The sequence below is a fragment of the Schistocerca serialis genome, chromosome 4 (genome assembly GCF_023864345.2).
Source record: "Schistocerca serialis cubense isolate TAMUIC-IGC-003099 chromosome 4, iqSchSeri2.2, whole genome shotgun sequence".
In the NCBI taxonomy this organism is placed as follows: domain Eukaryota; kingdom Metazoa; phylum Arthropoda; class Insecta; order Orthoptera; family Acrididae; genus Schistocerca; species Schistocerca serialis.
The window spans coordinates 558,423,390-558,529,386 of NC_064641.1; the positions used below are offsets into that span (position 1 = coordinate 558,423,390).

A 105,997-nucleotide genomic window follows, 5' to 3' on the forward strand; every position below is an offset into this window, starting at 1 on the left:
ACCACAACAATCTGGGTTTCGTCAAAATCGCTTAAGTCGGCGGATTTTCGCATTTGCGCCACTTATTGTCGCTAGAATGATTCCCCATTCGTCTCTGCTCTGCTCATATACTTCAATAACCGCGTCTCGTCCCCTCGGCGCCACCAGGCAGCTTAAAACCTTGCGGTGAGCAGTGGTCATAATAAACACATCAAAAAAAGATTTGCATCACGCCGGTTCCCAGAACTCCTGTAGATAACGTTTACTGTGGATATTATATCACAGACCCAGTCCCTTTGACTGTTCAGAGATGTCATTAAACCCGCCCAAAGATGTAAACAGCCATCTATGAGCTGCGCCTATTAGACGGAGGGGTTAGACCACTTTTATGCAGGGTGATGGTAACATAGGCATTGCGATTGTGTTATTAATAGGGCGGTCCTTACATGTAATGTATGTTGCCTGCAGTAAAATCCTTCTTTGGTCAGCTTCTAATGTCGGTTCTCAAGCCGGTCGGAGTGGCCGTGCGGTTCTAGGCGCTACAGTGTGGAACCGCGAAACCGCTACGGTCGCGGGTTCGAATCCTGCCTCGGGCATGGATGTGTGTGATGTCCTTAGGTTAGTTAGGTTTAAGTAGTTCTAAGTTCTAGGGGACTGATGACCTCAGCAGTTGAGTTCCATAGTGCTCAGAGCCATTTGAACCATTCGGTTCTCAATAGCGTTTTTCGAAAAGAACATCTTCTTCCCTCCAGGGATTCCCATTTGAACTACTTGGTGAGTGTAATCTGACTACCAGAAAAGAAAAATTATTCGCTATGCAAAGTGACTCTCTTAATCAATTGAATAAATAAGGCTATCAATTTGATATCAGTGACATGCGATGGCTAGGGGACAACGGATATGATTCTTCACTTGGCGTTTTTTTTCGTTGTGGCGATGTCTTTTGACGATATTTCAATCATCCATCTATACAGGGAGAGACAACCGTCGTAATAAAATCAGATGTGTTACTGAATTCATAACGTGACGTATAGTATAAAACTTACATTTAAAACTCCACTGTGATGTTACCTTAAGAGACTTTGTATGCGGCGAGACATTTGGTTACCTTAAGAGAGAGTTCCAAAGGTCCTGTGACAGTGGTAGATCTTAGCACTAGGCATATGCCAAAAACGAGTTTAATATTCTAGTCCTGTGATGCATGACGTGACAGATACGCAAAGATATTTTTCTACTTAGTGAAAGAATACTTAGAGCGAATATCGTCTATACCAAGGGTTCCCAACAAAATTTTCTCGAGGACCCCCTCATCCAGCATGATTGGTACCTTATCATATCACACTATCAAGCACCTAAAAAAACCAAATTAAGAGTCTCTTTATACTTTTTCTATTTTTGGTGCTTAGAAAAAACATTGACATATTCATTATTGTCTTTGTCAGCTGCAAAGAGGCAGCGCCCGCAGTCTAACGGCATACAGAAGAACTATTTGCCTCTATCTAATTCTAGTTTTGCGCTAGAGTGTGCTAGTGTTAGTTGACTCTAGGAAGAGGCTAGACGCAGAAGTTAGCGTTCGCTAAAGCTCTTCTCATGCAGGAAGCTGCCAAAATAAAAATCTGTTATGATACTAAATATATGTAATATATTTTTTTTATTCTAATAGCATCTTGCGGACCCCTCTGGGATAGCTCGCGCACCCCTGAGGCTCCGCGGACCACCTGTTGGGAACCACTCGTCTATACCATAATTCTGCACAGCATTTTCACTGCAAGTAACGATACTTTAGCGACATGAAAACGGGTGTATTGTCAGATTTCTTCTATCTTCGAAATAACTCGTATAATCGCCAACAATATAGAATGAGATTTTTACTCTGCAGCGGAGTGTGCGCTGATATGAAACTTCCTGGCAGATTAAAACTGTGTGCCCGACCGAGACTCGAACTCGGGACCTTCGCCTTTCGCGGGCAAGTGCTCTACTAACTGAGCTACCCAAGCACGACTGACGCGCCGTCCTCACAGCTTTAATTCTGCCAGTACCTCGTCTCCTACCTTCCAAACTTAACAGAAGCTCTTCTGCGAACCTTGCAGAACTAACACTCCTGAAAGAAAGGATATTGCGGAGACATGGCTTAGCCACGGCCTGGGGGATGTTTCCAGAATGAGATTTTCACTCTGCAGCGGAGTGTGCGCTGATATGAAACTTCCTGGCAGATTAAAACTGTGTGCCGGACCGAGACTAGAACTCGGGACCTTTGCCTTTCGCGGGCAAGTGCTCTACTAACTGAGCTACCCAAGCACGACTGACGCGCCGTCCTCACAGCTTTAATTCTGCCAGTACCTCGTCTCCTACCTTCCAAACTTAACAGAAGCTCTTCTGCGAACCTTGCAGAACTAACACTCCTGAAAGAAAGGATATTGCGGAGACATGGCTTAGCCACGGCCTGGGGGATGTTTCCAGAATGAGATTTTCACTCTGCAGCGGAGTGTGCGCTGATATGAAACTTCCTGGCAGATTAAAACTGTGTGCTGGACCGAGACTCGAACTCGGGACCTTTGCCTTTCACGGGCAAGTGCTCTACCAACTGAGCTACCCAAGCAGGAGAGCTTCTGTTAAGTTTGGAAGGTAGGAGACGAGGTACCGGCAGAATTAAAGCTGTGAGGACGGGGTGTGAGTCGTGCTTGGGTAGCTCAGTTGGTAGAGCACTTGCCCGCGAAAGGCAAAGGTCTCGAGTTCGAGTCTCGGTCCGGCACACAGTTTTAATCTGCCAGAAAGTGCCAACAATCTACATTTCGCCTGAGAAATCCGACATGTATGGTCAACAACATCGCTGCCTCGGATTGGGTAAAGTAGATTTTTTAAGCTGGTGGGTCTATGTGGGGGTGGATTATTCAGAAATACTGTATATGTCCAAGTTGCACATGCTTGTTTCGCATGCACTGAAGTTACCTGCAAGGGCGGTCACAAGGAGTCGGCAATCGGAAGTACCCTATTAGCTCAGACATTGATGTGTACAAGAGACGCGTCTAGCTGTCTGATCTTGTCGGCGGCAGTAAGGGTTGACGAAGTGGCCAGTGTGTTGAGTGAGTGTGACAAAATGGTTCAAATGGCTCTGAGCACTATGGGACTTAACTTCTGATGTCATCAGTCCCCTAGAACTTAGAACTACTTAAACCTAACTAATGTAAGGACATCACACGCATCCATGACCGAGGCAGGATTCGAACCTGCGACCGTAACGGTCGCGCAATTCCAGACTGTAGCGCCTAGAACCGCTCGGCCACACCGGCCGGCAGTGAGTGCGACAGAAATGGACCTGTGTGCGTTATGTGAGACAAGATTCAAAATGTTGGACTTCTGCACTGGACGTTTTGATAACATCCATATTCCTACCGTTGAAATCATCCCAAGATGTCCTCCATGGCCGGGGGTGGTGCACTCTGGTGTACACACGTATCCATGACTGCGACTGGCGCTGGCAATGTACTTGGGGCGCGGGGCGCCGTGTGTGGCCCTTGGGACAGGAGGATGTGAGGATGTGCTAGTGTTTCCAGCTGTCTCTGACATCTAGCTTTCACAGCTTATTACTACGTACTGGATCGTGGTTTAAGTGAGTTGCGTTTAGTGCTTCTGAATACAACGCAGTGGACTCTGTCCTGCTGGCTTGTAGTAGAACATTCCTCACCCCTTCCGATTGTAGTGGTGAGAATCAGTTTAGGAAGTCTATAGCACTTTTAAAAACCCAATCACGACATTAAATTTCCGATTCATCAAGTTATTGTTTTCGAAAGTTGTATTGTGTGCATGCATGCGTTTGGTGTGGGCAGGCATCGTCGGCGCACCACAGCGAACAAGAGTGGTCTCCGATGACAAGTGGTGCATGCTTCGTGATTGCTAGTTTGTGTGATCGTCATGGTTTTTTTTTTTCACGTGATACGTTTAGTGGAAACGTTGTGGTGGAGGAGGGTGCATACAAGACCTCGGATATATTTAATGCTACGATCTATTTGTGACAGAAATTTCATTACTTGATTTACACAATGTGTGTGTGTGATACTCAAACGTTGAAAATATTTCGACGTTTAAATTAATTAATATATTAATTAAATATTAATAAAATATTTCGTTTATTAAGAAGAACAACTATTGTAAGGTGGAAGTGAGTATTTTAAGCGATCTATTTGACTCCTGTAAATTGTTGAACAATTAATTTGACAGGATAGTGCAAATGGATTATTTCACTCAGTTTTTGATATCAAAGTTGTGTCAGCTTTCCCTATGTCTCCAGCATTAGCCAATAGGAATACAGTGAGCAGAGACGAAAATCTCCATCTTCATGTTTGGAGACGTTGGTTCAAACAGACAAGCATGGAGTGGCTTTTTGGGAGCGACAGAGACAGGAAGCAGGTCTGGAATTTGCTGATCAACAGAATGCTGCCACTTGATGCTTTGTCTGGGGGCCGCGAGATCAAAGGAGGCCGATATCTAGGCCGTGGTCGATGGTATTTAGTAATGTGATCTGTAATTAGAAAACTGGGCTGTTTTGACTTTCGTGGTGGCGCCCTGACGATAGACACACACGCGGGAGAGCCTAAATGGTGGCTACTACATCGCACTTCATTCCATTCCCTTGTGATAACAGTTATTAGGTCATGGGGAGCAAGAGTGTGGGGGTGCAGTCACAATGTCTGCCCAAGAGGGGGAACCCTGTCTCCCACAAAGTGATTAAATAAAATATATGTTTCAATACATTATTGACTTCGATATGATTTTCGAGTCGTTAGATCCTTTTTCTCCAGCACAGAGTGAGACGTTTTCCTACAATTTTTTCTGGGAGGAGTGGGGGAGGGGTGGGAGGGGTAAGGGGATTGGAACATCCTCTGGTGGTGGCACTGTGCACTAGCTCAGTCGATCCTTGCATGTCAAGTTGAGTGCATACAGGAAACTTTTCCAATAAGACGATACCTTCAATCTGCCACAACGTAATTCCATAATTAAGTCATGTAGTTGTCGGATGCGTTCTTTTCCCACCAAATAAAAGTGTGATCCAGCCTTCAGAAATTAAATTTTATATATAAACAGTATATTCTATGCTATACAATTGAATTTCTTGTCATGAGACCCTTTCTCTCCAGCACAGATGGCAGTTTAGAGTCCATGGCGAAATCCATTCTTAAACAGGCATTTGTCTTGGATCTATGGAGTTCTTGCGTGCATCGGTATTCTGCAGGTGTTTACCGGGTAACCACTGCTTTGTTTGGGGTGCTGTCCGACCATGACTGACGGCACGTTCAGGCCCAGCAGGACATGAGAAGAAACAGAGAAAGAGTAGATATTTCGACAGGCTGGCTAGATACGTGTTTGTATAGGAATTTCTCAATGCTTTTGTTTGAGGGTTAAAAATTGTTCAAATGTCTATGAGCACTATGGGACTTAACATCTGAGGTTATCAGTCCCCTAGAACTTAGAATTACTTAAATCTAACTAACCTAAGGACATCACACACATCCATGCCCAAGGCAGGATTCGAACCTGCGACCGTATCAGTCGCGCGTTTCCAGACTGAAGCATCTAGAACTGCTTGGCCACAATGGCCGACCCCTTCAAGAGTTAGTGAGACATCCACTCAGTCAGTCATGGAGCACAAGCGGACACCTGCTAGTGGTGGCCGCTTCTCGGGCACTCGCTGGTATAAACTGACTCATGGCAGTATGTGTGGTGGCGTTCTGTGTGGTCCAGTGGATGGCGCATGCTATGTGATTGAATGACTTTTAACAGTGTAATTACATGTGATGTGTGTTTCATCACAGTATTCCTTGCGCAGCCAGAATAAAAAAAGCTATTGATTTAATTACTTCTTATAAGACCTACATCTTCCCAAACAACAGAGAATGATGAACAAGGAAGAGCTAACCCCTGCAAACTGAATTTTTTTATAAATAAACAATATACCCTAGAATTTACTCTTATGAGTTCCTTCCTGTCTGCCACAGAGCCGCCAATTTCCCAGTACGGGGGGCGGGGGGGGGGGGGGGGAGGAGAGAGGGGAGGGGGTGGACTGGGAGGTTTACCAGAGGGGGAGAGGTTAATTAATTGATCAATTTAACTAAGTAGTCAATCAAACTGATAAGAGTGAGAGGGGGCTATTGGAATAACTCAGTCCTGAAAGTCTATCTGTATGGGTGGGTGGTGGTTTGGTGGTTTCCTGGGGGGTTAGAAGGAGGATGGGGAAGGGGAGGGGTGGAGGATCAATAAGTTAAGGACTTGTCAATGAAATGGAAGGCTTATCCCCAGGGCGTCATTGCCTGTCAGTCAAAAGAGAACAATAGCTTTGCCTGTGAGTACATACTTGCCCCTGATGTAGGCAACCCGCACTAACAAATTTGTGCTGATTTCCAGTTTGCCCTACTACTCACCATATTGGTTGGCTAGATGATAGGAAAACCGTGGCCTGGTCAGATAAGTCCCGATTTCAGTTGGTAAGAGGTGATGGTAGAGTTCGAGTGTGGTGCAGACCCCATGAAGCCATGGATCCAAGTTGTCAATAAGGCATTGCGCAAGCTGGTGGTGGCTCCATAATGGTATTTGTTGTGTTTACATGGAATGGAATGGGTACTCTTGTCCAACTGAACCGATCATTGGGTGGAAATTGTTATGTTCAGCTACTTTGAGATCATTTGTAGCCATTCATGAACTTCATGCCCCTGAACAATAATATCATGTCACTGGGCCACAATTATTCGTGATTTGTTTGAAGAAATTCTAGGCCAATTGAATGATCTGGCCACCCAGATTGCACGATGTGAATCGCATTGAACATTTATGGAAAATAAGCGAGAGGTCAGTTTATGCACAACATCCAGCACTGGGAACACTTTCGCAATTATGGGTGGCTATAGAGGCAGCATAGCAAAATCTTTTCTATATGGAACTTTGAAACAATTGTTGAGTTAATGCCACGTCGAATTTCTGCACTATCCTGGGCAAAATGAGGTCCGACACGAGAGTAGGAGGTATCCCATAACTTTCGTCACTTCAGTTGAAGACACCCGTTTCTCCCTTGCTGTATTTGGGAGTGGAAATGGAAAGAAAATGACCAGCAGTGTTACAAGGTATCCTCCACCATGCACTGTACGTTGCTACTTGCGGAGTATACAACTAGATGTAGATGTATGTATAGATGTGCTCACACATTTGAAACGTTATGCTTCATTCGTAGTACGTGACAAGTCAACCACAATGTTACTGCAGTAACAGATTTGAGCTCAGGAGCCATAGAAGGCCTTGGCCGCTTTAGTTGTAAGAAATTAAGTCGATAAAAACATACGAAAATGAGTAATAAAGCCGTTGTTAACCCATCTGAAAGCCTGAGTGTAACAGTACTCTTCATGGCTTCTTGACACTGATCAAGACTGTTGAAAGCATGCACTAAATTCAAATCATTTCCACTAGTGCTTATCACTTGTACTGTTTCGTTTTACAGTTCGTCTGTTCCATTAAAGTAAAATTGAGTGTGAATTCATCAGCTGCAAAAAATAGATATTATTGTGGAATACTGCAGAAATGAAAGTTAGGTACAATTTGGTTTCTACATATAAGGTTCAGAATATTTTGCAGTATTACAGTGTAATTCGTTTCCTATCTGCTCTAACTTGTTACTCACTTCAACCAAGTCCTTCTTAGCTGAGAGCCCAAAGACAGTTCAGAGTATATTAAAACCAAAACCAAACCACACCCACTTATATCTAAAGAAATTATTGTAGGGTAAAAGACCTAAAAAGCGACCAATTTCACTTTTGTAGGCTGTAAATGTTACTTTAACTTGCGTTTTAGCTGTAACCCCAATATGGCACCATATGATTTCTGAGTCCCATATTGTATGGTTGTCGGAAATCCACTCAATAAGATTCAAGAATTCATGTGTGTTCTGGAATTGCTCTTCTGGTTCGCTTCAGTTGTACTTCAAAATAAATTTAAATTATCACTAGCTATTAATATACTTGTTTATGGCCCAAAAAGAGCACAAGATTTATGAGGAAGGATTCTAACAGACAAATGATGATGATGATGAGGTCCTGTATTCCGAGGAGTGTAGGGGGCGATGCAGGAGACCCGCACTGCTGTACTAGGCAAGGTCCTCCGACCGTAATTGGGATGAATGATGATGATGAGACGACACAACAATACCCAGTCATCATGAGGGAGGAAAAATCCCTGACCCAGCCGGGAATCGAACCTGGGATCTGTGCGCAGGAAGCGCGAACGCTGCGGACATAACAGATAGACGAAACTCAATATAAAAACTTTTGGTCTGAGCAAAACAATATTCATTGTCCTTAAGCATAAGATAATGAAATTATGGAAGTTAAAAGCTTCTCTGAAAGAAACGGCAATGTTAACGTTTGACTCAGTTATCAGCTTGTTGCGAGAGTTGAACACACTTATTACTTCCGCACACGCGCACTGAAACACTTGTGGACTATCAATAAGTGCTTATACAAACCTAGCACATGCTAAGCACTGTCTCAGGCACAGTAGATACTGAGTCAAAGCGCTGCTCGTGGCAGCACACTGATTCATCTGACGGCATCGTGGCTTGTCTGCATAGAACAGTGGAGTCACTGGCTTTTCATCACCTGGCATATTCTGTGGATATCTCAGCCGCTTCCAGGGGCTGCCTCAGGTTCGTTTTTCTGGTTCATCAGCTGGTTCAGTACCTGGCCTGCTCAAATACGGTCTTACACGGTTAACATGTGCTATGATAGAGTAAACCAGCAAATGGACTTTTAATGTAAGCTGGGAGATGATTTCAAAGACTTTTTAGATCCTCTCCAAAACAGTTTAAAATTCCAGATGTGACCCTTCTTCAGTAGTGGATTTCCCAAATAAACTGAGTCTCCAACACAACATTTAGCTATAACAGCTCCGTGGTCATGTTGAGTAGTTTTCTTGGAAAATGACTGATGATTTCAACTCTTTACGCATTTCTATCTTCGTGTAGCTTTCTGGCCAAGTCCCTGATGTGTTCATTGCTGCTGTCTTTTGCTGATGCTGTGAGGTCAAATGGCTAGGTGATTCACATGCCATAGCTGATTTTATAAGAACTAAGTTGTGTGCTGGTGTGGATCTTTGTGTTATAAATGCTGAGTACATGTGGTGTTTACTGCCAACGTAGTGACTTTTCATTTTCATGGGAATTCAATGAATTCTTTCCAGTTGGCAATTCACCTCTGGATGAGATAGCATTGTCCTTAACTTGTCAATCTTCGGTAACTTTCGTACTTTCTGTGGTAAGTTGAAAGTAAAATTGGAACCTTGTGAACTCCAAGTAAAAACTGCTCCTTTTTTCAGAAGTTGAGTCGTTGGTAGTGCTATGTCAGCATATGCCTGAATGTATGGACAGTAGAAATTCTCATTGCTTTGTAATGGCTACAATTCTTTCAAATTCATCAATTATGGATAGTTCTTCAGAGCTTCTACCAATTCTGAGTTAAGCTGTACTCCATCTGTGGTTACCCAAGATCCTAAATATTCTACTTTAGGTACACCAAAGTGCTATTTTGAAATGGATAGGGAAAGTGTGCAGTCTCTCAAATATGGCTCATAGTCTTTCAGCAAGTTATTGCGTGTCATGACATTGTCAAGGTAAACCAGATACTGAGTGAATGTCAATCCTCTGAGTACAGTATCCATAAGACATTGAGATATTGCTGGTGTGTTCTGAAGACCAAAAGGAAGATGGTTATACTTGTACACACTGTAGGTGTATGATGTTTTAGACTGGATGTATCCTCTGGTTAGGTCACCTACAGAGAAGATTTTGCTCAAACCAAGATAATACAAGGAGTGAAAAAAATTGGGCAATGAATATCCAGTAACGTTTCAGCATGCATATTCATGTAATTGACACATTACCTGTACTTCTATTCTATTGTAGGTGGTTTTTCTTACAATTGCTGTGGATGATATCCAGAATGGATCTAATTGTCCTCTATGTACAGTGAAACCCGATTTCAACTGTTCCTTAAACATCTCTAAAACTAAGACTTCTTGACTACAATCAATTCTGTACAGTCGCTGAGCAATGGGTATGCCTCCTCTTCTGAGTACAAGTATCTTATACTGAACTAGGTGGTTACTAGAGGATTATCCTGTTCTTGAAAAGTATCAAAGTAACTAAGTCACACTGGTGAAATTATTTCCTGTTCCTCAGGTGATAAATACTATAATTTAGTAACCAGTTCTTGCTCGACTGGTTTGATTTCTTCAGACTGTCATTAGGTGAACAATAATCTACCTCATGTACATCTTGCTCCTTGGTAGTTACTTCTACCACATCTTGTGAATCTACGTTTGACAGTGCTGTCGCAACCGTTCCTCATGGTATCTCTACCCCTGCATTACTCACATAGCCATGCTTAATGGAACATGTAATTTCCCACTCGAGTCTTCTTTAACGACTCTGACAGTTCTCGCTACATAGCTCTGTCTCTGATCTAGCAAGTCGCCGCTCACTGATGGCTCTGTTAACAATAAATTACTTACCTTGTCACATCTTGTCAAAATCAGAGTCACTTTGGATAATAGGGATGAAATAATCATCCAAAACCTTCACGTACTACATGGTAGTCACCATGCCATCAAGGAATATTGCACTGATTATTCCGTGACTGGACATTGCACACCACACACGTCACCTGTTGAGGGTGAAGAGACTTCTCGCTCGCGAAATGCTGTTTCTCAGTCCTCAAATGCGCAAATTTTACTTATTGACGAATCCATCCAAATGAATGTAGGTTTCGTTGCTAAACCAAATCATACAGCGCATGCTAACTCCCATCATACCACGCGGCCAACTACGCAATTTGAACGTCCAAACGCAAACCGTTCAGAAGTTATGACGATTTTATTTCATATAGTTCAATAATGGTCACCCTTGGTTCCTGAGTAAGCTTCGAACACACAATGATCTGGTTGGCGATCAATTTGCGGTCTCCATAGCTCTTCAACAATTCGATGTGCCATTTGTATCGCTTCTTCAAATGTCTCGCAATGTGGCAATCTTACTGCTTGGCCGCCTTCACCCTGTAGCCCATTGAAAAACGTGTCTGATGACCTTTGTCCAGCTGCAAAGAATTTTGCCTCATTGTGCGAATAGTTCTCACTGATCTCATATATGTTAGCATTAACTTTCCAAATTCGATCCACGAAATGCCCAGTTGATTCCCCATCCAAAATACGCATACTGTGGAGATGCTCCCTGTAAAACCATGCTATGTTTTTGCTCTTGTACAAGAGCTTGTTTAAATTCTTTGTAGGTAGCTGAATGACTACACGTGGTATCAAATGTAAGTAAATCGAATGCATCGTTTTGGATTCACAGTTTTGCCACTGTTAATTTGTCTGTGTCACTCCAGGATTCTAAACTTGCTGCATTTTCCAGTTTACTAAAAAGCACATGAACGTCGTCATCTAACCTGCTACAGAGGACTGGAACTGTTGGGATTGAAGAAAAGTTCTTGACTACAGCTGAGTCCATTGTGGTTCCATAAGTTATACTTCAAGGGCTGCTACTTACTTAACCCAAATCACTTCTATTGTCGCCATTTGCTTTTAATTGCTGAGGTTCTGAACGTCATTGGACTATAGCAGTCAGCAAATCCACGTCCTGAGCTGATTATCAAGTTACTTTAGTTATTAAAAATTTGCCATACCTGCCATTCACATGCACACCAAGCAAAGCCAGTATCTGCAGCAGTACTACCTTTACTGTTGGATCTCGCTCCACTCAATCGCCAAAGAGAAGTGCTTCAAAGGGAGAATAGTGTCTGTATCGGTGTTGCACTAGTTCCCTGTATGGATACCACAAACGAATTCCTGCAAATTCTCTCCTCAGGAATAGTGATGGGTAAAGGAACACTGTGAATCCCACGGCTGACAAGATTTTATAATGGATCTGGTCCAGGCTGAGTGGTGGTGGGATGTGGAGCCATCAGGGTGAGCAGATGTTTAGTACTCATAGCCACAGTCAACGTGATGCATATGTACACTCTAGCAGTCAACGCCCCAGTGGCCCACTGACCTGAACAATGTGGACGAGCTGTGACTGATGATGATATGACACCCAGCTGGCAGGAAGATCCCACTTTTATTCTGTGTGTAAGCTGTATTCGCTACCAACGACCTGTATGTGTAGATTTGGTGGATACACTGGAGCATGAGTGTTCATGTGCTCTATTTCCATGCTCTGACAGTATGCAAGTTACAGTACTACAACATGCAACATCTAGTTCAACTTTTTGTTAATATAAACATTTAAGAATTTAGAATAGTATGTATCGTTTATGATTTACTATCATTCATTACTTGTAATGGTATGCCCAGGTCCTTGAATTGCGTGTATTGTGTTTTATCTAAGTTCAGTGACACTTCATTTGCAGTCAACCAGTCATTAATTTTTGAGAAAGAAATTATTCACATTTTCATGTGTTCAGGTCTTGATTACGATACTTTTTTCGTCAGCAAAGAGAACTATTTCAGTTTGTTGTATATATGATGAGACATCATTTACATAACACAAGTACAATAATGAATTCAGTACTGATCCCTGTGATACAGCTGTTGTACTTATGACCCAGTCTGAAAATGTCCTTTCGTTGTGTACATTTCCTGGATTTGTTCATTTGTCACTGGCAATGCCCTGCATCCTGAAGCACTCATCCACTTAGTTTGATGAAAACCAGTTACCAGCAATATTCTCTGATACTGCAATATTTGAGCTTATCTAAGAGAACACATGAGAAGTCTTAGAAAATATCGTATAATGATAATCTATCATTTAAATTTCGTATAACTTGACACAGGAACTGAAAAATAGCGTGTTCTGTGTAGAGAAACTATTTGAGTACTGTACAAGTAGTATTAATGTCAAGGACATTGGGAAGAGAAATAATGCAGAATTAATTCAATTGAATCACTTTTAATGTGTTGCTACAGTACATCATACCATTATATACTGGTACCATAACTGCTAAAAAATGGGCTTGGTGCAGTGCCCATCAGTGTCCACAAGAGTCTGAAAGAGCAGGATTGCATTCTGCACAGCAGAATGAAGCATGTCCATAGGTAAGCTGGCTACCTCTCTTAATATGCTGCGCTTTAGATCAGCACATGTGTGAATGTTTCCCTGGTAAACCCTGTCCTTCAGGTAGCCCCACAACCAGATATCACACATAGTGAGATCAGGTGATCATGACGGCCAAGCAGTTGGAAACGATCGACTGATAATTCGATCATTTCCAACTATGGGGCTCCATCTTGCACGAAAACTATTGCGTTCAATGCGTCTCTCTCCTTGAGGGTGGATATGACATGCTGGCGAAGCATATTGCAGCAACACTGGCCAGTCACACAGCAAGTCTTTGGTCCTTGAGCGCCAACTTGTGCAAAAAAGAATGGGCCAATGATGAATGTAGCCATGAAGCCACACCATTCGGCGATATGTTCACCATAGAGAGGAACTTCATGCACAGTGACTGGAGGTAAAGATACCGACATTCGGCACTTCTGTGTGTTCACCTCACCCATCAGAGAAAAATAAACTTCTTCTGTCCATAGGATGGTCAACTTCAATCCTTGAAAGGAAGCAGAGAGCAAAGTCAGTATGTCACTATGCGTCCTGTGGTGTAAGATGCTGTATGATATGGATCTTGTATGGATACCATTTGATAAGGGTTCAAAGCACCTTCCATACAGTGGACCATGGGATGTTCAACTGTCATGACACAGCACGCACACTACCTGACGATCAGGAATTGCGCGCAGCGTTATCTGTCATAGCAACAGCGATTTCATCAACCATCTGTGGCGCAACGATCCTCGGCCTCTTCTTGAGGTGACACCCAGTTCTCCAGTTGATTCGAACTTCTTCGTCATGCTCCGCACAGCACGTGGACAAAGAGGACCGTTCCATAATCCTTTCAGCTGGCGATATTCTCGAAGTGCAACTGCAGCATTACTGTTGTTTTGATAATAGGTTCACCAACAATGCCCTGGTCCTTTTGTCCAAGCTCATGTTGACATGTTAACAAGTGCACTACGGCTGGTCAGGTGTGTGAGACCATGAATCGCGATGACTGATCACGGCACCTGGTGGCCATAGTTGGTACTCGACTGTGACACTGTGACGCGTGGAAATCATGTACCCTATACTCTGGACATTAATGCTTCCTAGTTTGGTACTCGTACGGCAATTAGTTTTCTTGTTATAACCTGTTAAATAGACAAAGTTTAATTGTGACCACCTGGTGTACGCGAACAGGTATTTATTATTTTACTTAAGATATACCGGTATGGAACTAAATGAGAGAATTTATTTTTAAGGTACTATCGTTACTTACACCCTAATTTGCATTGGCATGGGATGGAATGTTTGTGATGTAGCTGTGGGCATATAACATTGCTTCTAACATGTAATCTACTGCATTGTCCTTTGAACTGCCCATTCTAGTCTTCTGAGCTACTTCTAAGAAGTGTTTATTAAATACACTGGAGGATGCATGTGCAAGTTTTCAATGCCTAGGAAACTCATCAACAGACTTCGGCGGGGTAAGTTGTCGTCTTGAGGTCAGTCTCTTGCCCGTAAACAAATGCAACATCTTTGAAAATTTGAAAAAAAAAATTTTTAGTGGACGACTATAGGGTGAAAAAAAGTGATTTACATTTTACACTTTTACCACACTTACCGTTAAGCTGGCGGGGTATTGAATGCTTATCAGAGTAAATATTAGTAAAAAATTGCATCGCGTGCATTTCTTGAAAGGTTTACTTCGGCAAAAACGAGGGAATTTGTGATTACTGTTACATTATTTTGGGGATCTGAAGAAGTGAATGCTTTGCAGGTATATCTACAGCCCTCAGTCCATGTTTTCAAAACAACAATAGTACTGCCTGACATGAAATTTCTCCAACGCCTAGTATTTTGCTGGAAATAAAGAAATAAACGGGTTGACACCTCATCCGTTGTTCATACATAAATGTATAAAATCTCTTTGTCACAGTTTGTTTATTTGGGTCTAGTGTAGCAGGGGATACAACCCGTCGGCTTTGGACAATGACGTCACAAGTCGCCAGATAGCAGTTTACCATTTTCGCTTTTGCTGTTATGTTTCAGTTTCGTTTTTTTTTACTGATTGCTTAATAAAGTGGATCTGTTTATTCTATCTCGTGAGATTTTTTTTTTAAAGCCAAAAAACACTTATCAGCCACTGAAGGGAGCTACAACACTAAGAAGAATCGCTTCTCGATTGGCGACTTGTGACGTCAATGTCCAAAGCCGGCGGGTTGTATCCCCTGCTACACTAGTCCCGTTTATTTTTACGATTTAGTGCTTATGTATACAGTCCTGTAAGACCAATTAATTGGTCGAAATGGTAATCATGTGAAAGAACTTTTGTTTTATGTACATGTAGCGTAGTTAAGAAATTCTAACTGGCCAGTGTTACTAGTCCTTCGTTATCTCAAGTTCTGTATATATTTCAACAACCATTGTTAGCCCAATTACTGGAACATTCTGCATTGAGCGGAAAAAAACCTTCTAAAAAAGCTGAAAATAAGCTTCACGCTGATGACGTGAATGTAATGAGCAATGCCTAGCAAGTAACTTTTGTAGTCGAGACAGTGAAGAAGAACCCTGACAGCTCCCGTTGCTCTTACCAGCTATCAACTGCGAAGCACTAATGCTTGCAGGCGAAAATAGAAGCTGTTTCCAGAGTTGTGACTACACTGAGGCAATGTCATTGGGACTTAAACAAAATAGCATTACTTTATTGGCTGAGGTCGGCATGCAAAACTTTCCTGGCCAGCCCATTGCAGCTCTTGGGGATCAACTTACGCTGACTCAACTATACATTCCTGCTGAGTGTACAGGGTTTTGTGCAGAGAACAGGTTTTTGTGAATTTGTGTCTTGATTCAAACACACTTTTAACAAACAGCATAAAATGAATAGCAACAAAAAATCCTAAATGTGAATCACAGAGCAGGCGCCATGCACAATCATAATACCTTCCGTTTATCTGCCTCCGCTATTGATGAACTGATTTCACCAGCAGGGACTATGTCACAAACAGAGAAATACTTGCAGTTCATTTATTACTTGGTCCATTGCTTCCTTCCAGTTGTTTTATTGATCTGATCCCATAGCTTCTTGAAGTATGTGTGCCTCTTCAGACTCTGTTAAAGTTGAAGCCACATAATCTTTGTATCTTGTAGAAGGTTAGTGTTGATTGATCTTGTAGGTGTATTTAAGTAATTTCCTTTCTTGTTGCATCTTCATCAGGAGTTTCCATAGTCACTGGAACAGACATGCCTTCCTAATAAACTAATGTCTCTTCTTATGAAATGATGTCTTGTGACCTGATTTACTTTTCCAAACAGACTGGAGGGAGTGCAAGGGGCTTAGCAGTATGTTCATGGTCCTGGAGTCACCAGTGGGTGGCCGTAGTACCTACAGTGATAAAATGTTTTATAATGTAAGTTATCTTTGGTGCAAATTGTGCATGATCAGAAGATCATTGTACAACGGGCCCAACCGAATGAGGCAGTGCAGATATTAAGTCATTGACCACATATTCGGGAGAATGAATTTTGCTCTGTCAAACCACCCTGCTTTAGATTTTCTGTGGTTTTCCTAAATCATTACAGACAAATGTCAGTGTGGTTTCTTGAGTAAGGCCACGGCCACCATGCCTTCAGGTTGGTGATTCTTCTGGAAAATCTGAAATTCACAGGGAGCTATATTTTACCAAAAAAATTAGGGAATTTCATATCACCATCATGCTCCCCATACCTGGAATTGTCAGGTCTCCCTCGCCCCCCCCCCCTCTCCCCCCCCCCCCCCCCCCCCAAGTTTGTGTAGCAACCTTGCATTTGTAAAAGCTTTCTTTATGAGCTGTCTGTTTTCATTGTATTGCGTTGGCAAAGCCTGTACCATTGTGTGATGATCCCTGGTTGAATAAATAAATAACAAAATAATACGCCAAATACAATGACCTTCTATCTCATTAAAACCAACCAAATTTTCTTTTACAGCATTTTGATCTGCCTTCTTTCTCCATTGCTTAGGAACATGAGAGCAGCAAACTGATCCTATTATATGCATTTGGTTTGTTGTAAATTTCTTGCCGTACCACAATTGCATTAACTGTAGCCTTCCACACCATTTTGCCAGCTCACAACCAAACTGTCACTTTGAACCCGACCTAGGCCTTGTGCTGCATTGCACGTCGGTATGTCACCATAATTAAACTACATTCAAAAAATGTTGTTAGTGTTCTGTCCCTTTTCTGTTTGGGCTTTTACATCACACACCGCACTGCATCACATCACTGGACAAAGTCGATGTCTGGCTTTGGTAGTTTCACTTGACATCAACAATACATATGGTGATAACCACAGGCACATTGGAAGGTCCTATTCGATTTGAAATACATATGGTTAAATTTATCAGTTTGGTCCAAAGAGACTGTGGAAACTTACTATGATCATGAATCCATCCTATGACTATAATGTCAATGAGTCACTATTGGAATTGGCCGACTCGTACAAAATCCTAGGTGTAACATTTTGTAGGGATGTGAAATGGAATGTTCACATAGATTCAGTCGTGGCTAAAGCAGGTGGTAGACTTTGGTTTATTGGTAGAATAATAGGGAAGTGCAATCAGTGTACAAAAGCGATTGCTTACAAAACATTCATGTGACTGTTTCTAGAATATTGCTCAAGTGTGTGAGACCCATACCAGTTAGGATTAACAGGGTATATTGAGTGTATACAGGGAAGGACAGCACGAATGGTCACAGGTTTAATATAGTTTTAGGCTTCTGTGGCCATTGTTACATTCAATAAATTTTTCTGGGTTTGTGATCACATTGTCAGTATATATAAAACTACCATCATTTCAGTCTTTGTTGCAAGCGACCTTCTTCAGCGTGTTTTTGTTTACTGCTGAATGAGGAACCTTCATTTCTTATATACCTGCAGACCTGGCTTTTATCTAATTCTGATAGGCTGTTTAGGATGAATGGGAGGGATGTTAGAATTCTCCATTGGTGTTTTTTTAATTTCTTTTCATTGGTTGAAACCTGATGTTTTGATTGGTGTCTGCATTACTGCTTGTGACTGTTGGAAACTGGCAAAAGCAAAACCAGGCAGCAGCTGTGACATGACGTTTTCCTGCTTTCTAGCGCCGGCCGAGGCATTCCAGTACTCTGTGTACCTACGGCTGCTGCAGTCTCCAGCGCACCTGTATGTGTTGCTTCATGTGAGCTATCATCGCATAGCTCTGTTATTGCTGGCAGCCAAGATGTCGGAAGTCAGTACCCGTCTTCTCTGTTCATGTTGGCTGGTCACTTCGCTATCTCTATTGCCTCTCTAATCTTCCTCCTGAAAGTAAGAGGCTGTGTTGCCAGTACGCGTGCTTCACCAGAATCAATTTGTTTGCCGCACTCATCTACATCTACATCCATACTCCGCAAGTCACGTGACGGTGTGTGGTGGAGGGTACCTTGAGTACCTCTATCGGTTCTCCCTTCTATTGCAGTCTCCTATTGTTCGTGGAAAGAAGGATTGTCGGTATGCCCCTGTGTGGGCTCTAATCTCTCTGATTTTGTCCTCGTGATCTCTTCGTGAGATATACGTTGGAGGGAGCAATATACTGCTTGACTCCTCGGTGAAGGTATGTTCTCGAAACTTCAACAAAATCCCATACCGAGCTACTGAGTGTCCCTCCTGCAGAGTCTTCCATTGGAGTTTATCTGTCATCTCCGTAATGCTTTCGCGATTACTAAATGATCCTGTAACGAAGCACGCTGCTCTCCGTTGGATCTTCTCTATCTCTTCTGTCAACCCTATCTGGTACGGATCCCACACTGGTGAGCAGTATTCAAGCAGTGGGCGAACAAGTGTACTGTAACCTACTTCCTTTGTTTTCGGATTGCACTTCCTTAGGATATTTCCAGTGAATCTCGGTCTGGCATCTGCTTTACTTACGATCAACTTTATATGATCATTCCATTTAAAATAACTTCTAATGCCTACTCCCAGATAATTTATGGAATTAACTGCTTCCAGTTGCTGACCTGCTATATTGTAGCTAAATAATGAGGGATCTTTCTTTCTATGTATTCCAGCACATTACACTTGTCTACGTTGAGATTCAATTGCCATTCCCTGCATCATGCGTCAATTCGCTACAGATCCTCCTGCATTTCAGTACAATTTTCCGTTGTTACAACCTCTTGATATACCACAGCATCCTCTGCAAAAAACCTTAGTGAACTTCTGATGTTATCCACAAGGTCATTTATGTATATTGTGAATAGCAACGCTCCTACGATACTCTCCTGCTGCACACCTGAAATCACTCTTACTTCGGAAGACTTCTCTCCATTGAGAATGACATACTGCGTTCTGTTATCTAGGAACTCTTCAATCCAATCACACAATTGGTCTGATAGTCCATATGCTCTTACTTTGTTCATTAAATGACTGTGGGGAACTGTATCGAACGCCTTGCGGAAGTCAAGAAACATGGCATCTACCTGGGAACCCGTGTCTATGGCCCTCTGAGTCCCGTGGACGAATAGCGCGAGCCTGGTGTTCTGCTACCTCTGACTTGGTCTTCTGTCTTAGTGGGGTATGTCTTTCATGTTCAGGTACCTGGATGCTGATGGGTCAAAAAATGGTTCAAATGGCTCTGAGCACTATGGGACTTAACATCTATGGTCATCAGTCCCCTAGAACTTAGAACTACTTAAACCTAACTAACCTAAGGACACCACACACATCCATGCCCGAGGCAGGATTCGAACCTGCGACCGTAGCAGTCGCGCGGTTCCGGACTGAGCACCTAGAACCACGAGACCACCGCGGCCGGCGCTGACGGGTCACCCCAGCGCGCCTACTGGTGGGTTACCCCATCTTGCCTACATACAATAATCCACATTCGCACCTGATTTTGTAAACTCCAGCAGCATGTAGTTTGTCAACTGTATCATTGGTTGTGCGAAGAACATCTTTTATTCTGTTGCTGCTTCGGAAAGTCAGCTTGGTGCCTGCTCGACGAAGAATTTTGTCCACCCCTTCTGTGACATCTTGAATATATGGTAATAGAGTGATGTTTTGTACTTCTTTTTGCTCTCCACTATTGCCTTCATTCTTTGTTGTCGTAATTTTATTTATAACTTTCATTCCATAACCACTGGCACAAAAAATTGATTTGAGGTTTTGTAGTTCATCCTTTTAGATGTTCCTCATCGTTGAATCTGTGAGCCCTCTTGGTTAAAGTGTGCAGGGCAGATTTCTTCTGCGTAAGTTGATGATGGGAGGAGGCATGCAGGTGCCTGTCAGTACTGGTTGGCTTCCTATGTTCTCTATGACCCAGTTTACCATAAGGCTTCCTGTAAATTTCCACATTGAGGAAAGGCAGCACCCCATTCTCTTTTATCTCTGTAGTGAATTGGATTCTGCTATGCTGTTGGTTGAGGTGTTAGTGGAAATTTCATAGTTCTTCCTCTCCATGTGGCCAGATAATGAAAGTGTCTTCAACATATCGGAGCCAACATTCTGGGCATAATGGTGCAGACTGGAGTGCTGTTTCTTCAAATGCTTCCATAAAGATATCTGCTGCAATAGGCAAGAGAGGAGAGCCCATAGCTACACCATCTGCCTGTTCATCAAATTCCCCTTACCACCTGAAATAGGTGGCGCACTAGGTCACAGATATCAGGTGCCATGCAGTCCTCTAAGATGGTCATGGTGTCTTGTACCAGTACATTCATGAATAAAGACTTTACATTGATGCTATCTATCAGGTCTGTGGTCGAGATACACTTTTCTTGTAGAAGTTCCACAAAATTGGTGGAGTTTTTGACGTAAAGGAAAGACCTCTTTGTGGACCTTCGAGACACCATATATTCTTGGTGTCTGTGGAACTTGTCTGATGAGTCTTCTGACCGTGTCGAAAATCATTCTAGTACACTTTAGCAGTGCTTGTGTTGAATTGATTATCTTGGCCGTCGGATCTCCATTAAGTTTCTTATAAATGGGTTCACTCAAAAGATCCTCCATTCGTTTGTTATAATCTTCCATGTCCAACACAATGACCGCATTTCCCTTGTCTGCTCCTTTTATTACTAAATGAGAGCTGTTCTTCAGTTCCGCGACAGCATGACATTCCTTCTTGCTGATATTTTGTTTCGGAGGATTTGCGTGGGTCAGGACCCATACTGTTTCTTGTCTAATCTTCTCCACCTCAGCTTGCGATAGCCGACGAATTGAAACCTCAACAGATTCGGTGATGTCTTCTTTCAGGACTCATTTGGGTGCAACTGCAAAATTCATCCCTTTAGCCAGAATTTGTGTGGCTGCATTGCTTAAGATGTGGCTGGAAAGGTTACCCACCATCCACTGAGTGTCCAGCATCAGTCCTTCCTCAGTGGTTTTCTGCTGCAGTTTTTCGAACTTCCTCATCTAATGGATGGTGTTAACTATCACTCGACCTTGTTGCCTGTTGAAAGGTTAACATGTTGATTTCCCAGTCATCCATGTCCAGCATTCCAGCAAGGAAAAGATGCAGTTACTTTCAGGAGGAAGATTAGAGAGGCAATATAAATAGCCAAGTGTCCACCAAAATGATCAGAGAAGACTGGTACCGACTTCTGATGTCTTGGCTGCCAGCAATAACAGCACCACGAGCCTATAGCTCATGTGAAGCAACACATACAGGTGTGTGGGAGACTGCAGCGCTTGCAGGTACATAGAGTACAGGCACGCCTCGGCCAGCGCTAGAACGCAGGAAAACACCACCATGTCACAGCTGCCGCCTGGTTTTCCATTCGTCAGTTTCCACCAGTCACAAGCAGTAATGCAAATACCAGTCAAAACATCAGGTTTCCACCAATGAAAAGAAATAAAAACACCAATAAAGTATTCTATCCCTCCCCTTCATCCTAAACAGCCTATCAGAATTATATAACAGCCATATCTGAAGGTGTATAAGAAACAAAGTTTCCCATTCAGCAGTAAACAAAAACACCCTAAAGAAGGTCGCATGCAACAGGGACCGAAGCGTCAGTAGTTTTATACATATTGACAATGTGGTCACAAACCCAGAAAAATTTTATTGAAGGTCACAGGTTTGTTTAATCCGTGGAAGAGTGTCGCAGAGATACTGAAGAAACTGAACTGGCATACTCTTGAGGACAGATGTAAACTATCCCAAGAAAGTCTACTAACAAAGTTTCAAGAACCTGCTTTAAATGATTACTCTAGGAATATACTACAACCTCCTATGCATCACTCACATAGGGATCATGAGGATGAGATTAGAATAATTACTCGATGCACAGAGGCATTCAAACAGTTATTTTTCCCGCACTCAGTATGTTGATGGAACAGGAAGAAACCCTAATAACTGTACAATGGGACACACCCTCTGCCATGCACCTCACAGTGGTTTGTGGAGTGTAGATGTAGAACCACAATGGTATGAGTTTCTGTTGTACTGCAGTCATTTTACTATGGACTATACGGGATTGTCAGGTGTTGAACATTGTCCTCTTTGTGAAGAATTTCTCAGACCTCATTGTTCTCAAATTCTTCTCCATTATCTCTCAAAATGGCATCAACACAATGTCCAACATACTCTGCTTCAGCTGAAAGTTATCTTAATTTGTAAATAATCTCATATTTTGATGAAGATAGTGGTTTCAGAGCACTCAACAGTTTAGTCATCAGCACCCTTACTAGTTATTGACACACACACATCATGGTTTTGAACAGTGTCTGTTCTCATGCACATTGTGGTTCACCCTTGGCAAGACAGTCCCTGAAAATATTTACAGTGCCTCAATCACTGCAGTCTAGTGTGGTGGATGATCCAAACTTTGAGCAGATATTCAGGAATTGGACACTTGTGACCAAGTCATTTGGGATCCATACATCCTAAGTATTTCAAACCACAGGATAAGAAACCAGGGATGGAACAAACTGCTGCTTCAGCCTTTCCAGAAACTTGAAGCGAATTTAAGCTTTGCAGAAAGCAGAAACTAGTTCTGTTGGCTAAAGTTTTAAAAAATTGTTTTCTTTCATTTTGAAATATGTCAGGAAGTCCTTGCATATGCAGATTAACCTACGCAGGGGAATGTGCTCATTTGTTCAACCTGTTTTCCCTAATAGTCTTCATAATTTGCTTCCTGGAATAGGTAACAAATTATGATGCTGAGGTGCAGAGTTCTGAAGACAGTGGAGTTAGTGTAAAGCCATCACAGCAGACAGTTTCTCATCTGCTCTGACTCTTTTAGTACCCTGCACTCTGCCCAACAAATGTATCTAGTAGAAAAAAAATGATTCATACTGTCAGAGATATCAGAATGAATCCAGGCCAAGAAAAGAAAAGGTATGCTGATGGATACTCGTACACATGGGGTAATTATGCTGTCGACAAAGCAGCCAAGGAAGAATGTAGAGGAGATGTGATTTGTTGTTTGGGGGCCGCCTTCACACTATTATCTCATTGTCAAATGGAAGGATCATTCACCAAAGGGAAGTGGTTTGAGCTGGTAAACAACAAACTGTGATAAAATTTGCAGTGTAGGCATGGTGCACCGCATGCCAGCCACACCGATGGAAAGAAGTGACGCTCACCACATTATGACCACTGACGTGAAGCATGTGAAATACCACTTTCAGTACAATGTATTTTAACTCCATGTATTTCATAAGCTCGTATAAGGACAACCCTCAGTTTAGCTGAAGATCTGTCCACCTTTCTAGCAGACAACAGCATCAGTCCGTCACACATTTTAAAGCTTAGTGAATTTTTGTGATATCTTTTGTATGTGTTAGGGAAGGGAAAGGATGTCAGCGAACTCTGTCTGGATTGTTTAGTTCTTGTTCTTTATTAAGTGATCAGCCAACCACATATGTAAGGTTCAGAATTGAAGTGGACTAAGTCCATTTAAGTCAATTTTGAGAGAAAGGACTGTAAAAGTAAACCACTTGAATTATTTAAATCATTTGGCATGTTTGTTTAAATGGACTATTATGCTGTATTATCTGTATTACTAAACGGTTAAAATAGTGCATGGTCTCAGTTGCAGGTTCCATATCTAATGACTTACAGAGCAACCAAAATTTGATTTTCAATATTTCAAATAATTAATGACAAAATTTAAAATTGTGTTATAATCTACTCGTTAAAAAGTATAATGCTAAGTTAACAGATTTACACAGTAAGTCGAGTATTAAATTTAGAGACACTGTATGTATCTTGAGGTAGTGTAACTTGAGGTATGCAAATTACTTACAACATACTCAACCAGTATTTGATTGTGAGAGCATTTAGTGACTTCCAACAATTTTTTCCCACAATTGCAAAATTTCAGAACTTTTTCTTGCAGGCACGCCTTCACAAAATAATGAAAGGGAAAAAGGTTTGTTGCTTACTGCATATGTGCTGTTCATGCGGTAAAACTTCAGCGTTAGGCGTGTCATTTTAATTTGTTACTTCTTTACTAATAATTATTCACAGTATGTTTTGTAGACATTATCCCCATATACCACTGAGTGTACCTGCAAAATATATCATTCTATGACACAGTTCAGCAGATGCATCATAAACATTGAGATGTATGAAAAACTAGCTTTTCTTCAAACTGAGTGCAAATTACTCAGACTGTACTCTTGTAGTGTTTCATTAGGAGAGTGTTTTGTGACTTCCAACAATATGTTGAGTCAGTAGGTGTGTTAGATTTCAGTATTTGTGGTAGGAGAATTCCACATCAGTTCAGCGCAGAAAAGTAAAAGTGTCAAAATGACCATCCCAGATTTCTTTCAGATTTGGTACATCCACTGATCCAGATAAAATATGCAAACCTATCGGTTTGCAGAGGTATGTGACTGTGGGGTCCTGCCCACTCGTCGCTTGTAGGGTGCCTAAAGGACACTGCGTTCTCAGAATGCTATACAACAATTCAAGCAAAGCAGATTAATAGTTTTTATTACAATAAAGATGGGTTCTAATCCAGATACAGCAGTGAAAGTTATTTCAATGAAAAGTTAATGAGTAGAGCTTTACATTAATATGCAACACAGTGGGTTTCTAAGACTTTTCACATTCAAGGCCATTATTGACCTTAACTTTTGACCTTGAATATCTCAAAACACCCCACCTTAAAAAAGCTACACACACACACACACACACACACACACACACACACACACACAATCAAATACCAGAAGGTAGTGTGTAAATATGAAAGACAAATTATTAAAAAATTCAATTAATAAGTAATAGTATATAAAAATATTGATTGTATTATTGTAGTGGTATTATGGACCATTTACAGTGTAACTTCAATGAAAAGGCAATAAAAGGTAGTTACGTCTCGTTTCACAAGTCTCTAATTAAATTGCTATGTTCACCAGATCTGATGCAGGGAGAGAGTATGTCCTTTCAGTCTTTTGAGAATGTGACATCTTCTGATAACACAAAAGTCAGGCATGGCAGCAAATGCAAATGATCGAGATGGTCCATGTGGATGCTTGAAGCTGGCCTGTACTTCGTCTGTTTCTTCATAAGTTTGTAAGCCATATACAATCCACCAAGGACTGTCATACATACAGGCAACAAAAACCCTTTTTGTCATTTAACAGAATTTCTGACCACACAGCAAGCACCGACTCTTCTCTGCTCATTAAAGAAGCAGAATATGTCTTTGTTTTTACTATACCTTTGTCAATATGTATTAAACAGTGAAGCTTACGGATACCAGGAACCGTTTTCTTGAAACGTTGAGTCAGCTTGGCAGTGGTTTAATCATGATGGGAAACTGATTTATGGTTGAAGACACGTGAAGGAATATTTTCTTTGCATGACTGAAACAAATGTCTTGGTATGAAACTCTAGTTTTCATGAGGTTGCTTGAATCTGGCAAGTGTGGCTAATCTCTTCGCAGCCCTTGCAGCCTCATTGCATGATGTATTTCATAGGCATTTGCATCTCTGTAGTTAACTACAAACATATGAATGGTAACCTGTGAATGGTTCCAGTGAAATTCCTGTACTTCATCCTGAATGGCGAAGTAATAATTTTGTACAAAATCACAACTGCAAGATGCTCAATTTACCTTGAGTGCTCCTTTAGTGATTTTAATTATGTCAATGTTGATGGGTGATACATGAGTGTAGTAGGAGCTGCTACAAACTTGATGGAAACACCTCAATAAAATCTTCTTTTGATTTTGTTGTGGATCTAGAACTACCCCAATTGTAGTCAGCCAACACTTGTAATTAATTTCCTCATTGGGATTTTACCGAACAGTTCAAACAGAATTGTCTTCAGTGATGTCTCTGGTGCTTGCTCCAATGCCATATATGGTGCTGTTTTCTCTGCGTGCCTGCTTCAGCTTTCTGATGGCCAGGCTTCAAGCAGTGCTTAGCTGCAGGCCATTGTCTTTATTGAAGGTGTTGTCAGAAATTTTTAACTTGATTGCTTCTTTTGTAACACTGTCCCAAAAACTAGTAGTCCGTGTAATAGCAGATGTGTCTGCAAATGTAATACGGTGTCCGTTTTCTAAAGGATGTTCTGCCACCACTGATTTCTCAGGATACCATATGTGAAAACATCTCTCGTGTTTCACAAGGTGCTGTTCAATAGTATGTACAGTTTGTCGGATGTAGAACTGTCCCCACCCACACAGTATTTTGTATACTCCTGGCACTCTTAGTCGAACATTGTCTTTTTCATGCCTCATTAGTTGTCAAATTTTAGCCAGCACCCTAAAAACTGTATTGATTTTATGCTTCTTTAGAAACCAGCTAATCTTTCGTGTTATTGAGCCCCAGAATGGCAAGAGCGCAAGCTTCTTTGTGCCCTCCTTGGAGGTCTTCTGCTTATGTTTCTTCAGCAAGATGGCTTGCTAAATCTGGTGGTTGTTGTAGCTGTTTTCTTTGAAGACTTTCTGTAAGTGGCTCAGCTCTTTTGGAAGGCTTTCAGCATCTGAAATGTCTTCCGCTTGATGCACCAATGTCCTAGGAACAGAACATTTGTGCGTAGGGTGGTGATAGGTGGTAGCATGCAGATATCGATCTGTCTGTGAGGGTTTCCGATAAACAATGTGGCTGAGACAACCGTTTTCTTTCCAGTGGATGAAGACGTCTAGAATAGGCAAGGCACCATTTGTTTCTACTTCCATTGTGAATCTTATGTTATAGTGGATGCTGCTGGTGTAGTTGAAAAATTCTCCCGGATTTCCACAAAAGCGTTGTCTTCGTAATGATAAAAGTGACTAGGCCTCGCAGGAGCCATGTCCAGGGCAATGTTCTCAATGTACTCCATGAAGTGGTTGGCTATAACTGGTGCTAATGGGCTTCCCATCGCTACGCCGTCCTGGTTAAAATAGTCTCCATCACATAAAAAATTGATGATGTCAGAGTGTGCTTAAATAAATCCACAACAGTGTCATCAAATAAATGGAGAGCAAATCTTGAGTCTTTGATGGGAACCTGCATGAACAATGACACCACATCAAAGCTAACCATCATATCTCCTTTTCCTAGACGCAAGCATTTAATTCGACTGATGAAGTTGTATTTTTGATGTGGTGTTCACAATGATCAACGTGCAGAGTAAGGAGGTGGGCCAGATGTTTAGTTAGCCTGTACTTTGGTGATGCACTGATGCTTATGATGGGGTGTAGAGGAGTGTGCTTCTTATGAACCTTAGGAAGGCCATACAAAGTAGGTGGATGAGGTGCATGAGGGATAAGCTTTTTAAGAACATTCCCTTCCAATGAGGGCCACTTTAGAAGCTGGATGTTGGGTCCCTTGAAAGTTTTTGATACATGTCCTCCTACAGAATCGACCAGGTCTTAGTGTCATAGTCAGATCATTCGGTAATGATGGTTGCATTGCAATTGTCCGTTGATAAAACTATGATGAGAGAATTGTTGCGAAACTCTTGTAAAGTTCGAGGTTGGTGGCTTGGATTTTAAAAGAATGTGGCTTGTTTCATGATGGATTTCTTCTGCAGTTTCACAGGGAAACTTACAAACTGCTTGCTCCACACCAGTTATGATGCCAATGAAAGGGATACTTCTTGGAGATGGTGCTAAGTTAAGTCCCTTCCTGAGAGCTGACATGTCGACGTTTCTCATCATCATTATTGTAGTGGCGCATTCTGTTCTTTTTCCTTCTGTCCCAGGCTGTTCCTGTGAAAGCAGACTGAATGTGGCTTGTTTCAGGATGGATTTCTTCTGCAGTTTCACAGGGAAACTTACAAACTGCTTGCTCCACACCAGTTATGATGCCAATGAAAGGGATACTTATTGGAGATGGTGCTAAGTTAAGTCCCTTCCTGAGAGCTGACATGTCGACGTTTCTCATTCTGCATTTTTCCTCTGCAATGACATCTGTTGTGCTGCTGTGGCTGCACCAATCCAGTCCCAAGCTGAGAGCATTCGCATTAGGCGCAGTTGGATGGCTATTAGAATGAGACTTTCACTCTGCAGCGGAGTGTGCGCTGATATGAAACTTCCTGGCAGATTAAAACTGTGTGCCCAACCGAGACTCGAACTCGGGACCTTTGCCTTTCGCAGGCAAGTGCTCTACCATCTGAGCTACCGAAGCACGACTCACGCCCGGTCCTCACAGCTTTACTTCTGCCAGTATCTTGTCTCCTACCTTCCAAACTTTACAGAAGCTCTCCTGCGAACCTTGCAGAACTAGCACTCCTGAAAGAAAGGAGTCTCGGTTGGGCACACAGTTTTAATCTGCCAGGAAGTTTCATATCAGCGCACACTCCACTGCAGAGTGAAAGTCTCATTCTGGAAACATCCCCCAGGCTGTGGCTAAGCCATGTCTCCGCAGTATCCTTTCTTTCAGGAGTGCTAGTGCTGCAAGGTTTGCAGGAGAGCTTCTGTAAAGTTTGGAAGGTAGGAGACGAGATACTGGCAGAAGTAAAGCTGTGAGGACCGGACGTGAGTCGTGCTTCGGTAGCTCAGATGGTAGAGCACTTGCCCGCAAAAGGCAAAGGTCCTGAGTTCGAGTCTCGGTCCGGCACACAGTTTTAATCTGCCAGGAAGTTTCATATCAGCGCACACTCCACTGCAGATTGAAAGTCTCATTCTGGAAACATCCCCCAGGCTGTGGCTATGCCATGTCTCCGCAGTATCCTTTCTTTCAGGAGTGCTAGTTCTGCAAGGTTCGCAGGAGAGCTTCTGTAAAGTTTGGAAGGTAGGAGATGAGATACTGGCAGAAGTAAAGCTGTGAGGACCAGGCGTGAGTCGTGCTTCGGTAGCTCAGATGGTAGAGCACTTGCCCGCGAAAGGCAATGGCCCCGAGTTCGAGTCTCGGTCGGGCACACAGTTTTAATCTGCCTGGATGGCTATTAGTTTGCAGCCATTTGTATCCAACTGGTTTCTCGAGTGATGTATCCTCTCTTGCAACAAGGAAACACTATTGCTCATACAGCACACTACTCCCTTTGACTTTTAGATGGAATCCTTGCAGACAGAGTAAATATGAGAAGTCTTTGGCCCCTACACTTCCCAGATCTGTCACCATCCAATTATTTCCTGTGGGGTGTACCTAAAACACTTGTGTATAAAAATAACCCAAAGACAGTAGAGGAATTGAAGACAGCAATAATTGATTATCTGTATTTGATTACATGTGGAACACTGGTATATGTGTTCACAAGTAATGTAAATGTGTTGAACTATGCCTTCAAGAAAGGGAAAAACATTTCCAGCACCTGCTGTGACAGTGATGAGTACAGTGTATTTAATTGTAATGATGTCGAATCCCAACTCCCAACACAACTGCAGCCATTAGCAGTGAATCCTGGCCCTTACCTTGTATAGCAACACAAATGTGCTGCCTACCTTACGTGCCATGAAGGCAAGATGTGGAGCTCGTCGCTGCAGAGCAAGATGTGGAGCTCGTAGCTGCAGAGAGACTTTGCAGGCGCACTGTATTTGTATTCCGCCAAGAACTTTCTTATGATGTTAAAAAAATTGTACTTTGACATAATGATGTGAGGTGTCAGCAATATTTGACATGAAATCAAACACCAGCATGAGTTGTAATTTTATTTTTGATCACCAAGACTGTTTTTTCAGTGTTGTTCAGATAGCCATTTGAAATGGCCTTGGTGGTGAAAACTGGTCATGGTGATTGAAAATAAAAGTGTAGATGGTACTGTTATCTGAGTCCAAGTAATTACTGCCATTGCAGACCCTACACCATCATGTTCCAAATGCTGGACAAGAAATTAATATATGATGTGTTGATTATTCAATATGTGTTCTACCCGTTACTTTATGCTATCTCAAGGGTATTGTTTTTAATGCGTATGGCGTCTTTTATCATTATTAGTTCTTTTAATATTTTTCTTTTTTACTTTAGTGCTTTTTGTTATAGAGTCAACACTCTGTGAAATCACCTGCAAACCCAAGAAGTTTCAGTAACTTAGCGATGACAGTTATACATGACTCAAAGATAAAACCTAAGTGATCCTTGGAATGAGGATGCATTGGACCACATTGAGTGTGACAGCTTCAAGGTATATTAATGAAAATAAGTCTTCATTATGTTTGACATATAAATGATAGATGGTTGGAAAATATGTAATTGCTTCTTATTTGTTTCTTCAGTATATTATGTATCTACATTATTGCTGCCCTCTGAAGAAGTATTTTCTGTCAAAAATGTTGGAATGTACTTTACATTACATCATTCTGGTTGTGGTTTGAACAGAAAGAATGTATTGGGAACAAATTCAAAGTACTGGGATTCATAATCAGAACTTCCTCAATCAATCCTGGCAGCTGTGAAAGATTTGATTGTATAAAATGAATCTTTGAAGATTTAATGTTGTTTACATTACTGGTAGAAAAAGTCTTCATTCTCTTTATCTATCTACTTTGTAAATAAATATTTCATAAGTTATATTTTTTAACTCATTGATTGCCATTATTTTGTCACTCTTAATTCTGGAAGAATTTCCTTTATTTTAGAGTGCAAACATATGTAACACATTTTTACGTTTATTGGTGTTTTCAGTCATATCAAATTTATACATTTTCAAGCAAATGATTAGTATTTATATGCACTGGACTTTGTATTAGCCACACAATATGACATATCCTTCACTTTTACTCACAACAGTAGCAATATAATAAGATCATCAGTTGAGAAATAAGTTGTTTGTAACATCACCTGGCACTTTGTGTGTTAAATCATAAATTTGTGTACAGCAAATTTAATTGAATTCTATTTGTGTTATCAGGAGGAAGAAAGGAAGATTTAATATCCAGTCAACAGCGTGTTTGTTCCGGACAAAATGTTATCAGAATTGAATTTCCTAACAAAATTATTTCTTGTGAACACAGCTTCACAATAAATGAAATTTGTGAACTGGATTTTCTACCCTCAGTAAAAGTTGTGCTTGCATTACTTGTAGTAATATATACTTTAATATTTGTCATCTAGCAAAACAAGTAATCATAAAAAAAATCAGTAATTACTCATTGCTGCAGTGTATGGTGGTTTCTGTCAGGTATTAGGGCATATTCTTTCACTGCCATCCTAGTTCCACTTCCTCAATCAGCATATGACCATGTGCAAGTGGTAGGTAGTGGTTGAAGAAAGGATCAGTACACAATAGAAGTGTAAAAATAGACAGTACCAGATTCAAATATGGTATAACACAGGTAAATGGCATTTTTACTCTCTTTTTATAAGAGGACACTGGCCACCAATGACAATGTTCATGCTTTTACAAATGTTTCAGTAGATATATAGTCCACTTTTTTGTGTCTTGTTTTGATTCTGTTCTTAAAATATGTACAGTATTTAAGTGAAAATTTAGAAAGCTGATTCTTCATATTCATATAATTTCCTGTTGTTTCTGTAATTTATTTCTTACTAGTTAGCTGGACAATGATTTTTTTTATTACACTGAATGTGCCAAATATATATTATGCAAACATTACTTTCCTCTTTTGTTACTCTGTCAATGCTTTTGATTTAACGTATGTTGTCATATCTTTCCTTAGAGGAGAGATGCAATAGTTGTAAAGTGCACAGAAATAATAAATTTTTGACTTGTGGTATGTAATAGTATGTACAATCAAATTTTAGAATGTTTCATAAGGAAATAATGAGAAGAATTGTTTGGAAGTTTGAAGTTTTTGATGCAGCATTTTAGATCATCACAGTTTGTAACCTCACTTATTTAGACACTGTCAGAATCACGGTGCCTTCATGTGCATATTTCTTCTGTAATCTTAGTAAACCCAGTTGTTGCATTTCCAAAAGAATTTAGAAAGCTACTGCTCAGAATAAACCACCAATAAAGTTCCGTAGCACATTTGCCAATCAATATAACAAGCATTTTGTTACATACTTCTGATACCAATCAGTAGTACTGAGTTCTTCAGTTTTTGGCATGCACAGAATGTGCTAATCAGTTGTCTTTATCAGTCAGATGCATATCATCCTGGTCAATTAAATTTAAGTTTTGATGTCTCAGATTGCACTGTCTATAGCAGAAATACTAGTCCATTTCACACACCCCTCCCTCATCTGTAATTGGGCCTTCTTATTTAGTTACAAATTTGATTTTTGTTTAAAAATGAATATCTGTATGAAGTATGAGTACAGGTGCTATGATAGCATTATTGACAATCCTGTCGCTATGAGTTTTGTGTATCTTGTAATGGATGTTTTTAATGTTTATGCCCAACTAAATTATAATTGCAAGAGAGAATACAGTATTGAGGAAATTACTTCTGTTTTGATTTGACATAGAGAAACAAATTGATTAAAGTTTTTGAACATAATCTCTGTTTTACTAATTTATGTGTGTTGAAAAAATAGATAAATAAGTGCTCAAAACATTGTTTTGATCTTAGTTTTTTTTTCAGTTATGCAGCAAATAACTGTTTGGTTACAAGACATAGTGTTGTGCAGGATCAAGTGAATTATGTTAAAGCATGTAATTTGAATACTCTTATCCTTTGATTCATTAGTTTTGTATGAAATTATCAAGATTATTACAGTTTCATCATCCCTGTATTTGGATGTGAGATTATTTCTCTGTAAATGAAGAGACTGTTTAAAATGTTTTTTCTGTTGTAGTATTTTATGAACTATACACTGTTCTTGTAAGGTTTGTATTCGAAATACTCTTTACTTATTCATTTATTCAGATTCAGTGGGACTGTCTGCATTAAACTGTAGTTTGTAGAATAAAAACAGCATTTATGAATGAGAGTAAGTGATTGTGTAGTTATATGGTTGTTTTCATGCAACTTTAAAATCAGTTGCAGCTCACCACGGTGTACACTAAGCTATAATAATGTATCTTTATATTTCTTTGTGCCTTTTTGAAAATTATTAATGCTTAGGTATGAGTATCTTTTCACATCAATAGGCACAAAATCAATATAAAGAACTTACATTCAGAATAAAAAAATGTGCCATAAAAGCAGACGTAACATTAAATCTGAAAATTTGAAGTTTATCACCTGAAACTGAAATTTACAAAATGGATTACAGCTTGGTGCAAAATAATTACAGACATTTGTCCAGTTCTAAAAAATTTTCTTTTCTTTTTCTGTTATACAGTTTCTTTAGTTAATATTCATGATTTTTTCATTTTATTTTCTTGTTTGGCCTCTCTTTCTTAAAGTGATGATTATTTCCAGTTCCAAAAATTAAGAAAAAACTCATTAATAGAGCAGGCTATACTTCATTGTACATACAAATAACATTTATCATTTTAAATTACTTACCTAAAGATCACAATTATACAATTATATCTGCATAGTCTCTCTATTGCTGCTGTTGCAAATCAGTAAATCAATTAAGCTGGTGATATAATCATTTATGTTTATTTCATTTATTACTTGATTACAGGTGTACTTGAGTCAGAGGAAGGATTGAGTGTCAACAGATATGCACAAGAAAATTCTTATCAGCAATTTTTGGACATATCTCATAGTACTGTTCTAGGTGCTCCGTACACATGTGATGGTTGTGGTAGAGTATACAGGCACTGTAGGAGCCTCTGGAGTCACATTAGACATGAATGTGGGAAAGAACCTCAATTTCCATGCCCTTATTGCCCACTACGGTCCACAAAGAAGAATAATTTGCGTGTACATGTGAGAAGGAAGCACAAGGGCTATGTAGTCCCTTAACTAATTAATTAATTAATGAAATATGCTCTTAATATCAGTAAGATATGCCTTTCATGCCTATAAATGTTCCTTTATTTCATACTGATTGCTTTGAGTGGCATATACTTCGAAATTGTTCAATTAATTTCAGCATCACAACAGTGAATCATGAATCTCCTTCTGTTATTCAGCTGATTCCATGGAAGTTGAATATGTGATTTATTAATTTAGCAGTATATTTTGAACTTATTTTGTATCTTGTAATTGACACATTTAGTATCAGAGTGCTGAAAGGATAACCACAAAAGCAGAGACATTTCATTTGGCTTTGAAGGTGAGAACTCGAACATGGAAGGAGAGAGATTTGCTTCGATATGTTATAGCAAAAGATGATTTGTGTTTGCTTGTAGACATACGTGTTGTTTTCATCCCCAGCAAAATTATTTGTGTTTTACTATGTGAAACGGTGTAACTAGTTGCAGCTCTTAAAGAGAAAGCAAGACTTTCACCCGACAAGCTAACAATTAGAAGATTGTGATAGAATTTACCAGACTAAACAAAACTGTTTATACATGTCTCAGAGGGGATGTCGTAAGGCACAATGAAAATTAGATGGGAGATATACTTTTATTTATATATTTATTTATATTTATTTGCCCCTAGAATCATCTCACAATGATATCGGAATTGTCAAACAATGAGTACATAAATATGCTTTATGACGATAGGACAGGTGGCTGGCCTTAAAAACCTAAGATCATTAATAAAACAGAGCAGAAACTTATGTTGGCTGGACATAACATTTCATTTCATGTCACAGTGCATACTAAAATAGATAAAAATGTACAAACATTGAAAGATTTCGTTAAATGATTGTATAATTCAAGAAATAAAAAAGGGCTCAGTTGCAATTCCAAGCAGTCAGCATACATTGAGGTGACAAAAGATATGGGACAGCTATATCCACATATAGAGATGGTGGCAATACTGCATACACAAGGCATAAAAGGGGCAATTCATTGGCAGAACTGTCATTTGTAATCAGATGATTCATGTGAAAAGGTTTCCGATGTGATTATGGCCCCACAGTGGGAATTATCAGGCTTTGGACGTGGAATGATAGTTGGAGCTAGATGCATGGGACATTCCATTTTGGAAATCATTAGAGCATTCAATATTAAGATATCCACAGTGTCAAGAGCATGCTGAGAATAGCAGATTTCAGGCACTACCTCTCATCTTGGACAACACGCCGGCTGATGGCCTTCACTTAAAGACCAAGAGGAGGGGAATTTGCATAAAGTTATTGGTGCTAACAGAGAACACTAGTTGACTACCAATGCAATTGCCTTTGCTAACAGCATAACGTCACCTGCAACACCTCACCTGGGTTCGTGACCATATCAGTTGGACCCTAGACTACTGGAAAACTGTGGCCTAGTCAGATGAAACCTGATTTCACTCTGTAAGAGCCGATAGTAGGGTTTGAGTGCAGCACAGACCCCACAAATCCATGGACACAGGTTGCTACCATTCTGGTGGTAGCTCCATAATGGTGTGAGCTGTGTTTACACGGAATGGACTGGATCCTCTGGTCCATCTGAACTGATCATTGACACTACTTCGAGACCATTTGCAGCCATATAGATGACGAAGTGCTGTGTCAGCATCCACAGTTGTTCATGATTGGTTTGAAGAATATTCTGGACAATTCAAGTGAATGATTTGGCACCCATATCAGCCAACCTAAATCCAATCAAACATTTATGGGACATAATCAAGAGGTCATTTCCTGCACAAAATCCTGCACTGGCAACCCTTTCACAATTATGAACGGCTATATGAGGCAGCATGGATCAATATTTGTGCAGGGGACTTCCAACAACTTGTTGAGTCCATGCCATATTGAGTTGCTGCAATATGCTGGGCAAACGGAGGTCCGACACAATATTATCAGGTATCCCATCTCACGACTTTTGTCACCTCATTTTTCGTAGATTTATTATCTCTAACCAAACATTGCTACAGTTAACAACTGGAAAGAAAAGTGGGAACATCTTTCAGGTAGAAATGGGGATTGCCTAAACAAAATTGATTTTGTGATTTATATTTGTTTGTTCTTTTTTTTTTGGGGGGGGGGGGGGGGGGGGGAGTTTGTCCGTAAGAGTCTTGTAAAATGCTGAGTATTTTATCAGTATGCAGCATGTTATTAATCATGGGGGGGGGGGGGGGGGGGAGGATCATGTTGGTTAGTCTTTTGCGAAGACTAACCAGTATTACTTGAAGGATGCCACCTTTTTTTTTTTTGAAGATGAGCAGGACTTTAAATGTAGCCATTTTGTGTTAAGTCCAATTTCAGCAAAGTGATGCACAACTTAGCCAATGAAACCATTTGTTAGGATGTTATTTTTGCAATTGTTCAGTGTTTTTGTGATATGAGGCACATACCATTCAACAATATACACAAAATTTATAGTTCAGCTCGTGAAATATCCCTCATTGAGATTGTTATGCTTCTTTATTGATGATATTGTATTTTACAGACTATAAGATGCACTTTTTTTTCGGAAAATTGCTCCAAATCTCAGATGTATCTTGTACTCTAAATTAATATAAAAACGTTCAGTGTTTGATTTAAAATTACCACCAGTCTTAAAAATGGCCATATATTCAGTGCTGCAGGACTATACCATTGTCCTTTCATGTTGTGCTGACAGTACTAAACTTAATCCAGTGATCATTTCCAAGTGCAAAACAATGCCAAAACCTTCTGAAATTCTCCAAGTATTGTTCTTCACGTACATTACAAGGGTTGGGTGGACAAGGCTGGTATGGAATTATGCATTAACAGAGTGTGGAAGAGAAGGAAAGGTGCTTCATAGAAGAGTTCTCCTCTTGTACTAGATCAGTTTAGTAGTCATTTGAAAAATTCTGTGGATAAGACAGTTGTGGTCTAGAGTGGGAGAAGACATTACTGTTAAGTCTTTCAAGAAGTACTTGGAATCTAATAATAATTTATTTTTAAATTGCTTGAAAATGAATGTTTGTCTTATAGTCTGTAGCATCTTATAGTCCATAAAATACAGTAGTTTTGTGTGCTCATATCACATATATTTTATGCTTTGTCATTGATAGAAGCAGGAAGGTACTACCAAATTTTGAACTGGAGTATCAGTCCTCTTTGACCAGTTCTGTAGATAAATGATTCCTGGACCTATTAAATGTATTGTTTCTACAGAGGTATAAAACACCATAGAAATTTATCATCATATGACATTTATAGGCAAAACACCAATTTTACTGACTATTACAATACATAGAAAATGAAATAGACAGTAACTTTTTTTTTCCCAAAAGGAAGATGTAATTCAGTTACCACATGATCTGTACCCAAAGTATAAGATTTGTGGAGTCTGTTTCTTTTCCTATTTTAAGATTTTTTTGAATCTGTGGTACAGAAAACAAAAGTAATTAAAATAAAGTGCTTTGTAAATTAATTGTTCTTGTGTTTTTTTGGCATATTGATATTGAAACAATGTGCAATAATTCATGGAGTAGTCAGCTGCTCCTTGAAAACTGTGATATGCAGTAAATGATTGTCCAACAGAAGAAGCAATTATGATCTGTCATAGCAAACCTATAAAAGGAGCTTTTGCCGGTAAGTAATAGTTAATAGGGCCGTGCGGAGTGGCCACGCAGCTTGAGGCAACATGTCACGGATTGCGCGGCCCCTCCCGCCCGAGGTTTGAGTTCTCCCTTGGGCATGGATGTGTGTGTTGTTCTTAGTTTAAATAGTGTGTAATTCTAGGGCCTGATGACCTTAGCAGTTTGGTCCTTTAGGGATTCACACCCATTAGAACATTAGAAAACAGTAGAAACAGTAGTGAAAATTGCAGTTCAGTGGACAAATTGGAACAAATCCATTAAAACGTTATGTTCTATATAGCTGTTTTATGTACACTTGTCTTTTGAACTCACAGCAGTAAGAAAGATAGATGAAGTTGATGATAAAACATCACTGCTGAAAATATGCATCCATTCAGGAATGTTCCCACCAGTTAGTTCATGGCAAAGTAACTGAGAAAAATTAAGAAAAAAAATAGTTTTTCAAGGAATCCTTGGTTCTGAAATCTGTCTTGGCTTTTAGCCATCATGAAAAATTATTTTGTGTAAAGTACTATCTTCTAAGGAATTATAGAATGGTGTGATTTTTAAGATGTTCTAGTTAGTTGTTTTCTGTCATTTCTTAAAATAAGTGTTTGAATTGATGTCAAAATAGAATTAAATATAGTGCCTTAACCGTGTGTATCCTAGATTTACCCACTTTTCTCCTGCAGCTTTGATTTCGGGGAAATTGCTGGCTATTAGAGAAACAAATTCACTGAGTTGTGCACATACTGTATAGTTTCATTCTGGTAATTATTGCAGGGATGTGACTACAAAAATTGTACTGTAGAATATTCATACTACTTTCACCTCCCCATCTCTCTTTGCTCACACACAAGTACCAGAATAAGTCTGTCATTTGGGTAACAATATATTCCCTGTGTCTGTGTCTTCGTGTCATTTTAGACTAAGAGACATCTCTCGCAGACCTCATGAAACAGCTCCCACAATGATTTCTCTTGTATCAAAGAGATGAGTGCACATAATGCATTAGGGGACTCCAGTATGAATTACTACAGCAACGAAGCTGTTCAGAGCGTGTTTTGGCAACTCCTTCAGCATTGCATTTACTTGACCCTGTGCACCACTGTGGGATTCAATTAGTGACAGGAGCATTTAGGACAAGTCCGGTGACCACCGTACTGGTGGAGGCTGGTGTCCCTCCACTGCAGATCAGATGTGCGCAACTGCTTGCCAGTTATGCAGCACACATTCATAGTTCCCCTGAGCATCCAAATTACCATCTCCTTTTCCCGCCCGCAGCAGTCCATCTCCCGCATCAGCGGCCCAGATCAGGGCTAACGATTGTGGTTCACATGCAGTCCATTATCTCCGAACTGGAGTCCTTCCCTTTACCACCTCTACTTGCGATCCGTTCATGTACGCCTCCATGGTGTACGCCTCGGTCGCAACTTCGTCTGGACCTTTTGCATGGCCCTAAGGACTTCATTAACCCCGCCGCTCTCCGCTGTCACTTCCTCTCGACTCTTGTGCTCTGAGGCTCTGAAGTGCTTTACACTGATGGCTCAATGGCTGATGGTCATGTAGGCTTCACATATGTTCATGGAGGACATATTGAGCATCACTCCTTGCCATTTGGCTTCAGTGTTTTCACTGCAGGGCTGGCGGCCATATCTCATGCTCTTGAGTACATCTGCTCATGCCCTGGCAAGTCATTTCTCCTGTGTACTGACTCATTGAGCAGCCTACAAGTTATCGACCAGTGCTACCCTCGCCACCCTCTGGTAGTGTCCATTCAGGAGTCCACCAATGCTCTGGAAAAGTCTCGCCGTTCCGTGGTGTTTGTGTGGACCCCAGGTCACATCGGAATCCCTGGCAACGAACTTGCTGACAGGCTGGTCAAACAGGCGACACGGAAACCGCTTCTGGAGATAGGCATCTCCAAAGCTGACCTGCGTTCTGTCTTACACCGCAGGGTTTTCCGGCTTTGGGAGATGGAATGGCATAACAGCACACACAACAAACTGTGTGTCATTAAGGAGACTGTGAATGTGTGGAAGTCTTCCATGCAGACCTCTCGCAGGGAGTCAGTTGTCCTCTGCCGGCTCTGAATTGGCCATACACGGCTAACGCATGGTTACCTACTCCATCACGAGGGTCCACCTCAGTGTCACTGTGGCTCCCAAATGACAGTCGTCCACTTCTTGCTGGACTGCCCACTTTTAGCCGCTCTGCAGCAGACTTTTAACTTTCCGAGCACCCTGCCTTCGGTGTTGGGCGACAATGCCTCCACAGCAGCTTTAGTTTTACGTTTTATCCATGAGAGTGGGTTTTATATTTCTATGTAGGTTTTAGCACACATCTTTTTGTCCTTCTGTGTCCTCAACCCTAGTGCTTTTAGGGTGGAGGTTTTAATGTGTTGCAGAGTGGCTGGCTTTCCCTTTTTATTCTCGTGGTTCACCAACCACTGTAATCTGCTTTTGTTTTATTAGGAACAATGGACAGATGACCTCATAGTTTGGTACCATCTTATGCAGCACAGGTGTCGAGGAGCTGTTCCCCTGGAAGATGACGGATTCAGCCCCTCCCATTGGCATGATGAAGAAGGTATCAGGATTCATCAGACCATGCAATGCTCTGCCACTGTACCAATGTCCAGTGCCAATGGCCACATGCCCATTTCAGTCGTAGTTGCAATGCTGTTGTGTTAACATTGGCACATGCATGGATTGTCGGCTGCGGAGGGCCATCGTTAGGAGTGTTGGGTGCACTGTGTGTCCAGACAAACCTGTGCTCTGCCCAGCATTAAAGTTTGGTGTTAGTTCTGCCACAGTTTGCCATGTATCCTGTTTAATCAGTCTGCCGAGCCTACAATGTCCGACATCCGTAATGAGAAGTGGCTGTCCAAACCCCTGGACGTGATTTTGCCATATGTTGAAAGTACTCACCAACAAACAGTTGTGCACTTTCCGAAATTCTCGTACCTAGCTATCACAGCCTGCCCTCAGTCAAACTCGGATAGATTAGCCGCCTTCCCCATTCAGACAATGGAAACTCCAGGCAGGAGTATCAACAATGTAGGAAAAGATAGATTGCTAATTACTGTAAAGATAACATGCTAAGTAGGAGACAGGCACAATTAAGACTCTTACACATAAGCTTTCGGCCTCATCCTTTGTCAGGAAAAGAGAAACACACACCATTCATTCACCAAACAAGCAAACCTCTTGCACACACAACCGCCAGCTCTGGCCAGAATGCCAGAATCTATCTGAGTTTGACTGAGGGCAGACTGTGATGGCCCAGAGGCTCAGCATGAGCATTTAAGAAACTGCATGACCTATTGGCTGTTTGAGGCGTGCTGTGGTGAGTGTGTTAAACACGTGGTGAAACCTAGTTGAAACCATGTCCAGGCATCGTGGCGTTGGGTGGGCACCCCTCATTACAGATGTCAGACATTGTAGGCTGGGCTAACTGGTAAAACGTGATAGGTGGCAAACTGTGACGCAATTAACATCAACTTTAATGCTGAGCAGAGTACAGGTGTGTCTCAACACACACAGTGCACCGAACACTCCTAACAGTGGGTCTCCGCAGCCATGACCCATGCATGTGCCAGTGTTAACTCACAAAACCAGCAACTACGACTGAAAAGGGCACATGGCCATGGAATTCTGACCCAAGCTGCCAGGAGAATGGTGTGTGTTTCTCTTTTTCTGACTAAGGCTGAGGTCCAAATCTTATGTTTAAGTGTCCTTTCATTGTGCCTGCCTGCAACTTAGCGTGTTTCCCCCTATTCAACACGCCTACAGATACTACATGCACTGTGTGTGTGTGTGTGTGTGTGTGTGTGTGTGTGTGTGCGCGTGCGTGCGTGCATGTAGGTGATGCTGCTATCACCTGGATAGGTTTATATCGATAGCAGGTTGGTGGTCATAATGTTCTGGCTGATTAGTGTATAACAGTGACTGTGACAAATGCAGTCTAACCTTTTTATTCTAATTGGAGCCTCCACACACACACATATATCCATCATGAAGCTGTACGCATAGCTGGGACACATCTGAAAAGATAACATGTCTCCTGCATCCATTGTTGTTGTTGGTTGCACTTCTTTTGGTACGCCTCTCGCAGCCCCTTTCCTTGGCATGGCAGGAGCAATTTTTGCTGTTCTGACAGTCTGTGTCACTCCAGACGTAGCTACGCTGTCTTTGTGGATACCTGTCTTGCTACGAAAAGTCCATTTATTGACACAAGATGCATAACATGGCTTTATAATTGTACATGACAAACAAAACAGTGGGACTGTCCTGTTCGACTCTAGTTGTGTGGGGCTGATGAAATCCTGCATGTAAGTAAGGATGGACATCATGAATCCATTGATTCCGTTTTCTCATATCATTAATGTGGTCGTGACCAGTGTGAGCAGCAGTATTACAGAACAATAAGCCACTATCCTACCGCTTTTTGTTTTTTGGCACTTTTTGGTAGATAGTTCTCTTTCTTTTATGAAGCATAACATAATCGGTACGTGATAGAGTATGCAGAAGACAATATTAAGTGTCCCAGAAGTGGATTTCTCTCGCCTTGATATTTCACCTCTACAGGACATGCCGCAAAGTGTCTAATGCATGTGTTATATTGGGTCGAATGAAGTGATGACTATAGATACTGGAACACACAGTGGGACTGCAGCATGTGATGATTGCCAGCTTAACCCAAGGATTGTTATGAACTCATACAGCTTCACTCACAGTGTTTGATGCTGAAGTTCTTCAGTGGTTGTGGACCTTTCTGTGCCAGTCCTTCACTGTAATCTGCTGCAGGCTAAGCTTCTGTCAACCATGCCATTGCATTGGCTTGTATTTGTCCAGAAACCACAAATATTTCATACTGCAACATACACTGAGGTGATAAAAGTCATGGGATACCTCCTAATATTGTGTTGGATCTCCTTTTGCCCAGTGTATTGCACCAGTTTGAAGTGGTGTGGACTCAAAAAGTTGTTGCAAGTCCCCTGCAGAAATACTGAGCCATGCTGCCTCTATAGCCATCCATAATTGCGAAAGTGTTGTTGGTGCAGGATTTTGTTCACAAAATGACCTCTGGAATACGTCCTGTAAATGTTTGAGGGGATTCATGTTGGGTAATCTGATTGGCCAGATCATTTGCTTGAATTGTCCCGAATGCTCTTCAAACCAATCACAAACAGTTGTGGCCCAGTGACACAGTTGGAGCAAAGGACCCAGCCCATTCCATTTTGACACAGCGTCGCCATTATGGAGGCACCACCAGCTTGCACAGTCCCTTGTTGACAGCTTGCATCTGTGGCTTTGTGGGGTGTGCACCATAATCAAACTCTACCATCAGCTCTCACCAACTGAAATTGGGACCTATGTGACCAGGCCATGGTTTTCCAGTAGTCTAGAGGCCAGCTGATATGGTTGTGAGCCCAGGAGAGGCACTGCAGGCAGTGTTGTGCTGTTAGCAAAGGCACTCACATCTGTCATCTGCTGCCACAGCCCTTAACACAAAATTTCACTGCACTGCTGTAAAGGATATGTTCGCTATATGCCCCACATTGATTTATGTGTTTATTTCACACAGTATTGCTTGTCTGTTAGCACTGTTAACTCTGTGTAAATGCTGCTGCTTTTGTTCGTTTAGTGAAAGCCCCTTGGCCACTGCATTGCCCGTGGTGATAGGTAACGCTTGAATTTTGGCATTCCCAGCACACTCTTGACGTCGCAGATTTGAGAATATTGAATTCCCTAATGGTTTCTGAAACGGAATGTCCTATGCATCTAGCTTCAACTACCATTTAGTGTTCAAAACATGTTAATTCCTGTTGTGCAACCATAATCATGTTGGAAACCTTTTCATTACTCACCTGAGTACAAATGACAGCTCTACCAATGCACTGCATTTTCAGTTCTTGTGTACACAATGTTACCACCATCACATGTGACTGCTATCACAGGTGATGGGAGAGCCAAAATCCAATGTTTTTGAGCAAGTCATGCTGTAGTGCATTCTGCAGTTATGGCCCCTTACATGTTACATAATACTATGACGGCCACAGTCTGGTAGCTTACAGGGATGGGCATAACTGCAAACAGACACTTAAATGTGATTTCATTGGATATGACATTTTAACCTATACTCTATAGTGAGAACAGTATGAAGGGCAACAGCTGCATTAGGGAGGCTGTAGAGTTAGCGATAAAAAAATCTATCCTCCTTGGCGATGTATTATCTTGATGAATCCTCTTGATGAATCCACCTTGGAATCAATGAGACAGTTTACTGGTGGCGCCAGATGCATTGCTATTGTGGACTTCGAATGGTAGCCGAACCACTCTGCCTGGTGGACTAGCTTAAATTATCGTCATAACCTTTTCGTTTCCAGTGTGTTGTATACAACACACAGAACGGGTAACTTTTGTCTGCATAAAGAACACATGTAATGCCAAAGACACATGTCAGCAGTTTGTTCACGTTAGTCAAGGTATCACTAACTACTATATCCATGTCCTGTCTTTCTTAAACCAATTGTATCTTATTGTCAAGGGACTGTTAATGGAATATTAGCTGCCTGCAGCACTAAGATATTACTTTTCACTATTTTGTAAAATGAGTTTCACGTGTGTGTTGGTTGTGGCACAGTGGATTTGTATCCTAAAAAAATGTTTGTTCATTTGTAAATATTCAGCAGTAATATTCTATCACTGTTGGCACATTTTACTATTATTGAGTGGTAATAAGTGAAGTAGTTACAATAATAACAATAAATAATAATAATTTTAATAGTAAGAAACTAATGATTTGATTAATGTAATATAAGTAAATATTTTTCTGTAGTGTCAGAAGATGAGATACTTCATGAGCTGGAGAAGCCTTCACTTTTATGGGAATCTGTCAGAACTTGATGAAATATCAAGTGATGATGAGGGAACTACCTTTGCATTTCTTTATTTACAAGGAAATATGCGATACAATACTGGAAGGTTATGGTTTTTTTAAATATTGATGGCAAAGTTGTGACAAAATTGCCAAATATAATACCTGCAGTCTGTATTGTGACTGGGTGTAAGAGTTTGTAGTACTTTACATCTGCTGAGCTGTTGAACGTCTTCATTTGAACATGGTTGTCAGGTAACTGGTATTGTGCATCTAAGTACAACTCTAATAGAAAGTAAGCTCCAGCCTGACAATGAAATGAGAAAGACATGCCGTGATGTAACTGACCATTCCATATGAGGAGCTGGACAGATTTCTGTTGCCAAATGGCATGACAACAAACCAGTAGTCCTTGTTATGTCTGCAGAAGGCAAAATGCCCGTAGGACAAAACAAGTGGTGATCTAAGAAAGCCAGACAGTATATCAGCATCAACAGCCAACATGTCATTGAAAGCTACAATGAAAATATGGGAGATGCTAATTTATTTAACAGCATCATTGCAGCAAACAAGCAAACTGTAAAAACTAGGAAGTGAACAGTATGTTCAATATCTTTCTTTTTTTATTTTTATTTTGCCAGTGCTGCTCTTTGGATTGAAAAAAAGTTGGGACCACACTGCTATGAAAATGAAGAGCAAAGAAATAATGGATTGCTTCAAGTTCAAGATTCAGGTATCAGAGGGGTTGGCCCATGCTTAAAAAGAGTACATGACATCAAAAGAGTGTAGTGAAGATGATGTAGATGCAGTATCTAATCCTCCAACAAAACAGTAACTCCCACTCCCCCATCTCAGCCAACAAAAAAGGATGACAGGAACATTACACATACCAGTGACTGTTAGTGATGAGAGTGATCGTTGCAGAAGGCCTGGTTGCAAAAGTGTAAGAGCAAAGGTCTGGTGCCAGAATGTCATTTCACTTGTGTCTAGTAAAAGAAAGAAACTGTTTTGGAGCATACCACATGATGTACGACCACAAATATCGTGTCTCACAGAATAACCTCTATATGAATGTATAAACTAGTTTTCAGTGTACTATGATGTAATCAAATAATTTTTTTGTACTAGGTTCCTTTTCATAACAAATTTCAAAACATAAAATCAATATATTACCCAATTTCATTTTTACATTTTGCTTACCTGGACTGCCTGTGTGTCATATACAATACATGGTTTTTGGAAGATATAGCAAATAATTTTTGAAAACAAATATATTTTCTTAACCTTGTTGGTCAGGTGATTACATGTTATAGTAATGTTTGATGGATAAACAAACTTTCATACTAGTGAAACTGGTGAGAATAAATAGCCATTGATAATGGAAACCCTTCTTATTGCAATAAATACACAAAAGAGCTACAATCACTTAATTACGTTTGATAAGGCACAAAATCAGAGGTTACAGCCGAGTGTCCAACTGCTCAGGCACAGAGATGCACAAAAATTTCAGTTCAAGTCAAAGCCGAGGAAAGAGAGATACCAGCCTGTAATGTGGGTGCCATCATAATAGTTGAACAAGTAGTTAGCAGTACATTACACGAGAGACTGGCAGATGGTGTGTCCGGGACACCTTATAAAATGCAAACTACAACATAGTGACGCAGACGTTGATCACAAGCAGTGCACTTGTGACTGAGTAATGCTTATCCGCTGTACCCTCTAGCCATAGGCGTTGTGGATAAACTGGCACAGCATCCAACTGTTGTGCAATCAGATACAGCACAGTGAATGAACTGGCATGGCATTTGAATCTACCACACTGTCAAACACAGCAGGTAGCATCAGATTTTGTTATGCCATCTATGCATTTTCCCTATTTGCCATGTGCAGTTGAGTTGTTAAAATTATGAACTCAGTGCTTTGCATTTATTTGTGATATCAACTCACAGTAGCGTGCCGTCATAGACTGCACCTTGTGAAAAATGATGTTAAATTAATTATATATTTTACAGAAGTGAAAAATCAGATTAAACAGCATCTAGTTTTACATGATTATGATACAGGAAAAAGTTTGATGTTCCAGCAAGTAATCCCTTTTAGCAAGTACAACATTTTTCCCTCTCTTTGTGCCAAGTACACACTTGGGACACCAGTACCACCAATTATTATTTACATCCTGAGAACCCATATTCATTTTGAACCATTTTACAAAGGACTCAGTTACTCAGGATATTACTAGAGAACATTGGAAGTTATATTCAGTGAGTGAGTGACCACTGTCTGTTGAACATGTTATATGGAACGTATTATTTATAATCAAGAATAAATGATAAAACTGAGTACATTGGCTAAAATAATTAGAGTGCTTAAAAGAAAGTTAAACTTTGTTCTGTGAACCACACATGAAGTAAATAGTAACCTTCCAAACTTATTCCTGTTCCTTACATCAGTGGTTCTACTATGCTTTGTATTGATGTCAGTAAAAATTGGAGCTTGTTTTTCTTTGCTTTGGGGAGGGAGGGGGTGGGGAGCAGTGCAGTTTTGAAGACTGTGGGAAGCATGATCTATTTCTGGCCTTAACCTCAGAATCAAGAAAAACTTTGAACCAGGGTGTGTTGGCCTATTTTTGTTTTGTTGTTAGTATAACAGTTTCCCAGGCAAATAGCTGCAATCTTTGTGCTTTTGTGATTGTGAAATAGAATATGATAAATGGCTTATTCAACAAGTAATGCAGCGCATCACAATTCATAGCAGTGTTGCACATCAGAGAAATCCAGTGATATTTATACAATACTCTTCAGCATACATTCTGTAGTAGCCTGTACTTCCTAATATTTTGTAAATTTAAACATGATTGGATTATGTGTTTCAAGAATATTTTCACTTCATGATTATTCATTTATTTACAGATTTTGCTCACCAGTAACATTGTACTAAAACCCAAGACAACATTTGCTTTATACTTCCATGATTGTATACCACTGTACTAGAAGCAGTTTATGGCCTCTAACATAACTGTTTCCCTGTTTACACACATGCAGAGGACTAAAGGCATGAAAAACACAGACTAAAAACGTGTAACTGTTCCCATGAAAACAAGAGGTGTCAAGGAAATTTGTGCTACATGTTTAACCACCAAAATAGCAATGCATGCTCCCATGCACTGCTTCTGATTTAATGCAATAAAATTATTAAAGCAGTTAAAATCTACATTGTACAGAACAACGCCGTTGATGTATCAAGGTAAAACACACCTGGTGAAGAAAAGGAAACACATGTCAGTTACTGGCAAGAAAAAAAATGTGGTTATGTTTTAACATCTCATTGACCATGGAGTGATTAGGAATACAAAGTACAACTTAAGGTTTGAATAAAGATGAGGCAGAAAAGAAGCTGTGGTGTTCCCAAAGAATCTTAGAATTTACATTCAGTGCACTAAATTTGGATGTGTATATGAGTGGTTTCTGTGCTTTGGACTTGTCCAAAAGAACAGATACCAAATTTGTGTTTGATTGCACAGCCAGATGGTTGAATGAGGATTTGGATGCTGCTTTTGTTGAATACAAGTCCAGTGTCTTAAATGTTGATCCACCTCACTCCAACCAATTTTCCATGCGTTCAACTCAGAATGTCTCATAATTTGCAGTCAGATGTGGCGTTTTCAGTCAAGATTCTTAAAAAAAATGAATTAGAGCTGAATATTTAAAGAATTCTAATGTTTTTAGTGCAAAGTTATTGTCATGTCCAGTATCTTTTACAGAATTCTGCAACAATTGAATGTCCTCATATTTAGTTTTAGTAATATTAACATATTGATGGCCTTCTTTAGGAGACGCTTTGGAGTTGAGATTCAACAAATGGAAATCTTAACTTGTTGAACCACATTAAATTTTTGTAGTGGATGAATTTGTTAATCTAAACAGATTCTTGTTGATTAATATGTCCCTAGTGTTTACTGTAACATTCACAACACAGCTTTTAGTATTTGTGATAGAAATAAAATTCACACATACTATATCACAAAGTGGTTAAACTTACTAGAGGTAATCTAGGTAGTATAACACTGGAACTAATTTACATGTGTATGTTTCAGGTGAATGTGATTATTCCATCACACCATCAGAGTATTTAAATGAGCAGGCATATTTATTTCGACAAAATGAGGTCATATGTCCACGGTGTGGAAAGGAATACAGATTAAGAAATTCTTTTCTGAAGCACATCCATTATGTGTGTGGAAAAGAGCCACAATTACAATGCCCAAATTGTCCAAAAAGATTCAAGACCAGGAGCAATCTAAACCAGCACATCAAAGCTGTGCATCCAAATGTGGAGATCCGAATCACTGAACAGGAAACTGTACATCAATATAGAGAATAATTGGAAAAAAATAAATCACTTTATGAACAGAGATCCTACATAATAATTATTTCCGTTTTTCTTACTTCCACAATCACATAGTTTATAGTAATTATAGTTATGAATTGTTCTGTACATTCAGATTGCCTAGCAGATAGAGCATTGACCAGAAAATATAGAATCCTAGACTAAAGTTCCAGCTTGACAGCAAATCTTAATTTGTCACCAACTGTATTTCACTGTAGAGTAATCCACTTTTACCCAGACTGATTTACTATGTTTGAGAATGACTGAAAAAAGTCTGACAAAATCAAACTGTGGAAAGTCTCGGATGGAATAACAATCATATGGGAAAGATAGGAGCTACTGATCACATAGAGGAGGTACTGAGTCACTGACAGACACAATGAAAAAGACTGCTAAAATATCAAGCTCCCTTCTTCCAAAACAGTAAACACATGGACGCATTCACACAAACACAACTCACATGCACATGGCCACTGTTCCCAGCCTCGGAGTTGCAGCAGCAGTATTTTGCCCTTGGATCATTTGGCAGAGTGATACTTCACATAAGAGTTAAAAAAATAAAAATTAATTACATAGCCATTGCATTGAAATATGATTCTAAGTCACTCTTGAAACTTGCACATATTTGTCTGTCACTTCTCTCATTTCACATATGTAAACTTGAATCTAACTGAAACAAGGAGAAAAACAACTGTAGAAACATTCATACACTCCTGGAAATTGAAATAAGAACACCGTGAATTCATTGTCCCAGGAAGGGGAAACTTTATTGACACATTCCTGGGGTCAGATACATCACATGATCACACTGACAGAACCACAGGCACATAGACACAGGCAACAGAGCATGCACAATGTCGGCACTAGTACAGTGTATATCCACCTTTCACAGCAATGTAGGCTGCTATTCTCCCATGGAGACGATCGTAGAGATGCTGGATGTAGTCCTGTGGAACGGCTTGCCATGCCATTTCCACCCTGGCGCCTCAGTTGGACCAGCGTTCGTGCTGGACGTGCAGACCGCGTGAGACAACGCTTCATCCAGTCCCAAACATGCTCAATGGGGGACAGGTCTGGAGATCTTGCTGGCCAGGGTAGTTGACTTACACCTTCTAGAGCACGTTGGGTGGCACGGGATACATGCGGATGTGCATTGTCCTGTTGGAACAGCAAGTTCCCTTGCCGGTCTAGGAATGGTAGAACGATGGGTTCGATGACGGTTTGGATGTACCGTGCACTATTCAGTGTCCCCTCGACGATCACCAGTGGTGTACGGCCAGTGTAGGAGATCGCTCCCCACACCATGATGTCGGGTGTTGGCCCTGTGTGCCTCGGTCGTATGCAGTCCTGATTGTGGCGCTCACCTGCACGGCGCCAAACACGCATACGACCATCATTGGCACCAAGGCAGAAGCGACTCTCATCGCTGAAGACGACACGTCTCCATTCGTCCCTCCATTCACGCCTGTCGCGACACCACTGGAGGCGGGCTGCACGATGTTGGGGCGTGAGCGGAAGACGGCCTAACGGTGTGCGGGACTGTAGCCCAGCTTCATGGAGACGGTTGCGAATGGTCCTTGCCGATACCCCAGGAGCAACAGTGTCCCTAATTTGCTGGGAAGTGGCGGTGCGGTCCCCTACGGCACTGCGTAGGATCCTACGGTCTTGGCGTGCATCCGTGGGTCGCTGCGGTCCGGTCCCAGGTCGACGGCCACGTGCACCTTCCGCCGACCACTGGCGACAACATCGATGTACTGTGGAGACCTCACGCCCCACGTGTTGAGCAATTCAGCGGTACGTCCACCCGGCCTCTCGCATGCCCACTATACGCCCTCGCTCAAAGTCCGTCAACTGCACATACGGTTCACATCCACGCTGTCACGGCATGCTACCAGTGTTGAAGACTGCGATGGAGCTCCGTATGCCACGGCAAACTGGCTGACACTGACGGCGGCGGTGCACAAATGCTGCACAGCTAGCGCCATTCGACGGCCAACACCGCGGTTCCTGGTGTGTCCGCTGTGCCGTGCGTGTGATCATTGCTTGTACAGCCCTCTCGCAGTGTCCGGAGCAAGTATGGTGGGTCTGACACACCGGTGTCAATGTGTTCTTTTTTCCATTTCCAGGAGTGTATATTGGCCTACACACTCAAATTCCTGTGACAAAACTTTGTAGGTTATTCAGTGGTATTTTCTGGATATTTCAGTGTGAGGGACCTGTGGTCTCTAGCAACTCATTGTAAAGGAATAATGTACTTATGATTTATTCAGTTTGTTATCCCAATTACCTTGCTTCTGTGAAAGTGCCTTCACAGCAGTGAAAAAGCCTTCAATATGTAATCACCCCCAACATACAACACAATACACGGAGTAATGCACCTGTGTACAGTAGCAAAGTAGTATGATATGGTTGCTGTTGCTGCAGGACCAGCATAGCAGTGTGTCGTGCCTCTTTTCCATTGTATTCAGTGAACCCATACACAAGGTTCATATTGACTCTCTCTTCCGCGAGTAAACCGATCCGTACTTTTATGCAACTCTGTTGACATACAACTCTGTTAACATAACCCTAACATTGCTGTTAGAATTAACCTGAGATAGAACTGAGCATTACTGGAGGCAAGTTTGAGGCTGAAGAACAAAGTGGACATTAGTAGTCAGCAACTAGTAATTTGGGTGAACAATTCAGTTTTAATTCCAAACATGACACACAGCACCTACTGTCGACATTTGCATTGTTGTGCAGATATTTTCAGTGTGATACAGATACAAATATAAATTGACATAATAAATTATATTAAATGCAATTATTCAATAATGTGTAATGAGAGATCACTGGGCCCTTATACCAGGATACACAAAAAAATATCTCTGAACAACTTTTGAAATTTTGTGTGGAGTCGAGGTTCACTCTGTATAACTGTTTTAACATGTCAATACAGTTTTTTATGTGTATAACTGTGTGTTAACATAAACAACGTGTGTTCAATGTACGTAGTTGTATAAAATGTATCCCTGTAGGCATGGCTGTGCTGTACTGTTTACTAATATGTGATCTTGTTTGAATTTGCAAATAAATTATTCTCATTAAATTTCTTTATCCTCTTTCAAAGAAGTTCTTGATTTCAGTCCTCATTGTGACCACTTGTATTTAAAGTAGAAAGGTGTACTTTTGAAGTTACTACAGTCACAAATCTCTCTTGTGGCATATGCCCATATTAGTTTCATAGTGTACTTCTTCATTATTCATTGGAAAGTGGAGGGGTGGGGGCGGCAGCTTTTCTGTTGCGTGCTACAGTTGGTATGATGAACAAGGGGAAGTTAACATGATGAATCATGAGTCCGTCATTGGCAGCCATTAAGAAAGCTTATTTGTAATTTTAAGTGGTTCATAAATAAAGTTAGCTGGTATTTTGTTCTATTATGCAATAATTTAACCACATTGCTGAAATTCTCATCAGAATTGTTAATAAGATATACAAGAAGGTTATTGTAATGGCAGATATATATCTCAGGCTGCACTACATGTCATTCAATGACAGCAGTTTTATTTTCTTGTTGAGATTCATTGGCTTCATCACTCACAACCAAATTGTCACACTACAGCCTAACCCAAGCCCTTGGATTCACTACAGTTTAGACTGTCAGCACATTTATTTTTCTTCCTGCTCTCCATATCAAAATGCCAAAAGAAATCATTAGATTAAGTGATTCTTATAGGCTACCATATACTGTCACCATATTGGTTATGACCAGTGGAAACAAATTGCCGCCAAAAGCTTTCAGCCAAAGAGCCAGATATGCCGTAAGTGCACTCAAGCATAAATGTAGTCTCCTAGTGTGTTTTCATCTTTGGAATATAGGGAGCTTTCACAGCAGTGGCAGTTCATGTAGTTTCTAGCGTGCGGGTTTGCTAGGAGAAGCATCAACAATAGTGCTGATTTCTAACAAGACCTGTCATATTTAGTCCATTTGTCAGCTCATTTTTAATATATTTGGTTGACAGTGTTACAGACTTTTAATGTATAAATGATTTATAGGTACATATGGTCATCAATCTACATGAGCAAAAGTGTCGGTCAGTAAAGAAATGTTTTTGGTGCACATCAACCACCTCTATCTATCCAAATGTATCTGGGCGTCTGTTAGTGGACATTAATATGGCGTGTGACCATGTTTTGCCATTATGATGACTAGAAGTCTGCTGATGACACTTTCAGTGAGGTATCTGAATGTCTCTGGAGGAATGGCAACCCAGTCTTCCTCAAGAGTAGAAATGAGAGCAAGTAGTGATGGACACTGGAGTCTGGAGTGAAGTCTAGGGTCTAACACATCTCAAAGGTGTTCCATTGGGTTCACGTCAGTTCTCTGGGCAGGCCAATTCATATCCATTGCCGCACAGGTGCTGCTTTATGACAGTGCATTGTCACCTGATACAATAAGTTATCATCTCTGAACGGATGATCTACTGCGTGTTGTACATAATACTGTAAAATGTGACCATGTCCTTATGTATTTAGAGTTTTCTTAACCTCAATAAGGGGACCATACCCTAACCAAGAAAAACACCCCCATACCATAATACCACTTCTCCTGTACTGCACTGTTGATGCAACATATGATGGTAGGTATTGTTTTCCAGGTGTTTGGCAAACTCGGACCTTTCCATCAGATTGCCACAGGATATAGTGTAATTCATCATTTCAAATAATTTGTTTCCAGTCATCCACTATCCAGTGGTGTTGCTCTTTACACCATCTCAAGCATTGCTTAGCATTGACTACAGACATACATGGCTTCTGAGGAACTGCTCAGCCATTTTACCCCATTGTTTTTATTTTCCTATACACAGTCATTGTGCTAGCCAGACAGCTGTAGTGCTTTGGAACTCATAAGCTGTTGCTTCACTAATTTCATGCAAATTTATTTATTTATTTATTTTACAGCCACCCTCTGCAGTACTTGAAGGTCCCTGTGAGTATATGAGGTCTGCCGGGTCTGGGTTTAGCTTTAGTTGTTACTTCACAGTCACATCTCTCACACTCATCTTTGGTAGATTTAGAAAGGTTGATATGTTCATGATGGATTAGTTACTTGGATGATGTCCAATGACTAGTCCACATTTGAAGTCACTGAGCTCTCCTGGCTGACCCATTTTGCTATTATTGCTTCTCTTCCGACATCACAATATTCCCTCACCACCTTTCATACTGGCAGGTCCACCTTTTATGACATCTGGTGGCCAATTACACATTAGGTAAGTGTGTCCGGATACCTTTAGTCTTACAGTGTACACTCCTCGACGAAAGAGAATGAAGCACCCAAAAGACATGGTTGGAAGTCAATGTAACTTTGTACAAGCACACACCAACAGCAAAAATGTAAATTATTTAGAGCTGCTATTCTGTGTAGCAGGTAAAACTGCTACCATAGTGCACAAGTGTTTATTTTTAGTGTTACCATGTGTGGTAGAGTATATAAAGGCCTTGTTCAATATCGGATGTTGAGTGGCCCATTGGAAAGAAAACAGAGATGCTGCATACACAGAGTGAGACAGTGTTGTCAGTACCAAACAGAGTTTGGAAGGGCCGTATTGTGAGCCTCCATTTGGACAGCTGTTTGATCATTCAGTATCTAGATGTGGGGGGCATTCATATGTGACAGAGGCACAGTGTCAGACTGCATAGGAACATGGAAGGCAGGCATATTTGTCAGACCACTGCAAGGAAGCTTTACCATGTTGTGCACCAAGCACATCGTAGCACCTTCATATCTGCACCTGCCATCTTAGAACAAGTAATGGACTCCGTGCGACATTCTGTGTCATCTTGTACCATTGGTTGGACACGAGCAGCCAACTGGACCATGGAGTTGCTGTCCCATGCATAGGCTGCACAGTACAACAAAAATGCCTGCATTTGGAGTGGTGCTGTGACCAGAAAGCATGAACTGAACGCATGGTTGCACATTGTGTACAGTGATGAACTGTGATTTTGCACTATTCTGGATTACCACCATCAGCAAGTATGGTGGCAAGCTGGGGAGAGTTTCCATTCCTCCAATGTTTTGGAGAGGCGAAACATTGTTACTCCTGGTGTCTTGGTGTGGGAGCCATTGGCTTGAACTTGGCCATGGCTGGTAGTTATTGAGGGCACTGTGGTGTGGTGTTTCCTGCTTTACCTGCATTGCTGGAAATTATGCTTTGAAGCATGGCATTGATGGTGACAGGAGCAAACTAGGAGTGTCTGTACTAAAGGGGAGCAGCTAGCTGCAAAATGTGTCCATTCTCCATGGTAAAACTAGTCTGTTTATATCCTATGGGATGTATGGCCACTCCTGCAGTAGCTCAATAATACCTTGGATTACAGCCTAACCATGAAACACATGATAATCATTAATTTACCCCAGAGCGTAAATAATATCTTGTGGAGGTGACTTGTAAAAGTAAGCTGTCAGATTCTGGGGAGTTGGAGCTTCCCCGTACATCAGCCTCTGTAATCAACTGGACAAGAAAAAGGTGTTTTTTTTTTTTTTTTTTTTTTTTTTTACGACATAAAACGGGAAACTTGACATAAACAATTTAACATCCAACTTCCTGGAAGATTAAAACTGTGCGCCGGACCGAGACTCGAACTCGGAACCTTTGCCTTTCGTGGGCAAGTGCTCTACCATCAGAGCTACCCAAGCACGACTCACGCCCCATCCTCACAGCTTTACTTCTGCCAGTACCTCATCTCCTACCTTCCAAACTTTACAGAAGCTTTCCTGCGAACCCTGCAGAACTAATACTCCTGAAAGAAAGGATTGCGGAGACGTGGCGTAGCCACAGCCTCGGGGATGTTTCCAGAATGAGATTTTCACTCTGCAGCAGAGTGTGCACTGATATAAAACTTCCTGGCAGATTAAAACTGTGTGCCGGACCGAGACTCGACCTTGGAACCTTTGCCTTTCGTGGGCAAGTGCTCTACCATCTGAGCTACCAAAGCACGACTCATGCCCCATCCTAACAGCCTCACTTCTGCCAGTACCCCAAACTGTATGGGCTGTATGGGACAGGTCTTGCATCTAGGTCTGTTACAGGAATACGAGCCAAGAGGTAAGGGGTTGGGAGCAGGGATTGTGTAAGGATAGATGAGTACAATTGCTCCAAGACCTGGGTGGTACTGAGTTACGAGGGGAATGCTCCTCTGTGGCTGGACGATGAGACTTTGGGAGGCTGTGAGATACTGGAAAGATAAGGCATGGGAGATTTGTTTTTGTAGAAGGTTGGGAGAATAATTATGATCTGTGAAGGCCTCAGTGAGACCCTCAGTGTATTTCGAGAGGGACCACTCGCCACTGCAGATGCGACGGTCATGGGTGATGAGGCTATATGGAAGGGATTTCTTGGTATGGAACGGGTGGAAGCTGTTGAAGTGGAGGTATTGCATGTGGTTAGTAGGTCTGATATGGACAGAGGTATTGATGTAGCCATCAGTAGGTAATGCCTACAAACAAACCCAGGATACAGCTATGAGCACACCCATGGCACCATCCTATGCCAACCTATTCATGGGTCATGTAGAGGAATTCTTTCCAAACACCAGAATCCTAAACCCCTGAACTTGCTCTGATTCACTGATGACATCTTTGCAATCTGGATCAAGGGTGAGGACATCCATCCTCATTTGTCAGAACCTCAACAACTTCTCCCCCATTTGCTTCACTTGGTCCTACTCAACCCAACAAACCACCTTCCTAGATGTTGACCTGTACCTCAAAGATGGCTACATCAGCACCCCTGTCCATATCAAACCTGCTAACCACATGCAATACCTCCACTTCGACAGCTGCCACCCGTTCCATACCAAGAAGACCCTTTCATACAGCCTAGCCACCCATGGTCGTTGCACCTGCAGTGATGAGCAGTCCCTCTCAAAATACACCGAGGGTCTCGCTGAGGCCTTCACAGATCGTAATTATCCTCCCAACCTTGTACAAAAACAAATTTCCCATGCCTTATCTTTCCTGTCTCACACAGCCTCCCAAAGTCTCACCGTCCGGCCACTGAGGAGCATTCCCCTCGTAACTCAGTACTGCCCAGGACTTGCAGCAACTGTACTCATCTATCCTTACACAATACCTGCTCCCAACCCCTTACCTCTTGGCTCGTATCCCTGTAACAGACCTAGATGCAAGACCTGTCCCATACAGCCTCCCACCACCATCTACTCCAGTGCCGTCACAAACATCACCTATCCCATCAATGGCAGGGCTACCTGTGAAACCAGTCATCTAATCTAAAAGCTGAGCTGCCACCAGTGTACTGCATTCTACGTGGGCATGACCATTAACAAGCTGTCTGCCCACATGAATGGCCACCGACAAACTGTGGCTAAGAAACAAATGGACCACCCTATTGCTGAGCATGCTGTTCAACACTACATCCTTCATTCCAGTGACTGATTCACAGCCTGTGCCATATGGATCCTTCCCACCAACACCAGCTTTTCTGAATTGCGCAGATGGGAACTCTCCCTGCAATATATCCTACGTTCCTGTGACCCTCGTGGTTCATTTTTCTCGCCCATCCAACCCCTTTCCTGTTCCCATTCCAGCACTACACAGCCCTGTCTTTTTACTTCTCTCCTTTTCTGCTAATCCCGCCCACCTCTCCTCTGACCTCCATCTAACCTGCTGATTGCACCTAGCTGCACTACCGTTTCTGCACCTCATCCTTGTGCACTCCCCAGCAGCACTTAATTGTCTCCCACCCCACCCTGCTACCTCTCCCCCTCCTCACTTCCATCATGCACTGCTGCTGTTGCTTGCAGTGTGGCTTCAGCTGCATTCATGTGTGTGTGAGTTGCATTTGCGCGGGCACGCATCTTTGTGTGTGTGTATCCTGTCTATTATCGACAAAGGCCTAGTTGGCCGAAAGCTTATATTGTGACAGTCTTTTTTTGTAGTCCCTGCCTGCGACTCAGAATCCCCGCTGTATGGTGAGTAGCAACTTTCCTTTTCATAATATTGTTACATTCCATCCTGGATTTTGCATTGTTTGATTAAGATCTATTTCGGTGAATGTTGTGATTGAATGAGTGATTTTGGTCTATGCCACTTGTTGTGGTGACATGGCTGCATAGGTAAACGTAGGTTACTAATACAGTGAAAGGGGTCAAAAGACACCTGTCTGCTTTTTATTTCCTCTGTAAAAAATTCAGTTTGTAACACCTTTTCAACAGACTTCGTGACTTTCCCTTATTTATTCTAGTGTTGACAATAGTGTACAACAATTTACTGATTTTCCACAATTTCATGGAAATTTTATGAAATATACTATGTGAGGTGTCAGTTGCTTCTGCTGTAACTCCTTTTTAGAATATTACTGTTCTCATAATTACAAAGGTACTTGCATTGCAGTTTATTTTAATCAGCTGTTGTTGCCTCAGGTGATGTACTTGGAAAGATTTCATTGCTGGACTTTAACATAACTTGTTAATTGTATTTCATGTGTGGCTGGTGGTGCTCGTCTCATCAGTTAGTGGTTTTCTTTTGTCTGCAATGGGCATTTCAGTTACATTACATCAGCATGCTTTTAGTAATGAAGAATTTTGTATATTCTGGAGAATTCTGATATTTCATCAGAAAGTGACTTATCGGCTCCAGATCATGATTTCTTTGGAGACCAACTGCAACTGATGATGAAGATAATGAGACTGAGGAGCAGTTGCTATCAGCAGATGTCTTCCCATCTCAGTTCTTTCACTAGATTCAGGACTCACCTGACATGACAGGATGTGGGCAGCTAGAAGTGATACAGAGTGGAAGGCTGCTAACATGCTGTTGCATGGAAAACGGGTTGCTTTGAACATCCAGAAGGAGAGAAGTGGCTCATTGCATATGCCTGCCACCAGGTGCATGACTCTGACATAAGTTCCTTACAATTTGTTTTTGATGGTTCAATGCTGGGCATCATAAAACACATTGAATCAAAAGCTCGGAAGGAAATAAATAACATAAATTGAACCATTTAATTGGAGGCAATGATTGGTATCATGTATGTCAGAAGTGCCTTTTTTCCCTAAAAATGTTTCCTTGTAATACCTTTCGTCATGTTTTGGGGCATAATTTATCAGGGATAAATTGACAAGTCATCTTCTGTGAACTTATCAGATCTGTCTGCTTCGAAAAGAAGTAATCTTAAGCTTCACGCATCCCTGCTGACAAGTAGTGAAATAGGGAGCAAGTGATTTTGCTTCCACTGTTCTTATAGTGAAAATACTGCAGTTGATCAACAGTTACTTTGAAGCAAACTTAGGGGCAGGCTTACAAAGTTTGTGCCAAACAAATTCAACAAATGTGAACTCGTGTTTTGTATAGCTGCAGACATAGCATCCAGATACTTTTGCAGTTCCTATCCGTACCTTGGTAAGGAGAAAGGCCAACCAGCCATTGGAAGAGTATGTCAGTCTTCACATCATAGAGCCATTTCTAAATGAAAGAAGGAACATGACAACATAACTTCTTCACATCCCTTCACCTTGCCAAGAATCTTCAACAGATGAAGGTGCCATTAGTAGGAACAGTAAATAAGGTATACCCTAACAAAATCCAGCTGCTTGAAGGAGAACAATTCTGACTTACATTTCACCATTATCTTGACAAACACTGATAACATACTCTTAGCCAGACATGCACAATGGCTGCTAAAATTTTTTGTTATAAATAAATATGATCCAGTTGTACTTGACAGACCACTACAAAACAAGGAAAACTAAGAGAAATTCTTCATAAAATTAATTAACATTAAAAAGGCCCATAAAAATGTGAACATAAAGTCATACTTTGATTGCATATAAGAAAGTCATACCAGTCATGCACAAAATCCAGCAAATTTTTCAAGTAGCATGCAAGATTCCATGCAGATGAGGCATGATAAGGTTCTCTGAGCAAATAAGCTCACATTGCCACCCCAATGTAACCCATGAACCAACTGCGAATGACTAGATATTTGGCATGGGCTTAAGAAATTAAAATGAAGACATAAAAGCCATAAAATGTCAACTTGTGAATGTCAAAAGTAGCTTACCATATAAGTGCCCAGCAAGACCAATCAACAGACTACCAAACAAACCCCAATGAGACACCTGATTACACATAAACATCACAGAGTGGCTGCTTGAAGATTCATCCTGAAACCTGGGTCATGTGTATAGTTTTATCCAAATAAAGGATTTGTCAACTACAACTGGAGCAGATTTATTCATCATGAAAAAGACTGATAAATCAGAATGCATTCCAACAGTGTACCAAGCAAAGAAGAATATGGCAATCTTTATTCCCAGCACACAACATCCTGAAATAGCAATGAGCAAATGAGAAACCAGAAAAATTACTGGTTGCTCTAAGGGTTCATAAATATTCAACCAAGGTTACTTGTAGGAGGCGGCCAATGCATGTCTGTTACAGTATCCTAGACATGGCAGTGTACATGCATGGATCATGTAAATTAAACAACTAAAATGAACCTGAAGAAGAACACATTCATTCTTCAGCTGGAAAATAAAATCACGAACAGGAAACAACAAAGAATAGGACAATAGCATGAAAGCAAAGCAAACGAGGAAGCAGCTGTAGTACCAGACAAATGAGAAAAGCGAAAGAAGCACAAACTGGAATGTGTAAAGGAAACAAGACCATGACATCCGTGAGAAGTGCAAAATAGCCATCTGCAGAAAATTCGTTTGAAATATACCAGTTTGCTCAAAGAGTTGACGACACACAAACGAGTGAAATAAATGTTAGGTACAGTATACATATCTTAGGAGGCAAGCAATACTTAGTACCTAAAATGGTAATGTAAAAGTGTTACAACTTTGTTGTAAAGCTGTAATTGATGTTTGTGCATTACATACAAATGAGTAGAAAAAATATAGTCCTTAGCTTAACTAAGCTGTAGATTTTTATTGCAAATCTCATTAAAGGCAAATGAACCCTTCTCACTGTTCTAGGGGTATCATATTTTCTGCTGTTCTAATATTAAAGCTATAACTGAACAAGCGATATTTTGCTGTCAGTATTATGAAGTCTGTCTTTTAAAAGTGGCCTAGAACAATTACAATTTTTTTTCAGTGTACATCAAATAATGCTTTTGTGATTTTTTGTGAGCAGCATTTAAAATGTCACTGGTGCCATTAGTGTTTTTGGTGATACCAATAATAAAGAGACAGAGCAAATGCTTGTGTTAGGGAAGAATAGGAGAGGAAATTTGTGAGGGTTCAGTTAGTTTTTTAAATTACCTCGTTGCTGGTCTTCAGCTCCAAGCAGTCTGTGAACCCTTGACTCGATAAACTCTTCTTATGTCTGTCGAAGAATTCTACTTAATCCTAAACCAGAACTCAACAACCCTGATTTGTATGAAGGCTCTTATTGTGCCTTTTATTATAAGTGGGATCTGAAGTTAATCAGTTAGGTACGTCTCCTTTGAACCAACTCCAGTCTTCCAGAGTAAGAAACCAATGCATATGTACCAGCATTTAGATCATTAATCTTCTGGTCGTTGGTATTCCATGACACCATGTTTCGCGCAGAAGATTCTTTGCTGCTGCCAATCACTCCACACATCATGATGCCGATCATTGCTTTGATATTCCTGGGATGTCTCATGTGGAATACCCCAATAACATAACAAAACATACAAAACAAGACCAGCTCCTTAGCAAATCTTCCCACAAAATAATTAAGTTTTTAAATTCAGTACAATTTTTCTCTGTGAACAAATGAACAGATCTTCTGCTAATAATGCTTGTTGATTTATATCCAAAATTGGCACCAGACTTCCCCCTCAATCAATGAAATTATTTATTTTCAAAAACTTTGGCAACAAAACATCTGGGAAATCTTGTACCCTCACAAATTGGAAGTGTCCTTTTCAAAGGAACCATCCCAACATTTGACTTAAGTGATTTAGAACACCACCTGCCCTCCTGATTAGATGTTTAGTATCTCATCACTGTGCCACCTCACTCTGTATTCCCTGAGTGGAATATTCACCTTATTAACTATAGCAATAACAAATTGCCAAAATTCTGGCAGGGTGAAATGTGTTCAAGTCAGCTGCGTTTCTTCTTCTTGAACACACACTGAATTCTAAAATGGCTGATACATGTCAGTATTCTAGACTCCAGAGTCTAAAGAGTTCATTGATAAATTTTGTTGCTAATTATTTAATAGATAGTGAAAGGAGAGTTGATCCTATGGCAAACAGGGCAATTGTTAAAAGCAGTCATCACAGCCTGTTTACTGCAATGAGATTAGCAAAGTAATGAAACATATTCAATCTGGTGTGAGGAGCGAACAAATATAAGCTAAGTTTTTGGTATTTTGAACTCATGTGCTCCCTGATCAATCAGGTAATACTGAGATCCAGCAGAAATATGGTTGCGGAAGAAACTGGAAAGACAACACCAGATGAAATAGAATGTGAGGAGTTACAAGTGTCAATAGATATTTATGGCTCACTTCTTTCATTCACAAATAATTTTGCCAGTTTCCAGGTTCACCTTTTATTTCGGGAAGTAAATTAATATGTGAAAACTGCCATGTATTATAGAACTCTCCCGTGACAACTTAGGTCATTTTTTCCGCTTCTGGCACTTAGTTCAAATTTATTCAACAACTAGTTCTTAACATAGTCCACAGAAGAATTTGTCAGTTATGATATAATGATCTGAAATATTCTGTGCAAGAGCATAGCCCCTTGCCACTGAAATTTGTTTCCCAGACTGGTAGTGGTGGCCAGCGGTTGATTGTGTCAAATGGAAGTATGAGATTTGTGATGATTTATTTTATGCAGACAGATTGCTATGTGTAGACCAGCATTAAGTGTTTCCACACACTTGATCAGAATTGTTTTTGGCACATTTTTCAAGAAGGCATCAAATAAAGTAATGTGAATAGGTGTTGTGGCTTTAGCACACCAGCTCAAAGAAATGTTGATGAAGAGAAAAATGGACCACCAAGTACTGAATACTAAAATAGACATCTTGTTGAAATCATTTTGAGACATCGGACACAGAAATCAGTTTGAAGTAGTGGATGAACTGCCATTTGAAAATTATTGTCAAAAGAGTAAAAGCAATTTTGAATTCCTTCGAAAGTATATTTCTTCCTCTGAAGAAAGGCATACTGAACAATGGAAAGTCCATATTGGAATATCAGCAATGTTATGAAAAGGATGGATTGCTATTTACTGTAAAGATGACTTGTTTAGTTGCATACAGGCAAGATGAAAGGACACAAATTTGTGCTTTCTGCTGTAGCCTTGTTCAGAAAGGAAAAAGAACACATTCACACAAGCAAGCACATGACTGCTATCTCTGGTCAGAATGCAAGTGTGTCACATTGACAGAAGCAGCAGTGCGGAATGGATGGGAAAGTGGGAGGGACAGCGGTATGGATGTGGGGAGAGAAGTCAGTGCTGCCTGGTGGACCGTGTAAGGACAAGCTGGTGGCAGGACAAGGCTGCCAGGCTCAGTGCAGGAAAGCTATGGGGAAGGGGAGGAGGGGGGGGGGGAGCACAAAAGGAGAGGAGCAGAGAAGGGGAAAAGATGGGTGGGTGTGTTGGCAGACAGTGATATACAGTAAGGATGAGGGTATGCAAACTGAGAGGAGGTGAATGGTGAATACGATAGAGGGGGCAGAAACTGTCGGGTGGAGGGTGTGGGGACAGTAGGTTACCACAGGTCAAGGCCAGGATAATTTCAGAAGTGGGGAAGGTATAGTAAGAGTAACTTCCAACTGCACAGTTCAGAAAAGCTCCACCACCAGCTTTTGTGATAGCATTGACAAAGAAGGCAATGGAAGGTGGATGAAAATGTTAATAAGCAAAAGTTAAGTAGGTCAATGATGTGCAAATTATGTAAGGAACAATGCTGAGTAGAGTAGCATTCAAACATCTGCCCCAAAGCAGAACAAGTAAGATGGATACAGTACATACAGCTGTCCACATCGAGGTATATCATCAACAGCTGTCGGCAGCCGAGGGTTTCAGTTAGTCATCATTTATTCCAGGGGAAAGCTGCACGGTCATCAACAGTATTTGTTCTTTCGAGAACAGTTACTGTCTTCATATATATAGTTAAGAGGCTACCCAGCCATTGACCTTCGTCTGTGCGAATGCGCACAGGTTGCCCAAACTCTTACAGGAATCGCCAAAGTGTGCGCGAGTAATGAATTGATGGGCAAATGTCTATAAGGTACATTACATATGTAGAATTATGGGCAGTTGGGAATGTGAGTCTCACGGGAAGCATGCAAGGGATAAGTCCCTGCAGTCGTGCTATTCATCTGTGTCCTTGGTGGCTCAGATGGATAGAGCATCTGCCATGTAAGCAAGAGACCCCAAGTTCGAGTCCCGGCCGGGGCACACATTTTCAGCTGTCCACATCGAGGTATATCAACAACACCTGTCGGCAGCTGAGGGTTTCAGTTAGTCATCATTTAATAGAAGAATAGCTTGGCTTGGATATGTCCTCAGGATGGATACTGGAAGAACAACTAAAAATATTGTTGAATGGAGGCCAACCAGAAGAAGACAGAGAGGAAGGCCATGAAAACAATGGATAGATGACGTGGAAGAAGATATAAAATATCTCAGAGTCCAAGGACGGTGGAGAACCATGCTGTAGAGGGCAGAATGGAGGAAACTTGTAGATGAAGCTAAAACCTACACAGGGTTGTAATGCCGTGAGAAGAAGAAGAATTAGCAACTTTATTTGTGGATCGATAAACTTTTGGGGACCTCATAATCAATGACATGAATTATTACACAAAAAAAAAAAACTCTTTGGCAGCAATATGAGTTTAGCTCTCCCACAGGGAGGAATTTATTTGGCACTCTAGCTGTCCTCAGTTCGGTGTGAATGATTCTGTTGCATGTAAGTGATATTTCTGTTTGTTATGTTATTTATAATAAAATTCATGTTAACTTCACTCATTGGCTTCCAGCTTCGTTCTGCAAGTCACCCTCATCATGACTCCTACAATGGCAACCCTACAACAAATAGCAACATCTATTTTGACATAACAAGTATACTTCGTGATACAGTGTTAGTTTTCATAATGGAGTCATTCCACAATCATAGTCTTTTCATACAATCATAACAGAATGATGACTTAAAAGTGACTCACATTATGTTCTCTTCCACTCTAATCAGCCTACAATTTGTGTGAAACACAAAAGTGACATTCTACCACATCTTACCACAGACAACAACAATGGTGAACATATGTACAAACAATGTGTAATGTATTTTGACCACTTTGGTAATTTTTGATAACAAGGTTAAATCTTGCCCCACATCAACAAGACAATATTCGGGCAACTAATTCATGTCTCCATAACAATACCGCCTGTGCTTTTACCTGTCCATCCATGTTATGAATTATCCAGTTGAATTCATTCATAATCCAATGCAGGGTCCAGCTGTCTTGGCCATACAAGAAGCCTCTCAGTTTATCACCTGCACCATGCATGGTCCACAGGACTTTGTCCACCATCAATCTCAGACAGCGTGTTCAAGCACAACCCCAACAGGACTTCTGTGTAACACATATATGAATGCATTCCTGATGCTTCACTACTGGCCTTCCAACTGGAACACCTGGAAACATGGTCATGATCTTCGAATTCATACTATACAGTTATGGAATCATTTATGATACTTCCAAGTTCGTGCCCCTCCTAAACAATGTAGGGGGTCATGCCCACATTACTAGTGACAGCATACAAGCACCTCTGGCCAAAGGGAAATTCAACACTGAAAAGGCAATATTCCTCCACTAAGTAACCAAGACACTAGAGCAACAGTTATGACAAGTAATTTGTGAGGGAAGCTTGAACAGCAGGACACTATCTCAGATGTGGAGATATCTCTGTGAACTGAACAAGCCAACTCGATGCCAGATAGCGTGCTCTCGGGAGACACGAATTACTGCCTCAGAAACAGTTGGTGGTGATTTACTCAAATACGATATGACGTCCTAAGAGCAGACACGAATTACTGCCTCAGAAACAGTTGGTGGTGATTTACTCAAATACGATATGACGACCTAAAGTTCGTCCCGAAGGGCTGTACTGTGAGCACGTGATTCTTTTGCGTGCTCCTTTGTCAGCAATAAATACGGTACCGTGTTTACTCCACTAACTGGTTTGCAGCTTTATTCGGCAAGCCAGCGGCGCCGGAACTCCTGCACACCTAATTTCGCTGGAGGTGCCTCTAATAATTTTTTTTAATGAGACATTTGTAATCAGAGCTACGCACTCTCCAACATCAGTCATCAAGTTCCTGATCTACGAGTGTTTTTCGTTTGCTGTCTCGTAGAGCATCGGCTCTTCCCATTAACTCCGTAAGTGATCGGGTCCGTGGAGCAGTAGAGGTGTTGTGTGTGATGGAGTAATTTTGTTGACTCAGCTTTTAAATGCCAAAAGAATGCTGTCGCCCATGCCGTAGCGCTTAGCCCACGTGAATCGTACAGCGGTTATTAAGAAAAGTCATATTACAGTGACATTACCTATCCTGTATGTCTATAATTGCCTTGTGGTTAGAAGGAACCAGACTGTGATGGAAACAAATCAAGTTAAAGCGTCTGAGGGGAATGCATGTGCAAGTTTTAGATGCCCATAATACAGCCAATGCACAGATATGTCAAATGTAGGATTTCTTCTCGCGAAGCTCGTTGCAGACTGTCTGAGTTGCAGACGGATGTCGGGCGTGAGTTTGAAAGCTGTGGAAGCAATGATGTTACGAATTAATAGAATAGTTTGTTTGAATTGGACATTGGGCACAAGAAAAGTTAACGATATGTTTTGCAAGAGCTATCTTGAGAAGTGTTCGTCATACAAATCTGAATTAGACAAATGGTGTATAATCATTCAGCAGACAAGCCTTCTTTAAATGACTGCCTTGCAATGTTTCGTACTCCTGCTTGTTATTAATGCATGATGTAAGATGGGTGTGTATCTGGGACTTATTTTGTGGAGAACTAAGTGTCTGGTGTTGTGTATATTCATGACATTCATGCTTGGATGCTTTATTGCTTTGACACCAATTACTTCGGGTAAGTTGCCAATTCACCGTGTTTGTTGCTGAGTGACTAATAACGTAAAATGTTTGTTTAGCACGTTAACAATTTACAGATGTCTGTGACTGTGCGGATAATCAACCAAGTGATTTAACGGAACGGAAAACCGAAGAACAAACGTATCAGACAGAGGGTGACAAAGCTAAACATAAACTAGCCGTGCTAGTTCCTTTTAGGGACCGTTTTGACGAACTTTTGGAATTTGCCCCTCATATGCACAAGTTTTTGAAAAAGCAGAATATAAATCATCAAATATTTGTATTAAATCAGGTAAATATTGTCTTTCCGGCTCCAGAATAATACTACAGTAAGAAATGTTCAGCCAGGTTTGTTTCTTCCGCGCATTGACACGGGAATTTTGTTTTAAAGATCGACAGTTACCGATTCAACCGTGCAGCGTTGATCAACGTTGGATTCCGAGAAGTGTGCCCAGAATGTGACTACATTGCAATGCATGACGTTGATCTTCTCCCCCTTAATTCACAACTGTCATACGGATATCCAGAGAGTGGTCCATTTCATGTGGCATCTCCACAGCTGCATCCACGCTACAACTACTCAACATTTGTTGGCGGAATATTGCTAATTAAGAGGTAAGTATATAGCTGTCAATATCTTCGTAAACATTTCTGTGTATTTCCGCAATTGTTTCCCATTAACATTCAGTTAGGTGGCTTGTGTAATTACTTGATTGAGTTGTTAACACACATGATATACTGCGAACTATGGGTGAAGGGCAACAGGCAGATTCCTTATTTCTCGATTTCTGAAAGCATTTGATACAGTGCCCCCACTGCAGACTTAATGAATGTATGAACATTTGGAATTGGTCCCTGACAGGCGAGTGGCTTGAAGACTTCTATCGAACGGGATGGTGCAGTGGTTAGCGTTCAGTACTCGCATTTGGGAGTACAGTTGTTCAAGCCTGTGTCTGGCCATCCTGATTTGGGTTTTCCGTTATTTCCCTAAATTGCTTCAGGCAAATGCGAGGATGGTTCCTTTGAAAGGGCACAGCTGATTTCCTTCCCTAATCTGAGCTTCTGCTCTGTCTCTAATGACCTCATTGTCGATAAGACGTTAAGCACTAATCTCCTCCTGCTCCTCTTTGAAGACTTCTTAAGTAACAGAACCCAGTATGTTGTCCTCAATGATGAGTGTTCATCAGAGGTAAGGGTGGCATCAGGAGTGCTGCAGAGAAGTGTGACAGGACCAGTATTATTTTATATATACATAAATGATCTGGCAGAGAAGGTGTGCAGCAATCTGAAGTTGTTTGCTGATGATGCTGTGGTGTCCGGGAAGGTATTGAAGTTGAGTGACAGTTGGAGGATAAAAGATGACGTAGACAAAATTTCTTGTTGGTGTGATGAATGGCAGCTGGCTCTAAATGTAGAAAAATGTAAGTCAATGCAGACGAGTAGGAAAAACAAACTCATAATATTCAGATACAGCATTAGTAGTGTCCTGCTTGACACAGTCACAGTGTTTAAATAACTGGGTGTAACATTGCATAACGATATGAAATGGAACATGCATTTGAGGACAGTGTTAGGGAAGGTGAATGGTGCGCTTCAGTTTATTAGGCAAATTTTGGGAAAATGTGGTTCATATGTAAAGGACCACAATGTAGGACACTAACGTGACCACCTAGTCTGTAGTACTGCTAATGTGTTTGTGATCTGTACCAGGTCAGATTTAAGGAAGGCATCGAAGCAATTCAGAGGTGGTCTGCTAGGTTTGGTACCAGTAGGTTTGAACAACATGTTAGTAGTATGGAGATGCTTCGGGAACTCAAATGGGAATCCCTGGAGGGAAGGCAACATTCTTTTCTAAGAACTCTATGAGAAAATTGAGAGCACCGGTATTTGAAGTAGACAACAGAATGATTCCACTGCCCTCAACATACTTTTCGCATAAGAACCACAAAGATAAAGTACAAGAAATTGGGCCTCATATGGACGCATATAGATTGTCATTTTTCCTTCACTCAATTTGAGAGTGTTACAGGAAAGGAAGAGACTGGTAGTGGTACAGGGCACCCTCCGCCACCCACCGTATGGTCACTTGCAGAGTATATATATAGATATATTTGAATTTGTCACACAATTTCTAGTAGGAGTAATATTATTGGAGGTGATACACCTTGCCTTTCTCAGATGTTGTAACTGATTTACTGAACCATTTACAGTGGGACCGACAGTTGTGAGCTTCACACCAAGGTGCAACTTGGGCATTTTATAACTCCTTAAATGATGTTAACAGTGGTATTTATCTCATAAATTGCCCATAGAGTAAATCTTTACTTTAAAACTCACATTCAAAGGTGCTCTCCTCTTAAACATCTGAGTCTTTTATGTTCATTTGCCATTTATGTTACTCTGGTATGTAAGGCATTAGTAAAGTGATGTATGTCTTTAAAGAATGATAATGAAAGAGGCAATATAATGTTGATTAAAAAGGAGTGTGATGTATCAAATTATTAAAAAAAACATTATTTATTATTTAAAAAATTGGTTTTCAGGGAGGATTTCCAAAAAGTCAATGGAATGAGCAATAAATATTGGGGCTGGGGTTTGGAAGATGATGAATTCTATGTTCGCCTAAAAGAAGCCAAGCTTCAGATATCTCGTCCTCAAAATATTACTACAGGAAAAAACAATACATTTAGGTAAGAAAAACATGGAAGCTTCTTTAGTCTCTCTCTCTCTCTCTCTCTCTCTCTCTCTCTCTCTCTCTCTCTCTCTCTCTCTCTCTCTCTCTCTCTCCCCCCCTCACCCCCTCCCTCCCTCTCTCTCTCTCGTGTGTGTGTTCGATTGTGTGCGTGTGCGTGTGCGTGTGCGCATAAGCAACAACTTACTTCAAGTAAATGGGACACTAGAAGGAGATTATCACTCTGCAGTAGGAGAGCTTCTGTGAAGTTTGGGGTACTGGCAGAAGTGAGGCTGTTAGGATGGGGTGTGAGTCGTGCTTTGGTAGCTCAGATGGTAGAGAACTTGCCCGCATAAAGCAAAGGTCCCGAGTTCGACTCTTGGGGTCCAGCACACAGTTTTAGTCTGCCAGGATGCTTCAATTGAGACACTGTTTGCTACATTTTAAAATTTTCAAAGTTTTTTAAAAATGAGAAAAGTGTGCTCAGATTGGGCATTAATATGTAAGTTTTAGTCTTTGCTGTAATCTGTTACAGTTTTTATTCTCTACACACACACACACACACACACACACACACACACACACATTGTAATATGGTATTTCTTACACCCCTTGTGGTCGTAGCACTCTCTTCAGTTGGCTTGTGCGATGTGCTGTTGGTCATATTTTATGATGAAACCTGTGTATTGTGAGTCTTGTTGTTATTACTCTGGTCCAGTATGGCTGGTTTGTTGAATTCCAGGTGTGTCTTCTCCCAGTCCATGATGTTAATCAGTTCCTAATATGATTCTCTGGAAGGTAGGCTCCGGTGTTGTATATCGGTGTCCTCTATGAAATTACTCTTTCGTGAATTCATGTGTAAGTCTGGATTGCAGTGTTTTTCACACTTCCAGTATACTTTTCATGAACATTGTCTTGGTTTTTTTATATTCTTTTCATGTTGACGATCTTAAATTTTTCCCACATGATCTCTCATACATATGTCTTAAGATGTTGCCGCAGCCGCTTTGAATAATGTCATCGCTGTGGTACTCAGCAGATTGGTTATGTTTCGAATATTTTGTGAGGCCTTGATGCCTACTCCTGCTCTTTTCAGAATATGCATACTGTAAGATGTTGCTGTTGTCTGTAGTGTTATCCGCAGGTATTTATGTTTCCCTACTATTTGCAGTGGTTCATATTGTGGAGTTATAATCTCATTGGTGATATTTTTCCTCCCTTCCTAAATGTTATTTGAACTATCTTTTCTTGGCTTACTTTTAGATCATTTTCCTTTGCCCCTGTTCCTAGTCTTCATTGTGCTCTCTGTATGGCCTCCCTCTCTGCTGATCCTTACACTGTGTCCCTCTCTCTGCAGAACTGTATCTGCATTTGAGACACGATTATGTTTGTCACATCAACTATATAGATGTAGCAGAGGGTTGGGCTCGTAGGGTGTTCTTGGAGAACTCTATTCATCTGCATAATTTACTCTGAGATTTCAGCATTGTTGCGTTTTTGAATCAGATTTTGTTGAAGGTGTGCCGCAATTGCTTACACTAGTGGGGTCTCCCTCCTTGGTCATTCTCTTCAGTTTCTCCATTAGTTGTCCTCTACGACTGAGTTGAACTCTTTATCGAGATCTACAAAGACTGTATAATACTCATGTCTCACATGTCTCAGTGTCTCTTCTATTTGGTTCATTAAGCACTTCACTGTCTGTATCGTGCTTCTGCCCTTTATGAATGCAAATTGGCTTTCCAGGATGTTTCCCGGGGTGTGTTGTTTTTTCTGAAGAGATTGTGACAAACTTACTAAAGAGTTTTTTCCCTAAACGAGTATACTTGTTTTGCATCATTCTGGTCCATGTATCAAAAATGTTGATCATCAGCCTCTGACATGCTATTGTTATGTGCAGGCTGTCATTGTTTGTTATTTATTTTGGTATTCACCAAATAACTGAATAAAAATAAAAATATGCCCTACAGTACTTTTTTTTTCTTCCAAATCTGTTGTAAATGATTTGTGGTTCCTTATTTCACCCAAAAAAATCTTTCTGCTCCAGTGAGTTTGCCTTCATAGTTACTGCACACACTATTAGGGACCATGGAAAAAGGCATAATAACTATTCTCACACAAGCCCAAAATATGTGACCCAGACTAATTTTGTGAATGTATATTTATTTTATTATGAAAATGCTATGTAGAGGCTGTATATTTATGCTAAACTGAAGCAGCTTTATTATGGGTTGATTCATAACAATACTGTGTACCAAATATTATATATTGAAACACTGTTCATTCTGAAACTTTATGCTGATGTGACAAGTCGTGTGATACCTCTTAATATCGTTTCAGACCTCCTTTAGCTTGGCGTAATACAGCAATTTAACGTGACATGGACACAACTATTTGTTCAAAGCCCTTTTCAGAAATATTGAGCCATTCGGACTTCTCAATTATGTCTCATAAATATTCGATGAGATTCTTGTCAGGCAATCTGGGTGGCCAAATCATTCGCTCAAAATGTACAGAATGTTCTTCAAACAAAATGAAAAAAATTGTGGTTGGGTGACATGGCACATTGACTTCCATAAAAATTCCGTCATTGTTTGGGAACATGAAGTCCATGAATGGCTGAAAATGATCTCCAAGTAGCTGAACATAACCATGGACCCCCAGTCCATCCCACGTAAACACAGCCCACACCGTTAAGGAACTACCATCAACTTGCACAGTGCCTTGTTGACATTCATTGTGGTGTCTGCGCTACAGTCAATCCCTACCATCAGCTCTTATCAACTAAAACTGGGACTCGTCTGACCTAGGGTCCAACCGATAAGGTCATGAGACCAGGAGAGGCACTGCAGGCAATGTCCTCCAAGGCATTCACATCAGTCATCTGCTACTCTAGTCGATTGACACCAAATTTCACCACACTGTCTTAATGGATATTTTTGTTGTGGCCCAATATTGATTTCTGTGGTTATTTCATGTATTGTTGCTTGTCTGTTAACACTGACAACTCTATGTAAGCACCGCTGCTCCTGGTCATTAAGGCTATCATTTAAATATATGAGAAACAGTAGTGGACCTAAGATTGAGCCTAGGAGAACCCCATACAAGATTTCTCCCCAATCAGAATTATGTCCCTGGTGGTGGTGGTTAGTGTTTAACATCCCGTCGACAACGAGGTCATTAGAGACGGATCGCAAGCTTCCTTAGGGAAGGATTGGGAAGGAAATCGGCCGTGCCCTTTCAAAGGAACCATCCCGGCATTTGCCTGAAACGATTTAGGGAAATCACGGAAAACCTGAATCAGGATGGCCGGAGACGGGATTGAACCGTCGTCCTCCCGAATGCGAGTCCAGTGTGCTAACCACTGTGCCACCTCGCTCGGTATGTCCCTGGATTCTGTTGGTTGAATTACTACTAAGTACAAATTTCTGCATTTTTTTTGGTTAGATATGACATGATGCATTGGTTGGCTATACCATCAATCCCATAAAACTTCAATTTATTTTGTGGTATAGTATGATTCACAATCAAATGCCTTGGATAGGTCACAGAAAATACCTACTGGTGCTATTTTATTATTTAATGCTTGTAATATCTGATGTGTGAACATGTAAATAGCATTCTCAGTGGAGCAACTCTTCTAAAAGCCAAGCTGTGATTTGCTGAGGATATTATTGTTGCCAAGGTGAGATACTATTCTAGAATACATCACCTTCTCAAAAATTCTGGAAGATGAAGTCAGCAATAGATCTGTAGTTATTGACGTCTCTCTTATCACCTTTCTTGAAGGGGGGGTTTAACAATGGCATAATTTAGTCTCTCTGGAAAAATGCCTTGAGTTAATGATGCATTACGTATTTTGGACTATACCAGACTTCTTATATGGGAACAAACCTTTAGTACTCTATTGGAAACACCATCAAAAGCAGAAGAGCTTTTATTCTTGAGAGAATGTATGACCCTCTTAATTTCAGAAGTAGAAGTTGGTGGTATGTTAATATGATGTAATGGTATGACAGTTACTTCTTCAACATATTGCTGCGATCTTCCTCTGGAACTGTTGGTCCCTATCCTTTCTACTATGTTTAAGAAATGGTTATTAAATACATTTGATACCTGTGACCTGTCATTTATTACCCTTCCATTCAATTCAATAGTAATGTTATCCTCTTCTGTGGTTGGTTGTCCTGTCTCTTGCTTCACTATATTCCATATTGCCTTAATTCTGTTGTCAGACGTACTGATTTCTGACATTATGTGCATTTTTCTTGATTTTTTAATAACATTTCTTAGTAATTTTGAGTAGTTTTTGTAGTGTGAACTACTGCAGGGTCTCTACTTGTTCTTGCCAAAAACTGAGCGAGATGGTGCAGTGGCTATCACACTGGACTCGCATTCGGGAGGACGACGGTTCGATCCTGCGTTCGGCCATCCTGATTTAGGTTTTCCGTGATTTCCCTAAATCGGTCCAGGCAAACGTCGGGATGGTTCCTTTGAAAGGCATGGCTGATTTCCTTCCCCATCCTTCCCTACGCCGATGAGACTGATGACCTCGCTGTCTGGTCTCCTCCCCCAAAACAACCTAACCCACCCCTCTTGCCAAAAGATATATTTCCCTTTTCCTTTCACAAGATACTTTATCCCCTTAGTGATCCATGGTTTCTTACATGATTGTTTAATGTCCCTTCTGATTAGCTTATGCGGAAAGCTATTTTCAAATGCTGGTATGAATTTATCATGGACTAGGTTAAATTTTATATTGGCATTTGGTTCTTTATAAATTTCATCCCAGGCTGTTTCTTGTAAACTGCTCTTAAAAACATTTGCCCTGTAGTCATTAATGATTCTGACTGACTTCCACAAAGGTGTATCCACACTGTAAGGCTCTGTTATTTATCATGACTAACTGTGCATCATGATCAGAGAGTATTTGTTATTGGGTAAACAGTTATTTTCTTGCTTTGTGCCTCATCAAAGGAAACATTATCAGTTTGGGACCTATTGTCTTTATCCACCCTTGTTGGAAAGTTAACTACTGAGAGAAAATTGTAGAATCCAAATAAGGTTTCTACATCATTTTTCCTATCAGAATCCTTTAGAAAATGTACATTGATACCACAGACTGTTAACTGCTTGCCGATGTCTGACAGACAGCACAGTAAGGAAACAAGGTTCCTCATAAATAATTCAAAATTTCCCGGTGGGGATGTGGTATACTGTTACAATTAAAAGTGGACTGTTTTTCAGCATTAATTCACAAGCACACACTTCTGTGTGCTGATCACTACAAAATCTACTTGTGTCAATGCTTTTGAGCTTGTGTTCTGTCTTAAAATATGCAACAACTCCTTTTCCCATATTAGTTCTGCATGAGTAAGCTGCTAGACTGTAATATTTTGTATATAATTTATCTAACCCCAGAGAGGCACAGAATGTCTATCTTTTCCTCTAAATTTTGCAAGTAGGCAAGAAGCTCTTCTACCTTATTACTCAATTCTCTAATATTTTGGTGGAATAAGCTAACCTTACTTTTCTGTGTTGAATATTACATTACATGACCGACAAGTCAAGATGCAACCACTGTGCTGCATTGTACGTGGGCATGACAGCCTACAAGCTGTCTGTCTGCATGATTGGTCACTTACAAACTGTATCCCCGAAACAACTGGACCACCCAGTTGCTGAGCGTGCTGCCCAACGTGACCTTTCTTGTCAAAAGCTTACTTGTATGACAATCTTTTTTGTTGTTCGTATCTGGGACTCAGCATGTCTGCCATATGGTGAGCAGCAACTATTCTTTTCATAATATTGTCATTATTCCATTCCAGATTTTCCATTGTTTAAAATGACAAATATTGTAACTGTTTTTGACCATGTCACTAGACAATAGCCTTTTTGAGGAAAACTGTTCTTTATGTCTTCACAAAACTGTTCTCGCCTTCTGACATGGTGTAGACGCTAGCTATGAAGCAGCTGATGCGGGGTTGTCATGAAATGGAGTAAGATTTCTCCCATGAAGGTAATTGATTTAAATTGGTTACAATAACTGTTATTCCCTCATAGATTTGAATGTATAACACAATGTACCATAGCCAAATGAACCTAATTGTTGTCCACAGCAACACAATTTGGCAACATGGACTTTGTCACTTGCCTGCGGCCACACTCATGCAGACCTCAAGCCCTTCAAATTTCTCTCTCACTCTTCCTCAAAACATGGAGCTAACTTCCTGCTTGATGTGGATTGTAGTGCTACAAATTTGATGTAATGACATTATAGTCATATTTTGCAGCAGTGTCTATAAATGCTGTCAGTGAAATGACAGCTCAGGATGAAGCAGCACCTGGTATTGTAAGGTCACATTGTTTATAATCTTGTGGTGTGATGTCGTAGCACAACACTAATTTTTTTTTTAATCACTTCCATGTTTTCATGTGCTTAGATCATATTGCTAATATTTAGTAAACAGTTTTGCTTTCACATGTCCACACTTTTCAGATTATATTGATTGCCTTTGGCTCAAAATCAAAGCAGTAAATAAATCTCATAAAGAAACAGTAAGCCTAACGATGGAGAGTCATTTAAGTGGTCTCTTTGCAGAAGTCCTCATCAATTCCATAGAAAATAAACAATTAAGCAATAAAAAAGACTTACGCTGAAATAATCTCGAGCTCAAGGTAACTAGGTGATTTTTTTTACTTTTTAAGGGCTCCACATACATACTTAAGTCATTACATGTCAAATTTAACAACCCACACCACATAATTTTTGCAGTAGAAAATGAAAGAAATTGAAGTATTAATTATCTGGACATTACCAATAAAACTTCGTTACTTGTTTATAAAAGCTAGATACCACAATATCCATGAACCCTACACATCCAGACTCACAAAAAGAAGTTTTATTCAAGGCATTTATCCACATAGCTTATAAATGTCTTTTAAATCCTGAAGTTTTTAACCAAGAAATGAAGGTGACCAATAAGATAGCTACAAAGAATTGAATACCCTGTCTTGTGGAGTGCAAGTGTGGGGGAAGTGGGGTGTTTAAGGGTAATTTTTTTATGTTTTTTTTCTTGAATATCTCAAAAAGAGCAGCTTCTAAGGAAAATGTCTCCCTGCACAAAATTAAACTGCATTAATTATTTATTCTACACAGTCATAGTTTCCAAATGTAGCCAATATGATTACAGTTAAAACTGCATTAGATTTCCTACCAAAAAAGATCCTATTCATTTATCTCTAGGAGTAATAGTTTCCACATTGCAGGGGATGGAGAAATTGCAAATTATTAAAAATATTTTTTAATGTATATTGTTAAATAATGTGGGTTAAGAACAAATATTAAATGATTATACTAGATATAAATGTATTAGAACCGTCTTAAGGGATAAATTGTGTTCTTGGGGTGTAACAGCATGGTAAGATGGAGATGGAGGCTAGAAGTGTGAGGGTAAGTACATTGCCAGATTGTGGTCCTGCACTTACTTCCTTCATAGGTCTGCAAAATGAAGAGTGTGCAGGTAATTCCCCATTTTTCTCTACCACACTCCTCACAAAAAGCAACTACAAGGTGCCCCACAAAGTTATACCAACCCTTCTGCAACTCACTTATGAATCACTGGCTCCATAATGTGCAGGTGAGCCTGAGGGTGTTATTTTCCACAAAGTCTGTTAACACTACATACAATACAGATAATTATATCAACACACAGAAATCATGTGGACAGAATCTATGTAAATCTCTGCACACTGTTTACAATGTTAGAAGGAATTTGATTCTTAGTCTGTATGGCAGCTCTGGCATTCTTCTGGGAAAGGCAACTTCCCTCTTCATGAACACTGTTCAGTTTTAAGTTTACATAGCAACTTTACCCCCACAGCATTTCCTGCCCCGTTCTCTCACATGAATAGAGAAAATAACTTCACTGAGGTCATGTATATATGATCATGTTATTTTCAGTTTATTAAGTGATTAATTACTTGCAGTTGTTAAATGAGCTATTATGTGAAGAAGTTCAACAGCTGCAGCAGTCAATATGTATTGTTGCCATTGTCAGTGGGTGGAATACTTTTTGTAGATTGGCAGTATCAAATGTGTCACCCCAGCCTCAGCTTCCCCAACATCTGAAGAGGCCCAGAGGCTTAAATTGTCTGCTCTACAACAGAAGGTCACGTAGGTGTTATAGAACTTCAGATTTTTCAGCACAAGTCAAGCAATGCATTACAACAGATTACTGTTCTAGATCTGAACATGATCAGTCCTATTCCATCACACCTTTTACTTCCACCTTGGAAGATATGATGTTGATGTGTGGTAAGTGGCTCCACTCATTGTAGTCTACTCTCTAAGTGCTAGCAGTTGATAGATAGAAGAGATTTATGCTGGCTATCAGTGATACAATTTATGGTGAAAGAAATGTAGTAAGTTTCTGGTCATTCATCAATTCACCACCTAGTGACTTCACTGTTACATGGCTTTATAATATGCTGCCGATGATAGACAGCAGCAAGACACCACGTTTACAAATCCAATTCTTTTCGCACCAGTGCTACATATTACAAATTACGCAGCTGTCGGTAATTGTTTATAGAAACATATTTTACATAGAATCTCACTGAATAATTATAAAGAAGTACTCAATTACCTTAAAATAACTTTAATATGCAAACATGAGGTCAGTGAAGTAATTTTGCCTACTTATATAAGAGAACTGGACAGGAAATGCTGGGGCAATATAGTCTCTAAATTGAAAAGTGAGCAGTACTTGGGTGGAGGAAGTCTCCTTTCCCACAAGAATTTCTGTTGCAGCAGTGGCATACCCATGCTGTCCGCTGACCATTGTACTAACTTACGGAGCCAGTTATGGGAGATCAAAGAGTTTAATGTAGATCGGCAATTTTCACATTTTCATATCACTGCCAGAGGTGATAATATTCTGGGACTAACTTAGGATTGAACTTACGACTTTTGGATTGTAGTCAGACACTTACCTATTGGATTAAAGTTTAGTTTGGTTCACAGAACTAGAGATATCGAAATTTGTAGGTATTCAAAAGTAATTTCCCAATCTGCCTAAAATAGCAAGTCAGTAATTATAGTCCAAATCTTATTTCTTCATGGGCAGTGGAGGGGTGATGGGAGAATAATGAGAAGTGAGGCATAGATTAGAGAGCATAGTAGTTGAGGAAGCTGTAGTATCTAGTTTGGGACTGATGTTTGCTGGGCATATTGTCAGAATGAAATCTGATGGATCAGAGCACTTTTATTCTGAATTTGTCATAAGAGGAAACAAGCAGGACATGGTGCTTAAAATCATAAATTGCAATAAGTGCAGATGTCTGGAGAGGCCTTCATCCAGTGGTAAATGAAGTTATGACTGTTGCTAAACAAATAAATGACATTATTTGCTCAGGTATGTCAAGCTCAATCTCATGTTCATTCCTCCATTGGCAATTAGCAGTCAAGATAAGAATTGCTGCGAACATTTTCCTTTGTGCTTGGTTACATACCTTCATTGATGTCATTACTCCCCTCAGCAGGTTTGTTCTTCTGTGAGTTCATCTTTACACAGCAGTGTTCTCCATATTTTAACATTTATTTCTTTATAATAAAGTTGATTTCTTGTCTTTTTAGAAAAAGTGCCATTTGGAACAATAGATTTAGTAGTGTTGAGAATGGGCTTTCTTGGTATTTCATGTTCACATTTAGAATATGGTGTTCTTATCATAATGTAAAATGTCTTCCCAGAGCTAAAGACGAGCAGATTAATGTTGAATAAAAGTACTGCATCCCCACATGGGGGCTCTCAACTCCCAAAGAGAGTGGGTGCTTGGGCAACTCTGGATCCCAGCCCATACATTGCTATTTTCCATTCTGGTCTGCAAGCCTGTCCTTCTACTGCTATTCTCTCCCTCTGCCCTTCCATGGGCTGTTCTTCTTGGTGCTGACCACACGACTGGTTTTTGATTTTGGACATTACTTCTTTTTTTTCCTCTCTTCCAGCACTTTACACACCTTTTCATCCTACACTACATGGTCTGCATTTTTAGGTATGACCTACCATACCTCTTCCAAATTTCACAAAAATGTGGATCATGCAGGGAAGGTCACCGAATGGAGTGTATATTCCATCTTTGTGCATTTGTATCTTTGCATCATTCCTGTTTCGCAACAGTTACATGCCCAAAACCCAACACGATAGCCATTCCATTGTGGGTGTGTGTGTGGGGCCGAACGTCAAGTACCTGCATGGTGGTAGCCCCCTGCATAATGGTGCCTGAGCTGGAAACTCATCACGTTTGCTAAGAAGTATGTGCTCACCAAGGCTGGGACACAGGAACTCCAGGCAGTGAATTACTAGCCAAGTAGCCTTTGTTGAGACTGTGTGGATGCCTCCCATTCAGAGTGGGTGGCACCATCGCAGATGACTCCCATATGAAACGGATTAAGCTTTATTCCGCTGTTGGCCAACGGCCCCAACAGTCGCTTCTGAAGGGAAAGGTTCTTACAATTCAGAGAAATATGCCCCAAAAAGGCTTCCTTCCCTGATAATGCAGTGGGAGGGATGTAGAACTAAGAGACAAGGGGAGAAGTAGCCCATAGTTTCCTAATACCTAGTTTGCTCTAGGATGGAAGTGGATTCCTTTTTGGCCACAAAGCTGTTATTCCTTGTTAAAAACATTGTGGGTAGGTTTGGGGTAGTAGTAGCAGCAGTCTTGAAAATCAAGAGTGGTTCAGTTCTGATTAACAACAGCATTCCCTGCCTGGTCACAAGTGCTGCCGGCATGTAACAGTATGGGTGACACTTCTGTAACTGTAAACCCCCTCCCCATAACAGTCTCATTATGGTAAAGGGTATCATTTTCCACCACAATCCTCTGTTACAAACCAATGACAAGTTACATGTCAATTTGAAGTGATGGGGCAGGAATTTTGTCTGCTGTGTCCAACAGGGACCAAAGGACAATTGGGGTGCTACTGGGGCCTTCATCTTGGCCGTGGAAGGTGACTCATTGCCTGAAAAGGTGCAGGTGATGGCATATCAATGTGATGTGAAACCATATGTTCCCCTGCCCTACAGTGTTTCAGATGCATGAGATTTTGGCACATGTCTTAGTGTGGTAATGCTAGCCCTCTCTGAAGGGATTGTGTACGCAAGTTGTGCACAAATGTTCCTTGTGTCCGTCTACCCATCTGTGTCAGCTGCAGAAGGCGTCATTCCCCATATTCACTGAACTGCACTGTCTTCTAATGAGAAAAGAAAATCCAAGAGTACAAGACTCTTGACTGACTGACTGACGTATCGAGAGGCCAAGAAGAAATATGATTGTATGCATGCTGCACTTGTGATTACGACGTATGCTACGGCTACACTGGTAGCAGTTACTTCTGTAAAATATCTGGGAGTATGCGTGCGGAACGATTTGAAGTGGAATGATCATATAAAATTAATTGTTGGTAAGGCGGGTACCAGGTTGAGATTCATTGGGAGAGTGCTTAGAAAATGTAGTCCATCAACAAAGGAGGTGGCTTACAAAACACTCGTTCGACCTATACTTGAGTATTGCTCATCAGTGTGGGATCTGTACCAGATCGGTTTGACGGAGGAGATAGAGAAGATCCAAAGAAGAGCGTCGCGTTTCGTCACACGGTTATTTGGTAACCGTGATAGCGCTACGGAGATGTTTAATAAACTCAAGTGGCAGACTCTGCAAGAGAGGTGCTCTGCATCGCGGTGTAGCTTGCTCGCCAGGTTTCGAGAGGGTGCGTTTCTAGATGAGGTATCGAATATATTGCTTCCCCCTACTTATACCTCCCGAGGAGATCACGAATGTAAAATTAGAGAGATTAGAGCGCACACGGAGGGTTTCAGACAGTCGTTCTTCCCGCGAACCATACGCGACTGGAACAGGAAAGGGAGGTAATGACAGTGGCACGTAAAGTGCCCTCCGCCACACACCGTTGGGTGGCTTGCGGAGTATAAATGTAGGTGTAGATGTAGATGTACCATGATGTAATCCTCTCTAGCAACAATACCCTTACCCTGTGTACCGTCTGTGTCAGGCTTTTCAGAGCCGTTCCCATGGCAGTGGTTGGGCACCCTCTTCCTACTGCTCTCCCTAACACCCACTTTGGGAACATTGCCTCTCCACTCGTCAAGGAAATTGGTGCCCAACACCCAGCTGGAAAAGCATCGCCCTCCTCCAGCATCTCTCAACAGGAGCAAGTCCCTCGGGACACTGCCTCCCACATTTCTGCTGATCTGCAATGAGATGCCAGCCAGTGGCTGAAGGGGCTGCTCATAGGACTTTATGTTCCTTCTTTGCCCTGAAACTTAGGCAGACAGGCCCTCACAGACATCAAAATCATCTGCAGAGGAGGAGGAGGAGGACAAGACAAGATGTAGTCCTAGAAGGAGACTGTGGTGGCCTCCATGCTACCAGATGCTGCATGTTCTGTCTCTGTATCCGAGGCGGAAATCCTGGTGGTCCCAGTGGCATCGAATCCCCCCACACAACCTGATTCAGGACCAATGTATATTGATGCCATATCCTTGCATCCGGTGGCAGTAGATGACACAGGGCACAACCTGCTTGCTTGGTCTCATCAAGTGCCCACTGGATACCGATAGCTGGTTCTCCAATGGAACTGTAGAAGTTTTTTCCACCACCTGGCTGAGCTTTGATGTCTCCTACATGTTTCCTCTGCTTTTTGTAGTGCCTCCAGGAAACTTGGATCCCAGCAATGTGGACCCTTATCCCCTGTGGTATTGGGGCTACTTTAAGAATCGTGCTAACTGTGAAAGACTATCAGGCAGAGTTTGCACATATGTTCTGACCTCTGTCTATAGCAAACATACCATGCAGAGGCTGTGGTTGCTCGTGTGAGATCGTCTCTGGATTTTACCGTCTGTGATGTGTCTCCCCCTCCCAATGGTGAAGTGTCTCAGAACATGTTGTCTCCACTGATTTCTCAACTCTCCACACCCTTCATAATTTTGGGTGACTTCAATGCCCTAAGCTTTTGTGAAAGTTATCAAAAACTTGCTTGCAAAACTGGAGTTTTGTTTCTTGAATACTGGTGCCCCCCACACTTCCTGGTGGCATATGGCTCTTGTTTGGTCATTAGTCTTTCCCCGTGATGACTTGTGTTATAGGGATCACTTCCTGATCATCCTGTCCCTCCTTAAGCATCACTCATATGGACATCCACCCAGATGGGCCCTCAACAATGCTGATGGGGTATCTTTGCCTTGCCATTAGCACCCTGTCACATGGAGATATCGAAGCAGCTGTCCAGAGCACAACTGCAGTCATTCTATCAGCAGCTGACTCAGCGATCTCCTATTCCTCGGGACCCCCCCGCAACAGAAGGTGTTACCTTGGCGTTCCTCCGAAATTGCTGTGGCCATTAGAGATTATAGACAAGCTCTACAAGTCATAACTGACTTCCTTTGAAGGAGCACCTCATTACCTTTAAACGGCTCCATGCCTGGGACCACCATCTAATAAAATGACTGAAACATGAATGTTGGGAATGGTATGATACTATCATTACACTGCATACCATTCCTCAGGTTTGGTCAAAGATTTGATGCCTGTATTGATACCAGTCCCCAAAGGTGTTCCTAGTGTTTCCTTGACAGATGTTGCTACAGTGACCCATTTGTTGTTACCAATCATTTTGCTCTGCATTATGTCCAACCTTGTGCACCTGAGAATTATCAGCCTGCATTTTATGTTCTCAAACAGCAGATGGAGTGTATTCACTTACCTCTCACTACATGCCACCTGGAACCATATAATGCTGTGTTCAGTGAGTGGGATTTCCTCAGTGCACCAGCCCTTTGCTCTGACACAGTTCCAGAGCCACACCTTATCCATAGCCAAATGCTCAAACACCTATTGATGGATTGCCAACATTGTGTCCTAGCCATTTAAAACCGTATCTGGAACAAGTTTAAGTTCCCAGCTTAGTAACGAGGAAGCTGATTGTCTAGGTACTGAAACCTGGTAGACACCACCTTGAGAGTCACAGCTATTGCCCAGTTAGTCTCCCTAATGTTCTCAGCATGTTGATTGAATGCATGGTGAGCTAGTGGCTGTGTTGGTACTTTGGGTATGTGTGGGCCTTTTGAATCTGCCACAGAACTGTTTTCACCTAGGCTGTCCTATTGCTGACAGTTTGGTCTGCCTGGAGCTTGGTATCCAGACAGCTTCTGCCCACCAACAACACCTTATTGCTGACTTTAGTTTGCAAAGGGCTTGTGATGCCACATAGCGTCATCATATCTTCAGTATGGTACATGAGTGGAATCTCCAGGGACCCACAATTATTGTCCTTATGTCACCTTATTTCTTTTGGTTCAAGTTGGTGCTTCCCACGGTACTCTCCGTATACAAGTGAACAGGGTCCCGCAGGGTATTATATTGAGTGTGTCGCTTTTCCTTGTGGCTATCAATGGTCTAGTTACAGCTGTGGGTTCTACAGTGTCACCCTCCTTGTATGCTGACAATTTTTGCTTGTACTATTGCTCGTCAACTGTAGGTGTTGCTGAATGCCAACTGCAGCTTGCCATATGAAAGGCATCGTCCTGAGCACTCACTCATGGTTTCAGCTTTTGGCCACCAAGACATACGTCACAGGCTTCTGTCGCTGCTGTTCTGTCCATCCACAACTAGAACTCTGCCTCCAAGATGAGTTGCTGAACATGGTGGAATGTTGAATGAAATTAGTAGAGCACTTGCCCGCGAAAGGCAAAGGTCCCAAGTTCAAGTCTCGGTCTGGCACGCAGTTTTAATCTGCTAGTTTTATGGTGGAATCTTGTTGTTTTTCGGGACTGGTCTTCGGTGCCTTGTTGTAAATTCCTCATCTTCACCAGCTTAAGAAGAGGTGCTGGTCACTAGCTGGGGTGCAGATCTCTCTCTATTTCTGTGGCTTTATAAAGCTCTGTTACTGTCACATCATGATTATGGAAGTGTGGCATGTGGCTCGGCATCGCCTTTGGCATTGCAGATGCTGGAACCGATACGCCATTGTGAGGTCCGACTCGCAACAAGTGGCTTTTGGAATACCCCTGTGACCAGCCTACTTGTGGAGGCTGGGCCCTCCACTACGAACCAGACAATAACAGTGACTGCTCAATTATTGGATACACATTTGCTGCTCTCCTGAGTATCCGAACTACCATGTTCTTTTTCCTAGTAGAGTGTTCTACCTCCCAAAACAGAGGCCAGGAGTGGAGTCACAATTGCAGCACGCATATTGTGTCCACTGTGAACTCCAGCTTTCCTCATTGTTGCCTCTTGTCAGACACTGATCATGTATGCCTCCATGGTGTGCACCCCACCCTCAGATCTGTCCCGACCTATCCTTTGGACTTAGACTTTGTTGACCTATGGTCTTCTGCCACCTATTCCTAGCTGTCCTTGATGCATTTCCAGGTTCAGAAGTGGTATGCACTAAAGGCTTGGTGGTGACTGATGAACCAGTTTTGCCTACACACATGCAAGGTGCAGTGAACTGTTCTCCCTGCCAAATGGATGTATTGTATTCACTGCTGAATTGATGGCCATCAAATAAGCCCTCATTCACATTTGTTCATGCACGGGCGAGATTTTCATAATCAGCTGTGATTCCTTGAGTAGTTTTCAGGCTGTTGACTAGTTCTGGACCCCTGGTCACATGGGGATCCCGGAGAATGAACATGCTGACCAGTAGGCGACAAGGATGCCGACTTTGGAGATAGTGGAACAAGCTCTTCGATCATCTTAGTGCCATCAGTTGGGAGCTTGAAGCACAGAATAATGTACTCTGATTTCTCGGAACAAACGGTGGGCAACAAAGGGGACTCCAATCATGTAGCAGTCTTTCTTTCATGCTTCTTGCAGGGAATCCACCATTCTCTTTCTGCTTTGTGTTGGCTGTTCTTGGCTGTCCCATGGCCATATCCTATGACATAAGGATCCACCCCATTGTCGGTGTCCTACATCGTACTGGATTGCCCAAATTTATGACAAAATCTTAAACTTGCTGACATGCTGCTTTTGGTGCTAATGGACGACACCAAAGCAGCTGATCTGGTTTAATGTGTGTTACTCATGTAGGTGGTTTCTACTTCTTTTTGTGAGGTAGGCTACTTTGGTATGGTCAACTGCTTGAGGGACTGGAGTGGTGCCCTGTCACCTGTTCTGATCCAGGGAGTCCATCTCTACTGCCCTTCCAACCATTTTACTCTTCTTGTTCTTTTACATTTGTTATTGTTTCAATTTCATGTCACTGTCATTCACTGTCCTCAGATTTTATCAACTTGTTCACATTGCTAGTGTTCTTGTGATAATGGAGGGTGAGGCAACACTGGTCAGGTGCAGAGAATGCATCTCCCACTACATAACATGTCCTGGGGTCCTCCAGCTACTTTCTTGGTGGAGCAATTCACCCACCTTACTCCTTCTCACCCCCCTCTCTCACTTCTACTTTCTTCTATCTCTCAGTTTTATTGCTTCTTGGTTGCAATTAGGTTCATCAGGATTCATCATCTGTGTCCTTCCTCTATGAACTAGGTTGAAACCCATGTCCTGCCATCCTGGAGCTTGTACTTAATCTCTAATGACTTCATTGTTGATGGGATGTTAAACACTAATCTTCTCCCTCCCCCCCCCCCCCATCCCCCCCCCCCCCAAATGACCAAATCAATCCAATTCTAAAAGTACTGCACACTTAAGTGAAACTTGATGTGAGAAGCATGCCCATTACTTATCTATGTGGAGGCCAAAATGAACATAAAATCAGCAGTGGGACTTGTCTTGTTCTCTATTTGTTGCTACAAGAAGTACAGACAGTAATTTAACTATCTATTATATATTCTTGTATTGCATTTTCCTATTTTTGACAATGGAGTCTCATATGTTACAAAGATTTGAATTGGTGACAATTTTGCTGTGAACTTGTTGTAAGTATAACATTGGTTGTTTGATATGTTTGTAGCAGTATTTTACAGGTTTAAAAAGCTGTTCTTTTTCAATTTTGTTCTATTTCTGCGGCTTCAGAATACTAGATTAAATTGAAAGTTCATGTACTGATTTTTTTTCTTCATGAGCAGGCACATGCATGATCGTGTAAGACGGAAACGTGATATGACCAAATGCTTCAATCAGATTCAGGTGACACGGCACCGTGATTTGGAGACTGGCATGAATACTGTTTCATATAAACTTGCAGAAGTAAGACAGATGAGTATCGATGATGCTCCAGTTACAGTTCTGAATGTGAAGCTCCACTGTGATAAGCTACTGACTCCATGGTGTGAGTGTGGTTCAAACAATCCCTCAGTACAACGAACTGCGACAGCCAGCAAGCTGAAGAAATCTGGATAGTAAAATGCTAAAGTACAAATATGTTGACATTGTTTTCAGTACAGTATTATATAACATTTTGTAATAGTGAGTTGACAATAGCCATTTTGTGTTAAGATTGGAACAGGCGTAATATGAAGGTGTTTTGTATTGTACTTTTTGTATTGTTTACTACCTAGAAGTTTGCTACTTTATATTGTGTACCACATGTTTATTTTCTGTTAATTTTTCATATAATGTTTTACACTTCTAAGTACATGTAATGTTACCTTTGCACACAAATATAATGTGCATCAGAAGCTTTAAACATAATGTTCATTGTATTTGTTGCTACTTTGATGTTGTACTCTGCATATTTTAAGAGATTGGTAGGTAGAGAAATTTGCTGTATGATAAATGTGTTACCTTTTTATAATTACCCTTTCTGTTTTGTTTGTGCCAATTTAAAAATTTGTGGAATGTGTTTTAGACATAGGTGCAATGCCACTTTTTGTCCATATGGCCTTTCTTTCACATGAAGTTTTGAAAGAGGACATTAAACAATTAACATGTGAAAGTAAGAAAAATGAATGTTTAATGTGTTAAATAAGGTCTCCTGGTGCATAATATTTCTGGGAGTAGACCGGAAATTGTTATTCAAAGGAGCAACATCATATTTCAATAGTACCTGAACACAGAGCAGTAGACACTCATCTTTTTTATCAGATGTAGCTGCTGTGTTGTAAAGTGTTCTCATGTTGATACAGTGAATTGAATAATTCTGTTTGTCGTGTGACTGTGATGTTGTCATGCCTTGTACTGGTTGTTGATATGGCAGTCAGGTGCTCAATGGGCAGGAGGAATAGTATCAGTGCAGTTAGATTGTGTGTGTCAGACACAAAGAACATTCTATATTAGAAATGCAGGCGCTGGGCTTTTGACATGCCACTGAGTCAAGGATGTACAGAGAGTGCCTCACTTTCGCAGGTGGGTGATGGATGAAACGATGTGTTGATGGCTGAATTGCTGTCAACATATACAGATAGTAATACAGAACAGAAGCCGTAATGAACAAAATTTCTTGCCAACTACCACTGGCCAGCACCAAAATCATCCACTAGTTTGGTGAGACACTGTGCTGCACCATTACCTCAGCTAACCACAAGGCACTGAGATTAGTGTAGGCACAGAAACATAACATAAAGGACTTGAAAATTGGAGAAAGGCCACCTGGTGGGTGATCATTAGTCCACAAATTTTCACTTTTTATTTTTTTTACAGAAACAAAATTAGCTGCACTTGATAGGTTTAGATGTGCTGAGCACTAATATGAACATTGCAATTGTCTCTTTGGCGTTTAATGTTCAAAGTCATACGTGTGGGGCATTACAAGAGCTATATGCAAAGGTGTTGTGACAAGGATTCCTCTGCCATGAATGAGTGAGGTGGACACTTTGTAACAATTCATGTTGAATGTTACTTAACTTGTTTCTTCTGCCTGGTCTATTGATGAATGAATGCGAAATTTTAATGCTTCACAAAATTTATTCACAATAATCGACATCCGAACTGTGCACTCGTCATGTAAACAAAACACCGACAGACTTCACTGATGTCTTTGACGTCCAAAAGTAACTTCAAAACTGACTCACTGCAGCATCGCTTTATATAGAATTTTAACAATAACTTCCGAAATAAAGATTATTAATTTTACAATTTTGATTTACAAAACATAAAGAAACTGATGTTACAGCTGAATAAGGTATAAAATACAATATTCAATGACAATATTTTGTAATAATATCTTTAGTTTTCCATAAGAAAATCATTCTGAACTTTAATTACAATAATGTCTCTCGTATTATTTTAGTTACGTAAAGTTTGGATTTGGTTACTAATATTCAATGGTAGTACAGAGCTCGTGCTTTATCCGATTACATACATAAAATGCACAAATAAGGCCTCAAATTCTGGAAACTGGAAAACTGAGAGGTGTAAACAATTGGAGAGGTAATTAGAAATATAATTACAAAGAATTTTAATTATGGAGGAAGACATAAAAATAAATAACAAATGAAAATACATCACTTGGTAATAACTTCCAAGCGGTTTCTCAAGAGCATTGATTTTACAAGTTAACATCTCTGCAGTCTCGAGTTATTTATTGCTAAGGACTTATTACTTCAATTTCTTGATTAGTTACTTAATTTAGTATATGTACATAATTTTATCAATGACAACAATCCACTGATAATTACAACAACGCACGTCCTTCCAGAGCATTCCACATGCCTTCGCAATGAATATCAAGTTTTTTATCTAATAGGACAGAATGATATATATGAAGACAGACATACAAGGCATTAGCAAGCACTGAATTGTCTGATAAGTATCCGGATGCATATTTAAAAAAAAAAAAAAAAAGGTTGGTATCGGACATTTCATATGAATTTTGGGGAAGGCTGTATCATTATAACTTACAGTACAATTTGGAAACACTGCTTTACACTATGACTCATGTGCACACCATCCAATCATGGGAGCATTGCCGACTGTGGAAACCAGGTGCAGTTGTAATTGTCAATGGCCACGGTTATGTGCTCTTGTGCTGCATTAATTCACTTGTTACTGGAATGAGTTTTGTGGCAGCTGGCAGTGAATGTATGTAAGGTGAAGTGTTGAAATTCAAGAATTGTGTTATTGTACATGGAGTACACATTTACAAAAATGCCCCACACCTGCAATAACTTGCCTGATAACTTTTGTTACATCAGTGATCTGATAAGGATGTAGACCTTCCTAAGTGTAAAGTCAAACTCTTGGTCTCACGACTACAGCAATGAGAACTCCTCACTGACACAGTATATACAGTATCTCTCTCTCTCTCTCTCTCTCTCTCTCTCTCTTTGTGTGTGTGTGTGTGTGTGTGTGTGTGTGTGTGTGTGTGTTTTTTCCTAGAATGGCAGAAAAAACTTTAGTGTCATTTCAGTACTGAAGGTGACATTACGTTGTGCAGTGTCATTGACGGTTTGCTGGAAGACCTGAACATTACGTACAAACTAGGTGAGAGGGGAATCTTGATAGATGGCTCAAAAAGAAGCCTGGAGGCATAGTAATAAAGACCATCCATTGCTGTCACATGTGCTGCCTTAGGTAAAGAAAATTATACCAATTTCAAATCTGTAGTAAATTTTGTTAATTAAAATGAGCATGAATGGTGTATGTGGAGATTTCAAAGACTTGGCAGTGCTGTTAGGTTTGCAAGTGGATTTACACTAAATATTGCTGCTACCTGTGTGAGTGTAACAGTCACTCATGAGATGAAATGCTATTTGTGTCCAGGAACAGCTGCGGTGCCTGGGTAAAAAAATATTGCCAAAGAAACTCTAGTGAATCCAAACAAAAATGATCCCCCCCATTGCACTTTAAGTGCTTCCACCTTCACTGCACAGTGTCTGGGTCACAGTTTACTGTGCAAGCACCATGAAGCTGAGGGGTGGCATACAGACCATGTGCTCTTGTGAAGTGGGTGTGACAATGGAAACTGCCTCTCCCACGTCAAAGTGTTCCCCGAGCACTGTGGTGCATCCCCCCTGTGGGTCCGGGGGTTAGAATAGGCCAGAGGTATTCCTGCCTGTCGTAAGAGGCAACTAAAAGGAGTCCATCCCCCTCAAGGGGGTAGTTAGCGCCTGCGTCTGGAGACGGACGGTTCCACGACCTATATTTGTGGTCTTTTTGCTTTTTCACTTCTCGTTTCTTCCTTCCTTTGGTTGGTTCCTTTCTTTGTTCTTCTCCATCTCACTGTCTTCCTTACTCTTTCCCTTGCCTTCTTCTCCTTGCCTTCTTCTCCTTGCCTTCTCTGGTCTCTGCCTCGGCGTTTGAGACAGTCTGTCCTCTCTCTCTCTTCCTTTTCCTCTTCTTCCTTCCTCCCTGTGCGCGCCTGAAGGCCGACCCACGCGTTCGCACGCATAGCCGGTGACAGGGTAACGCGTAATTCCCCGCCCTGGGTAGACAAGTAAGGCACGCACGTACCCCCTGGTAAAGGTCAGGCCCAGGGAGGGGTGATTGCCTGAGCTGATACCTTCTGACCATGCCGATTGGTCCCTCCATCTGTTTCTCGGGAGGTGTGACCTGAGGTGTAAACATTCACCTAAGGCGAGAGTGCCCTCTGAGAGGGTCCCCTTAAGGAAGGAGCGCGCCATCGGAGACGCTGGCAATCATGGGGGATTCCTCCGCAATGGATTTCTCTTCTTTTGTCTCAACTTCAGCCCACAAATGGGAACATGACCTGCCAGCAGTGACAAAAGTACTACCGCCTGCCCCACAGTTCCTCGTCGTTTCTCGATCTGAGGATGGAAAGGATTTTTCCTCTGTCAACCCTTTCGTTATTCAGAAGGGCGTAGATGCCATAGCCGGTACTGTTAAGTCTTGTACAAGGTTGCGTAATGGTACCTTGTTACTAGAAACTGAGAGCGCCTTTCAGGCACAGAAACTGCTTCGAGCCACACTCCTGTACACGTTCCCTGTCCAGGTGGAGGCTCACCGAACTTTGAATTCGTCTCGTGGTGTGGTCTATACTAGATCTCTCGACGGATTGACTGACGAGGAGATTCAGTCTTTCCTCGCTGAGCAGGGCGTGACGGCTGTCCATAGGGTCATGGAAAAGGTCAACAATGACCTTGTACCGAGCCGGACACTTTTCTTGACCTTTGATAGTGTTCAGCTGTCATCGCATATCAAAGTGGGCTACGAGGTTATTTTTGTTCGCCCCTATGTCCCGACACCTACGCGCTGCTACCAGTGTCAGCGTTTTAATCACACTCGCCAGTCTTGTTCCAATGCGGCTAAATGTGTCACTTGTGGCAGGGATGCCCATGAGGGTGACTGTCCACCTCCGTCTCCTCGTTGTGTGAACTGTCAGGGTGACCATGCAGCGTCCTCCCGCGACTGTCCCATCTATAAGGAAGAACGCTGTATCCAAGAAATTCGGGTCAAAGAGAAAGTGTCCACCTCGGCTGCTCGCAAGCTATTTGCTAGTAGGAAGCCCACGCTGCTCCCAGCGGGGAAATACAGTACTGTCCTTGCCACTCCTCAAACTACCAGGGAGTGGCAACCCAGACATGCGATCTGACCTTCAGCACCATGGTCGTCCGTTCGGCCAGTGCTAAGATCGCGCGGTCGAAGTCTCCTCTTCCTCCCATCACCCCACATACACAAGCCCCTTCATCAGCTTCTGCTAAGACGAAGACCCAGAAGTCAGATGCACGGGCCTTCAAGAAGGAACCGTCCCGCGCAGACTTCCTACGTACCTCGACCTCCCAGCCATCGACCAGTACTTCCACGAAACGACCTTCCAAGAAGGCTCATAGGAAGCACAGTTCTCCTTCTCCGCTACAGCGCATTTCTTCTCCTGCACCACGCAGCGGTTGCCGCCCCAGGCCGTCATCCGTTTCGCACCACTGGTAGCCGAACATCTGGCCGTTCACCAGCGGAGGAAGCTCCCCCTCCCGGCCATCTTACCAAGATGGCCGATGAACCTATAGAACCAATGGACAATGACTGTCCGCCTACTGATAGCGGCGGCAGTGCTCGCTCGAAGCCAGGCCCTCAGCGGCCTTCGAGGTGACCCCTTCTTTCATCTTCCTTTTCTTCTTACGATGGCTCTTATTCACTGGAATATTCGCAGCATTCGCTCCAACCGAGAGGACTTGAAGTTGCTGCGCCGCTTGCACCGTCCGCTCGTCGTAGCCCTCCAGGAAACGAAGCTACGCCCATGCGATCAAATTGCCTTGGCACACTACACCTCTGTGCGTTTTGACCTACCCCCTGTGGTAGGTATTCCGGCTCATGGAGGGGTTATGTTGCTGGTCCGGGATGATATTTACTACGATCCCATCACATTGCACACCGGCCTGCAGGCAGTTGCCATCCGAATTACTCTCCCCACTTTTACATTTTCCATTTGTACTGTTTACACTCCATCGTTGTCTGCCGTTACCAGGGCAGACATGATGCAAATTATTGCTCAGCTACCTGCACCATTTTTGTTAACTGGAGACTTCAATGCCCACCATCCCCTTTGGGGCTCTCCAGCATCCTGCCCGAGGGGCTCCCTGTTAGCAGACCTTTTCAACCAGCTCAATCTTGTCTGCCTCAATACTGGCGCCCCTACTTTTCTTTCGGACACATCTCACACCTATTCCCATTTAGACCTCTCTATATGTACTACCCAACTTGCACGCCGGTTTGAGTGGCATGCACTTTCTGATACATATTCGAGCGCCCACTTCCCGTGTGTTATCCATCTCCTGCAGCATATCCCCTCTCCGTGCTCATCTAGTTGGAACATCTCCAAAGCAGACTGGGGGCTCTTCTCTTCCAGGGCGACCTTTCAGGATCAAACCTTCACAAGCTGCGATCGTCAGGTCACTCACCTCACGGAAGTCATTCTCACTGCTGCTGAATATTCCACCCCTCACCCTACTTCTTCTCCACGTCGCGTACCGGTCCCCTGGTGGACCGCAGCATGTAGAGACTCTTTATGTGCTCGTTGACGTGCTTTACGCAACTTTAAATGCCACCCTACAGTGGCGAATTGTATCAATTATAAACGATTACGTGCACAGTGTCGTCGTATTATTAAAGAAAGCAAGAAAGCCATCTGGGCTGCTTTCACAAGCACTTTCAACAGTTTTACTCCTCCTTCTGTTGTCTGGGGTAGCCTGCGCCGGCTATCTGGCACTAAGGTCCACTCACCAGTTTCTGGCTTGACGGTCGTGAATGACGTCCTTGTGGCCCCTGAGGATGTCTCCAATGCCGTCGGCCGCTTTTTCGCAGAGGTTTCGAGCTCCGCTCATTACCACCCTGCCTTCCTCCCCCGAAAACAGGCAGAGGAGGCTAGGCCACCTAACTTCCGCTCCTCGAATTGTGAAAGTTATAATGCCCCATTCAACATGCGGGAACTCGAAAACGCACTTGCCCGGTCACGGTCCTCCGCTCCAGGGCCTGATTCTATTCATATTCAGATGCTGAAGAACCTTTCTCCTGCAGGTAAAGGTTTCCTTCTTCGTACTTACAATCGCATCTGGATTGAGGGACATGTTCCCGCATGCTGGCGCGAGTCTATTGTTGTCCCGATTCCTAAGCCGGGGAAGGACAAGCGCTTGCCTTCCAGTTATCGACCCATCTTGGTTACCAGCTGTATCTGTAAAGTGATGGAGCGAATGGTTAACTCTCGTTTGGTTTCGGTGCTCGAATCTCGACGCCTACTTACCAATGTACAATGTGGATTTCGTAGACGCCGCTCTGCTGTTGACCATCTGGTTACCTTGTCGACCTTCATTATGAATAACTTCTTGCGGAAGCGCCCGACCTCAGCTGTGTTCTTTGATTTGGAGAAGACTTACGACACCTGTTGGAGGGCGGGCATTCTCCGCACCGTGCATACATGGGGCCTTCGCAGTCGCCTCTCTCTTTTTATTCGTTCCTTTTTAATGGATCGACAGTTCAGGGTACGTGTGGGTTCTGTCCTGTCAGACACCTTTCGCCGGGAGAATGGGGTGCCACAGGGCTCAGTTTTGAGCGTCACTCTCTTCGCCATAGCGATCAATCCAATAATGGATTGCCTCCCAGATGATGTATCAGGCTCCCTTTTCGTGGACGATTTTACCATCTATTGCAGCGCGCAGCGTACATGTTTCCTGTAGCACTGTCTTCAGCGTTCTCTTGACCGTCTTTACTCCTGGAGTGTCGCCAATGGCTTCCGTTTTTCTGCCGAGAAGACGGTCTGCATTAACTTCTGGCGCTACAAAGAGTTTCTCCCACCGTCCTTACGACTCGGTCCCGTTGCTCTCCCATTCGTGTAGACAACAAAATTTTTAGGTCTTACATTTGACAGGAAACTTAGCTGGTCTCCACATGTGTCATATTTGGCTGCCCGTTGTACCCGTTCTCTAAATGTCTTCCGTGTTCTCAGTGGTATGTCGTGGGGAGCGGATTGAACCATCCTACTTCGTCTATATCGGTCGATCGTCCGCTCCAAGCTGGATTATGGGAGCTTCGTATACTCCTCTGCACGGCCATCCATCTTACGCCGCCTCAACTCCATACAACATCGGGGTTTACGACTTGCGATCGGAGAGTTTTATACTAGTCCCGTCGAGAGTCTTCATGCTGACGCTGGTGAATTGCCACTCACCTACCGGCGCGATATACTGCTTTGTCGGTATGCCTGTCGGCTACTGTCAATGCCCGACCACCCGTCTTATCGTTCCTTTTTTGACGACTCTCTCAACCGTCAATACGGGTTGTATGTCTCTGCCCTGCTACCCCCTGGAGTTCGCTTTCTTCGCCTCCTTCAACACCTTAATTTTTCACTCCCTGCAACCTTTCGAGTGGGCGAGAGCCACACGCCACCTAGGCTCAGGTTCGCGTTCACCTTGACCTCAGCTCGCTCCCAAAGGAGGTTACCCCCGGTTCGGTCTACCACTCCCGTTTTGTCGAACTTTGTTCGAAGTTCATTAATATGGCCCTCATTTATACAGATGGCTCTAAGACCAATGACGGGGTCGGGTGTTCTTTTATTGTCGGGGCACAAAGTTTCAAATACCGGGTCCATGGCCATTGTTCGGTCTTCACAGCTGAGCTCTTGGCCCTCTACCAGGCTGTTCTTTACATCTGCCACCGCCGACATTCTGCTTATGTCATCTGCTCCGATTCCCTGAGCGCCATCCAGAGCCTCAGTGATCCGTATCCGGTTCACCCTTTCGTGCACAGGATCCAACGCTCTCTTCAGCAGCTGGTGGACTTAGGTTCTCCGGTTAGCTTTATGTGGGTTCCTGGTCATGTCGGTATCCTTGGGAACGAAGCTGCAGATGCCGCGGCCAAGGCTGCGGTCCTCCAGCCTCGTACAGCTTCTTGTTGTGTCCCTTCGTCAGATTGTAGCAGGGTCATTTGTCGGCGCATTTTATCGCTGTGGCATGCCGATTGGGCTGCACTTACGGACAACAAGCTTCGGGCCTTGAAACCTCTTCCCGCAGCTTGGACATCCTCCTCCCGCCCTTCTCGGTGGGAGGAGGTCGTTTTGGCCTGGTTACGAATTGGACACTGCCGGTTCAGCCATCGCTATCTGCTGACGGCTGCGCCGGCGCCGTTCTGCCCATGTGGGCAATTGCTGACGGTCCGCCACATTTTAACGTCCAGTCCGGATTTTAACACACTGCGTCTTGATCTTGGCCTGCCATGTACTCTAGATGCCATTTTAGCGGATGACCCACGAGCAGCTGCTCGCGTTCTTCGTTTTATCAACTTGACAAACCTCTCTAAGGACATTTGATTATGCTGTTTTTTTTTTTAATCCTATGCCTGTCAGTCTGTCTTTTATCGTGTTTTCCCTTTTAGTTGCTGTTTTAAACTTGTGCCTCGTGGTGCATTCCTAACGTAGTCTGGGCGCTAATGACCATTGAAGTTGTGCGCCCTAAAACCACACACAAAAAAAAAACTGTGGTACATTCAGTGATGATCACAGTAGGCGGTTCCACGTGGACACTTTTCACGGAACTGCAATACTAAGGACAGTGGACTACTGCTGTGTTGGCTTATTTCTGCTGGATGTTATAGAGAAATGCTCCAGGCACCACCCACAATGGGAAGGCAAAGAAACAGCTTGAATAAACGAGGTAAGTTCAGTTAGTGAGTGTGTGTGTGTGTGTGTGTATGTAAACAAAGATGATGTAACTTACCAAACGAAAGCGCTGGCGTGTTGATAGACACACAAACAAACATACACACAAAATTCAAGCTTTCGCAACCAATGGCTGCTTCCTGATGAATTTTAATTGTGGTATTCGTATTAAGCACATCACAACCTATAAAGACTGTTTACTTTGTTTCCTGCAAAAAAATCTTCTGTGGATGTGTGAAATAAGTAGTCATGCATGGTGGTGCATGCCAGAAGTTCATTAAAATAACGTAAAACCACAAGAACTGACACATTCTGCATGCCAACAAGACGCCATTCAGGCAGGTAACGTAATGGAGGTGTTCTAATGTTGGAGATGCTTTCGTGAATGATTTGTCAGACATTGCTGATTTGTGCATGTGTACATTTGTGCACAGGTGATATTTCACATATAGCAAGACAATGCAGCAGTGCTCGCAGATTGTAACAAAATGATCTGAGGAAGACCCCAGATCTCAAGGGACTGGAGTGGCATTGCAAGTCACCTTATATCAATCCTGTTTATCACATTTAGGATACTATTAAGTGACCCGTGCATGTGTTGGACCCAGCTCCAACCTGTGTCGACAAGTTGTGACAGTGGATGGTGGTCATGCATCAGGCTGGCTCCATAACCCAATTGCTAACATGTGGAATACATGTTACAGCTCTTATTGAAGCAAAATGGACATCTAACAACTACTAGATATATTGATATCAATATAATGGAAGGAAACATTCCACGTGGGAAAAATTATATATAAAAACAAAGATGAGGTGACTTACCGAACAAAAGCGCTGGCAGGTCGATAGACACACAAACAAACACAAACATACACACAAAATTCAAGCTTTCGCAACAAACTGTTGCCTCATCAGGAAAGAGGGAAGGAGAGGGGAAGACAAAAGGAAGTGGGTTTTAAGGGAGAGGGTAAGGAGTCATATATGTCTGCTTGTGTCTGTATGTGTGGATGGATATGTGCGTGTGTGCGAGTGTATACCTGTCCTTTTTTCCCCCTAAGGTAAGTCTTTCCGCTCCCGGGATTGGAATGACTCCTTACCCTCTCCCTTAAAACCCACTTCCTTTCGTCTTCCCCTCTCCTTCCCTCTTTCCTGATGAGGCAACAGTTTGTTGCGAAAGCTTCAATTTTGTGTGTATGTTTGTGTGTCTATCGACCTGCCAGCACTTTTGTTCGGTAAGTCACCTCATCTTTGTTTCTACTAGATATATTTCATCGCATGGAAACATCTCCTTTTCTCTGCTATTAAGTGGATAAATCACCACTCACTGGACATAGCACCTCTAAAGTTTGCAAGTTGAGTAAAGTATTGATACTACAGCACTAAATTTAAATTTTCATTCTGCTACCTCTGCTGTAATGCTCAACAAGTTTAATGTTTTGTTATACTGTGAAACAGAAACTGGTGGCTGGAGGGGCAAGTGTAGAAGATTTTCTGCATGATTCTCCCAGTTGTGATCTTGTGGTACATCTCAATTGTCAGAAATCATAAGCCATTGAGCCTGCACATATCGAGCTGAATCTGGCACATCAAACAGTATAGCCCACAAAACCACACATGTACGAAACAGCCATTCACAATACTTTACATGACACTCACTTGGAAATGACATGTTTACTTATATCTGCCAATAGAATATCACAGTAATGAGTTCCAGCCAGAAGAAAAAGTTAATTCTTTCAAACAATTTATTATGGTTACAGAGTCATATGTCAAGGAAAAGATTTGTATGTGTGTTGTTGTGGTGGTCTTTCAGTCCAGAGACTGGTTTGATCCAGCTCTCCATGCTACTCTATCCTCTGCAAGCTTCATCATCTCCAAGTAACTACTGCATCCTACATCCTTCTGAACCTGTGTAGTATATTCATATTTTTGTCTCCCTCTATGATTTTTACCCTCCATGCTGGATGCTGCCCTCCAATACTAAATTGGTGAACCCTTGATTCCTCAGAACATGACCTACCAACCGATCCCTTCTTCTAGTCAAGTTGTGCCACAAATTCCTCTTCTCTCCAATACTATTCAGTACCTCTTTATTAGCTATGTGATCTACCTATCTAACCTTCGGCATTCTTCTGTAGCACCACATTTCGAAAGCTTCTATTGTCTTCTTGTATAAACTATTTATCATCCATGTTTCACGCACACTGGACTCGCATTCGGGAGGACGACAGTTCAATCCCGCGTCCGGCCATCCTGATTTAGGTGTTCCGTGATATCCCAAAATCGCTTCAGGCAAATGCTGGGATGGTTCCTTAGAAAGGGCGCGGCCGATTTCCTTCCCCATCCTTCTCTAATCCGAGCTTGTGCTCCGTCTCTAATGACCTCGTTGCGACGGGACATTAAACAGTACTCTCCTCCTCCTCCTCCATGTTTCAGATCCATACACGGCTACACTCCATACAAATACTTTTAGAAAACTCTTCCTGACACTTAAATCTATTCTCAATGTTAACAAATTTCTCTTCTTCAGAAATGCTTTTCATGCCATTGCAGGTCTACATTTTATATCCTCTCTACCTTGACCATCATCAGTTATTTTGCTCCCCAAATAGCAAAACTCATTTACTACTTTAAGTATCTCATTTTCTAATCTAATTCCCTCAGCATCACCTGATTTAATTCGACTACATTCCATTATCCTTGTTTTGTTTTTGTTACTCTTCAGCTTATATCCTCCTTTCAAGACACTGTCTATTCTGTTCAACTGCTCTTGCAAGTCCTTTGCTGTCTCCGACAGAATTACAATGTCATTGGTAAACCTCTAAAGTTTTTATGTCTTCACCATGGGTTTTAATTCGTACTCCGAATTTCTCTTTTTTCCTTTACTGCTTGCTCAATATACAGATTGAATAACATTGGGGATAGGCTACAACCCTGCCTCACTCCCTTCCCAACCACTGCTTCCCTTTCGTGCCCCTCGACTCTTATAACTGCCATCTGGTTTCTGTACAAATTGTAAATAGCCTTTCGGTCCCTGTATTTTATTCCGGCCACCTTCAGAATTTGAAAGAGAATATTCCAGTGAGCATTGTCAAAAGCATTCTCAAAGTATACAAATGCTAGAAACGTAGGTTTGCCTTTGCTGAATCTATCTTCTAAGATAAGTCGTAGGGTCTGTATTGCCTCACGTATTCCAACATTTCTATGGAATTTGAACTGCTTTTCCCCAAGGTCGACTTCTACCAGTTTTTCCATTCGTCTGTAAAGAATTCGTGTCAGTATTTTGCAGCTGTGAGTTATTAAACTGATAGTTTGGTAATTTTCACACCTGTCAACACCTGCTTTCTTTAGGATTGGAATTATATATTCTTCTTGAAGTCTGAGGGTATTTTACCTGTCTCATACATCTTGCTCACCAGGTGGTAGAGTTTCGTCAGGGCTGGTTCTCCCAAGGCTATCAGTAGTTCCAATGGAACTAATGGAAACAAGGTCCCAGGACTAGACAACACAACATTCCCATTTGTATGTATATTGTAGTGAAATAATAACATAGCTTCATTCTTGAGCCTTTCCATATTTAATGTATTCGTGGAGGAATTATATGTTCTATTTTTAATGTGTTAATTTATAAAACTATTTTATTCAGATTTGTATCCATCTGTAACTGTGTGCTCCACAATCATTTTAATAATATTCAAGATAGGATGAACAGCAGCTTTGGTTGTAAATTTGTATCACTTTAATACAACTTTAAATAGATTAAACATTTATGACAGATGCTGCCCTTCATCCTATCTTCAATACTACTTTAGTTTTTATTACATGAACATTCAAGCATATTAATTTTAACTTCAGTACCAAGAAGACGATATGTGTTCTTGCTCCCCACAAATAAAATTGACAAACATCAATGCAAGTATCACGTGTCCAGCAGTTGTTATGCCACATTTTGATAAACTGCTGTGAGGAGAGAGTAAAGATGAAGACAGGAATGGGAGCAGAAATAAGGAACATTGCTGATAACTTTGAAGAGGAGGAGGAAAAGCAACAAGAAATATAATAAAAAATTCTTGGACTTTTTGCTGCATGAATTCTGAGTAAAACCTCAAGCTTCCAACAATTACCATCATCATCTTCGTCAGAGCAACTGACTACCATGGCTGCTGCTGTGGTAAACTTGCACAGCCCATGGATGGCATCTGATTTATTGGTTTAAATCATAATGCTACAATAGATGGTGCCAACATCAGCACTGGTGGTGTCACCACTGCCATTGGAACGTAAACAATTTTGCCAATTTCCCTCCCCCCCCCCCCCCTCCACACACACACACACACACACACACACACACACACACACACACACGAGAGCTCACTTCCACGCACCACGTGGTCTTGCACATTCTAATTTAAACAGTTTATGGTGTCAAAAGAGAATTCAGTATGTATAAGTCCGGATGAAAAATTTATTTCATCGAAAAGAATTTTGTTTTTACTTGCAAGGCTGTGCTCAGCAACTGCTGATTCCTTAAGTTCTTGATTTTTAATGTGCTGTTGACGTTCTGAACAGCAATCAGAATTGGTACTGAGGGACTGATCATTGTAGGTGCTTCCACACCAACAGGAAATATAAATCCCAGGGACCCTGAGGTCAAGACTGTTCTTTGCTGGGTACAGCATTTCTGGTATCCTCTTATGTGATCAGAAAAGAGGTCATTCCTCATTTTCCTGTCTATTTCGTAGACGTAGCACCACAGAAAGGAATGAGCACAACTGGTAGCTCATTGTTCAGTATTTTCACATTTCCTTTTCTTGGAGAGTAGCAAGTTTATATCATTGCTCTGTAGCCATTCTTCCGGAAAATGTTCTTCAGGCAATTAATTTTGGAATCCAAATGCTCCTCATCAGAAATAGTTTTTAGCTCTGTATATTACTATATGTAAAATGATTCTCAACTGTACAGGATGGTGCAACCTATGGGCACTGAGAAAGAAATGAGTGTGCATCGGCCTCTGGTACACAGAGTGTAACAGTTGCCCATCTGACTTCTGTTGCACCAACACATCTAAAAAATTGCAACTTTCCTTCTCTCTCATCTTGACAATAAGCTGGTTATTTGGTTGGTTGGTTGGTTTGGGGAAGGAGACCAGACAGCGTGGTCATCGGTCTCATCGGATTAGGGAAGGATGGGGAAGGAAGTCGGCCGTGCCCTTTCAGAGGAACCATCCCGGCATTTGCCTGGAGTGATTTAGGGAAATCACGGAAAACCTAAATCAGGATGGCCGGACGCGGGATTGAACCGTCGTCCTCCCGAATGCGAGTCCAGTGTCTAACCACTGTGCCACCTCGCTCGGTCCGCTGGTTATTTGGATTTGTGATGTTCATGTGCTCAAGAGCTTTCACTCCATGTGGCCAGACTGTAGACTTTTCTTCAGCATAACCATAAAAAGGAGGAGGAAATGAAGCCAAATTTAGTGCATGTTCCTTGGAATGTTTCATGAAAAAGTTGGCCACTGTTGGAGACAACGGAGGACCTATAAATATTCTGTCAATCATTTCATAAAATTAACAGCCATACAAGAAGTAGGTGGTCATCAGAGCATTTTAGAACAACTTTATAGTTTCAGGAGAAAGTGCTGTACCAAGTCTCAATGTGCCTTCCAAATGGACTTTTGAAAATAGAGAGATCACATCAAGGCTGTCTAAAACTATCGTTTGGACCAACCCAAATTTGATTTTCTCAATGAACATCTGGGAGTTTTTAATGTAATGTTCACAGCAGCCAACCAACAGAGTCATTAACTTGGTTAGATATTTGGTTAACCTCTAGGTGAAAGAACCAATATCACTAAAAATAGGTTTTAATGGCACACCTTTTTTTTTTTTATTTAGAAAATCTGTGCTGCCTGGGAGGTCTAAGAGCTCAAGCTTTGTGTTTTTCTTGACATCATCTGGTAGACCAGAATTATTCAGCAGCTCCATCATTTTTCTGGCAGGGTGGGGTCCCATTTTAGGTATTTGTGTGTATTGTCCTCCAGCAACAGTGACACTTTGCTATGTGTTCAGAACATCATGGGCACATGAAAATTTGAGAACTTCAGAAATCAGCAGTTGCTGGGCACAGTATCACAAACAAACATAAAATTCTGTTTGGTGAAGCAAAATGTTTCTCAAGCTTCTATATACTGGGCTTCTGTTATTAAAGAGGTGATAGAAATAAGAATGTGTGAGAACAACTTCAACTGGGACAGTGGATATAATTATAGCAGTGCGTGCAGTCGAGCTCTCAACACAGAGAAGAAACAGAGAAATTTGCTGAACTGTTTATGCTCCTACAGCAGTGGCAGTGTCACCAGTGCAGGTATTGACACCATCTATGACAGCACGACGACATAAGCCAACCGATTAGCAGAGGTCTGAGAACTATTTAAGTCTATCACAGCATCAGCAGCAGTAGTAGTACCAGCAGCAGATGATGATCGTAATAATTGAAAGCATGAGGTTCTAGTGAGAATTGATGTGTCAAGAAGCCTACCAACGTTTCATTCAAGAATGTCATCATGAGAAACTTCGTTCTCAAGAAATTAATAGTGAATTAATTTTTTGTTGTTTCATTTTCTTGTTTTTCAGAACTGTTTCCGAAAATTCAGGATCCAAGGAATCATTTGAAGAAATGACAATGCTTTCACAAAATGTTCTGAAACAACTTCATCCAGAAATTCTGCATAGTGTACACGATTGTCCCAGTCTTCCACAGTAACATCATCAATGGCATCCTCAAGTAAACTCTACAAATCTTTAATTCATAATGTGAAATACCTGGATATGACTCATTTCGCTATTGCCCATATATTTTATATTGGATTATACTGATACTGGTACTGCCCTAAGGGGGAAGTCTCAAAACCTCATGGCCCATTTCTGCTGCTAAGTAGAAATTAGTTGTGAAGGTTCTTGTAGTGTCTGAATTCCTCCATCTTCAGTTTCATACAGCAGTCTGAAATTGACATAGTTTTCCTTCCTAGCCACTGTGTAATTTCTTCTTTCTTTGTGTTGTGGAACTTTCTCCCCATTTTTTTGAGTGACAACTGGCATTATCAGTGAGAATCATACACCCTCTTCTTTAAACCATGTAATAAATCTAAGAATCAATGTTTAAACACACATCACTATTCATCTCCTCACGATAACTGCCAGTTGTGCTGGATATGAATATTAGATTCGCACTTCTGAAGAAGACATATTCTGGTGATCCTACATGACAAGTCGTAAATAAGATTTCTTTGCCACTTACCACTTTCAAGCTGCCACTGCCCTTTGAATCACACCCAATGTACTAGGAGGTTATAATTAAAGTGCAGCTGCTTACAGAGGTCCAGTTGGGCTGCAATTATCATATAACAGTGAAACTTCATAGATATGCTAACTCATTAATATGGGACCGATTTACGATGGAAAAAAATTAGTTCCAATGTTGGCCACCGTGTGCAAATCTGGCACTTCACACTGTTTGTATGATCGTATGACATTCACAGCACCATTTGACAAACCATAACGTTAGTGAACAGAATGGCTATTGAGAAGAGAGACAATGTGCTGTTAGTGAAACTGTTTTATGTAAATGGCAGCAGTTACAGTGCAGTATTGAAAGAGTTTCTCTGACTGAAAGTTTTTAGGAGAGGCCTGATTGGATTAAATTGTTTAAAAAAGATGATGATAAAATGTGAAAAGGCAGATGATCTTGGTGTTGCACCTGGAAGAGGAAGGCCTCCTATCATCCTACCAGGGTTGAAGTTATTCATGAGGTTGCTGTTACTATAATTAATCATGCATGATGCGCCCGTGCTAGTGCTAGTGCTCGTGCTCGTGCTCATGCAGTGTCACAAGAATTGTCCATCACATGGTCAACAGCACAGAAAGTTTTGCATTGTATTTTGCACTAGTATTGGCACAAGATCAAGATTATACAGCATCTAAAACCTCATGGTTTTGCTCTGTTTCCTGGTGTGGATCAAAGTTGATGGCATGTGGCTGGGCATTACTCTACGGAGCAATGAGGCACATTTTACATTACAGGGTGCAGCGAATACACAAAATGCCGAATTTGGGGTACATTCAAACTATGTGTTATGCATGAAAAGCGATTGCACTTGTTGTATGTGACCGTGTGATGTGGATTCACAAGCACCTTTTATTCTTCGCCCATGTTTTTTTAATTAATTTATTTTTAAATCAATGTTATGTCTTTCTCACTTGTTTTACCTTTCTTGTCCATGTCCCGTTCCTTATCCATTATGTATCAAAACATTTCTATACATCTTTCTTGCATTCAGAGTGCCAGATTTGCACCTAGTAGCCAAAATTGGAGCTAATTTTTTTCCAGCATAAATTGGTTCTGCATTAATGCATTAGCATGTCTACCAAGTTTCGCTGCCATACAATAATTACCGCCCACATTGGACCTCCATGAGCAGCTTCATTTTCATTATACCCACCCGATACTTCCTGGCACGATTTTTATTGAGTCAGGTGTCATCAAGATGATAACATAGTGAAAATGATTATCTTCCTCAATGTTATGCCTCCCACCCCAGCCTCCTGAAAATTTGGCTAAGTATTGTATCTGTCCACCAGGTTTTTCCCTTCCACTGTTCCCTTTTTTGTATCTGAATCCCAAAGAATTAAGAATTCTGTCGATTAAATTGTGGCCCTGTGAAACTAATCTCCCACCTTTTGCCATGGCAGATATCAATATGACTATCAAATTCTAATACAGTATTATGAAAATCCTTCAAATTGCTGACAGTTTTTCATCACTAATCTTTCCTTGGTGACTGAAATTTCATTACTGGTCACAGGTTTCTGTTCTCCATGCTTTTGGCCGCATTCTGTGCCCTGTTTGAAGCGAATTGCCACACACGTATGCTGTTTGCAATCTCTCATGCCGACAAGATGTCTCTTCTGGATGGTATTTAAAGCTTCAGACAAATCTGTATCCATTTGACTCATTGTGCAATGTAACTGAGCCAACCTAATTCTTAAAAAAGAATACCAATAATGCACTACAAAAG

General features: G+C 41.5%; 1 protein-coding gene, 2 long non-coding RNA genes and 1 other non-coding gene across 5 annotated transcripts; 3 read left to right on the forward strand and 1 right to left on the reverse strand.

The window, feature by feature from the left end:
• Positions 1 to 2,504: 2,504 nt before the first annotated feature.
• Positions 2,505 to 2,579, reverse strand: Trnas-uga (transfer RNA serine (anticodon UGA)). The gene has a single exon. It is a non-coding gene; the product is annotated as a tRNA-Ser (tRNA).
• Positions 2,580 to 14,674: 12,095 nt separating this feature from the next.
• LOC126475293 (uncharacterized) lies at positions 14,675 to 32,953 on the forward strand. Its single transcript, XR_007586689.1, has 3 exons — positions 14,675 to 14,879; positions 30,461 to 30,602; positions 31,329 to 32,953. It is a non-coding gene; the product is annotated as an uncharacterized LOC126475293 (long non-coding RNA).
• Positions 32,954 to 39,340: 6,387 nt separating this feature from the next.
• On the forward strand, positions 39,341 to 49,162 carry LOC126475294 (uncharacterized). The gene is made up of 2 exons (XR_007586690.1): positions 39,341 to 40,458; positions 48,845 to 49,162. It is a non-coding gene; the product is annotated as an uncharacterized LOC126475294 (long non-coding RNA).
• Positions 49,163 to 66,846: 17,684 nt separating this feature from the next.
• Positions 66,847 to 87,794, forward strand: LOC126475295 (beta-1,4-galactosyltransferase 7-like). Of its 2 annotated transcripts, XM_050103056.1 has the most exons (5): positions 66,849 to 67,238; positions 67,318 to 67,532; positions 67,632 to 67,855; positions 69,784 to 69,930; positions 87,014 to 87,789. In XM_050103056.1, exons 1-5 carry the CDS (start codon positions 67,130 to 67,132, stop codon positions 87,285 to 87,287), a joined length of 969 nt encoding a protein of 322 aa, XP_049959013.1. In that variant the 5' UTR covers positions 66,849 to 67,129; the 3' UTR covers positions 87,288 to 87,789. The 2 variants fall into 2 exon arrangements, with proteins under 2 accessions (XP_049959014.1, XP_049959013.1); XM_050103057.1 differs by lacking the exon at positions 69,784 to 69,930 and having other exon boundaries at positions 66,847 to 67,238; positions 87,014 to 87,794.
• The last annotated feature ends 18,203 nt before the right edge of the window (positions 87,795 to 105,997 follow it).

What these genes read in the sequence shown, in the direction of transcription:
- LOC126475295 (XM_050103056.1), top strand. Translation starts at nt 67,130, where the DNA reads ATGGGTGTGTATCTGGGACTTATTTTGTGGAGAACTAAGTGTCTGGTG. An exon ending in GGAATATTGCTAATTAAGAG is followed by an intron (nt 67,856 to 69,783) that starts GTAAGTATATAG and finishes ATTGGTTTTCAG; the next exon opens with GGAGGATTTCCAAAAAGTCA. An exon ending in GGAAAAAACAATACATTTAG is followed by an intron (nt 69,931 to 87,013) that starts GTAAGAAAAACA and finishes CTTCATGAGCAG; the next exon opens with GCACATGCATGATCGTGTAA.